Source organism: Lissotriton vulgaris, chromosome 1_1 (genome assembly GCF_964263255.1).
Source record: "Lissotriton vulgaris chromosome 1_1, aLisVul1.2, whole genome shotgun sequence".
In the NCBI taxonomy this organism is placed as follows: domain Eukaryota; kingdom Metazoa; phylum Chordata; class Amphibia; order Caudata; family Salamandridae; genus Lissotriton; species Lissotriton vulgaris.
The window spans coordinates 587,439,988-587,584,166 of record NC_141685.1 but is presented as its reverse complement, the minus strand read 5'-3'; the positions used below and the strand labels follow the sequence as shown (position 1 = coordinate 587,584,166).

The window sequence follows — 144,179 nt, the reverse complement described above, 5'->3', positions numbered from 1 at the left end:
TGTGTATATAAACTTTTATTAAGAAAGGGAGCACCAAAAACCTTTTTTAACAAAAAACAAGGCACGCATGTAGGTATGCAAACATACATGTAAGAAACAGATTATAATTGAAATTCTTATAGTTTCAGGAGGCTCATCTGTCCTGATGAAGATCTAAAAGCTATATAGATCGAAACGCCGTCGACCTACCCAAGGAATTTCACTAGCTCTATTTGTATATAATTGTGTGTTTTATCCTTGTTGTTGTTGTTGTGTGACAGTCCGTTCACTTTGATCACTTATGTCACTTCCTGCACCACACTATTCACTTGAGCACCTGAAAAAGAGAAAAAGAGTATGACTATTTATGTATATCCTTGAGAAAAGAGTAAAATAAAATACTCCTACTTGTACCTACTACCTCTGCTCCCAAGCGATTTATTAAGTATTCGCTCCCTGTTCTATTTTCTACCAAGGACCCCTTGAGGCCTACCCTGAACCATTGTTCTTCCAAAGCATCTTGTTACCCCAGGTTCTACTGTATGGGGTCCCCTTGTTTCTAACAAACATTATATGCGCAGTGGCTACACTGCAAGGGTATCACTCCTTTGAGTGGTTTTCTCTTTTTAAACAAACACCAAAATACTAGACCCCCCTAACCATATAATGTCTACAAACACAGCCGTTACTTACACAGAAGAATACATCGCCTCCAAACTTGCAGGCCCTTCACTTTTTAAAGATCCCATAAGCAATCCTAGAGCACCTACAGACACAGCCAGTGAAAAACTTGCCCAACTAGAACATCTTAAGAAAAAACATATACGCACAGAACTTCATGCTCGAATGTTAACAGATTACCTACGAGCAGAAGTAATCCCAATAGGCCTTCAGGTGCGCAACGTACCGGCTATTTTCATCCAGGATCCCAAATTCAAACTAGGATTCTCCCACATAGGGACAACGTGTTCACGTCACTGGATGGTTCTAGGCATTGACACCGCCCTCGAACACAGTAAAAAGGAGCTAGAAGAAATCGCAGCTCTAGAACAGGCAATCCGTGATTTAGACAACCTGGCTGACGCCAAATCTGCCTTAGAAAAAATAGAACGCACTATTAAAGACTTTGAGAGCTTTGAGCATCATAAAAAAACAACAAAAGTTTCTAAAGACATTAGCCAATATAATAAAGAAAAAACCTACCCGTACCTTCGGGAGGACTACTTCACTGTGGGTCCATCAGACCAGCAAAGAGTTCCCACTGGATCGTGGGGAAGGTTCAGAAACCGAGCCCCAGTAACATTCTCAGAATCCTCAGCGGAATCAGAAGGCTCTGAGGGTTCGGAGGGCCCTGGTACCTCCACTGGTGCTAATCCTCTTTTTTTAGGGAGAGGCCAGTCGAGGCACACAGACCCTCCTCGGGGGAGAGGGAGAGGGAAAACACGCCCCAAACCCAGGTACAACTTCCCCCCAGGAGAGCGCCAGACGAGGAACAGATTCTACCAATGGGGTTACCAATACTAGACATGGAACCAGCAACTAATAACAATCCTATACCAACACTAGACATTATACTAGCTACTGATAATTCTGAAACCATTCCAATACCCAGTCTGTCCCAACATCAATCGAATGTACCAGTAACTAATAACAGTCCTGAAACTATACCAATATTCAATTTGTCCCAACATCAATTAAACTCAACAGACATAGCTCTACTGAGCAGAGGTTTATCTTTTGTAATCACTGAAAAACCAGATTGGTTCAGCATCCAGGCTGAAATCATGCAATTTTTCAGGAAAGTAAGATTGCAAACTTTCTTTAAGAACCGGGAAGCCCCAAACAGAAATGACACGACAGGCTTACGCCCACCCTCCACATTTCGTCCAACCAATGGGACCATGCCACCAGAAGTGCTGACTTTTGAACACTTGGTGCTACGAGATCTGGACAAAATAAGGGACAGCTATAAATTTACGCCTTACAACATCAGTAGGGAGGAGAGAAATAGCCTGATTAGACTCAAACAGAACAACAACATCGTCATAAAACCATGTGATAAGGGCGGCGGCATAGCTATCCAAGACCGCACCTTATACGAAAATGAAATCCTGCGCCAGGTTAACAATAAAGATCACTATGAACAATTAAGAGGCAACCCCATTAAGAGTATAAGTGAATCTATACTCAGTATCACCCAAGAAGCACTTGAATCAGGTTTTCTAAGTAAAAATGAATTTCTATTTCTAAATAATAAAAATCCACGCACCCCTGTGCTTTACACATTGCCAAAAGTCCACAAGGACACTGAACGACCTCCTGGTAGACCCATACTGTCAGGATGCGGGTCAGTTGTAGAACCCTTGGGAAAATATATCGATTTCTTCATCCGAGACATGGTCCAGAATACTGCCACATACATCAAAGACACTACACACCTGATCAATCTAATTGAATCACAACCATTCCACCCTGATAGTGAGATCCTAGTGACTCTAGACATAGAGTCACTGTACACTAACATCCCCCAAGAGAAAGGAATCAGTGTAATTCAAAAACATCTTAACAACCGCCCAGCACCCCACCAAGTCCCTACAGAATTTATAGTAAAACTTTTAGAAATAGCCTTAACCAAAAACTATTTCTTGTTCAAAGACACCTTCTACAGGCAATGCAAGGGGACCTCCATGGGGGCTATTTTTGCCCCCAACTTTGCGATTCTCTTCGTGGATGACATAGAAACCAATACCATCCTAAGTGATAAAAATCCATTTCGCAATCAAATAAAGTCATGGCATCGTTACATCGATGATGTCCTCATGATTTGGAGGGGTGATGAAGAATCATTAGAAAATTTCTGCAGATGGCTAAACACCTACCAAACAGACCTGAAATTCACCCATTCATATGACAAAAACCAAATCGACTACCTAGATGTTACCATCAAATGCGAAGAAGAACAACTATACACCACCCTATTTCGCAAACCCACGGAGCGAAACACTCTCCTCCAATACCATAGTGCACACCCTAGGGCTCTGAGGGATGGTTTACCCTATGGCCAATTCCTGAGAATCAGGAGAAATTGTAAACACAAGACAGATTTTTTCACCGAAGCTGAAGTCCTCTGCAAAAAATTAATGGCTAGAGGTTATCCTAGAAAATTGGTGAGAAGGGCCATGAAAAGGGCCTGGTACACACACAGAGAGCATCTACTTGAACCCCACCCTAAGGAAAGTACTCCCAAAATTACCTGTGTCACTACCTTTAATACAGCTAGCAACAAACTCACAAAAATGATAAAGAAGCATTGGAATGTACTAGACCCCTTAGAACTAAACACTGGGCTCCCACTTTTCTCATTTAAAAGGGGTCGCAATTTGAAAGACCATTTAGTAAGAGCAGCTAGCAACCCAACCATTGATAATACAATTGAAGTCCGCCTGAATTTACCACCAGTCTTAGGACACTACAAATGTAATAGTTGCATGGCATGCGATTTCACCACCAACACGAAAGTATTCGAGTATGGAAGTGTTAAGCACACCCTTAATTTTTTCACCAACTGCAACTCAAAAAATGTAATTTACAGTATTGAATGCCCATGCAAGCTACTATACATCGGACAGACGACGCAACAAGTAAAGACCAGAATATCCCAACACAGAAGTCGGATCCGATGCAAGGTGACAACGGCCCCTCTGGTGGAACACTACCTCGAGGCGGGTCATAATGAAAACGACATGAAATGGCAAGTCATTGACAAACTGAGGCCCAATGCCAGAGGAGGCAACCAACAAACAATACTAAATCGCCTGGAATGCAAATGGATGTTCCACTGCAAAACAATTGAGAGAGGACTGAATTCACTTGAGGAATGGCACATGTGCACCTGAAACACACTAAGTGTAATTTTTTCTGGAAATCCTTAAGAGATGTATTATATTTATCAACTGACCTAATTGTGTTGGCACTTTCGTGCATATGATAAATGAAATGTTTGTTCCAAATTATGTACTGGGTATTATCTAATCATCACTGTGGAAATTGTATCACATTAGAGAGTACCCCCTCGAACTCAATTGTTATTAGGACGCTTCATAATTAATTGAACATCCCTTCGTATTTTAACTCAGCATCCTTTAATTAAAATCCCCAATTGTTTTCTCTTACTCTCTAATGAAACAAGTAAGTAGGGCAACCCATACTTAATTCACTATCCCTTCGCTTTGGATTCTTTATTCATTTCACGCATGCCCCTTGCGAACAAACACCCTTTCCCAGCGCAGTCTCCATTGCGCAGGCTAGTTGAAGATGATTCACACACTAATTCCGGGCGCATGCGCGAGATTAATCTCCAGTGCGCACGCGCCGCTCGAAACACTACCGCGATTGCGATCCCTGCACGCTATTAATGGCGGCCGGGCTCTCACAGAGATGTGAGCAACCTCGGAAGCGGTACTCGGACCCCCCCTCTCCTGCCGGAAACCTGAGTGAATTAGGTAAGCGACCTCTAAACACGGGCACAACGTTGGCATTTGTAATCATTTAACCCGAGCCACGTACTTTACCATATGGGTTTTTGTAGTTTCAGGCATCTGGATAATTTGAAAGCAATAGCGACGAACGCGCTAAAAGGACCCCATCTAATTAAATCGGAATCCTTTGAAAACAAATTCCTTATGTAAGTACCTTCACTGTACTTAGCCCCATAGAGCCCTAGCATTAATAATCTACAGGTCCTAACCCAATGTTTTTTATTCACTATACAAGCTCAAGTAGGACCCTCGTCCCAGTAGCAGTGACTGAGCGCTACTTGTTTTTCTACTATTAGAAGACCTTCTAATACAATACAATGTAAGTCCAAGTTCTTTCTGGCCCCTTACTTCACTTACTGGCCCTATCCTTACTTACCCGATCAACCTAAACCAGGGATTCCTCAAACATGTAAAGCATGCTAACTAGACTATCCCAATTTTTATTTCATTATCTGCAGCTCCCATTGGGAACCACGGCAGTTTAGCAGCTGCACCACCAAACAATCTCCCTTGCCTACACAAGCAAAGGCAAGGTAAAGACCATTTTAATTAATTTAATTTTGTTTAAATTAACTGGGCAAAGTAATACATGCGCTTAAAATATGATCCTTGACTATAATAAGCGCTACACACCAGGGTGAGGTCAACTATATACCTCCTCCTTGCATCTTAAATTAAACCTTCTCACTGAAATGCACATATGATAATTAAACACATGTGTGCATGTGTATATAAACTTTTATTAAGAAAGGGAGCACCAAAAACCTTTTTTAACAAAAAACAAGGCACGCATGTAGGTATGCAAACATACATGTAAGAAACAGATTATAATTGAAATTCTTATAGTTTCAGGAGGCTCATCTGTCCTGATGAAGATCTAAAAGCTATATAGATCGAAACGCCGTCGACCTACCCAAGGAATTTCACTAGCTCTATTTGTATATAATTGTGTGTTTTATCCTTGTTGTTGTTGTTGTGTGACAGTCCGTTCACTTTGATCACTTATGTCACTTCCTGCACCACACTATTCACTTGAGCACCTGAAAAAGAGAAAAAGAGTATGACTATTTATGTATATCCTTGAGAAAAGAGTAAAATAAAATACTCCTACTTGTACCTACTACCTCTGCTCCCAAGCGATTTATTAAGTATTCGCTCCCTGTTCTATTTTCTACCAAGGACCCCTTGAGGCCTACCCTGAACCATTGTTCTTCCAAAGCATCTTGTTACCCCAGGTTCTACTGTATGGGGTCCCCTTGTTTCTAACAAACATTCCCACAGGGAAAAGCCCACCTCAAAGTGCAGGGCAGCGGCTGAGAGGGGAAGCCACCTCGCAGCGACACTCAGTGCAAGCTCTTCACTCAGAACGCCATGTGGGAAAGGAGCTGTCACTGTGCACTGCAATAGTGCAGGCCCATCGGTGCATTAAATTAAGGTGGGATGGTAAAAACAGGGTCGGGAGCAAGTTCACAGTACGTCACAATTCAGGCCACTGCACCCCAAGCAGCAGAGAGGCCCGAGCCCCACTCCAGAGGGAGCAGGGAAGCAAACAAGCAATGATTTGCCCAGACCTCAGAAAGTGGCCACCTGGGCAAAAAAGGATGATAATTGTCAAATTAGCAACCTGGCCAGCAGAGTCTCCTCAAAAGGCAGCCATTGTGTGGCACAGCTCTTGTGCACCCGTACCTGTATATATACCCACCGTATTTTGTGCTTTTTTATTTAAAATTATGTTCATTTCCAGTGTTTGATATTTTGGTTTTTGTGATTGTTGTATAGTTTCTTCATTTTAAAGCAAAGGCAATGTTTGTTATTTATCTGTATTTTCTTGCGATATTTTGGGTGTTTACTGTTCAATTTTAGGGTTGCAATACTTCAGTTTCCTAAATATTCTGGTGATATTTGCATGTATTGAACCTACTTTTGTCCACAGAGTGTCGATCAACCATCTTCAACCAAAACATAACAACTGATTCCTACAACCAGAGGACATATCTAAAAGACGGAGCCTAACATAGCCACCCTGAGTCTGACATATTATGAGATTATCGAGATTCAAAACAAGAGAGAACACCTTCACTTTCTCTGATCGAAATGTCAGTTGCGATGGAGTCGAAAACGGAATCGTGACACACCTGTGTCAGTGTTCATCATCCCCCCTAACTAGCTCCAGCTGGAAGTATTTATCCTAACAGCCAGTCCCTTCCTGAATGCAAATATAAACTCAGAGGTGTCACACACAACTCTTCCAGACCTTTTAACATGCTGCTGAATGTGTTTGTTTGTTTGCCCCTTGTCATGCGACAGAATGAGTTCAGGAGGAAGAGGAGAGGAGAGGAGAGAGAATCTTTAGACAAAGGATTAACCGTTTTGGAACATCCAGTCAAGATTTTAGGTTCAGATACCCTTTTCCTCCTGATGTCATCTAGGACATAGTTTGTGAGTGGGAGCAGGATCTTGACTCTGAGACATGCCGTCCCACATCATCCAAGCCTGTGTCAAACTCCTTATATCAGGAAAATAAGGGCTACCCAACACACACTGAACAAGGGTATATAATATATAAAGAAAACAATGGTTCTTGTGGACAATGTATGAATATTTCATAAACACAGAGCATAATAACATTCAATTACTGGAAATAGAATGTTGTACATCAAGCATACTCCAGAAGTCAGATACTCTTTTCACAGAACAATCTTGTATTAATAAAAGTGAGATATGAACAGTGCTCCATGTCCAAAGTGACTAAACAGAAACCACAAACAACTTGTGACCAATTATAACTAACAAGGTTTTTTAGTACATAAAAAAGAACTTGTAACAATGTCTTTGCAAGGGCCTCTGTATTGTTATTTTACAAAGGACCGGAAAAAGTTCATTTAAAATGTAAGCTGATGATGTTTCAACCAAAGACACAGAAATGAGGGGTCTCAACATGACCTAAAGATATGGGACACCTGAAGGAAAGACAAAAGATTATGTCAGCATTCACAAACTGTGATGCACTATATTTGTCAACATAGATACACATAGATAGGCAGCGACAGTCTCTGGAATGTTCTGTAAGCATACTATTCCAATGCCTCAATTTTTAAAAGTTAAATGATGTGCATACACAACTGCTACCAATCACATACACAGGTCTACATTTACTAACTTGTACAAAAGCCTTTGTGTGACACACTTGTTTTCAAAGGTGATCAATCAGGACTTTAAAATGTAAAGCAAATGGCTTCTTTAGCGTATTTTGAATACCCATCAAAAGTACACATTGGTTATGGTGTTTATCATGTGTAGCTAGGTATGTAGACTGTGTGCTAGCATGTTTTCGTAAGATATAATATTCGTTTGTAATATAATGCTTTCTGTAATAATGTAATTTACATTTATAAAATATTTAGTTATTCAATTTTTTATACACATTTAAATGTATTAGTACATTTCAAATACTTGATTATGGTGAGTTTATCACTCACGTGAGGGCTCTGTATTCTTTAATAGCTTTTTCTTTGCAAAACATTGATGAATAGTGTAAAAAAAGGGGATATTAATTGAAGAGTATGTGACTCCTTCCTAAGTAATAAGTCCAAACTCAGGTCAAACACAGAAATTAAATAAATTAATCTGGGCTTAACCTCCAGTAGATATGGCGTATCATAGACATGCTTAAGCTAAGGAAACATGTGTAAAGTATTTATCAGTACCAATACAATTAAAAACCCAAAATGCAATACAGTAAAATTACAAAAACCAACTGATTTAGAAAATGACACACAAGTGATTAAAATCAAATGAACAAAACAAGACAAATTACATTTTAAAGTTTAGGGCAAAAAACACCAATAAATAGGGAGCACAAATCAGAAGTCCCCTTTTGATTAGGACCAGGCATGATTTCAAGATGACCACAATGGAGCCGAGGTGAGTGATCCAAATTAATTGTTCCGGTCAAAGATGTTACCTTCTGATTTAGTCTGACTTAGATTCCCTTCACACCTTTCTCCAGATAACATTTCAACCTTTAGACGTAGGGCCTGATTTAGATCTTGGCGAGGGCTACTCCATCACAACGGTGCCGGATATCCCACCTGCCAAAATATAAAGCCCATTATATCCTATGGGATTTATATTTTGGCGGACGGGATATCCGTCACCTTGGTGATGGAGTAACCCACCTGCTAAGATCTAAATCAGGCCCTTAGCCTCTTTTTTGGAACTCAAAATGCCCAAGTGGGGCAAGCCTTGAAGCTTTGATGCACAGTCACACTGAAGCTCCGATGGTCTTGGAAGTTCAAAACTTTTTAGACTTTCTGGAGCATCTACTCCTGCTCTCTTCTATGGGTCCCAGGACCGCTGGGACAGCATGCACTCCAGCAGAGGACACCACCAGAATCCAGTTAAGGTCCAGTTGCTACTGGTCAGATCGACACTAAAAGAATAGGGACTTTTGCAGCTTGTTGTACCTCTGTAGCCACACAGAAGGTCAGCCAACTGCCTCTTGGAGTCCACTTTTAGTAGGGTTCACTAGCCAGTGGTTTGGGTAACTACTGATCACTCACTGACACATGGGAAAAAGCTCCCACCACCCATTCTAATTTTTGCAGCACATCGTGTTTGCCTTAATGCAATCTATCCCACAGCAGCCACGGCCGGTAGTAGGTGTAACTGCAGGGCGGTGACGTAGGGAGGGGGAGGGGCAGGGTGGTGGGTAGTAATGTATGGATTACGGACTTTAACAGGTAAGTAAACATATAAATAAATAAAACAAATTTTGTGTGTGCACTGCATCACCAAATGCGATGCAGTGCGCGCAACGAAATTCGTTTTATTTATTTATATGTTTACTTACCTGTTAAAGTCCGTAATCCATACATTACAACTCCCCACCCTGCCCCTCCCCCTTTATACGTCACCGCCCTGCAGTTACACCTACTACCGGCCGTGGCTGTCCAACAGTGCACTATTCTGAGTAAAGTTCAGCATGTCAGCATGTCAGAACTCTTCTGCCCTTGATGCTGACTGGTGGCCCAGTCAGGGGTATATCTAGGGTAATGAGCAGTCCCTTCCCTTAGCCACTCCAAACTAATTCTAGGACTAGCTCTCTATTTTATTGGACTGGCGCCAAGCTGGCTACAGATGGCCCAGAGAACAAAGGCTCCTCCTCCCAAAGGTCTCCCTTTATACTGTCACACCCTGCTTCCCTTCAAATTAACAACATTCCTGAACCCTGCACAGCTGCCCTACAATTCCTAGGTGAGTGGCTTTGCATACCTTGTATCAAGGACTTCCTGTCAAAAGGCGTAATTCATTGTTTCTGCTCTCTGTGAAGTTTTAAATCCTACTGAGGGGAAGCACTAACAAGGGCTGGCTGTTGGCAGGCTAATGCTAAGTATCCTACTTGATGTTCAGGCAGGCAAAGTCCAATATTTTAATAGTTACTTTTGTAACTAATAATATTTATCAAAAATAAACTTTCACCGGGGATTTTTTTAAATAAACATTTAAAACACTGTTCGTATCATTTCTTTAGCCTATTCCAAATCAGAGATAAGAGAAATTGTATTATATCTGAACTTTAGGCGCAACAACCGCCCTTCACAGTGAAAATAGCTTATAGGGGCTAGTCACATGTAGGAATATACCAACACTAAATTATTGCATGTGCCACTTTCAAATGCTAGGCACCTACCTTGTGGGCTACAACACCTACTTAGGGGTGACTTATTTAATATCTTAAAGTGCATTTCTTTGCCTGCAGATTTTAAAACTGCAGCACTAAGGCTAGAGAGGTAGGTCTGAACCATGATTACCTTGGATGGCAAAATATGTACAGCAGTCCACATGTGGGACTTAACCCTCCATGCTATTGATGTATTATCCTGTACCATATACTGTAATGTGAAGAACGGCAATTAGAAATTAGCCACTATTACACAATTCACTTTCCTAACAGTAAGGATGATTTCACATAATCTAACTCAAAAGCTGTTTTTCATGTTATTAATCATGTATGGTAAAAGGAAAGTGTGATTTGACGTTTAATTAGACATCCCACATTTTTGTCATTATTTCAGCCATATTTACTAAGGGGAAAAAAGTTACAGTAATATATAAACCTGGTACCATATATATTTCAAAATGGTCCAGAATTGTAGAACACATCCTTACTGTTAGGAACATGAACGCTGCAGTCAAACTCCTAGCAGGGTCGATGGTACCCAAAAAGAAATGTGAAACCATAAAGCCCTTTGCACTTAATGACTAGTAGATTAGCAATTAATAAAACTAAAACACTGCACTTTACAAAAATATATTTTTTGTGCCTGGCTGAACAAGGCCTAAACTAGGTCTGACTCAACCTTGAAATCCAATGCATCCATGATGGGTATGTTCTCATTTCCTGATGACCGTACATATCAAAATGTAGACTAATGAGATGTTGACATGTTGTGCTCGATGTACTCCAGAGAAAAAGTTCCTTTATGCTGTAACAACTGAATGTCTTGCCTGTCTGTGCATCTATCAGACTATCAATTCATATTGTTGTCATTGCTTTGGGCACTGTCGAATCTGTTGACATTATGCCAAATAGAAATTGAGTGTTTAATTTAGCTCAGTATTGTTTCATATTGCTGTACTGTGATTGGTCAAGCCCTGCATAAAAAATGTTATGCTGACTATGTGACTTTTGTTGTTCATTTTATTATAAAAGAACCCAAAGTTGGAGGTGAGCCAGTCTGGTTTGCCCTGACTTTTTGAGAGCAGTCTATCTCTTGGTTAGGACTTAAAATATTTTCTGAGGCCAGCGTTTATGTCTACTTGCTACATTTGACTGAGCCTTACTCTAAATCCCTATATTTGACTTATTATGCATTTTGACTGACCAATATTTTGCCTAATGTACCGAACTTTAATCTATAATAAGCATTCATGGTTGCTTTTACTTGCCTCGGAAAGTCCTATTTAATTGATTATGCTGCTTGATTTTACTGTTTATCTAACCTCCTAAGGGACACTTTGCCTCATACATTCTTTAGGACACAATATGCCCAGTCCTGCATAGGTGCTTTATCTGAAATTATCCCCAAAAGATATGTATAACAGATGTAATGCCCAATGGGCAATGGTATGCCCAAAGGTGTGTCCTGTGCTCACTGTGCCACTGGAGCCAAGCTACACTCCACTGGCCCCAATCAGGGTGAATCCGGTCTTGGGTTCCTTGTGTTCTGGTTCTTGGAGGAAATCTCTTGGCAGTTCAGGCTAGACTGTTTATTGTTGGGGATAAAGTAGAAGAGTTTTCAAATATTATATTAGTATCTAGGATAAGGGCTTTTTTATGAGTCTGGTGGGGGGTGCAGCAGTGGCAGTCCAGCCACTGCCGCAATTGCAGTCCGACCGCTGTATTATAAGTTTAGAGGTCGGACCACCATTTGACCACCGCAACCACTAGGGAACCGCATTCCCTGGGGGTGATGCATCGGACAGGGGATCAGAATATGCTGGTGGTGCTGCAACACAGCCAACCATATTTTGAGTTTCTCGACCGCCAGCCTTACATGGTGGTCAGCCTTGCATGCTCCCACAGTGTGTTTTTAAATGTACTCATTGTTCTCGGGGAATTGCTTTGGGGGGGGGAAACTTCATTTTTCTTTATTTCTTGTTGCTCTTTGGCCAGAGTGCTGCCAGTCTCCGGTCCACCACAGTCTATTAGGGACCGATTGTTGTGTAGGGATGCGGCTCCTCCCCCTGCCTCCTTCATTTCTGTGTAAGGATTAGCATTTAACAAGAAGGAGGCCCGGCCGCCCAGCGGACACGCGCAGCGGGCGCACCGATGGCGCGCCAAATGTAAGTCCGTCTGCACCTGTCAGTGCCCCGGAGGCGGCCGGGGTAGGGAACTCTGCTGGTCTCAACCGATTCCCTAACAAAGTACTCACCTATGATAGCAGACTCTTGAGTTGGGCTCAGTTTATAAATGTAAAAAAGTAACTGACTTAGTGACTAACCACTCCTTTACAGGGTGTCAATACTGTAGTTGGGGTAATACTATTGGTAGCCTAAATATGATGCCTGTGTGTAATACTCAAAAACAAGATAAGTCAGATGATACATCTAAGCTCAGGGAAGCGGTCAGTTGTTTCTTTCCTGGCTGAACGCAGCGAGGCTCGCTGTATCCCACACTGTCCTGCTAAGAGCTAGGGAATACTTGGTTTTACTATCGCCCAATTTTTAAACCTTGCACAATGCCCCCCTGGCCCCCTACCTGCGTTTTTGCACAGCTCCTTAGCGCACTACGCTTGCTACCTCAGGACTTTGACCTCAGCCCCGGTGCACCGCGGCAGGAGCCGTTTGAGTGGAGGGTGGGGCCATATTCTCCTTCCTGTCAATCAAGCTACACGATGGGGGGAGAGGAAGGGGAGGGTGTGATTCCGGACACTCCCTATATCAAGCACAGAGGTTGGAGGACGCGCAGCGTACGCGCACAGCGGGCGCTCCGCTGGCGCACCGAAGGCGCGCTGAAGGCAAGCCCGTCTGTGCCCATCCGCGTCCTTCCGGGACCAGGGGCCAGGATCCCTGCCCCCAAATCCACACTCCCGAGAAGAGTCCTCACCTATACCAGATTGGAGCTTCTGAAGGGAAAGGATACTGTCTTCCAGCAGTGTCAGCACTTGTTAAATATAGAACAGGTGCTGCACTGTCTGTTATGTGGGTTTAAGGGAGATACAAGGAACTATAATAGGCTTGAAAAAGATGCAGAAACAACCAAATGGAAAATAGTAAAAATGGGATTAATTAACAGTAGATCCCTACCCAAACAAACACTGGAAATCAAGCTACTACTGGAAGAAGAGCGCCTAGATGCTCTCTTCATTACTGAAAGTTGGCTTAGAGATAACTCAGCCCCAGATATTGTAGAAGTATTTCCCCCCTGGCTATAAAATTGCCCGCCTCGATAGGGCAGGAGCAATGGGAGGATAGCTGGCTATTATACACCAGGCACAACTGGAATGCACAATATCTCCCTTAATATCAACAGCTCCGAAGCCTGTGGCTTCAGATTATCCTTCTCTGCAACAAGCTCCTTCACAGGAGGGCTAATTTATAGGCCCCCGGGACCCTCCACCGGGTTCCTGGACTCAGCCCCAGACCAACTAGCCAGTATGCTCATAGAGAAAAATGCCATAACGGTGTTAGGTGATTTCAACCTCCACTTGGATGATCCCCATGACTCCTGTGCCAAGAGGTGCCTAACCGATATAAAAGCCTTACAGCTCCCACAACTGGTCCCCTCCGCCACACATGAGAAAGAACACCTTTTAGACCCCATTTTCTCAAATGACCAAAGACTAAAAGTATCAGATCCAATCCGGATGCCATGGACAGATCATGCCTTGATTCCATTTCAACTCCAGATCCCCATTACAGTACCAAACAAAATCCGTATAGTTACAGGACGGAAATGGCCCAAAAGTGTACCGGAGGCCTGGATCCGTGATCTGGAATCTGGAATCCTCCCTGAAAATAAAGATCTGTATGAGGCCCACAGTAAATGGCATACATGGATAAGCAGCTCCATTAACAGAAACTTCAGGAAGCCAGGCCCCTTATCTCACAAAAACACCAACCGATCGTCCTGGTTCTCTCCCACTCTAGTTCAGCAGAAAAAGGACTGTAAAAAACTAGAATGAGAGTGGAAGAAGTCGTATGACCCCGAACTAAAAACAACCTATAGAGTCGCCATACGGCGCTATCAAACAAGCGTCCGGAAAGCACAGACCGTCTTCTATGAAGAAAGAATTGCCAAATCCTCTAATTCTCCGAGGGAACTCTTTAAGATTGTAAAAACCCTCACTAGCTCAGTTCAGGAGCCCAGCAGCCCAGAACACTCCAAAGAGAGGTTCAATGGGTTGGCAACCTTCTTTAAAAACAACATTGAAACTATTTATAATTCCTTCCAGCGCAAATCTCCAGGGCCATTGGGAAACCTCCCCCCTTATCACCCAAATCTCAGACCTAAGCTCCGTGGGACGGACCAGTCCTCATGACTATCCCCCCCCATAAAATCAGATCAGGTATCCACACTACTAAAAAAAATTACATCAGGCTCTCTCAGGCCCAGCGCCTCCCAACATTCTCGCCCAAGATGGGGAAACTGTCACTACTCAACTGAGGAACCTCATCAATATCTCGTTTGAACAGGGCGTGGTTCCAAAGGAATGGAAACACGCCATCATCAAACCCCTGCTGAAAAAGCCACATCTGGACCCAGCTGAACTATCTAATTATCTTCCAATATCTCTCCTGCCAATAGTGGGCAAAATGGCAGAAAAACATGTGAACTCCGCAATCTCCACCTTCCTCGAAAATAATAAAGTCATCCATCAAACACAAATGGGGTTCAGACCCAAGTATAGCACCGAGTCAGCACTGTTAGTGGTCACCGAAAAACTCAAAGCCATCTTAGATCAGGGAAAAATGGCCGCTGTGGTGCTCCTCGATCTGAGCGCCGCATTCGATACGGTTGACCACTCAGTGCTAACCCAGAGAATGGAAGAAATGGGCATAAAAGGGACAGCAAAAGAATGGGTGGCCTCTTTTTTGAGCTATAGGTCCTTCCAATGTGTGCAGAGTGGGTTCAAGTCTGATCCGTGCCCAGCACCTTGGGGAGTGCCTCAGGGCTCATCCCTGAGCCCTACCCTTTTTAACATTTACCTTAGTCCACTAGCCCTGATTATTCAAGAATTTGGTATCTCCGTCGTGTCATAGGCGGATGATACACAACTCGTTTTTTCAATCACAGACTCCCTGAATTCGGACCTCCGACAGCTTGTTCCCTGCCTCGAGAAAATCTGATCTTGGATGGCAGACTGTAAACTTAAGTTAAATGTGACAAAAGAGAGCTGATGATTCTGGGTAACAACTTTAATCCCCACACGGACATCCCATGGCCTGCTAGTTGGGGATTACCTACCTTACCCAAATCGTCCATAAAAAATCTTGGCATGTGGCTAGATAAAAATCTCACAATGGAGATACAGGCTAAAAAGTTATCCTGTACTTGCTTTGGGACACTACGTCTGCTTAGGAAGATCATGCCCCTACTCCCAGAAGATGGTAAGAAAACAGTGGTCCAGGCCCTGGTGGTCTCAAGGCTGGACTCCGGCAACTACCTCTTTCTGGGTTTCCTGAAATATGTAGTCAACCGTCTTCAAGTCATCCAAAACGCAGCAGCACAGATAATATTAAAAAAACACAGACATCAGTCAATTAAACCCAGACTGAAGTAACTACACTGGCTCCCTGTTCAAGCCAGAATTAAATGTAAATCCCTCAACCTGGCTCATCATTCCATGCACGGAAGGGGCCTGGCACTCATTTGAAACCTGGTCACCCACTACACTCCCCAACGACAACTCAGGTCCTGCTCAAAGTTTCTCATGAAGAGTACCGTAACCAAAAGAGCCAGATGGGGGGAAGGTCTTTCTCCCAGTTGATACCTAAACTCTGGAACAGTCTAGATCCCAACATCCTATCTATCCAAGAAGAAACACAGTTCAGAAAAAAACCTGGCTTTTCCCACAGGACTAGTCTCCTTCTCTTGCTCTACTGCTCCCTTAGCGCTGAGATGCCCATGGGTAGTCACGCGCTCTATAAATCCTATAAACATAAACATAAAAAACAGCCATCTTTTGAGGCTCTACTTTTAAATTGTCGTTCTTTAAATAAACATGCATTACATATTTATGATATTTTGATGGAGTCTACACCTGACATGACTGAAACATGGCTGTCGTATTATTCCAATCCCTCTATAGCTTCAGCAATTCCCCCCGGCTACTCCATTGTGAGGACAGATTGGGTCGGTTGCAAGGGAGGCGGAATTGCCATTATTAGCAAAACTGAGATTGCCATCACTTGCATTCCCTTGGAGGAGTTAAAAGGGGTGGAATGCTTATGTTTTCAGGCTACCAGGTCCCCCCATCAGTGCCTTGCGGGAGTTCTCCTGTACAGACCCCCGGGGCAGGCTGGAGCATTTCTGAAGTCCATTGGTGATGTAATTGCTCCAGTGGCCTCCAGATTTAAACACTTCCTCATCCTGGGGGATTTTAACATACACATGGACCAACAGGACATCTCAGAGACTATCTCTCAGTTAGAATCCCTGGGTTTGCTTAGCATGGTCCCCACGCATGAGAAAGGGCACACTCTAGATCAGGTCTTTGCGAACTACCTAATTAAGACAGAGTCGCTTGTACCTATACTTTGGTCAGACCACTATTTGGTTAGTTTTAATCTACCAAAACTGTCTAAACAGTCCCCAGATGCTCTGAAACACGCGTTAGATCTACACCCTCCTATGCTCACTGGTGGTACAGAGCAGGATGCAGAGGCTCTAGCTGAGTGGATTGCATAGGGTGCTCTGACGTCAATGCAGGAAGGACTGCAAACGTCAGGAAAGATCTTGGAAGAAGGACTTCAAGGCAGAAAATAAAAATAACAACAAAGAGGCCTTAAAAAACTACCATAAAAAGATACAGGCAGTTAAGAAGAGCTTTTTTGCCTCAAAAATTTCATCGGTGGGGAATTAAAGCAGGGAAATTTTCAACATTGTTAAAAGCTTCTCTTTACCGAAGGTGGAGACAAGGCTGACCCCCCTCTCTGATGAGTGGATTGGTAATCTAGATAATTTTTTCTATTAAAAAATTGTTACCATACAATCCGCTTTTGATGACCCTGCTGTGACAGAGGTGCCATTCTCTCTACAGATCGCCTCAAAGGGGCAGGAAGATAGGGTTTTCCTCTCTAACTTCCCACCTATGCCGTTAACGACATTACTGGCAATCATGAAGGGTCTGGAATCTGGCTCGCTGATGGACCCTTGCCCGGCCAAGTTTCTGGCATGCATGGTCGAGGTTTTGAATGCCACCATAAACTGCATACTGAATACCTCCCTCTCCAAGAGACAGGTTACAGCAGGCTGAATGCAAAGATAATTCCTTTACTAAAAAATCTCACGGCTGATCCTATGGTCTTAACTAATTATAGACCTATTTCTCTTCTGCCGTTTTTTGCTAAAATAGTCGAGAAATATATTCATACTGTGATCAGCAATTTCGCAGAGGCAAACAATCTGTTTCACTCTAGCCAGTCAGGCTTTAGCCAGAATCTCAGTACAGAGACAGCGTTGCTGGAGGTATCATACTCCATCAAAGAGACTCTGGATGCAGGTGACAAAGCGGTCCTGGTCTTGCTAGACCTCTCGGCGGCCTTCGACACCGTGCCCCACGGCCTCCTTTTGCAAAGGCTAAGGGAATGCAGTTTTGTGGGCACTGTGTTGAAGTGGCTCACCTCTTTCCCAGACAGCAGAAATCAGGAGGTCTGGTCACCTCCTTTCTCGGCAAGTATACCGTCATTAAGCGTGGGGGTGCCACAGGGCTCTATTTTTTGCCCTGTACTTGTCAACCTGTACATGGCCCCCCTGGCTACCTTGGCCGACTGTAGGAAAGGAGAGGAATTTAATGGGGAGAAGATTAATAAAAGCCTGAAAGAAACTTTTGCTTGATTTATATATAACCATCTGAAATGTGACTCAGATAAGTCCGAAATTATTTTTTTCGGCTCCCCACCACTGGATGTCTGGAAACAATGGTGGCCTCAAGATATGTCGCCACCTCAGGCAGCAGTCAGGACTGTAAAGAACCTTGGAGTAAAAATAGATGACACTCTTTTGATGGCACCCCAGGTTCAGGCGGTGGTATTGATTTGTTTTGGCCTCCTAAAAATGTTGCAGAGGTTTTTGTTTTTACTTCAGACCTCACACAGAAAAACTGTTATTCAGGCCCTGATTGGACCATGCGAATGTCCTGTACCTGGGCATTCCAGAGCTCCTATTAAACAGAATGCAGATGGTGCAGAACGCAGCAGCCAGGGCTATTCCTTGTCTTGGGCTTGGAGACCGGATTTTCCACCATCTCAGGAACTTGCATTGGCTGTCTGTTTGCAGTAGAATTCGTTTTAAGGAGCTGGTACTGGCTCTGCATGGCCTCGGAGCAAAGTATTTCTGCAGAAGAGTCTCTGGTTATGTACCAGCCAGATCTCTTAAATCCACCCAACAATATCTTATGGTCATCCCAAAGTATTGCAGGGTCCGTAAAGGAGGCCGCTCTTTTCAAGTGCGTGTGGCCGGACTTTGGAATAAGTTTCCCCTCTCACTTAGGCAAAAAACGAATCTGTTAGGAAACAACTGAATATCTGGCTGTTTCAACAAACAACCTAACTGTTTCTTATTTGGTTCTTTCCTTTTCTGTCTCTCTTTTTTTCTCTTTTTCCCTATTTCTTAACTTTTGGTTTTCTGTCTCAGCGCCGGGATACTCTCTGAGTAGCTGTGCGCTCTATAAGTCTATTTTAACATAACATAACATAACTGCCATGTAAAAGCTGGCAGTGGAGAAACAAAGGGGGACCTATAGGACTTCACTTGCCACATGCAGGTAGGTGCATGCAGAGGGGCACATATTGTGCCCCCCCCTGTGTGCAAGTACCCCCCTCAGGTCCAGCACGGCATGGAATTTACTGTCCATGCTTTGAAGGAAAGCATTGTGGCAGTCCAACGGCTAGGCAGTATTAAAGACTCATTGAGCCTTTTTAATGCACGGCTACCAGACCGCCATGCTGCTCTCCTGCCAGACAACGATTTGTATCGTAATCTGGTGAACAGCACTTGGATTTAACAGGTGGGCGAGTGGGCAGTGGTGAACCACACTGCCAAACTCATAATGAGGCCCACAATGTTTTACGATTTAGGTTATAGTTCATATTTTGGGGGTGAGGTGTGTTGTTTGCAAATTATATTTAATATATAACTGCCTGTGTATATTTGTAATATGTGTTTGTATCTGTTTATTGAAAATGTTGATGTATAGTTAAATTGCTTATTTTTAAGAATAATAACATTTTGATTTTAAGATGGAATGAAAGGTATTACGTACAACCTTTATTTGTGAAAACAATCTGTTCCATAATTATTTAACATAGCAAAATTCTAAATTAATACCACCCATGTGTTATAATTTGTATACATATTTTAATAATATTTATTTATTACAATTACATAAATTAACATATTTAATGCTAAATTATCAATGAATAAGCTAGACAAATTCTTTATTGTACAAATGCAGAATGTTAAACATTATATTATGTTCGAAATGGCCCACTTTCAGTGTCACCCCCAAACATTTTGTCTTCCTCTTCCCCTTTTTGCTGAAAGAATTTTTTTCCGGCCATAGATCTCTGAGCACTTTACCATTCCTAACCACTGCTAAAGTGCATGTGCTCTCTCCCTAAAACATGGTAATATTGGATCATAACACATTGGCATATTTAATTTATATATAAGTCCATAGTAAAGTGTGCTACATGTGCCGAGGGCCTGTAACTTAAAAGCTATGAGTGGGTCTGCAGCTCTACTTGCGCCACACATTTAAGTAGCCTTATAACCATGTCTCAGGTTTTCCACTGCTGAGCCTGTTTGGGTAGTTTTACATTGCCATATTGACCTGGCAAAATAAACCTTTTGCCAGGCACAAACCTTCCCTTATTATACATAAAGATCACCACTAAGCAGAGCCCCGGACAACCCAAATGGTAGGGTGCAATGTATTTAAAAGGCAGGGCATGTACTTTTCAGTCTTACATGTCCAGATAGTGGAAAACCTGCAAAGTAGTTTTTCACTACTGCAAAGCCTATCTTTCTCATAGGAAAACATTGTGATTACCTTCTTACATTTTATAAGTGTAATTTCCAATTGGGAAGAGACTAGAACCCATAAGTCTGGTGTTTCTGCAATACTCATTTAAAAACCTAATTTATGGTGAACTCAGATTTTAAATCACAATTCTGAAAATGCCGCTTGTAGAAAGTTGGCGTTTGGTGCCTGCTGCTTGTCTCTGATCACATGTCTGAGGTGGGTGACAGTTGGGCTTCTTGAATTCCCCGTACACAACCACACACAATGAGAGCTTAGGTGTCGCTTGATATGCCATCCTGGCAGGAAGGGAGGGAGGAGCAGGACGCAGCCCCACTTTTACCTGAATAGGCTGTGTCCTGTCCCCAGGCAAAGGGCTGAATACCCCCTGTAGTGAGCCTGGGACTAGGGCAGGAATGGATTGATCTATGTGCACGTCAAAGTCAGGGCGTTGAAGTCCCCCCATTTCAAAGTCACATAAGTACTGGACCTATGACACCACCACTTCAGTACACCTCTGGACCTGTGAATACCCTGTCAGGAAGAAGCACTGCTGTGCTGCTGAAAGGACTGCCACCCTGCAGGACTGCCACCCTGAAGGAACTGCTGCCTTGATGTGTTGCCCTGCTGCCCTTTTGCCTGGAGAGGAAGAACTGGCCCTGGAACCCATCTTGAACCCAGGACCCCAGAGGAGTCTGCTGGTATCCTGATCTGAATCTCAGGAACATAACAGGCCCCCCACAGTTCCTGGATCCATTTTCAATGAGTTCCTTACCCCAAGAGATGCCTCTTAGGTCCCTGGGCACTTGGGTGGTTCTGGAGCTCTTAAAGTCATGCTTTTCGGATCTTTGCGAACAGGCCAGTTCACCCAGAACCATGCTGCTCGCACAAAGAATCAGCATGAGCCGGCCCAAGTTTATTTCTTGGCAAAGCAAGCATTGTCTGCCGGCGTGGATCGCAATCGCGAGGCCCCAGCTCATTCATTGCCGACACCCTGCCTGCTCTGTGCCCTACCGACCATTGCAAGCAATGCTCCTCATTGTTTCTGGGGGACTTCTCCCCTGCGGATAGGACTCTTGGCACAAATTTTCATAGCAGGACTAATCTAGGACTGTGTCCAACCCACGCTCCATCGCGAACATCCTGAACATTTGGATTTGACCCGGTTCAGCTTTTGAGTCCTGTTTTACAGCTTATTCTTTAATATATTTATAAAATGAAGCTCTATTTTACTAACCTGGAGTGGAATCTCTTTGTTTGTGTTTTAATTGTTTTAATGTTTGAAGTATTGCACAAACCGTGAATTATTTTGCAAATGATTGTTCCCAGTCACATTTTCCAAATATCCATTAAATTAGCCAACTCTGCTCCTCGTAGGGAAAGAAAGCCACACTAATTATAAGACTACTGGATGTACCAAGCCAGACTCACTAGTGGGCCCCTTTTCATGTAATTTATGCAAAGTTTCCTTTGGGGTGGCCTTAGTCGATAGTTGAATTACTAAACCTACCAAAGAAGGCCATTTCCTTCACAGATGGCCAACAGACAAGTACATGTATTGACCTGAGTCTAAGCCTGGGAAGCAGGTGACTACTACACTCATTCCCTGGACCTTTGTTTTATTACTGAGACCTGGCACCATCACCTGCCTCTTTCAGATATAGCCATTGCTGTACCTGGTACCTTCTGTTATATTCACTCATCTCTCTGTTTAAATAAAATGTTGATGCTCATAATACATGGAAGGGGCACTTAGATTACAGTCTTCCAGGCCCTAAGAAAGATTTTAGTCTGTAGTTACTAGACATATTATCCCCTCATATTTTAGAGTCAGACCACTTTTCATTACTGGGTGATTTCAATTATCATGGAGAAAGCAAAACAGATATGGAAGTTAACTTATTTTTGACGGACCTTAGGATGTTGGAATTGTCACAACTGGTAGTAGGTTCAACTTAAGCATGGGAAAATTTTGCAAATTCGCGATCCGCGAATTTGCGAATTCGCGATCCGCAAAATTCGCGAATTTGTGTGAATTTGCAGATTTTTTTATTTTTGCGTGTTCGCGGGGCGCTTGGCGTTTTCGCGGGGCGCTTTGCGTGTTCGCAGGGGGGGGTTTGTGCGAGACCGCGATTAGCCCTCTGGTTCATCACTGCCACCCTCTCGTTTTTTGTGCCCTTCTGCCCTCTGACCCACTCGTTCTTGTGCCATTCTGCCCTCTGCCCCACTCGTTGCTGTGCCCTTCTGCCCTCGGCCCCACTTGTTGTTGTGCCCTGCTGCCCTCTGCCCCACTCGTTGCTGTGCCCTTCTGACCTCTGCCCCACTCTGTGACCTTCTGCCCTCTGCCCCACTCCTGTTCTGTTTTAGAATGGCGCCGGCAAGCTGCCAGAGCCATTCTAAAATAGTTACTAAGTTAGCATCATCAGGAAGCACTAATAGATAAAATAAAGAAGGTGCTCAAGCACCTGCATTTTATCTATTAGTGCTTGAACTTTTGCCCCCCGGATCCGTTCCGCTCGCGGATTCGCGGATTTTCAGCAAATTCGTGGGAATTCACGGATCGCGAATTTGCCAAAAATCCGCTGACCATACACATTTTTGGGGAGTTTTATGTGGCGCAAAATAGACCCGAAGATATCAGAGCGCTTTACATGAGCACCAGTTACATTACAGATGGACATATTCATTTTGTTAGGCACAGGGGGATTAAGTGATTTGTCCAGAATCACAGGATTTTGAGCATCCCTGCCAAGACTCAAATCCGGTTCCCCAGCTCCGAGATTGACCACTCTAGCCGTCAACTTACAGTTAGTCATCCAATAGCCCTCACCCAAACAGACCACTATCTGATCTCAGTTGAAATTCCATTTACTTCTACGCCTAAACTACAGCACAAGGAGTTCTTACACCTAGTTCATTACTGGAAGAAAATAAATTTGGCTTACATAAAGGACCATTGCCAACCTGGCAGATGGCCTTAGACATTGAATGGACCAACACACAGTTTCAAGAATCCCTCCTTAATGCACTGTATTCAGTGGCATCACTCACTTTAATAAAGAATAGGGAGGAAAAAACAGAAGCGGTTTGGTATAATGAGGAACTTAAATTATAAAAACAGAAGTGTAAGAAACTCAAAAGGGCTTGGCACAGGTCAAAAACTCTTCAGGACAGAAGTGCATTTTAAATTAGCTCTTACAGTTTGTCATAGACATCTGAGAGAAGCATGTAGGCACCCTTTGGCAGTTAGGATTGAAAAGTCTGGTAATTCTGCTAAAGAGATATTTAAGAAAATTAATTGATAAAGCCAGAAGCCTGCAGGAAACAAATTCATGCTTTACAAGTTATAGGTGAGTTACTCTCTGGTTAATTATTTTAGTGATAAGATAAACAAAATATATAATTACTGCAAAGTGAGTCTGAATTAATTTAGTCAGAACCCAATTTTATTTTTAGAATTCTATTTCTATTATCTCATGCAATCTTAATTCATAGATTGTCTGAAATAGGATTACAAGGACAGGCGATAGTCTGACTGAGGGACATTTTATGAGAAAGTACTCATTTGGTTTCTATCCCGATTTAAATTAATCACTGTTACCAATACTTGTCAGGCTCCACAGGGTTCAGCGTTGAGCCACACACTTAATTTAAAGGTAGCTCCTTTGGCCAAGATTGTGGAAGCAATTGGAATTTAGATTTTGTCATTTACAGATGACATGCATGCAGAAAAGTGCCTCCTGGATTAGGTGGAATTAGCTTCAGCTGAATGATGGGAAGACAGAAAGAAGACAGGGAAAACTGGTCTGAACGTGTGACCTGGTGAGCTGGTCTTACCCCATTCCAAAACAGATGGTTAACAATCTTAACATTTTACTAGATGATAAGCTTTCAATGGACCAATAGGGTAAAGGGATCTGTGAAATCCGTTTTGGCATATTTTGCTTGCTTAGAAAAACACTCCCTTGCCTCCCTATTAACTGAAGGAAAACTATCACTCAAGTCCTCATACCTAGCTGCCTAGATTACGACAATGCCTTCCTGGTTGATATCAATAGGCAATTCTGGCCATACTTTAGGTGATTCACATTATTGCAGCCAGCCTAGTATGTAATGTTCCCAACGGATTTCCCTCAGAAGCTTTCTAAAGATTACTACACTTGCTCCTCATCGGGAAACAATGCATTTTTATCTTCTGTGCCATGCCCACCAAGCCCTGTATATGGAATGTCCTATTTATCTGTGATCTAGAGTAAATTTTACCACCCAGGATCTTAGATCTTCTAACGCAGCACTGGCATTAACTCCCAGATTCGAATGACCAGGAAATATGGTCAGTCATTCTCCTACTTGGGCCCATATTACTAGAATTTATTCCGCATTGAGATTCGCTAATGTGCAAATTTTCGGATTTTTAAGAAATGCTTAAAAAAGTCGTTATTTTAAGATTTAAGATTTCTTTAAGTGTATTAGCCTTTCTTTTTTCCTTTGGGGTATTAGCTTGAGGGACAAGATACTCATTTGAGAGTGAGTTGTAGAGCTACATAAAGCCAATATCTTAAGATATAAATGTGTAGTGGATTGTCTCATGCTGTTTCGCATACACATGTTGTTGCTTTTTGCACCTACTCTCACCTTGCATTATTTTGCAGCACAAATTTTTTATATTGCACTACATAAAAAACACTGCTTTAACCAGGGCACTCAGTTGCATAACACATCACTTAGTAAGTTTACCCCTACAAATCTTATTATTGCAAAGGCTCCAATACATGCATTTAAAATGTAATTGTCTAGATGTTTGGTGTCAGACAGTAACGGACAGTCTGCTGGCTATCTTCCTCATACCCAGTATAAATTCACTGCAGTCCAAATATAGAGCTGGGTGAGCCTTGCAATCAAATGCATACATGTCATTGGTGCCAAGTTTAGTCAGCTATTTTTAACACACACAGCTTACATTGAGGGACTAATAGCAACCGTTTTAACATTGTATGCACTAAATAATGCATGCATTCAATGTGTTACTAGAGTTTGCTGGGGCGAGATTTTGATCACTACCTTATCACTCTTGATCTAAAACCCCGTTCTGGTCGTCTGAATCTTTGTTGCCTGTCATTGAGGAAAGAAAGTGCATCTCTTACCAGGTTAGTTCAATCAATAATGGACTCCGCTCAGAAGGACCACAAACAACTTCTAGCTTTCAAAGGTTTATTATAAGGTAAGGATTAGTTGCAAGTACAGGCATCTCAAAATGAGATTCACAAGATACATGGGCCCAACTACATACATGTGCTCTCTGAAAACCCTCAGACGAGCAAAGAAGACTACCAATACCAATTCTAAAAATAACAGGGCTGCAAGCATAGACACGTATTGTGATCTCTCCGTCATTTAGGGCTGGAGGGAAAATACAGGTTAGGCTGTCCCTACCCTGTTCTGGATGGTATCCCTACTTAACAAAATCTCAACCTATCAAAAGGTGTCAGCTGTGAGTGACTTCCTAAGAAGATCACCCACTCTTAGTCTCTTGGTGAAAACCTATAATCCTCCAGTCATGACCCCTCTCTGCCTACCCATCCGCTCACTAAAGGGTCCTCAGGCATCTGCTCTAACTCCACCCAAGGATTAGTTGCAAGTACAGGCATCTCAAAATGAGATTCACAAGATACATGGGCCCAACTACATACATGTGCTCTCTGAAAACCCTCAGACGAGCAAAGAAGACTACCAATACCAATTCTAAAAATAACAGGGCTGCAAGCATAGACACGTATTGTGATCTCTCCGTCATTTAGGGCTGGAGGGAAAATACAGGTTAGGCTGTCCCTACCCTGTTCTGGATGGTATCCCTACTTAACAAAATCTCAACCTATCAAAAGGTGTCAGCTGTGAGTGACTTCCTAAGAAGATCACCCACTCTTAGTCTCTTGGTGAAAACCTATAATCCTCCAGTCATGACCCCTCTCTGCCTACCCATCCGCTCACTAAAGGGTCCTCAGGCATCTGCTCTAACTCCACCCAGGGGTGCTGTCCCTAATACAAAACGTACAACAACATTTGAGACGCCCCTCGTGAGACGCCCCTCACGTGGTGTTGCTTCTGGCTTTTTCCATGTTGCGCGTCCTTTGGGCCTCGTGCGTTAGAGTTGACCTTGCTTCTCAGACTCTTCTCCGGCCCGCCGATACCCCTTAAAACATTCCTGAACCCTCCTCCATGTCTGTGCCAGGCTCCTGAACAAACCTCTATTCATTTCATTTATAATTGGATCCCCCCTTCCCTTGGAGACAGACATCTGCAGCTCGGATCCCAATTCTCATAAACTTCTAACGAAAGTTTGCAACATTCAAACCTTGGCACAAACTAATACGTGTAACTCAGAGTCGTTTAAACATTTCAGGCCTACAACAATTCTTATAACGATTATACTCTTCAAACTTTTCATTACTAATTATCATGTTAATACTCTACTTTAGGATTATGTAAACACGTCTATAATATATAAACCTATTAAACATAACTACTACATAACGTTAGTGCAGTCCATATTGATGTGTGTAGACCCCTTTCCCAACTCTTTCAGCTCTGGCCATGAGGCCTATTCCTTTCTGTGCTTGACATTCTTTTCATTAGCAGCTACATAATATGGATCCGGACTAATCACACTTAGTAAGGTTACTTTTTCACACAATTCCACATTAATTCCACTTCTATATAAAATCTCTAGATTAACTACACATTTCAGGGTATAGGTGAATATAATATCAGCACTCATGGCATTTCTCTTCATGATTTGTGCGTACTACAGGTAGGTGTGGTGCACTCGTACATTTTATTCACTTTGCGCTCTCTCAGTTCCCCCCTTTGATGACCTCTTGGGGTCATCACTAACATCTAAACTGCAGTGATTGCTAATGTACCTCGTTTCTGCGTCTCTAGAGCCCTCAGGCTCCTGTACTGATTGTCTTGTATGGCAGCTAATCTCTGTAGCTGTTCCTCCCGGGCTCTTTCAATTCTCCTTGCTCTGTACCATTTGAATGCCCTCACCAATCCCCACAACATGATCACACAGATCAATATTATGATGATAGGTTTCAGCACATACCACACAAGACTCTTTCCTAAGTTGGCGAACCAACCTCCAGCTTCGCTCATTCCATGGCCCACCTTTTCCCATACATTTTCTTTACTCAGGTCTTCGATCTCTTTGTGGATATCCGTTATGTTCCTAATAACTTTCTCAAGGGGCTTTGAATTGTCTGGAATGTAGGTACAACATTCCTGGACCTTCAAAGCCTTACAGACTCCGCCCTCTTTTGCTAGCAGGACGTCTAATGCAAGACGGTTTTGAAGAACCATGGCCCTTATCGATTGCATCTCTCCTTCTACCAGCATTAAGGACGGAGCAGTGCTGGCAGACAACCTGTCTACGACTGTAGCCAGTCGTCTAATTTTGACATCAGTGAGGATCAGTCCTAAAAGAGGAAAAACAGCTCCAAACACATCTCCTACCATTTCTGCATCTCTTAAGTCTCTTCTCCCCCTCGCTGAAGCTTTGCCCTCGATGATCTCTAAGTCTTGGGCATGATATATTTTGGGGAAGATAATTGCCAAATAACAGGATCCATACCAGTTATCAGGTAGTCTCACATAGGCATTTCTCCCACATACAAAATACACATTTGGAATCACTTGCATTCCTTTCAGGAAATCTTTGGTATAATATTCTAAGTTTAAAGCATGTTCACAACTGACCTCTCCTACGTATACGTTCTCATAATACGTTTTGGCTCTGTGAAGACATAACTTTCCTCTCTGCGTTTTATCCAAAGCTATTGGACCACTACTACCCTTCCTCTTATGTGTCTTCTCTTCCTTGGTCCAATCTGTTTTCCCCTGTCCTGATTTTTTTCAAGATCTTTTGTCTTCTATATCGATCATCCACCTGCCCTATGAACTTCTTCTCGACTTCTGACACCTTGCATGTCAGGTTATTTCTGCGGGCATGTGAAGTATCTAAGGTAATCCAAGGAATGAAGAACTTGGCCAATCTGTCTTCACTCTTCCAGTAGTCCCATTTATTCATTTGCTTATAATTTGGGACCTCTGGTAAAATTGAGTCATAATTGGAGAAATAATATTCAAAACTATCTCTCCCATAAAATATACTAAGCAACAAGCTACATGTAATGCCATATGTCAGCGGGAGGTGGTGATATCTAATGCCTTCATCTACAGACGCCGGCAACTGCATGCAGACGTAACAGTCCTTAACCTCCATGGCATCCACGTATTCATACAAAAGTTTAGCATAAGCATTTGACCTAAAGTCGCCTTGGGACTCATCCACATGTAACCTACGGGCTTCCGCTGCTAATAACGCTTTCTCCTGTGTGTTTTCCCCCTTCATACCAGCCACAGTGGGTTTGGGTGTCACTACAGGTTTCTCATCGGTTACCTTTGCCTCATCCTCATGTCCCTTTACATAAGAAACTGTAACTACTAAAACTATTAAAAATATCACTCCTACTATTAGTGTGCCTATTATACATTTGGCCCTACGATTCGGGGTGCCTGCCTCCATTTCGTCAGACTGAAGGATTCTCTTTTTAATTCAACACAAAGTTCTGTTCTTCTCGTTCCTTTACAGTCCTTTTTTCCCTCCTTCAGTCTTTAGAGTCATGCAACTGGAAGCTGACAACCTCCTTTGCAAAAGTCTTTTATAGCTTTAACACAGACAACCCTAGCCCTTCTCCGTCAACTCAAAGGGAAGTCCCTAAGATTCTCAGCTTCCTAGGCGCTAGGTAATCTTTTTCTTGCTTATTTACAAAGTCTTTAAGCATCAACTATAAGGTTTGCTCCTGCGGCTTGGACAGCATAGTTCAATATTTCCAAACGAAGAACGTGCTCTTCATGACTAGTTATCTTTGTTCCAAAGTCGGGGAATTGCAATTCTGTGAAAAACATGTGCTTTAACTTGCTGAGGCGGGGAGGGTTGGGGAGTGTAAATGTTAGTGACCCTTCTGCTTCGACTCCGGGTACTAACAGCTGTACTTCCACTGTGATGATGGGTTCAGAGCTGGACACCAGCACCGCTCTGATCCTCCCTGTCGCTCGTTCCCAAGACATCTGTCGCCAGATATGTCCACTCAGGGGTGGCGTATCTTCTATTAGGCACACGCACTCTTCTTGACCTTCTTAGATCCGGTGCTGCAGCTCCCTGAGCACCTTCTTCCAGGTCTGAGTCTTCGGATATCGGAGTAAGGGTTCTCTCTGGAGTCGACATCAGGCTTGAACTCCGTCTTTGAGGCCAGCTGGCTTCTCCACGTCTTACCCTCCTGCTCCTTGTCCTTCTGCTTTGCTCTCGCTCTCTTTCCGCCTGGTCAGTGTCTGATTCGTACTCCCAGCTACTTTCGCCTTCAGTAGCGTCGTCCGTCTCGCTGTTGTACTGACCGTCCTCAGGCTGGTCAGACTCGTTCCCTGCTTCTTCTGGCACCTCCACAGCTTGGCTGGTCCCCTCTATGGCTTCTCGGTCCGCAGCCGGACTTCTATCCGAGAGAAGAGCTGTGTCTTCCAGAGGTGCCGGAACCCTCCGCGTATGCGACGCGTGGATCCAATTGGGCAGGCCTCCCACCTTTACTGCAGTGTTCGTGATCAGGATGATCTGGAAGGGCCCACGCCAACGAACATCCAGGCAGCTTCTCCTTACGTGCTTTCGCACAAGCACCCAGTCACCAGGGCACAGGTCGTGGCACAGGTCCTGGCACGACGGAACCTCGGCAGCCTGCACCTGAAGGGACACAGAATGAATGGCGTCAGACAGCCCCTTGCAATAGTCCAGGATCATATCATCTGTGATGTTTAACAATGCAGCAGTTGGTACAGACGGCAACCTCATTGCTCTCCCCATTAACACCTCGTGCGGTGATAGTCCCGTTCTTCTGTCTGGGGTACTACCGAGGCTCATAAGGACCAATGGCAAAGCATCAGGCCAACTCAGGGATGTTGATGAACACATCTTTGCAATTCGAGCCTTTATGGTGCTATTGATCTGCTCCACAATTCCTGAGGCTTCTGGTCGGTAACTGCAATGCAACTTCTGATCTATGTTCAGAGCCGCACAAATCATCTTCACAAGCTCGCTGTTGAAATGCGTTCCCCTATCTGATTCCAAAGAGGCCGGCACCCCGAACCTAGGGATAAGCTCCCTAAGCAGTAACTTGGCTACTGTGAGGGTGTCACACCTCCGTGTAGGGTACGCCTCGACCCATCTGGAAAATACGCAAACAACCACCAAGACATAACGAAGGCGGTTGCACCTGGGTAGTTCTATAAAGTCTAACTGCATCCTGTTGAATGGACCTCCAGACCTCCCTATGTGGCTCAACGTAACTGGAGTTCTCTTCCCTACATTCAACTGCTGGCATGTCACACAACGTTGGCACACTGCTTCGGCTGCTACTCTGAACTTAGGATTATACCAGGTCTGTCTGAATACCCTCAGCATAGCATCTCTACCTAAGTGTACTAGACCATGTATCTGTCTAGCCATTGGGCTCACCATCTCATTGGGTAACACTGCCCTTCCATCTGCCGAAACCCAGAAATGAGCTTCACCCACCACACATCCTGCCTTTTCCCAAGTTTGTTTCTCAAAATCAGATGCGTTATCCTGCATGCACTTCAGCTCATCCCAAGAGTCGACAGTTTCCAATATCATGGCTAATTCAGTTCGTACATGTATTCCGCCTACTTCCACCTCGGTAAAAGAGTACCCTTGCTCTGAGCAGTACCTCGCAACTTCGTCGGCATATCTATTGCCTTGTGACACGAAGTCCATGTTCCTAGTATGTGCGGTACATTTTACAACAGCAATACCTGCTGGACATTGCAAAGCCTCTAACAACAAACGCACAAACTCTCCATTGCGAATGGGAGAGCCTGAAGAGGTCATGAAACCTCTTTGAGACCATAACTGCCCGTAATCGTGAACTACCCCGTAACCATATTGGCTGTCGGTGTATATGGTGGCTCGAATTTGGTTGCTTGCCAGGCAGGCACGCGTCAAGGCAATAATCTCGGCTACCTGAGCGGAGTGTACTCCTTCCAGGCATCCGGCTTCCACAATTCCGGTAATTGTACAAACAGCGTAAGCTGCTCTCAACTGCCCAACTTTGTCTCTTACACATGAGCCATCGACAAAGAAAACTTCATCGGGGTCCGTCAGTGGCTCATCCACAATGTCGGGTCTCGGTTTGGTGCATAGTTCAGTCACATCGAGGCAGTCATGGTCTGTACATTCATCATCATCGATATCATTTGGAAGTGGCATCAAGGTAGCAGGGTTCAAAACAGAGCATCTCTTGAGGGTCACGTTCTCTGCAGCAAGAATGACTTGCTCATAGCGCGTGAGCCTGCTATTAGTCAGATGCTGTGTTTTGGTCCTGGTCATCAACAGTTCAACAGAATGGGGCACGTACACCTCTAACGGATGCCCCATCACAATATTCTCACACCTCTCAATACTGACACCTGTTGCAGCAACGGATTTGAGACATCCGGGCAACGCTGCGGCTACTGGGTCTAAAGTAGCCGAGAAGTAAGCGACTGGTCTACGGGCATTTCCATGAATCTGGGCCAACACAGACAGCGCACAACCTTCCCTCTCGCAACAGTAAAGCAAGAATGGTTTATCGTAATCAGGCATTCCCAGAGCAGGAGCACGACACAGGTCCTCTCTCAGCTGCAGGAACGCCATCAAACAGTCTTTGTCCCATGGTACCGGATCACTCACCTCCTTGTGCGTCAGTTTTTGCAAGGGTTTTGCTTTCAGTGAAAAGTTTGCGATCCACTGTCGGCAATACCCCACCATCCCTAGGAACATCCTGACTTCTCTCTGTGTTTTAGGCGCATTCATTTTCATGATCGCCTCTATCCTGTCTGGGGACACTTTTCGCTTGCCTTTCTCAATTCTGTGCCCCAAGTACTGCACCTCTGTCAGGCAGTACTGCAATTTTCCCGGGGACACCTTGTGCCCATTCTCAGCTAAGTGATTTAACAAGGCAATGGAGTCCTCCCTGCAAGCCTCCTCTGTTTCTGACGCCACAAGAAGGTCGTCTATGTACTGGACCAGGACTGACTTCTGGGGCAGCACTAGACTTTCAAGATTTTTCTTCAAAAGCTGATTGAAGATCGATGGGCTCTCTGTATACCCCTGGGGGATACGACACCATGTTAGGACGCGACCTTCCAGCTTAAATGCGAAAAGAAAATGGCTCTCCTCGTCCAAAGGGATCGAGAAGAAGGCCTGACACAGATCTATCACAGTAAACCACTCAGCTTGGAACGGTATCTGAAACAGTATCACTGATGGATTCGGTACCACTGGACAACATGAAACGACTATGTTATTAATCTTTCGAAGGTCCTGCACTATTCTGAATTTCCCATTTGGTTTCTGCAAACCCATTATCGGGGAGTTACATGGACTACCCACGATTTCCTTCAGTATTCCCTGCTTAATCATAGACTCGATCACGGGTTTTATTCCTGCAATCGTTTCTGGAGTCAATTTATATTGGGGTGTTCTTGGGAACTCAGCATGCGGTTTCACTACGATTTTCACTGGGTCCACCCCCTTGACCAGTCCAATCTCTTCCCCAGTGAAATCCCACACTTCTGGTGCCACTGTCTCTCTCAGATCCCATGGGAGCTCGTCCACAGTCAAAGTGGGATACAGCTCCACACATATTCTTGAATTTGCGACTTTGAAGTCAGCATCATCGTCATTGGTCAGTACTTCCACTCCCTGTGGGGTGCAGTATATTGTACAATTTAATTTACACAAAAGGTCTCGTCCTAGCAGACATACAGGGCTCGAGTCGCAAACCACAAACTGATGCTCATCGCTGTATTTCCCTATCTTCACCTGCACTGGTTTGGTCAACGGGCTTGTTATTCTCCTGTTTGCAACCCCCACCACTTGTATGGTCTCTCCAGACATGGGCAGACCTGGAACTGCGGCTGACCTAATAGTGGATCGAGTGGCTCCTGTGTCCACTAGGAAGGTCGTGGGGCACCCTGCCACTTCGGCTTCGACATAGGGTCCCCTTTGGTCCACCTCTAAGGCTGCCCCGAGGGTGCAGTCTTCTCTTTCCACTCTCTGTCCAGTCAGTGGATCAACGTAATAGCATTCTTCTCCTCCTACAAACAGAGGCATCTGTCTATATGTCTTACCCATGGTCCCTACTCTAGGTGGCTGAGGGAACTGGGCTCGTGGAGGAGGGGTCCCCCCTTTGAGCACCTTTCCTTGGTACGGCGTTACCCCCCTCGCAGGTGTACTTTGGACCTCTTCCTCCTCTATCTCCTGCTCCCCAATTTCAACGTTGTAGGGACACTCGCGTTTCCAATGCCCCACCTCGTTACACTGGTGGCACCGGGTCGTCTTTTTCAATGTGGCTATGTCTACCCTAGGTCTAAAGGTGGTATTCTCCTCATTGCCCTTGTTCTGACTATACTGTTTCTTTCCCCCAGTTCCTGTTCCCTGTTGCTGTTGCTGTTGCCCACCCTTACCAGCTGACTGCATCTGTACCACCATTAATTTCTCCTTTAGCTTCTTGGCCTTCGAGTCAATCTCATCCCAGCAATACCTAGCATATTACAGGATCTCGTCCAGCGGTTTACTTTGCCAACAAATTGAATGTTGCTGAATCATCAAACTAATATCCGGTCTCAGACCCAATACAAATTTAGACACAAACTGCCCTATGTCTTTGGGGTCCATTACGTTCAACCCACTATACTGTTTAAATGCTTTCAGCAATCTCTCATAATATTCATGAACTGTTTCTTTGGGTTCCTGTCTGGTTCGATCTATTTTGACCCAGTCTATGTCCTGCATCGGCACCTTGTCTTTCAGCCACGTCATCACTCTCTCATATTTTACCATGACAGTCTCGGACGGGCCATTAGTCCGGGCATCTCTCTCTGGTTCAGCTGTGGGCCACTCGGCACTAACCTTACATGCGGTCCACAAATCTCCGGGTACCACAATGTCAAACAAAGTGTTCAGATCTATCCACAAGACCTTGGAGATTTTTACAAACCTCTCCACTTGTTTGTACCACTCGACCGGGTTCTCCCTCAATTTGGGGAAGGAATTAGTAAAGGCTGCTAGATCCCCCCCTACTCCACGGCACGTGCACATAGTTCCCGTTTGCAACCTCACGCAAAGGGTATGCCTCTATTCTCTGCAGTCCTCCAGGTGTCATACCAAGCACGCTTCTCCTGACGGTCCCTTTCTTGGACCACCTTTCTTCCCATTTATCTAGAGCCCTCCATGTCCTTATTCCTGTGATCAGTTCCCGTATGTGTGTTTTTAACCCTATTGTTCTCCTCTCATCTAAGTCTCGATCTGTATAATGTAGCCTGTGGTTACCCTGTAATGCTTTGGTCCTTGACAGGTCCACCATATATTTGCCTGCTAGTTCAACTAATTTCTCATGGATTGTCCTCGCCTTTCGAGTGACGTCCTTTGCCATGAACAGTATTTCATCCTGCTCATACATTTCCATTCTTTCCAAAGGCAAGGTACCATCCACCATGTCATCCAGATCTGACTTTAAGCTGGCGACATCGAGTCTCTTGGCTTTTATCTCCGCTCTCAGTATGTCTTTCGAAGGGGGTTCACTGGCCTCTCTACCATCCCAACTCCGAGCCCTACGCTTGGGCTCAGGAGAGTTAAGGAGAGTTCTCCCTTGCTCCCATCTCTCTAGGTCCCATGCTCGGCCATCCGATCTTGGAAGATGATGGAACACGGGCCTGTTACCCCCGATCTTATTCCGTCCACTCTCTCTCTCTTCTCTCTCCCCACGGTAGGATTCCCTGCTATTCTCCCTCCGGTCGCCATTCTCTCTCCCTCTAGTGTCACTCAGTATCTGGTAAGATCCTTCTCGGTTCCCCATATCCCCCGGACTGCGCTCTTGTCCGTAATCACAGGGGCTATGGCGAGGCCTCTCGCAACTCCCATTCTGTTCTCCATTGCCAGGCACACAGTGGGTACACTTGAAGCTGTCTCTGTACTCCTGTGTTCTCCTGTCTCCTTCACTATGTATTGGGCGAGACACCCCCCCACGCTCAGGGCTCTTGCTTTCCAGATCTGATCTACCTCCACTCCTAGTATGATGGGTGTCTCCCCTACTCTCCTGTCCCCTCCCGTCCCACTCCGGACTGCTTTCTTCAGCCCCGTAGTGAGTCCGGGTCCTGCTGTCCTGGCTTTCCCTTCCAGCTTCCGCAGCTATGATGCTCTTGTGAGCCTCTACTGCCTCGTCCCATTTCTTCATGTACTCATTGAACTCCTGGAAGGATGGCGGTCTTGCCCCCCTTAGATCCATCGGCCATCTAGGGCCCCCCTGATCTCCTGTCGGATCTACTGCTGTGTGTACTGGGGTGCTCCAGTCTCTCGGTCTGGGTAACTGACTTGAGGAAGTAATGGTATCATTCCTTCTTGCCATCTCTGCGTTTTCCCTATCCCTCCGTACCTGTTTATATTTGCGAGTTTTTATATTTGCGAGTTTTTATAGCGCTGTGAATAGACTCCCGAAGGAGTATCTCCGCGCTGTTGGCAACCAGTAATACAACTGACAGAGGAGCATTTCAATTCAAATGAGAGTATTGTGAGGTACAGGGTCCAGAAAATAAACAACTAAACTGAGCCAAACAGAAAGGTTTTCAGACATTTTCTGAATTGGAGGTGGTTATGACACTGTCTTAGTGAAAGTGGGAGGGAGTTCCAAAGATTAGGACCTACTACAGACAGGGCCCTACCACCTAGTCTGGATTTGGTTATCCTAGGAACATTCAGTAACAGCTGGTCACTGGATCTGAGGGAACGAATAGGGGCATAAGGAACAAACTTGCTGGCTAGATACTCTGGTCCCAATTGATTAAGTCCCTTATGGATAACGCAGCAGGTCTTGAACTTCACACGTTGGCGTATTGGTAGCCAATGTAGTTTTTGAAGTAGTGGTTTAGAGGGAGATCTAGGAGGTACATTTAACACCAGCCTAGCTGCGGTATTTTGAACCACCTGTAAACGGTCTAGAACCTCCTCATTTGCACCTGCCAGAAGACCGTTACAGTAATCAAGTCTGCTTATGACCAGAGCTTGAACTAAGGTTTTCCTATGGGAGTCCGGTAGAAAAGGAAAAATCCTACGGAGCAGACCAATCGCATGGAAACAGGATCCCACAGTGATGTTAACATTGTGCTTCATGGTCAGCTCCGGCTCCAATGTGACTCCCAAATTCTTGATTACTGTTTTGGGCTCAGGAACTGGGCCCAAGTCTGAAGGCCACCAGTCGGGGGACCATTGAATCCTAGCTTCCCCGAAGAGCATCACCTCCGTCTTTCCAACATTACATTGAAGGAGGTTGGAGGACATCCACCTAGCAACTGCCTTCATCCCATCGGAAAAGGATTGAATTATTTCCGGGGAAAGGTGTTTAAAAGGGAAGAGCAGCTGTGTGTCGTCAGCGTAGGACACTGGATAGAACCCAAAAGCTCTGGTAACATCTGCCAAGGGAGCCACATAGGTATTAAATAAAGTCGGGCTCAAGCAAGAGCCCTGTGGTACTCCCTTGGTGATGTTAACCTCTTCCGACCTAAACTCACCCATGCTGACAGATTGGGTGCGGTTGGAGAGGAAGCTCCTGATCCAGTCCAGTGCCCTGCCGCCGATTCCACTCCTGGACAGTCGTTCGATCAGAATGGTGTGGGAGATCGTATCGAACGCTGCCGATAAATCTAGCAGCACCAGGACAACAGAGTAGCCCCTGTCCTGGTACAGCCGCAGATCGTCCGTTACCGACAGCAAGGCCGTTTCTGTACTGAATTTTGGCCTAAAGCCTGACTGAGATCGGTCGAGGCTACCAGACTGTTCCAAGTAGGTGGATAGGTGCTTATTGGTATGTTTTTCAATAATTTTCCCTAAGAATGGTAGGAGGGAGATAGGCCTCAGGTTAGACATGTTGGTCCAAGGAACAGATGAGTTCTTCCTGATGGGTCTAACTAGGGCTTTTTTCCAGCACTGTGGGACAACTCCAGATGTAAGTGAGAGGTTCACCAGTTTCTGAACATCAGGGCCTAGTGTACTCCCTAAAGGGGCCATAAGTCTGGCTGGAAGCAAGTCCGCGGGACTTCCACTTTTAATGTCCGTAAACAGTCTCTCAACCTCTGCTAACGATATCTCAGGGAAATCATTGAAAGAATAGATGTTAGTAGATGCAGTCTGTACCAGAGTAGAGTTATCCTGGCTACTTATGCCAGAGCTATATGCCTCTATTTTATTGTAGATGGCATCGATTTTGTCTGTAAAGAAGCAGGAGATGCTGTCGCAAAGCTGTTGTGAGGCCATGTCTGCACTTTCACACGCTTTGGGTTTCAGAAATGATGTAACAATCTGATAGAGAGTTTTTGAGTCATTGCCAGCTGCTTCTAACTGGGCAGTGACATGGTTTTTCCGTGCAGATCTTATGGCTTTGTGATAGGTACTAAGATTAGTTTTGTATTTGATTTTGTCTTCCTCCAAGGAGGTCTTTCTCCACGTTTTCTCCGCCTTTCTAGCTAAGCGTTTGAGATTACGCAGTTCCTCTGAGTACCAGACCTCTTGCTTCCTGGCTAGACTAATTTTAAAAGTCTTCATCGGGGCAATTTGTTGCACCACGGCAGTGACTGCAGAATCCCAAGTAGAGAGGGCAGTATTAATGTCATCTGTACAGTGAATAGTGGGAGAGAGATATTTCTGCGCAAAATCAGTGTTAGTTATTTTGTGCCACTGTCTGCGTTTAGGGGGAATTTGTATGTGGGAGATAGATCGGTAGTCATTTATCGGCATAGTGAACTCAAGTACAAAGTGGTCTGTCCAAGGATATTGTTTGGGTGCACAACATTTAATACCAGGGAAGTTGGATATAATCAGGTCCAGGGTGTGTCCCGCCTGATGAGTAGGTCCATGGTTACATTGCTTTAATCCTAGAAGAGACATGTCAGTTAGAAAAGATTGTGCATCACTGTTGGCCTCTTCTTCACTATGAATATTAAAGTCCCCGAGCAACAGGAAATCTTTATCTAGACACACATGGGGGGCTAGTGCTTCCATTAGCTGTTTGGACACATTTTTTAAAGGGCCCGGTGGGCGATAAACCAAGGCTCCTTTCCTACTGTATTTAGTGGAGGAGCCAATCCTAAAAATCATCATTTCTAAGTCTGAATTACAGCACTGATCAATGACCGAGACAGAAATCTCATTTTTAAAAACAATTGCTATTCCCCCACCGATTTTTTTGGGTCGATCTAATCTGATAATCTTGTAACCCTCGGGTATTCCAAGTGTAATAGCGGGGGTGGTATGGGGCTTCAGCCATGTTTCTGTTAAAAAGCAGAGATCTGCTTGTTGGGAGGAGATTAGGTCCCAGACCTCGAAGGAGTGTTTAACCAAAGATCTAGCATTACACAACAGGATCCTTCCCTCCTGTATCGATACTTTAGGAGTATTACAGGGACGCTGTTCGAAGGAATATTTAACTGTCTGAAATTGTGTATGGCATGATCTACATGAGAAAGGTCCTTCGGGAAAACAGGAAAATGGTAACTTACAGTCAGGAGTTAACACCGTAGGGCGTAGGCGCAGTAAGGCCTGCGAAGAGTAGGAACGTCTGTATACCTTAGTAGACTTATATGGAACGTCCATAGCCCCTAGCCACGTCCTGTCGCGGACGGGCGCAGACGGGCTTCTCTCTGGCGCGTCTCCGGCGCGTCGCTGCGCGCGACCGCTGCGCGCTTACTGTGACGAGGGGGCTAAGTACCCTCAGGTACAGCAACTAGAGCGCTGACCGCTCTGTCAATGCGGAAGTGTGGAAGTGACCTGGCTCTGCCTGACCCGCCCTCCGCTCAACGGCACTGGTTGCCGAGTCGGACCGGGGCGGGCAGGACGGGAATCGAGCCCAGGCTATACAAGTAACTTTTAATCGTTTTACCACAATAGCGAGTAGCGCTTTTACTGCTGACAAAGGAATACAATGTAAAATGCAACGCTAGTAAAATCCGTGCATTTAAAAACACAATACCAGTGACATTCAAATTTTAAAATCATTTGCTGCCGAAGTCAGTATCAGGGTACCTGGGTGTCAGCGGGTCGGGGAGACGCTCTCACAGTCCCCCTACTGTTCCTCCCCCCGTGCTTTTTCTGGGTCATAAATCGATACTATAGGACCGATAGTAACAGGTACTTGCAGGGCATCTGGCAGTGCGTAGGATGTGGCACACTCCGTTTCTGGCACCCTTTGTACCACAAACCTCCCGACCACCTGTGGCAATGGACTAGGCTGTGGCAGTTCTTTCTTTGCGGGAGGATCCCAATGAGAAACGGGAAGCGGTCTATACTCCCCTACACTGGCCCCCCCTTCTCCGCTGTGCTCTACTTCTTCTGTCTCCTTGTTATACGGGGGTGGCCTGTCTGTGAGTAACCTATTTATCAGGCTGTCCTCTGTCTCGCTCTCATCATCTTCTTCTAGTGGGCTCTTGTTTCCGGGCGCTTCTAACACTGGGTACAATTTATTTATTTCCATGTTATGCACTCTCCATCTTTTAGCATCCGCATCCCATTTGGCCTCCTGCACTGCTCTTACCGATCGTTTCACCCTTTCTTGTCGTCTATTCAGGTTCTTCTCGTGCGCGGCCCTAATCCAGGCATTGAGAGCTTCAAACTGGGTCGGTCTAGGCATAGGTCTCATTGAGGTCATAACTGCTTTTAATCTGTGTAACACCTCTAGTCTGAACGTACCGTACTTTGGAAACGTCAGTTCCTCATTTCCTTCCGTAATCTTGCTCCACTCTGAAATCCACAAAATTGTGTGCAGCCCAACATTTGCCGCCATATAACGAGCCGGCGTACCCTCCGGCGGGGCTTCTTCCCCTTCATAAGATCTCCGCCTCTCTTTTTTAAAAGCCGCTCTTAACCATTTAAAACACTTCATAATTATACGCACAATTTCCAGCCTCAATACTCTGTTTACTTCCTGATGACAATCCACCAATCCTAGCGCGGCTTTGCTAGCTGGCCTATCGCAGCGCGGTCTTGCTCCGACCGGCCAATCCCAGCGCGGCACTTTCTGACGTCACTCGTCTCCGCTTCGCAGCAGCACCCCTCCTTTCTCAGCTCGTCTCCCGGTCATGCATGCGTCCCATTCATACACTGAAAAAAATGACTACTTCCGACCAAGCAGTCACTTCTCTCGACTGTACGTCCACAGTCTATCTGTAATTGTCACCACAACTGACGAAATGTCTATCGTCCCTCTGATAGGTTTCTTACACACACAGTAACTTCCGACCAGCGTCCGTTACTCACGCACTCACTCTTACGTTCCCCCTATCTCGGTCCTGCGGGCGATCAATGGTACCTCGTGACCCCCTTCACTCTGGTTGACAATTACTCTGGGTGTCCGATACACCCGAACCACTTAAGCTCTCCTTGAACTTAAGTTTTCCACCGGTTGCGCGCGCTCACAACCTGTTCCACAGTCACTCTACAGGCATTCAACTCCGCCAGACATTACAACATAGATACAATACAAAAACACCGCAATCTAACACGCATGACCCTTTATACTCACTCTCGACCGATACTGCTGCTTTTCTGTCTCACGTCATCCGGACCTTCTTCGGCGGGCGGTTCTTCTGATCATCGATCTCTAGGGGCCTTGGGGTAATCTAACCTGGCCTAGATCACCTTCCTCAAGAAGGCAACCATCCTCTGTAGCTACCAACTGCTGGGGCGAGATTTTGATCACTACCTTATCACTCTTGATCTAAAACCCCGTTCTGGTCGTCTGAATCTTTGTTGCCTGTCATTGAGGAAAGAAAGTGCATCTCTTACCAGGTTAGTTCAATCAATAATGGACTCCGCTCAGAAGGACCACAAACAACTTCTAGCTTTCAAAGGTTTATTATAAGGTAAGGATTAGTTGCAAGTACAGGCATCTCAAAATGAGATTCACAAGATACATGGGCCCAACTACATACATGTGCTCTCTGAAAACCCTCAGACGAGCAAAGAAGACTACCAATACCAATTCTAAAAATAACAGGGCTGCAAGCATAGACACGTATTGTGATCTCTCCGTCATTTAGGGCTGGAGGGAAAATACAGGTTAGGCTGTCCCTACCCTGTTCTGGATGGTATCCCTACTTAACAAAATCTCAACCTATCAAAAGGTGTCAGCTGTGAGTGACTTCCTAAGAAGATCACCCACTCTTAGTCTCTTGGTGAAAACCTATAATCCTCCAGTCATGACCCCTCTCTGCCTACCCATCCGCTCAATAAAGGGTCCTCAGGCATCTGCTCTAACTCCACCCAGGGGTGCTGTCCCTAATACAAAACGTACAACAACATTTGAGACGCCCCTCGTGAGACGCCCCTCACGTGGTGTTGCTTCTGGCTTTTTCCATGTTGCGCGTCCTTTGGGCCTCGTGCGTTAGAGTTGACCTTGCTTCTCAGACTCTTCTCCGGCCCGCCGATACCCCTTAAAACATTCCTGAACCCTCCTCCATGTCTGTGCCAGGCTCCTGAACAAACCTCTATTCATTTCATTTATAATTGGATCCCCCCTTCCCTTGGAGACAGACATCTGCAGCTCGGATCCCAATTCTCATAAACTTCTAACGAAAGTTTGCAACATTCAAACCTTGGCACAAACTAATACGTGTAACTCAGAGTCGTTTAAACATTTCAGGCCTACAACAATTCTTATAACGATTATACTCTTCAAACTTTTCATTACTAATTATCATGTTAATACTCTACTTTAGGATTATGTAAACACGTCTATAATATATAAACCTATTAAACATAACTACTACATAACGTTAGTGCAGTCCATATTGATGTGTGTAGACCCCTTTCCCAACTCTTTCAGCTCTGGCCATGAGGCCTATTCCTTTCTGTGCTTGACATTCTTTTCATTAGCAGCTACATAATATGGATCCGGACTAATCACACTTAGTAAGGTTACTTTTTCACACAATTCCACATTAATTCCACTTCTATATAAAATCTCTAAATTAACTACACATTTCAGGGTATAGGTGAATATAATATCAGCACTCATGGCATTTCTCTTCATGATTTGTGCGTACTACAGGTAGGTGTGGTGCACTCGTACATTTTATTCAATTTGCGCTCTCTCAAGTTCATGGAAGTAATGGCTAAAGGTCACTTGCCAGGTAGCATGGAGCTAATATTTCAGAGCAGTCTTTGTCAGTGCTCACTGGGGAAATCCACGTTGAGTAAGTGAGACATATTGTTCGAAACCCTAAGGGCACCCAAACAAAATGTGACCACGTGAGATGACAACATACAGAACATTCCTAAATCTGACCAAGAAGTGTCAGAGACAGCCAAGCTGTGCTAGGAAGGATGACACAAGGAACAGTTCCTCTATCCTACACAGCATAGAGAACTTATTTATGTGATGTGCAGTTAAATTGAGGAACACTGCACATCATACCAGACAGCTGATTTCACATCTTGGTGAGAGGGGGATTGATAGCAAAGGTGCCCTTTGTGTCCTGGATCTGCTCAGGGGTATTAAAGTTAACCAGACAAAACAAGCAGAGTGAAATACGAGGGAGTAGGCTTACAGGATAGAGAGCGGGTTGTGTATGTTGTGACCAATAATGTTTTGTGCAATCTGTAGTGGCAAGCAGATTTAGATACTTTATGGTTAGTGTTTAGCTACTGATTAAAAAGGACAACTACGTGCATTCTTCCTTATCAATCATCAATGGGTTCAAACTTAAGCTACAGTGTTTCTGAAATGATCCTGCACTATTCCCAAAGGTTTTGTGCCAGGAGGTATTGTAGACGTTTTTTGATGAATATATTATTATTAAATACTAATGATTTTATTATAAGTCTAGTCATAACCAATGAATTAATAATGTTGGAGTTGACACTTTTTATACGTTTTTATAAAAATGTTTTAGGTGCATCACAATTTTTACGAGGACACAATTGTTATCAATACGTGTAGTGTTCTGATGTTCTGTTCATCTTCCTTCTGCTCATTACCGTTCCCAATCAATGTCCTCCTGTGTGTCTTCTCTCCCCACAGTTTACGCATAGCACAGGGCATTGTGAGTTAAGTAATTATTTTCCTTAGCATGCATGTACATGAATACAACTTTCTTCCTGTTCCAAAAGTATCCAAAGTCCAAGAACATTCCTGCAGTAGTTCCAAAAAACGAATCTTCTATAGATATGAAGGTATGTCCTAATACGATTTGATTTCGAAATTGCAATGAAATCATCTATAAATACAAATAAAGATGTGTTTTCTCTTTTTCACCAGGCTGCATGGTGTACAATACAAAACACATACTCAGCTGGATATTATATTTCTGACCAAGTAGAGTTAGAAATAATTAACAGCATTAGTCTTTGTACCCCCTGAACATGCAGACGATTTCTACACAGCAATTATATAAATCACCATATTCCAAAAATAAAGAGAAATTGGCACAATTACAAAATTATTTTGAACAGACTTGGATTGGCCATCTAGACAGGTAAGGTTGCATACAATGTCCCCGTTATAAAACTGCTACTCAACCTGTTTAGAATGGTCTGCAAAAAGTAACAATGCATAACAATACCAAAGGTATGTTGCACCTCTTTCTCTAGTTCTGTTGTATAAGCACACCCCTCGCTATATAATTTCTTTGAAATCTTGAAAAAGGAGCAAAGCTTCCAGAAATAGAGATAAGCACAATCTTTTTCAAATAGCATACAACCAGGAGTAACGAAAAGAACTATACTAATGAATGAACAACTCCTTATGAAAATGCAACAATTTTGTATGTTTGGAGAAATTCACTACTTAGAAAACATTGCATACATTTTACATTACTACCCATGCAGCCCAATTTAAGAACAAAATATTGTTTTACTCTCCTACCTTGACAGTAGCCTTTAATTATTTCTCTTGTATAAAAATTAGCTAAACATTTTCTATGGCTAAAAACACATGAAATCAAATCCCTTCTTTTTTTGTCTTACCTTAGGCAGTCTTTCTTTTTGAGTGTGGGAAATATTTTCAAAATCCACTTACTGACTCTCGCAGATAAGCCCTATAAATGGACACAGTAAAGTATGAGGCATATTTTGTTCATGTGAAATTTAAAAAAATACTGAACACAAAAATACTTTTTTAATCAAATATGGCCTCTTGAAAGTGGTAACAAAAAAATGGACATAAAAGTATGTAAATAAATTTAGGGGCCTATTACGATTGCGGATTTCCCGCATCCTCCGGGCCGGCAGAAGCCACCGCCGGCCCGGAGGATGTGGGAAAACCGCTGCGGATGCTTGAAAGACCCACCGCCAAATTAGGATGGCTGGTGGGTCTTGGAATCTGTCTGCCGCTTTTCCGCCGCGGTCGCCTTCCGACTGCGGCGGAAAAGCATTAACATGGCTGGCGGTGTCTATCAGACACCGCCAGCCATATTATGATGGAATAGAAAGTATGCTTTTCCACGGCGGCTTTTCCGCCCTGGAAAACCATACGGACCTTCACTTCGGGGGCCTGTTGCGGACCCCCTGGGTGAAGGGGGGTGGGGGGTGCACATGGGGGTACCTATGGTACCCCACTGCATTTGTGTGAACAAAGCGGCAAGCACCGCGCGGTGCCTGCCGCTTTGTGCACGCAAATGGCGTGCACGCATTTTTAACATTGCGGCGGGTGCAGCTTGAAGCTGCACCCGCCGCAATGTTAAAAATAGAGGATGTGACCGCCACCCTGGCGGTCACATCCTATTCTGCACGGAGGGACCGCCGCTGCCCTTGGGGACGGTCCCTCCTACTCTATGGTGGCGGACGTACTCAGGTCCGTCCGCCATCATAATCGGCCCCTAAGTGTTTACCTTGAAGCTCACCTACATGCTACCAAACCATGTAATCAGGAAATATCTAAAAGGAATCCACATTTGTCAACAATGAAAAACCCATAAATATCTCTATTTTATTTTTTAAGAAGTTCCATTTCAAAGAAAATATGAAGTTCATGGGGAGGGTACTTACCCCCCCAACTCAACTAACAAAAATAAAGATGAAAAAAGCAATTGATGAGAAAAATTGCCTCAATCTAAAAAATCATAAAAAGATGCTTTCCTGCATAAAAATCATTAAGAAAATGTGAGAAAGTATTAGACTAAATTGTAAAGAAATTATTTTACAAAATTTGTAAATAATGGTTTATGTATACAAAAATTAGGTATATGTCTAAATAAGTACTTATATTTCCATTTGTTTAATATTTAATTTATTGCAATAATATATATTATATATATATATATATATATATATATATATATATATATATATATATTAGTCATTGTATAATGGGTTTTCTTTTTAAATATATTATCTTTATATATTAAATCTTAAACTAAAAACATATAACTATTTATTATCCTACTTATTTCCTACTGTACTCATGGTGGCACTTACAAGCACAAATTCCGCAATAGATAGAAGTAAATTATTATTTAACTACATTTAAATTTTTTTAAGAACACCATTTTATTTAAAATAAAATAATACTGCAGTATTAAACTGCCAAACACCTATGACTGTAAATTAACACACCCAAAAATATCACATTGCCCACCTATAATCCACACATCCAGCTCCCACATATTTCTCATCAATGTTTTTTGAAAAAATGCTTTAATAAAAAATTAGATTTATTGATACATAGAATTGAATAAAATAAACACAAATAAATTATTACTCAAAAAATAATACTTAGGCCCTAAATATGACTTGGGCGGTGTGGGAGTGGATCGCCATTCGATCGCCCTGCTCCCACACTGCCAAAGCCTTACTGACACCGCAAGCCAGATTACAAGTTTCCTCATGTTAGGAGTGCGGCGCTTTGGCAGTCCCACAGCGGTGTCCATTAAAAAGGCACTGCATAGTGATCGCCAAAGGCCATACTAACTAAAAACCAAAAAGAATTAAAGGAATTTCCAAAAATAATTACTATACCTTTACTCCTTGCTTTTGGGGGTAAACACCCATTCCACCATGAAAACATAACTATAATTACATTACCCAGAGCCCCTCATTTAAAAAAAATGTTAAATCTTTTATTCCTTACTTTTGAGGTTGTGAATTGCTTCATGTTATTATTTTCACAATAACATTAAAATCCTTTACTTCTAACTTCTGAAAATAATTGTAAAACCCCTACTCCTTACAGTTGGGGGTTAACACTGCACCCACTCCCCCATTTGTTCAAAGAAAATAAAATCCTTTACTTATAGCTTTTGGGGGATTATCCCCCAACCCCCTTAAAAAAATACTGCTGAGTAATTTACCACATACATAAGTAAAACATGTACTTATTTAACCATTCTTACCTTTACTTACCTACACTTACCTGTTGTGCATGCATGGTAAAGACATTCTTGGTGAAGGTATATGTGATTAAAAGATTGGGGAGTAAAGGCAATGCATGTTATAGACTGTGTTGTAAACGTAACCATGCCAAAACATTTATGCTAAGCAATATACTGTATAATTGATTAGCAAAGGGACCACAAGAGACCTAAATCATGTTTCTTGTTATTATTCTTTATTGTACCTTTAAAATAGTTCATAAAAAACAGTTGGCCACAAAGGAACATGACTACCAAGATATTCTTTCCTTTTATGTAGCTATATTTTTCCGGGACCATACTCTATAAAGGTCGCTCAGAATGTAAATGAGGACTTTTAACAGAACTGCTTGTAGATACTCGTATTGGATTATCAATGGATACTGAAAGTTAGGGTTGAGTTATATCTGAAAGGGTTGTGTACGACAAACACAGGACCTGCTGACCTTCAGGTAACTTCTCAAGACCAGGCAGATCGATCAGTAGCTGCTTCCCCCCACCCTAGCGCCTTGACACCCTCACGGGTGAGTAGCACGCTTTACAAATGATTGATTGGTTGATTGATTGATGGTACAGAAATAGCTGGGATGCTCATAGCAGGTTAGGTTTAAAATTCATTTGTCATATGTATGGTTCCACATGTGGTAAATGTCTGGCAATAAAATATTGAAGCCGGAAAATGGTGGCATGCACGGTTGATGTGGAACCCAGCACACATTGACCATTAGTAAACATACACAAACAGATTTAAGGCACCTTCAAAAGACAACATACTATGAAACAATAATACGCTCAAAAACCGAACAAGTATTAAAATAACAATTTGGGCGCATACATGGAATAGAATAATGGTAAACTTGTGGCATCAAGTCATACACCGTATCTGAGGGTCCGCTCTGAAAGGTTGAACTACGGGCAATGTCTACAATTGAGAACGGACAACACAGTTGACAACACCTACTCGAAAATGTTGTCATACTTTTTTTTACAAAACAATACTATGAATACTGGTATGTCCATACCTAAAATGAGGAAAGCAAAAGTACAAATCCAAGCACCTGAAGTTTTGCTAGCAAAAAAAAAAAAAAAGACAGGCTGACGGATGTGTCAGAGCTCATTTTTTCAATCATGCCTATTTGCATGATCGATAAATAAGAGGTGTCTAGGTTGGATCATGAGACAAGGACAGATGAGCTGGCCAGGGTGTACGTAAAAAGTGCAGTAGGACAGCGGCACATGGAACAGAGAAAACAGAGATGCTCCTGAAAAAGGCACGACTGAAAAAATGTCTCATGTCATGAAGGAAAACTTCAAGGTCGTATCTCTACATCCTGCAGCGCCTTGTATTCAAGAATTTGTATGCTCATACTTACAATGGGAATAGCAAAATAACAGGCCGAAGAATTGAAAAGTCACCGACTAAAATGCTAGGTCTTGTAGAAGGTGACGCAAATCACACCGTTCAGGAAAGGGGGTGGTGATGAACAGAGTGTCTGAATTAAGCAGACCACTCTTACCCAGTCCAAAGATCAGGGCTTGATCCATCACCGTTATTTAGCTCACTGCACCATCCCAGCTCAGAACCTGGCTATATGCAAATCAGTCTGTCCGTGGCCCAGTGCATCATGGGAACAGGGCAGACTAAACTACCAAGCCAATTCTTCACCAGAAAGGAGACAAGCTTCCGGGGACCGGTTTCTGGCATTTCAGCCATCGTCGGCCCGGCTTGCTTGAATCCTGATGGTGCAGTGAGCAAGGGACTCATGTCTGAGTATACCCTGCCACGCCTATAGTGGCCAAAAACGATTCAGAAAAGGGGGTGGTGACGAACAGAGTGTCTGAATTAAGCAGACCACTCTTACCCTTGCTCATTGCACCATCAGGATTCAAGTAAGCCGGGCCGACGACGGCTGAAATGCCAGAAACCGGTCTCCGGAATCTTGTTTCCTTCCCAGTGTAAGAATTGGGTGGTAGTTTGGTTTGCCCTGTTCCCATCATGCACTGGAACAGAAACAGACTAATTTGCATATAGCCAGGTTCTGAGCTGGGATGGTGCAGTGAGCTAAAAAACGGTGTTGGATCTAGCCCTGATCTCTTGACTGGGTGAGAGTATTCTGCTTAATTCAGAAACTCTGTCCATCACCACCCCTTGTTGTTAAATATTTTGTCCACCATAAGCGTGGAAGGGTATACTAAGATGTGAGTCCCTTGCTCATTGCACCATCAGGATTCAAGTAAGCCGGGCCGACAACGGCTGAAATGCCAGAAACCGGTCCCCGGAAGCTTGTTTCCTTCCCAGTGTAAGAATTGGCTTGGTAGTTTGGTTTGCCCTGTTCCCATCATGCACTGGAACAGGAACAGACTAATTTGCATATAGCCAGGTTCTGAGCTGGGATGGTGCAGTGAGCTAAAAAACGGTGTTGGATCTAGCCCTGATCTCTTGACTGGGTGAGAGTATTCTGCTTAATTCAGAAACTCTGTCCATCACCACCCCTTGTTGTTAAATATTTTGTCCACCATAAGCGTGGAAGGGTATACTCAGATGTGAGTCCCTTGCTCATTGCACCATCAGGATTCAAGTAAGCCGGGCCGACGACGGCTGAAATGCCAGAAACCGGTCCCCGGAAGCTTGTTTCCTTCCCAGTGTAAGAATTGGCTTCGTAGTTTGGTTTGCCCTGTTCCCATCATGCACTGGAACAGGAACAGACTAATTTGCATATAGCCAGGTTCTGAGCTGGGATGGTGCAGTGAGCTAAAAAACGGTTTTGGATCTAGCCCTGATCTCTTGACTGGGTGAGAGTATTCTGCTTAATTCAGAAACTTTGTCCATCACCACCCCTTGTTGTTAAATATTTTGTCCACCATAAGCGTGGAAGGGTATACTCAGATGTGAGTCCCTTGCTCATTGCACCATCAGGATTCAAGTAAGCCGGGCCGACGACGGCTGAAATGCCAGAAACCGGTCCCCGGAAGCTTGTTATCTTCACAGTTTAAGAATTGGCTTGGTAGTTTGGTTTGCCCTGTTCCCATCATGCACTGGAACAGGAACAGACTAATTTGCATATAGCCAGGTTCTGAGCTGGGATGGTGCAGTGAGCTAAAAAACGGTGTTGGATCTAGCCCTGATCTCTTGACTGGGTGAGAGTATTCTGCTTAATTCAGAAACTCTGTCCATCACCACCCCTTGTTGTTAAATATTTTGTCCACCATAAGCGTGGAAGGGTATACTCAGATGTGAGTCCCTTGCTCATTGCACCATCAGGATTCAAGTAAGCCGGGCCGATGACGGCTGAAATGCCAGAAACCGGTCCCCGGAAGCTTGTTTCCTTCACAGTGTAAGAATTGGCTTGGTAGTTTGGTTTGCCCTGTTCCCATCATGCACTGGAACAGGAACAGACTAATTTGCATATAGACAGGTTCTGAGCTGGGATGGTGCAATGAGCTAAAAAATGGTGTTGGACCTAGCCCTGATCTCTTGACTGGGTGAGAGTATTCTGCTCAATTCAGAAACTCTGTCCATCACCACCCCTTGTTGTTAAATATTTTGTCCACCATAAGCGTGGAAGGGTATACTCAGATGTGAGTCCCTTGCTCATTGCACCATCAGGATTCAAGTAAGCCGGGCCGACGACGGCTGAAATATCAGAAACCGGTCCCCGGAAGCTTGTTTCCTTCCCAGTGTAAGAATTGGCTTGGTTGTTTGGTTTGCCCTGTTTCCATCATGCACTGGAACAGGAGCAGACTAATTTGCATATAGCTAGGATCTGAGCTGGGATGATGCAGTGAGCTAAAAAACGGTGTTGGATCTAGCCCTGATCTCTTGACTGGGTGAGAGTATTCTGCTTAATTCAGAAACTCTGTCCATCACCACCCCTTGTTGTTAAATATTTTGTCCACCATAAGCGTGGAAGGGTATACTCAGATGTGAGTCCCTTGCTCATTGCACCATCAGGATTCAAGTAAGCCGGGCCGATGACGGCTGAAATGCCAGAAACCGGTCCCCAGAAGCTTGTTTCCTTCCCAGTGTAAGAATTGGCTTGGTAGTTTGGTTTGCCCTGTTCCCATCATGCACTGGAACAGGAACAGACTAATTTGCATATAGCCAGGTTCTGAGCTGGGATGGTGCAGTGAGCTAAAAAACGGTGTTGGATCCAGCCCTGATCTCTTGACTGGGTGAGAGTATTCTGCTCAATTCAGAAACTCTGTCCATCACCACCCCTTGTTGTTAAATATTTTGTCCACTATAAGCGTGGAAGGGTATACTCAGATGTGAGTCCCTTGCTCATTGCACCATCAGGATTCAAGTAAGCCGGGCCGACGACGGCTGAAATGCCAGAAACCGGTCCCCGGAAGCTTGTTTCTTTCCCAGTGTTAGAATTGGCTTGGTAGTTTAGTTTGCCCTGTTCCCATCATGCACTGGAACAGGAACAGACTAATTTGCATATAGCTAAGTTCTGAGCTGGGATGGTGCAGTGAGCTAAAAAACGGTGTTGGATCTAGCCCTGATCTCTTGACTGGGTGAGAGTATTCTGCTTAATTCAGAAACTCAGTCCATCACCACCCCTTGTTGTTAAATATTTTGTCCACCATAAGCGTGGAAGGGTATACTCAGATGTGAGTCCCTTGCTCATTGCACCATCAGGATTCAGGTAAGCCGGGTCGACGACGGCTGAAATGCCAGAAACTGGTCCCCGGAAGCTTGTTTCCTTCCCAGTGTAAGAATTGGCTTGGTTGTTTGGTTTGCCCTGTTTACATCATGCACTGGAACAGGAGCAGACTAATTTGCATATAGCTAGGTTCTGAGCTGGGATGATGCAGTGAGCTAAAAACGGTGTTGGATCTAGCCCTGATCTCTTGACTGGGTGAGAGTATTCTGCTTAATTCAGAAACTCTGTCCATCACCACCCCTTGTTGTTAAATATTTTGTCCACCATAAGCGTGGAAGGGTATACTCAGATGTGAGTCCCTTGCTCATTGCACCATCAGGATTCAAGTAAGCCGGGCCGATGACGGCTGAAATGCCAGAAACCGGTCCCCAGAAGCTTGTTTCCTTCCCAGTGTAAGAATTGGCTTGGTAGTTTGGTTTGCCCTGTTCCCATCATGAAATGGAACAGGAACAGACTAATTTGCATATAGCCAGGTTCTGAGCTGGCATGGTGCAGTGAGCTAAAAAACGGTGTTGGATCTAGCCCTGATCTCTTGACTGGGTGAGAGTATTCTGCTTAATTCAGAAACTCTGTCCATCACCACCCCTTGTTGTTAAATATTTTGTCCACCATAAGCGTGGAAGGGTATACTCAGATGTGAGTTCCTTGCTCATTGCACCATCAGGATTCAAGTGAGCCAGGCCGACGACGGCTGAAATGCCAGAAACCGGTCCCCGGAAGCTTGTTATCTTCACAGTGTAAGAATTGGCTTGGTAGTTTGGTTTGCCCTGTTCCCATCATGCACTGGAACAGGAACAGCCTAATTTGCATATAGCCAGGTTCTGAGCTGGGATGGTGCAGTGAGCTAAAAAACGGTGTTGGATCTAGCCCTGATCTCTTGACTGGGTGAGAGTATTCTGCTTAATTCAGAAACTCTGTCCATCACCACCCCTTGTTGTTAAATATTTTGTCCACCATAAGCGTGGAAGGGTATACTCAGATGTGAGTCCCTTGCTCATTGCACCATCAGGATTCAAGTAAGCCGGGCCGACGACGGCTGAAATGCCAGAAACCGGTCCCCGGAAGCTTGTTTCCTTCCCAGTGTAAGAATTGACTGGGTAGTTTGGTTTGCCCTGTTCCCATCATGCACTGGAACAGGAACAGACTAATTTGCATATAGCCAGGTTCTGAGCTGGGATGGTGCAGTGAGCTAAAAAACGGTGTTGGATCTAGCCCTGATCTCTTGACTGGGTGAGAGTATTCTGCTCAATTCAGAAACTCTGTCCATCACCACCCCTTGTTGTTAAATATTTTGTCCACCATAAGCGTGGAAGGGTATACTCAGATGTGAGTCCCTTGCTCATTGCACCATCAGGATTCAAGTAAGCCGGGCCGACGATGGCTGAAATGCCAGAAACCGGTCCCCGGAAGCTTGTTTCCTTCCCAGTGTAAGAATTGGCTTGGTAGTTTGGTTTGCCCTGTTCCCATCATGCACTGGAACAGGAACAGACTAATTTGCATATAGCCAGGTTCTGAGCTGGGATGGTGCAGTGAGCTAAAAAACGGTGTTGGATCTAGCCCTGATCTCTTGACTGGGTGAGAGTATTCTGCTTAATTCAGAAACTTTGTCCATCACCACCCCTTGTTGTTAAATATTATGTCCACCATAAGCGTGGAAGGGTATACTCAGATGTGAGTCCCGTGCTCATTGCACCATCAGGATTCAAGTAAGCCGGGCCGACGACGGCTGAAATGCCAGAAACCGGTCCCCGGAAGCTTGTTTCCTTCACAGTGTAAGAATTGGCTTGGTAGTTTGGTTTGCCCTGTTCCCATCATGCACTGGAACAGGAACAGACTAATTTGCATATAGCCAGGTTCTGAGCTGGGATGGTGCAATGAGCTAAAAAATGGTGTTGGACCTAGCCCTGATCTCTTGACTGGGTGAGAGTATTCTGCTCAATTCAGAAACTCTGTCCATCACCACCCCTTGTTGTTAAATATTTTGTCCACCATAAGCGTGGAAGGGTATACTCAGATGTGAGTCCCTTGCTCATTGCACCATCAGGATTCAAGTAAGCCGGGCCGACGACGGCTGAAATATCAGAAACCGGTCCCTGGAAGCTTGTTTCCTTCCCAGTGTAAGAATTGGCTTGGTTGTTTGGTTTGCCCTGTTTCCATCATGCACTGGAACAGGAGCAGACTAATTTGCATATAGCTAGGATCTGAGCTGGGATGATGCAGTGAGCTAAAAAACGGTGTTGGATCTAGCCCTGATCTCTTGACTGGGTGAGAGTATTCTGCTTAATTCAGAAACTCTGTCCATCACCACCCCTTGTTGTTAAATATTTTGTCCACCATAAGCGTGGAAGGGTATACTCAGATGTGAGTCCCTTGCTCATTGCACCATCAGGATTCAAGTAATCCGGGCCGATGACGGCTAAAATGCCAGAAACCGGTCCCAAGAAGCTTGTTTCCTTCCCAGTGTAAGAATTGGCTTGGTAGTTTGGTTTGCCCTGTTCCCATCATGCACTGGAACAGGAACAGACTAATTTGCATATAGCCAGGTTCTGAGCTGGGATGGTGCAGTGAGCTAAAAAACGGTGTTGGATCTAGCCCTGATCTCTTGACTGGGTGAGAGTATTCTGCTTAATTCAGAAACTCTGTCCATCACCACCCCTTGTTGTTAAATATTTTGTCCACCATAAGCGTGGAAGGGTATACTCAGATGTGAGTCCCTTGCTCATTGCACCATCAGGATTCAAGTAAGCCGGGCCGACGACGGCTAAAATGCCAGAAACCGGTCCCCGGAAGCTTGTTTCCTTCCCAGTGTAAGAATTGGCTTGGTAGTTTGGTTTGCCCTGTTCCCATCATGCACTGGAACAGGAACAGACTAATTTGCATATAGCCAGGTTCTGAGCTGGCATGGTGCAGTGAGCTAAAAAAACGGTGTTGGATCTAGCCCTGATCTCTTGACTGGGTGAGAGTATTCTGCTTAATTCAGAAACTCTGTCCATCACCACCCCTTGTTGTTAAATATTTTGTCCACCATAAGCGTGGAAGGGCATACTCAGATGTGAGTTCCTTGCTCATTGCACCATCAGGATTCAAGTGAGCCGGGCCGACGACGGCTGAAATGCCAGAAACCGGTCCCCGGAAGCTTGTTATCTTCACAGTGTAAGAATTGGCTTGGTAGTTTGGTTTGCCCTGTTCCCATCATGCACTGGAACAGGAACAGCCTAATTTGCATATAGCCAGGTTCTGAGCTGGGATGGTGCAGTGAGCTAAAAAACGGTGTTGGATCTAGCCCTGATCTCTTGACTGGGTGAGAGTATTCTGCTTAATTCAGAAACTCTGTCCATCACCACCCCTTGTTGTTAAATATTTTGTCCACCATAAGCGTGGAAGGGTATACTCAGATGTGAGTCCCTTGCTCATTGCACCATCAGGATTCAAGTAAGCCGGGCCGACGATGGCTGAAATGCCAGAAACCGGTCCCCGGAAGCTTGTTTCCTTCCCAGTGTAAGAATTGACTTGGTAGTTTGGTTTGCCCTGTTCCCATCATGCACTGGAACAGGAACAGACTAATTTGCATATAGCCAGGTTCTGAGCTGGGATGGTGCAGTGAGCTAAAAAACGGTGTTGGATCTAGCCCTGATCTCTTGACTGGGTGAGAGTATTCTGCTCAATTCAGAAACTCTGTCCATCACCACCCCTTGTTGTTAAATATTTTGTCCACTATAAGCGTGGAAGGGTATACTCAGATGTGAGTCCCTTGCTCATTGCACCATCAGGATTCAAGTAAGCCGGGCCGACGACGGCTGAAATGCCAGAAACCGGTCCCCGGAAGCTTGTTTCTTTCCCAGTGTTAGAATTGGCTTGGTAGTTTAGTTTGCCCTGTTCCCATCATGCACTGGAACAGGAACAGACTAATTTGCATATAGCTAAGTTCTGAGCTGGGATGGTGCAGTGAGCTAAAAAACGGTGTTGGATCTAGCCCTGATCTCTTGACTGGGTGAGAGTATTCTGCTCAATTCAGAAACTCTGTCCATCACCACCCCTTGTTGTTAAATATTTTGTCCACCATAAGCGTGGAAGGGTATACTCAGATGTGAGTCCCTTGCTCATTGCACCATCAGGATTCAGGTAAGCCGGGTCGACGACGGCTGAAATGCCAGAAACTGGTCCCCGGAAGCTTGTTTCCTTCCCAGTGTAAGAATTGGCTTGGTTGTTTGGTTTGCCCTGTTTCCATCATGCACTGGAACAGGAGCAGACTAATTTGCATATAGCTAGGTTCTGAGCTGGGATGATGAAGTGAGCTAAAAACGGTGTTGGATCTAGCCCTGATCTCTTGACTGGGTGAGAGTATTCTGCTTAATTCAGAAACTCTGTCCATCACCACCCCTTGTTGTTAAATATTTTGTCCACCATAAGCGTGGAAGGGTATACTCAGATGTGAGTCCCTTGCTCATTGCACCATCAGGATTCAAGTAAGCCGGGCCGATGACGGCTGAAATGCCAGAAACCGGTCCCCAGAAGCTTGTTTCCTTCCCAGTGTAAGAATTGGCTTGGTAGTTTGGTTTGCCCTGTTCCCATCATGAAATGGAACAGGAACAGACTAATTTGCATATAGCCAGGTTCTGAGCTGGGATGGTGCAGTGAGCTAAAAAACGGTGTTGGATCTAGCCCTGATCTCTTGACTGGGTGAGAGTATTCTGCTTAATTCAGAAACTCTGTCCATCACCACCCCTTGTTGTTAAATATTTTGTCCACCATAAGCGTGGAAGGGTATACTCAGATGTGAGTCCCTTGCTCATTGCACCATCAGGATTCAAGTAAGCCGGGCCGACGATGGCTGAAATGCCAGAAACCGGTCCCCGGAAGCTTGTTTCCTTCCCAGTGTAAGAATTGGCTTGGTAGTTTGATTTGCCCTGTTCCCATCATGCACTGGAACAGGAACAGACTAATTTGCATATAGCCAGGTTCTGAGCTGGGATGGTGCAGTGAGCTAAAAAACGGTGTTGGATCTAGCCCTGATCTCTTGACTGGGTGAGAGTATTCTGCCTAATTCAGAAACTCTGTCCATCACCACCCCTTGTTGTTAAATATTTTGTCCACTATAAGCGTGGAAGGGTATACTCAGATGTGAGTCCCTTGCTCATTGCACCATCAGGATTCAAGTAAGCCGGGCCGACGACGGCTGAAATGCCAGAAACTGGTCCCCGGAAGCTTGTTTCCTTCCCAGTGTAAGAATTGGCTTGGTAGTTTGGTTTGCCCTGTTCCCATCATGCACTGGAACAGGAACAGACTAATTTGCATATAGCCAGGTTCTGAGCTGGGATGGTGCAGTGAGCTAAAAAACCGTGTTGGATCTAGCCCTGATCTCTTGACTGGGTGAGAGTATTCTGCTTAATTCAGAAACTCTGTCCATCACCACCCCTTGTTGTTAAATATTTTGTCCACCATAAGCGTGGAAGGGTATACTCAGATGTGAGTCCCTTGCTCATTGCACCATCAGGATTCAAGTACGCCGGGCCGACGACGGCTGAAATGCCAGAAACCGGTCGCCGGAAGCTTGTTTCCTTCCCAGTGTAAGAATTGGCTTGGTAGTTTGGTTTGCCCTGTTCCCATCATGCACTGGAACAGGAACAGAGCAATTTGCATATAGCCAGGTTCTGAGATGGGATGGTGCAGTGAGCTAAAAAACGGTGTTGGATCTAGCCCCGATCTCTTGACTGGGTGAGAGTATTCTGCTTAATTCAGAAACTCTGTCCATCACCACCCCTTGTTGGCAAATCACACCGTGGCACATGGCTTCTTTGCAAACCTATATTAAAGGTAGATGTGCAACTACAGAGAAAAGAGGTTCAAAGGAAAAAGTTGTGGAGTCCAACGTGGGGCATTGGATCGAGAGGAAGCAGAGAGGACCACTGATGGTGGGTACAAGATAGAAGATGGAATAATACTGTAAAGCAATTAAGATTATCTGGCACGTATGGTACACTAAATGGGTTAGTAGTGTACCACAAAATATTACAGCACAGGATCCACAAATGTTTATGACAGCCCTGCTTGAAGTAAACTCCCAAGACACCCTAATCTTGTCTGAGGAATCTAAAACCAATCTCTAATCTAACAAATAAGATAGTATACTTGATGGTATTACTCAGATATACGCAAAAGACCCAGAAACACTAGTTCACCCTCACCCCTGGCCAAGAGTAGCTATTCTACGACATCAATGATTGCTGCTGCCATAATATAAAGATGTCAAAAACTAGGGAGCCAATTACAAAAAGTTGTGCTTCACATATAACTGTTAACTCACAAGGATATTTTCACTACAGTCAAAGCATCAATCCTATTGCATAGCGTAGTCTAACAACTGTGGCTACATTTGTACATGGTCAGCAGAGCAATATGTGCTCATTTACAAAGCGGAATTGTTACACTCTCTTTTGTTAAAAAGCCCAGGCAAGGGCATAGTGAACCACCCGCTACACTAGCTTAGGTAGAAGTGCTGCTGGAGCAGATTAGATTGCTTTATGTCCTTTCTACACTTTCATCTTTGCTTCATCTCAAATCAGTAGGAGAAACAAAAACACAGCTGTGGGTTGGGAACAAAAGAAATCCTAAAAGCAGCCTAAAATGGAGACAGAAAAAAAGAAAAATGATTAAAATAGCAAAGAAAAAATAAGTTAGCAGCAACTGGAGTGAGACAGCACAAATGAAGGAAAGTAAAATTTAAATAATGAGAGTAGGAAGAAAAACTATGCATGAAGGAAAGGGGATACACAAGAACGTTGCAAATAAGGAAAAGAATGAAAAAGAAAAAAGTAAGAAAGAAAACAAAGGCTGGAAAGAAGACAAGAAAGGAATACATCGATGAAAAAGGCAATGAATGGAGAAAAATAAGCAAAGCAGAAAAATATAATGAAATAACAATGAAGAAATGTGAGATGAAAGGAGGGCCAACTGAAGGAAAGAAGGGGGAAAAGAAATAACAAATGGAAAGAATACGAAAAGAAAAGATGCAAAGAAGCTAGGAAAGAAGGACAGGAGCCTGATAAGAATAATAAAATATGAATAATAATAGAGAACTAGAAACAAATATCAAATGAAATGAGAGATTTTGTACCATTTTCAGCACATTTTCCCCAGGGGTTTAAATCCCATGACACTTCATAAGAAAGGTTGAGATTACTCACTTTAATCGCACATGTATTGCTGTATATGGGTCAATGTTTTTTGCATTGCCATATTAACCCATTGGCCGCAGCGGTAATTCCGCTGCAGCGCTGGGGGGAAGGGGGCAGCGCGGCGCCGCCATGCTTGTGACAAAACCACGCCGTCCTGAGCCACGGGTGAGATGTGCTCATGACTGCGTGGTTCCGTCACGACTCTGCCCACTCACTAATTCGCCCGCACAGGCGGGGAATCAGTGCCGCGTGGACGGAGCGGCCACAGCATGGCGGAACAACGCCGTTAAGAGCACACGACGCCCATGGCTCATGACGGCGTGGGTCCGTCATGAACAGGGAAGGGGTTAAAATGTAAAATAGGTTCTTGTCCATTTTGAATTGACTGATGTTGGATGAATGGACACAATTGTGCACCTAAAGAGAGGGCTATTTTGCGACTTCTGTAATATTACGTCTGCAAGAGCAAGAAAAGGATTGCAATGGGATCACATGTTTTATCTAGATTTCCAAGACTTGTAATCTTGCATTATAGGATTTTATGTCAGTGAACAGGGTGTTGAAATTATATGCCAATTGGCATACTTGAGAGAGATTAAACTGGCTCAGCATATTTTCTTTTGAAGTTCGAAATGTAATGCAACCACCACCTATAAATCAATGGCTTATAAAGAGACACTAAAGCAGCTTGTTTTAATTTTCATCATCGAACTTGAATAGATTTAAAGTTAATGGCTTTGGTGATCCCCTACTAATGTACAGATTATAAAGAAAGAAACTACAAAGCTAAACGTGGATTTACTCCTTAGGCAACAGCACAACAAAATCTGCAAAAATATTTTCCTTATGGTCTGCGGATTAACTTTAACTTAAACGTAGGTCACCTTGTCGAAAAATATAAGGTGAACTAAATCATTCACTTACAATTGCATTTGCTTTTTTCATCATAGGCCCTGAGGCCGAATGGTTCATAAATGCTACAGGCCTAATTCACAAACTGCACTGTGTAGTACTACAGTAGTACTACACAACTTACTACAAAGTGCTATTCACAAACTGCACTTTTGTAGTAAGTTACACTTTTGCAGTAAGTCCCATCCTCCATTATTTTCTATGGGAGGATGTGCAAGACTAGTGGTTGGTCAGGTGTAGTGCTGGACTTACTACAAGAGAGTATGGGCCTGATTATGACTTTGGCCGTGTCAGTACTGCCGTTGCAGCGGCATTGGAGTCCCTGCCTACTGGTCTGGCGGTCCGCCAGCTGTATTTTGATGTTGGCAGTCCCACCGCCCAGTTCCCTCCGCCACTGCCAGGATTTCCCACCCGCCACGACGTAGTAACAGATTGAAGCGGCTGATAGTAGATGTCCATATACCGTAACCGCTGTGCAGATTACGATGTCCTTACCGTCAAGCCGACTGTGGCGGGAAGGACTCCACACTCAACCGGGCGGTAAGATAGGATATAAGGTGAAACTTCACCTTTGGTCCCATTTCCATTTCTCTTCCCATCACAGGCCCCAAGGTCCAGGTCCCCCCTTTACAGCTGACACTTGTCCATGCAGGAAATCCACACCGTTGTTGCCATAGGCACAGGTAAGCCACTTTTACATTCCCAAACTCTTCCAATGGCTGTATACCTGTGCTGATGGACATTGCTCACACAAGCACTGTCTCCACACGTCCAATGCTATACGTATGTTTTTTCTACCTATGCACATTAAAATACATACATATGCAGTGACATTTTGAGGAAAACTATGCGTTACCACACTCAACAGTCTCCCTCAGTTGGGTGACCATCGCCGTCACACCACCAGCACATCGGGAACATACAAATGTGGCAGGCAGGATACTATTGGCTTGGCGGTCTCTTTGGGACCGCCGTGGACTGTTGGTTATACCGCTTGAGTCTTAATTAGGACCTAAATTACTGCAAAAGTGTAAACCTAATCAATAGCGTAAGTCACACTTGTGAATCAGGACCTTAGTTTGGTGAACAACAGAGAATTTAAATCTAGGCGTAAACTGTGCACACTGGAGTATTTTCCCTTTCATTTTCCACTAAGTCAAACACATCATAAACTGGACCAGCAAATAGTGCACATGCACTGTTTGCCAACTTCAGAAAGGGGAATAGCATATGTTATTAGCATGTCATTCCCATTCCACTTGAATGGGTAAGAAATTGTGCACCTGGTAAATACTGAACCAAGCACACATGGCCATATTTATCAAGCAGGTGCCTCGCCCTTGCGCCACACAATGGGGCACAAGGACAACACAACTACTAAGTATGATTTATCAAGCCACGCATGCAAGGCCACAATAGATGGCCTTGCGTGGCTTGATAAATCGTGAGTAACTCTACGCAGCGCAAATCGCAACGTTGCTGTATTCTGCCCAAGGTTGGTGTTCCATGGGTGGAGCGGGGGTGGAGCTCGGGTGGATCTTGGATGGAGCGTGGATGTTCCCATGCCAACGCCCATGTATTTTGGTGCATTCTCAGATTCACCATTACTGGTAGATCTGGCAATGTGTCAAAATGCTATGTCTCCCCAGGTGAGGCGTAACAGGGAGAAATATCTTTATTTCTCCACGTTTTTTCTTCTTTCTAAGTAGGCTGCATGCTGAAGCAAACTTAGAAACAGGAAAATGCCTCTGAGAATAGTTTTTGTGCAGTCAGGTGCACCTTTCTGTAGAAAAATAATCCTGCATAGAACACAGGCGCCTTTGCACCAAAGTGCAAGGGTGTTTACATTTGCTTTAGGCAGTAAATTGTGCGCCAGTGCAAGGAAAAGACAGAAATGCGCCGCATAATGTTAAATACACAGTATTCCTGCCCCTTTTATATCACACAGTGCATCATGGTGCCTTGCCAGGCTGCATGACATTCTGATAAAAACGCCCCCCAGGTTTTTCATCATGTGCAAATGGCACACTGGAATCCTTGAATTTTGCACAGTAGTCAAGAACGCCATCTGCATTACACACTTTCAAACGAAGGGTGGTCATTTTGGCACGAATTAATTAGATTTCTCTTAATTATGTTTTTCATTCTTAAAAAACATCCACGTTTAGGAAGAGATCATAATATGGTCTCTTAATATTGCAGAAAGGAGAATATGTTAAATTGCTGCCTTCAGGACTGATTCACTTTGTTAGTTTCACGTTGTTTGCCAAAGGTCTGTTGGAGTCGTCATCAGCTAGATAAGAAAAAAGCCCTCTGCCAGGTCAGAATAACCAGACTAAAGTTATCATAACCTCTGACAAACACCGAATCTGTCAATGAGTCTCATGGTTCAAACCCATTTTGCACGATCGGGTGCAATGATGGCCTGAATTGATGATTCTGCTCAGACGCCCACATAAGCAGAGATAGAGTTCTATCTTAGAAATCTGGTTAGCCAAGGTGAGAAGGAGGGGTGTTTTGTGATATAGAGCAGAGAAAAAGTCCAAAAAAACAAAAACATATTCACAATAACAAAAATTTCAATTTAAACTGAACTGGCCTTCAAACTGAAATCAGGTCTAGGAATTTTGCAATGAAACATGTTGTAGTAAGATGGTCGCATAAAGGATGCAAGTTCAGCCAGGACACTCACAAAGTGGTAGAACATGGTTTTGCAGTAAAAAAGCTTGCACATTTGGGGGTGTAGGTCTGTCAACAACAAACCGCAGTTAAAAGACATTGAATAAACATACCCTTTTTTGACGCCCAGATAAGAAACCATAGAAAATAGTAATGCAAGGTACAAAATAACGAACTGAGCAATTAAAACAACCACATGCCATGGCCTGTGCCAAGAAGACCCAGCACATGCGACGTGCCCATGTTCTGTGTGTGGTATCCCTTACGCAGTAGGCATGGTATCAGGTTATGTCCAGCATGGACATCAATGATGAGAAAGGGTCATGGTCTTTGGCCAAATGCTATGTCTAGTGTCTGCAGCACACAACCAAGGCTATGTCCTTTGAGTGCAATATACATGGATATTGGGCATTCCCACAAGCCATGCCACAGCGGGCAGGCATACTGGGCACTGGTCATGGGAAGGGAGCCGTGACCAACTATCAGGGCTACCAACCCGGACCTATGGGTATCGTGGGCTGCTGTCAGTGTATGCCATTACAAAACCCAAGGAGTTAACTGAACAAACTTTGGATATAGAATGTTCTCGCATTTTAATACCAACACACACAAAACTTGTACTAAACTAAAACATTCCCTGACAGGGTCATGTATCTAACATTGAGCCTTTAACGTTTCTAGTTGATTTGTTTCAAGAGTGGCTAGATGTGGAAGGGTACCCACATTTGTATTTCCAAGTCATGTTCCCAAAGGGATTGCTTCACAGAAATCACAGCGGGCACCACCATGGCAGCTTTAGACCACACTCCAACCAGAAGGCAGCCCTTGGTCCGATTTAGGTTACAGGTTTGTTTTTCTGTACAGCTAATTAATGAGCAAAAATGTAGACATATGTTCGTTTGGAAACGTCAACTAATAAACGAGCTAAAATCTAAATGACAGAAATATGGTTGCCTGAGATCTTGGGCATTCATGAGTCAGCCCGGTGGAAATGTAAGTCCCAAAAATTAACATGCCATAGGGAAAGAATACATAAAAAGGCTTTCTGACTTGATTAAGGGCATGAGAGCTACATCTTCCTCTGTGTTCACTGCCCATTAAAAAAGCTCATCTAACGAGCCACCCTTTTCCCCCAATTTATGCTGATCAATTGCTGTGGGGAAGGAGGTCATCCTCAGGATAGATCAATGTGCATAGAGTGCAAGCACTACAGTCTGACTCCCCTCTCACTTCTCTACCCTACCACTTCAAAGCTCCCTGGACTTGCAGGATATATAGGGAGCAATTTCTTTGTGTGTGTGGGGCAGGGGTGGGGGGGGGGGGTCTGACCCCCATTTTTCCTTAATGGGTGCTGTGGCAACTGCCAGCTGCTCTGATCCTGCTCTGACTACCATTTTGCAGATGACAGTGGAAGCTAATAGCCTCGCAATGTCATCAGGAGATTCGTTCTCTCCTTATAAGAGTGGGAGGTGAAACAGAAGATATAGGAAGATTGGGGCAGCCAACAGCTGCCTTGGTTTACTGCAATGCAAGAAACTGGAAAATTCTCTTTGTGTGTCTGCCCTTTCTCCCAGGTGAAAAAGAAATCCTCTACAGGAGCCTGCTCACCGAGAGAAGAAGAATAGAAGAAACACAGACTAACTCCATATTTGCTGTTTACCATCTCAGATTGACATTGGAAATAAAATATTCATTGTGGGGGCATTTAAATGTAGAAAGTTATGTTATGTTAATAGAGCTTATAAAGCGCGACTGTTACCCAAGGGTGTCCAGGCGCTAAGCACTGGCTAATTGGTTACCAGTGAAGAGGTGGCTATTCAGAGAAGAGGCAGGTTTCCAGCCCCTTCCTAAAGGAAAGGAGCTCAGTTGAATTTCTAAGATGCACTGGTAGATTGTTCCAGGCCTTTGCACCACAACTGATGAAACTCCCGCCACCCCAGTTGGCTTTTTTGACTCGGGGGACAGTCACTTGCTTTGCTTCCGAGGAACGCAGCGTTCTTCCGGGAACGTACCACTGTAGGTGTTGTCTCAGATAGGGGCACTGCAACCTTCTAATTAAAATTAATATGCATGAAGATATTTCATTATTTCATTTTATTTATTTTTATTTGAAGAGTTTTATATAGTGCTGACTATACACTTTACATGAGGAATCGTTACAAATTACATCCATTACCAGAGGATAGTAAAAAAAATTGACAAAAAAACAATATTACAGTAATTTGCCGAAGGGAGGGTTATGAAGGAGACAGGGCGGGGAGATGGGGAGAACAGTGCCCAATGCCTGGCTAGGTAGGTGACGGCCGAAGTGGTGAGCCAGGGCGGATCTCCACTATAGCTGTCTAGCAGCTCCACCAGGCATCAGCCATGTTGCTCAGGTGTCAACAGTCAGGGGAAATAAGGTAACGTTAGTTACGGTTGCATAGACTAGATGGAGAGAAGTGTGTCCAATGTCCAGCTGGGTAGGTGATAGCCGAGGTGGTGAGCCAGGGCGGGTCTCCTCTATAGCTGTCTTGCGGCTCCACTGGGCTACAGCCATGTTGCAGTTATGAATTGTTCATAGCAGTTACTCTATCAGCCTTTGGGCCTGACTACAAGTTGTAAGGCCAAGACCACTTGAGTGTACAGAGAATATGCAAATCTTTAAGATTTGTTCTCAGTGGTTTTAGTATATCGAAACAAAAGGAGGATACTGGATTTATTTGTGCTGCAAGAGCTAAATCTGTGGCTAATAAAACGTTTAATAACTTCACTTTGGTAGTGACAAAGGTGAAGATCCCATGGACTTAGCCACAGTGACTCATGCCATTGGTCAATGTGGTTGCCACAAACCATACTGCTCACACAACCGTGGCCATATGTCATACTATGTGCCTATCAACAATGTCCATAGAATCCACAACCTCATATCGATGACCTGTAGGTACTGTGAACAAATCATCACCTTCATTTGTACAGTGCTCATTACCCATTTCAATAGCACCTGGATGCCCTTCGGGTGCAGCATATATGCCATGACAATCAGTCAAGATCTCATCCTTTGACCTATGCATTGGTTGGGAACTGGTCATACAGCATGGCCTGTTGCCTTCTGAAAAATACCCATTCCTTCATTATTCAAACTGCAAGCAGTGGAGATACTGGACAAAAAGCATGGCCCTGGCTTTGCTTTGTTCCCAGCTTGGGTGCCTAACATAATATTGCTAGTGGCTATCAGCTATACCAAGTATCCAAGTACTATGGCCATTCTTTTTAGACTGTGCCCATACTCACGGATACTATTCTGCTGGTACAGGGAACAGCATGACTGGCAGTCAAACACTTTATCCACTAAACATCTCCTCAGCACCCTGAGGGGCCTTGCTGTGCTGGTAGACAATCATGTCTGTTAGCCATGCCATGAGCATAGCACACCTGTCCTCTATGCTCTATGTGCCAGGGAACTCTCAACTTGCTTAGCCTGTACTCAGTGACTGTGAGGAAAACTACCAATAAAGCATGGTGCACTTCAATATCCCGCAGGTTCAGGGCACAGGTTTAGGGTTTCACTCACCATGTGCAGATTGGCCATTATCTCAGCACCTGGAGGGCTTTACCTTTAAGCCGGTCCCGTGGGAAGGAATGATGGGTAAAGAGCGTTGCTTAAGGCCATGGCCAATACCCATTTCCAATCTCAGGGTTACAGGCTATGCTCTGCGGGTTCTGCGGGGATAGTGAGGTCTGCTTGCCCTGTTCACACATGAGTCCGGAAAGGTTTTTCACAACAAAGCCTGTTGTGCAAATGGCCGCGGAAGCAACATTGTTGCACTGTACTCAGCCAATCAGATGGCAAACTCAAATCGGGTTTTGGTCTGACTGCCAGTTTGCAGACCAAGTAACACATACCGGTATGATTTTGCCCCCTCATTTAGAATGCTGGGTACTAGTATAATGTGCCGTAATCAGATCAGTACATGTTTTTACAGGTTCAACAGATATTAATGAACCACCATATTACACGCTTAGGGCACCTTAGGCACATGTTCTTCTCAGTAACCCCCTCACCACTTACGACCACAAAAAGGTTGACCGTAAACCATAGGGAAACATGTGCTTTAAACGTGCTGCAACCTTGTTTCCAAAATATTGCACATATTATCTATGCAGCTCTTAAATCCCGAGGTAATACAAGGGTGGTTTATCGCTCCTGGTCATTACCATTGAATATAGTAAAAAATAAATAAATTAGGACTCTAGTTTTCTGGAAATTCTATTTTATTCGCTAGACAAATATTCACCAAACCAATAGGTGCACTAGTTGGAGTAAATATGATCATTCAATGTATATATATATTAGGTGTTGAGTCAGAGGGCGCTTTTGGACTGTCATTGAATATGTACTGAAAGTACGACTCTTGGATTATCCATTTTAACTTTAGAATTGTTGGTCAATCACATACTGTGCTCCAGGATCAATATGATCTGTATCTAAACGTTTTGGAAATGTTTCCATAGACTGAAATGGATCTCAGTTCAAAACGTTTGCAAAACGCTCTTCTGATGGACTTATCAATGAACACTGTGTTGCTACTGCCGATCCCAAACAGGCAGACAGATGGAGGGAGATAATGGGGAAAACCTATAGTCCCTCAGTTTTACTTAATTTTAGTTTGTGCTTATTTACATTCTGAAATGCTTAGTTTCCCACTTTCACTTCAACAAGAGAACTCAGTGCAGTTGTTTTTAACGAATTTGAATATTAATACTCAAATGTTAGATACAGCTTATCAACTAAGGAAAGAAGCCTATGTTGGAAGCAAAGAGGTATGACGTTGCCCAAAAACTGTGTAATCAAAATCGAAGCCAAAATAATGTTTAACTAATGGACTATAAAGCTAATCATTGACCTGTGATATCTTTGCTGGCAATCACCTACCTTGTATCTGTGTGCTATAAAAGCCGAAGCGTGCCCCTCGTTTCCATTCACCGCAGTCATGAGGGGGATCATCCTGGCCCTTGTGGTAGCCCTTGTGGGTAAGTTCGTACTTTACTTCTCTGGGATAGGTTTCTTTCCCCCCAGAAGAAACTTCAGTGGACTAGATGTTGTGTTGAGGTGGTGTTGTGCTGTTTCTCATGTACCAATTTCTTTTCTTTTTTGCAGGCAGTGAGCAATACAACTATGGTAAGCCTACTTTGGTTGTACTTCTGTGAAGGATAATAAAACTGTGGGATGCCATTATTTTGCAATTGTTCATGAATAGAGATTTTCAAAATTGCAAACGTTAGACAGAGACTTTGGGCTGAAAGTGGCACAATGGGGCAGGCTGTGTGTTGTATGAAGAGTGAGTGACAAGCCACAATCACTAAAACCTAGCCATTTACCGTCTCACTTACGTTTTTTCTTACAAATGAAACCATCTAGACTGTGAATTCAAAATTAACTTGCTACGACAATGGATAGACGTAATGATTATATAGATTAAATCAAATGTGCATAAATATACTGTAATTTACTCTCTGACATGCCTAAGATTATGTTGCTTCCAATTCTGTGGTCAGGTGTGTCAAATAGAGTGATTTTCTCAATATGATGAAATTGGTCAAAATAAGTCTAGAAATATTGGGGAGACGTTCCCTGAGTAAAGTTTAGCAAAGTCACAATGCAGGATCCAGTTAGATGTGAGACTGAGTACATGGAAATATAATTTTCTTAAAGGCACATACATGAGTTGATGCTCCACAGAATTATTGCTGCTGGGTGCTGTGCCTAATACAGGCATACTAAATATGCAATGAGTTTCTCTTCAGAGCTACTTGTAAAAGTCAAGGTACTTATTTATGTATGATATTCGGGAAAACGTACTTCAAAAGGACCATGTGGTCCTAATATGAAAGCCAACTTCTTGGTAGAACAATCCATCCGACTCAATCCATCTTGAACCGGGTGAGACTCATATGCCTATTAGCATATACACAAAACGCCTTTTCTTTCACCCCCGGTAAGGAAGCATGGGAATAGACATGTCTCATCAGATGTGTAGGAAATTACATATCAGTCGAGGTCATAGTAGGGAAGTTTGGATATACAAGCAATCTGGTTAGGATATGTTTGATTAATCAGCATTTAGACTCAACCATCCAATCAATCTTTCTTTTGGGGTAGGCTAGAATGCACAATCTGCTGTGAAAGATGCCCCTAAGTGCCATCACTGCTGGGAACCTCAGAAGGGAGCTTGAGTCTACATGGAAGCCCAAGCATGCGTTCCCTCTTCACAAGCCACTTGAAGCGAGGTGGTTTGAAGGCCATGATCCTCCCACCGGCTTTGATTGGTCATTGGTGCCAAGTCTACTGATCCTGTACATTTACACAACAAGTGTATATTTGCTAAATCTGCTCTTTCTTTCTTGTTGTAGAGCCTACCTTTAGTGAAAGCAAGACCCATGTCTACAACTATGAGGCCCTGATTATGAACGGACTGCCCGAAAGTGGCTTCGCAAGAGCTGGAATCAAACTGAACTGCAAGGTCGAGATCAGCGGATCTGCACAGAAGACGTATCTCCTCAAGGTAAAGGGGACCCATTCTACAGGGTGGTTCAGGAGCCTACAGAAAAGAGAGCATATCTGATGGAGGAAGAAATTAACATCCATGATATGAAACCAGGAACAGTAAAGAAGCCTCATCTCATGTCAAGCAAGTCGCCTCTGCTCTAGGGATGTGCAACCTACTTGCACACGTGCAGATGACATTTGTTAATTTTATATACTTCTATTTCTGCAAAAGTACAAGGCTTGAACTATCTTTCTATAGAATGTGACCAATGGGTATCAATTTACTGTTTATATGGGAACCTGTTATTTTGGTTAATCAGAAGCAGGGCTTAAAATCTTGCAGTCACATGGCTAACTTGAGACATCCGATGAAGATTTGAACCTGAACTTCTATTTTTGTTACTCACTGCACATGATTACATGGAGACATGTAATTTTCCATTCAATAACCTCTGGAGATGAATATCTCGGTGTAGTTAAAACAGGAATTACAAAAACAACGGAAGTCTCAACAAATATCGGCGAGGAAAATAAATACACAGGGTTAAGGAGTGAAGTAAATCGTGTAAATGATAACGGATGGGAAAAGTGGGCAGGAAATAGTTTTTTTTTAAAAAGGTTGGAAAGAGGTGACCCCCTCCATCAAATGCATACATTAAATTAATAACCACAAAGCATAAAATGGGCGTTTTACGTGATTCGTTCCTGTTTATAAAAAGATTAAATATAGGTTTGTAAAAAAAAGAATATTATACTTGAAGCATATAAAACCCGCTTGAGGATGACTCAGTGCTGTCATCTCTCAGCACAAATGTATTAAACCCTGGATGAAGACGATGCAATTCACCTGAATCACTAAAGCAGTTACGATTCAATAGGGGTCCGTAATTAATTGCCTCGAGATTAATTTCGATTAATACCGAAGTAATTAATGAAATGAATAATTGTAAACACGTCCTGCTGATTCGCTAGTTACTCGCTATGTATGCAACTGGGATTAATAATTCGTAGCAAGTAGCTGTTTAAAACTGCTTTGCACTCATAGCAACAATTTTACACATAGTGAGGCAACGCCCACAAGGGCTATACAACATTCTCTACAAAATCACAAAATGTAGAATTTAAAAAGATGTAATGAAGGGGCCCTTTGAATGGATTACCATTTTATTTCGTAACGCAAGCATACCAGTGCTGACTAGAAGGGTGTTTCATTAACAGCAGCTCATCGCTTGATTCAGTCACAAAGACAGCCTATCCAACCCCGGGAACTGTTTTTGGTCTCCGGAAGGATTGTAAACCACCTAATTGGTAGGTTCCAGTCTCCAGAATATCTAAAAAGATGCTCTGGTACTCCCGCCACTTTATGACGTATGACGTATGAGGCCCGTTGGTAAAAGGCTATCATCTGGAGTCCTACTTTGTGTGAGGTAACATCTCAGATCAGTGGCAAGCCAGGGGGCCATGCGGCTGCCGGCCCTTTGGAATGACTGGTGCACATAATCTCACCTCGAGAACTTAAACACTATGCAAAGGCATACCATAAACCAACAATCCTACAGCTCATGCCTGTGTCCTTATTTTATGAGCCTCAATTAGTATTGATTATCAGACATTGTGTACATAAAAAAAAAACTACATGCAAAGTGAACGTATGGTTCGAATTGGTTAGAACACCTTACCCTTAAAGTGAAATATAAGTGCCATATATAAATTAACAATTCACAGACAAGAATACACAACGCCTGCAAATTCAATATGTTTCTGGTTTTAATTCATAAACATAACTGAAATCTAACTGTGTTTTTAAGTGACTACATGTGTGCATAAGTATACATATGAATATATATTTAGATATGTGTGTGTGTGCGTGTGCAATAAATCTGTAATTGCATCTTTCACATCAAAGAATATAGGTGTAAAATGCACAGTTTACATGTTTTGGAGTCTTTATTGCATTACATGTAATTTACAAAAAAAAACATATTTTAAAGGTAAGGTAAAATACATAAAATAATTAATTTACTCTTCAACTTGAAATGATCATCATAATACCCCAAACCACCCTGCAGACTTTTACCATTGGTAGCGTTACTGGGAGTATGTGGCATTAAAGACGAAAATATTCAGCAAGGTTATTTAAATATTGTGGCAAACGGGTAAATTATGCAGCATTTTCTTGGCAGTATTATTTACAGCCATCTGACATAGCATTTTTTTAAATGAAATCTGTAATTTATGTGGTAAATGCAAAATATCTACAATTAGCAAAACAAAAACAGTGATGAGAAAAATATTGAATTAATCTTAGCTACTGGTAATTAGTCGCCCGCATGATAGTGCATCTGTTTTTGCCCAACATACTACCTTTCATAGGAACTAGCCATAAGCAACTGGACCTCGGTCTTGCTACAACAGGAACAGTACAGCAGTACTGCCCGACCAGGCCCACTGTGAGAGAGTACTAAGGCAGCCTAGTTAGTCCTTATTAAGTCTGCCCATCACTGGTCTTGTGCATGTGACACAAGACTAAAGCTACAACTCACTAATGAGTTCTAAGTAGGCAAAGTTGGGTTTGATGTTGCTTGTGCTCGCATCTAGAGGGTACCAGTCCTGGCAGGTTGGGCGCAGGAACAAGGCTGATTTGTACATGACTAAGGTGCCATGTTGGCATCACTTAAGTGGCATAGCAGGCAATAACCTATGGACAACAGCATGGCCTCGAATGATGATGGCCAGTGGCTTGAATTAATTCAAGCATTCCTTCAATCAACTTGTTGTTTATTGCAGTAAACTCATAAATATCTTATAAACGCTGCAGCCAAATTATCCCATATGTCCTTTGCGCATCACCGTTATTCATTGATTAATTAATAATTTATTTCTGAAAGGTAAACAAAACCTAAATATTTTAATTTCAACCAGTGCCCTTCATTGGCTGCATTTTGAAGACAACAGCATTTCAAATATAATTAGTCCAAATTACATATGTGATATAAAAAAATAGGTAATAGTCAACCTATGCTATGGTGACATTTACAAATCACCAGGCCTTTGACTTCAATGGTTATGATCTCACTACCCAGAGCCCCTAAACAATATTGGGCCATATTACACAGTTACTTGCTATATATTCTCTCTTTCTATTTTTCTGTCTCTGTCTCTCTATCTGTCTCACTCTCTCTCTCTCTCTCTCTCTCTCTTTCTCTCTGCCTCTGTGCTTGTTTGAGCATGTTTGTGTAATACCGCTACAATACCATCAAGTTTATTCTAAGTGTTACTGCAGCACTGTATATTCATACCTAATGCAATGTACATTTATTTACAGATCACATCTCCTGAAATCAAAGAGTACAATGGCATCTTTCCCAAGGATCCCTTCACTCGGTCCTCAAAGCTGACCCAGGCTCTTGCAGCTCAGCTTACCAGACCGGTGAAGTTTGAGTACAGCAACGGACGCGTTGGAACGTTTTATGCCCCAGAAGATGTTTCTGAAACTGTGATCAACATTCAGAAAGGAATCGTCAACATGTTTCAACTCACCATCAAGAAGAACCAAAACGTCTATGATTTACAGGAGGTTGGCATCTACCAGTTTCTACTAAATCATAGGTTTAGTGCTTGTAGGAAGGAAATGACCTTTGTTATTTTTAGCAATGGAGAACATTATTTTAAACAAATGTACTGTTTTTCATAGGTCGGTGTCACTGGTGTTTGCCACACAAGGTATGTCATCCAGGAAGACAAGAAGGCTGATCGGATCATTGTCATCAAATCCAGGGATCTCAATAACTGTCAGGACAAAGTAGAGAGGAACATTGGCATGGCGTACATGGAGACCTGCAGGAACTGCCAGCAGGTGGGCCTGTTTTAGTGTCTATTTATTAACATTCTAAATGCATTTTCTCAATGGTCACAACTTACCTTTTCTTGCCTTCCGCAGAGAGGAAAGAACTTGAGGGGAGCTGCTACCTTCACTTACAAGTTGAAGAACAAGGATATTGGTGCTCTTATCACTGAGGCTACCGCTGAGCAGGTGTACCACTACTCCCCCTTCTATGAACTCTATGGGGCTGCGGTCATGAAAGCCAGGTAGGCAGGCAGGCATTCAACCATCTTTCCAACATAAATTATATTCTTTAACCACAGGTGAATAACTTGTATGGGAAATTAGCTTGATGTAAATCAATAGTGTGGATCAGTGTAAATCAAAAAACATTGTCAAGGAATTGTAATGCATGCAACATCTGTGAGTTGGAAGAACCTGTTTTACAAATTATGGCATAGTGGTAGGAAGTTCAGAATTGTGAACACACATGCTGGCAGGCACATTACTTGTATAAATAAGATTGTAAGGGTGTTAAGGGAAGCAAGGCTGTAGTTAATATTCATTATTTCAAGAATGTGACATTCTCAGTGGCCACTAATATATAGAAAGGCACAATAGCATGCCCATAGGGTAAGAAACATTATGTATTACATTTTGCTAGCAGTCACCTTAATATTGCTTACTTCTTAATTCATTTCCTAACATTCTGTGATGGTGTATCTTGACCCATTGGTTACTGGTATGGCTCTTCAGTGGTGAAATTCACTTCTCTCAAATCACAGTCATCAAGTCACCATTGAAAGTAAAACACGTGCTGTGTGGGGTCCTACTTTGATCTCTACTGTTTTCTTTTAATTTGAACACTTTTAAGAAACCACAATCCAAAGTTAATCTTCACCATCACCTCCAGTTTTAAATATACATGGAAAATATTTGGTCTAATTTCATCTGGGCATGCACAAAAAGAAAACTTGACAGTATATCAATATCTGCCTGAAATGCATACACCAATCAATCACTACCTCATTCTGAATTGTACAAAGATTGAAATCCTCTTTGTTGGTAACAGTGTACCGTTCAATTGGCCGGTGAGATTAAGAACTATCCCATTAACAGAAAAGAAAATTTATTTGAATCTGGCTGTATTCGAAAAGCAGTCCCCACAAATTCACACTACTGGTTACAAATACCAACGTCTCCATTATGCTGCTGAAAAGAATTACCCTCCCCCACTAGCTATCACATTGCAATAGCTGAATGAGCGGGCCAAAGTGATATCACTGCCTGGTAACCTAGCCATCAATTCTCAAAAGAAAACTGAAGCCTCTCCTTTTGTCAATACATCACCTTAACCACTCATTCCCCATAAAAAGGAAGATGGCCTCTCAGAAGGCAGGTCTCATATCGTTGAAGCAAAATCTGTGAGGATCCAAAACCAGTCTCCTTGCCCTAAAGGCATACACTTGCCCAGCATACTAGAATAGGGTTGTCGTCAACATCACAACGGCTATCACAATATTCACTAGATATACAGGGGCTTCCTATAATAATTTTCCAAAACAATAAACACAATAAATAAACACATAGAGAAAGAGGGCCGGATTTAGAGTTTGGCGAATGGGATACTCTGTCACAAATGTGATGGATAGGCCATCGGCCATAGTACAGGTGCATTGTATCTCATGTCACTTGTAAAACTGCAGCCAGGAGATTAAATGTCAATAACTATGTAGAGTAAATACTCAATGGCAGAAACCTGCTTGCACTCTATGTTTTATAATAGGTTGAAAAAGGTCCAGGAGACATAAACAAAATCTAGAGGGTCAGCAGAACTCACCATTCAACAGGTTCTTTTAATCATTCTCACATTTATGAGCAGAGCAATTTAAACTGAGTCCTGTAATTCATTTCTTCTGGCACCAGGAGGGCTGTGGATAGGTAACTCCCTGGAGAATCTGCACATGGCTCTTTATTAGGTTAATATCAAACATTGCATGTATTTGAGTTTATTCAAATTCAGCATGTTAATCTATACATTTAAAGGACTACGATTTATAGGTAGCACATCAATCTATGGAAAAAGTAATATTTTAATTAGCACTTCCTTCATTTCTTTCTCATTGCTTTCTAGACAAGTGCTCACCCTGGTGGAGAGTAAAAGCAATAATGTGAAAGAGCCCCAGACTCAGCTGCAGAATCGTGGAGACCTTCAATACAACTTTGCTTCGGAGCTGCTGCAGATGCCCATCCACTTGATCAAAAGCCGAAGCTCTGAAGCCCAGGTACACAATGGTTTTTAGACTCATCCTGCATGGCCAGTATCCTAGGCTAACAAATCATGCTAATATTTGGGAACTATCTTTGTGTTTACTGTAGATTGTGGAGACTCTGCAGCATCTAGTGCAGAACAACCAACAAGAGGTCCACCAGGAGGCACCTGCCAGGTTCCTTCAACTCACCCAGTTTCTGCGCAGAGCAAGCACTGAAAATATCAATGCACTTTGGAAACAGCATGCCTCAAGACCCCAGTACAGGTAAGAACGTCTATTTTAGTCATTGTCATTCTACCCATTTTCTATGGTGGAGTCAGCCAATACAATGTCAAATCCTTCTTTTAACTTCAGGCGTTGGCTGCTGAATGCAATCCCTGTGGCGGGAACAGCGGAGTCCCTGAAGTTTATTAGGCAGTGCATTCACAACGAGGACATGACTCTCTCTGAAGGCATTCAGGCCATCATGCTCGCCATGCAGTACACACAGGCCGATCACCGCACCCTCCAGACAGCAGCGGTAAGTGCGTCATTTTGGGACTCCATGCGCTAAGCATTAATTGACATGCTGCATCTTGCATTTAGTATGTTTAGTCATATGGAATGTTCACCAAATAAGTAATTTTTTAGCATGGGGACGTTTAATTTGGAGTGGTTTGATGGGGGGGGCTTATGAGTCAGGATCCACATCGGTGAATGTCCTGGTCCCCCATGTGCCCCTCGAATGGCGACAGCCGCACCCAGCAAAAACAGGCACTGTCCTTTCACCCTGGGAACAGTGTTGCAGTTCCTTTTTCCATTTAACATTTTAATTACACTTGGATTCCCTGAGAGTATTTTCCATTTCCAGGATGGTGTATATTTGTAGTTTTGTATAGTGTGTAGTGTGAAACATGTGTGAGTTCAGGAAGAGGAAGGGCCACAATTGAGAGCAGCAAACTGCAAGCCGAACACTGCAAATGTGTCACAGTGCCTGTCAGTGCATTATAAAGGGGTTCTTAAAATATGCTCAGCTAATCCTTGGCCTCTCTGCAGAGCACACAGAGCAATGGCCAGGTGTGGCAATTATAATTGTGATCATTTGCGAAAGCGTGTGAAGGAGGTACACAGCTGTCAAAATACCGACAGGTTGAAAGTTAAAGAAAATGCAGTGTGTACAGTTGGGCGGGTGCAATGTGTAAAAGGGCGCAATTTAAGAAGTGAAGGAAATGCAAGGAACTGTGTGCAGAAGAGAGTTAAAAGAGGGTGCTCAAGAGGAAAGACATGCAGATTGAGTGTTTCGGGAAGATATGAGAAAAATAATGTTAATTTCTCACAAAGAGACTCCAGAAAAGAGTATTGTGAAAAGGACAATGGGAGTGATTGAGACACTGAAAAGATCATGCCCCTTCCACAGACCATAGTAATGTTGAAATCACAGTCTGCTTCAACGCTTAAATTACTTGGTATATATGTGTGTGTGTGTGTATGAATGTGTAAATAACCCTTGCACAAAATCTTCATGATCACCTGTTGTATGTGAAGCCATCAGTTTTACATGTGGTCTCTTTCGTGTCCGTCTAAAATCACATCTAGAGACGTCACTGTGGGTCCTTTAGGGGGATTCTGATTCTTTGTCCATATACTTTAAGATTGTGAACAGGTGGGAATTCCTCACAAATGTCAAATGAAATAAAGTTTTGATAAAAGTGAATATTAGCTATATATTAAGGTCTCTGATGAAAAAAACCCTCTGCTGTTGTGGAACAGTATTTTATGCCACACATATGGAAGATGTAAGTTGAGCAAATTTAAAAATAATGGCCCACATGCATCAATCTCGGCTTTTGCGACTTCTAAATTGCGATAAAAAGCGAATCGCAATTTAGAATTCGCAAAAGCCTATGCATGATTATTTTTTAAATATTTATGCAATTCGGTAGAAATCGCAATTTCTACCGAATCGCATAAAAAATGCGATTTTGAAATTGCGAAATCGCAATTCCCATTCATTCCTATGGGCCAAAAGGCCCATAGGAATGAATGGGAATTGCGAATTCGCAATTTCAAAATCGCAAATCCTGATTGCATTTCAAGGGTGGTGAGGGGGGTTCAAATGAACCCCCCTGCACCCCTGAAATGTATTTTTCGCATCATGTTGCACACACACATGTCCTAAGGACATGTGTGTCCGTAACATGAATGCTTTTAAAATGCATTCAAAGTGTTAATTACACTTTTTGCAAATTTACCGAGTAGTTCAACTACTCGGTAAATTTGTCCCTCTAATTGCAAATTCGCAATTTCAAAAGTATTGATGCATTGCTTTTAGGAAATCGCAAATTTGCGATTTCCTAAAAGCAATCGCATTTTTGGAAATCGCAAAAATGTTGCGAATTCAAAAAATGCTTGATGCATTCCAAAAAGCATTTTTGGAATCGCAAACGGCCGATTTTAAGGAATCGCACCGTTTGCGACTCCAAAAATGCTTGATGCATGTGGGGGAATGTTCCGTTCTGGCGTCAGGGAGAAGCAAGTGGCTCACAAAACCTGCCCTAATTAATTATAAACACTGATACTCATTAGTTATATAATTACTTGTTAATTTGCTTATTTTTATTTGTTTATTCGTATTTTCTTTAAAAAGTGCCAAGTGCTGTGTAGAGACACTTTGAATGTGGCATGTAAAATAGCCAAATAAAGAGATTATAACTATACATATCGCATACAAGGTATACAAGTTATAACACCAACAAGTTCAGCCAAACTGAAAATGCCAGAACGTTGTCAAGATTGTCAAATCACACAGTAAACCATTGTGCAATATGAATGACGGACAGAATACAAAACCATTAATCAGTGAAATATCTATTATTTCCCCAACAAAATGCATCAACAGTGGTTGTCCAAAATTGCTTCCCCTAGACAACTGATTTAGGTGCAATGTGTATGAATTGGAAGCAGTGTGAACGTGACCTATCCTGGCCCATTCCCACAATAGTCCTGTGCACTCACACATGTAATGTGTATACAGGATGTGCACCAGCCCTGGTGCTTTACTTTACCTGATGTACAGACACAGATGGCTGCCTCTGGCCTTTTAGGTAGGAACAATTTGGCTGAGGTCTGAGGATCCCAGGGATGGTGGATGCAGTCATACCGCGGTTTATGACTACGACCTCCCTGCTGAGGTACTCAGGCCCAAGGCACTATCATGTACCGATGCTCCGGTGAACCAAGAAGAGTGGAGCAGAGATATCAAGCAAAGCCACTCAGAGGAACAGTGAGTCCCCAAGGCGGGTTTGTAAAGTCAAATGTTGTAGGAGAAATGAGGGAACATCTGAGGTGAATGAGGGGTTCACCTTGTCGTGTGCACATATTGAGGCGTTCTGCCAGCACCTTTTGAAAGAGCTTTACAAATCTTTGCTCATAGTTCATCATTAAGCATAATATTGTTCTAAACCTGCAAAGCGGTCAGTTCCTATCCAGCTTTTGTTTAACCACAGGTTTAAATGTCTGGGTTCGAGTGTCTAGTCCCTACTTTTCCTTAGAAACCTAATGCTTTTATAAGAAGGGTGTTCTTGACTTCATTTCTCTGGACTGATGGGGATAATCATTGCTCCCCCGTCTGCAGGAGTTTGTGAATGATGCCAGGATTCGGAAGTCTCCAGAACTTTACAAGATGGCAGTGCTCCATTACGGTTCCATGGTCAACAAGTACTGCGCTCCCCGATCAGTGTGTCCTGAGGAAGCACTTGAGGTGAGTGTCTGTAGCTCAGTAAAAAGTATCTGCAGTTAGCAAAATGCAGTGTTATCTCATTCAGCACAGTCACAGCACTGGGAGTTGCTCGCAAAACACTCCTGCCAGAGAGGTGAAAATTCAGTGTTTGGAATTCTAATTCTAGAGTTTACTGAACACCCAAAAACACACGTGTGTTGACATTTATCAGCAACTTACAGGTAGTCTTCTACCAGAAACATGCTTACAAATTATTTTTGTCATGGGCAGAAATAACTACAATTCAATGTGACTGAATAGTGAACTCTACCATCAATCATTAGGTTTGCTCCTCAGAAAGGAAAATAGTTTCAACAGAAATGTTTTTGCTTCATATGTTTGGGTTCAGAAATGTACACCTGTTACATTCCTACATGCAAAAATAGTTATGTTTTTGAGTATTTAAATAGTTCCAAGACTGGCATTAATATTCGCAAGATTTATTTCTTTCAAAATTCCGAAATATCACTCTAAATATAGGACTAATCCTAGTAGAGACATTTTCAGATTGTTGTTTTCCAAGCAGGTTTGCTAGTTGAACCCTAAATTAGACGTGGAAATTAGTTCCCACCTAACCATTCCATACCCACATATAACATAACATTCCTTATTAGTCTGAAAATGTGTTAAATGCATCATGTATTGTGTTACAGCCTCTGCATACTCTCGCTAATGAGGCAGCCAACAAAGCCCATGAAGAGGACATCTCCTTGGCTCTCAAAGCCATGGGTAATGCAGGACAGCCGGCCAGTATCAAGCGCATCCAGAAGTTCCTGCCAGTGTTCTCCTCCAGCGCTTTCCAGCTCCCAGTCAGGGTCCAGACCGATGCAGTGATGGCCCTCAGGAACATTGCCAAGGAGGATCCCAGAAGGGTAAGAAACTACAAGCTCTAGCCAAACCAGAACCTGGATGGTCCCCTAAATAGCCTACTTAGATGCTGAATGCGGTTTGAAGGTCCTGTCTGTGCTTGTTTGTTAACACTGTTAGAAACTGAAAATTAACTGAGGAAGTCTATTTGCTGGCTCGATTACATTTTCCATCCGGCAATACATTAATTATAACATGACTGGGACTTCCTTTCCTCTTGGATATGCATGTGGATCCCCAGGTATAACCAAGCTCCTTCAGGCACAGGGCCCTCGCTTCTGCTAATTATTCTGTGTCTAAAGGTACACCAATTCACCACAACCACATTGATAAGTCTGCAATGTTCACTCATTGTGAGTGACAAGTTTATTCGTATACCAGAATTATGAGTCTTGGCTACTAACACCACTCTTCTGCTGAATTTTGCTGCTGATAAGGTTCGGCAGCTCAAGCTTGCTGAAATTGATCAGGGGAATAATGTTCAGTAATTTGGATTTTAGTACAGTTAGCAGCAACGTTTGCTTTCTATTCTCCATTACCAGGGACAGGGTGTTCTATATTTGCCCTAATGAATTTTGACCAATACGGTGTTGGATTTCATTTGGTACAATAAATATTGGCTAAAAACTGTGGCCATCTTCATAGCAAAGTGGTGCAGTGCAGCGCAGCATGTCACCTTGCTGTGCTGCACTGTGTCACTGAGAAAGGGTAGGAATGTACCGTATTTAATGCATACAGTACATTCCCGTCCTTTCCCCTAGCGCTGCCACACAATGGGATTCGTAGCGTGAATGCAGATATCTGTGCAATATGGTGCAAGAGTTCCTGAGCTGCATGCAGTATAGTTTTTGTACACGAAAGGACACGGCACAAAAACAATCCTTAGAGGCATATTCCTCTATGTATGTGTGCTGCTGAATGCAGCACAGCTAGAATGAGGAAGTAACGAGGAGAAATATATTTCTCCTTGTTACGCCGCTACTGGGGAGGCATATGTTTTTGGCACCTTCCCAGGTTTACCACGTTTGGTTAATCTGGAAATGTGCCAAAAACCATGGCAGTTGTACGGGAATGCCCAAGGAATTCCTCCCTTGCTCAGAGTAATGCAAAGCAGCGATTTTTACTGCATTGCATTACTCCAGATTTTTGAAGCTATTCAAAGCCACGCAAAGTGGCTTTGTGTGGCATCAAAGACAGGATGTATGGTGTACGTCGCTCTTGCACCATGCTGTGTGGTGCAAGAGCGACGCAAACGGGGTCATATATATAGCCCTGGGTCACTTGTAATGAAAGCCAACTCCTCCAAAAATATAGATTACAACAATAATCAGAAATGTAGAGTACAAAACTGAAGACCATAAAAATGTACCTGCCCAAAATAGAGAACTGTTTGAAATTCGCAGATACAGACTGGGAACTGAAAGCAGCCCTGGCAAATTTTGCCGAACCAGCTCCCGTCCGGTGCGCAGTGAGCGAATACAGCGAGCGAGCCCCACCGCTACTAGGGGATTTGGGGGGGTTCTACCCCCAAGAAAATTTTAGATAATGACAGACCAAAATGGTGAATTTTACAGCACATTTTTCTTTACATATTCAATTTTATCAACGTTCAAAGCACAGTAAATAGTAGATCACTGGGGAATCATGCAATTTCGAGGCTGCTGTGTTTTGCACGTTAATTATGGATTTGCTGCATTTCACAAATGACCCATCAACGGCAGATTTCCCTTGGGACTAAAGTTACTAAAAATGCAGAAACGCATGGCAGCACAGAGGAGGGTCCTTCCTAAAGTTTGACTGGTCCCCTTTATGTTCCTTATTTCTGTATTTGGAGTATTAAACTGGTAATAATGAGGTACAATATTTGAAAAAGAAGTGTTTACATGTGTTAAAATGCAAAAATAATAAGCTTATGCTAACACAACATGTGCAGCATTATTTGCCTTTTACTGCCACATAATTTTGTCAACCTAATTCATAAATTGGCCCTACCCTACGTATAATTCCATTGGCCCTGGCTATAATATAACAGTTGTAGAGATTGAATACAAGTAAGGGGATACCACGAGTTCCAGTTTCTTATAAAAAGAATGACATTTCCGACTCAAGCTGAGGGGGGGCAGTGTCCACTCTCTAAAATTAGCGAGGGGACTCACTCCTTCCACCCAGGTCCTCCCCGCACTTGTACTTTGATTCAGGCAATGCCAGCATGTAAGTCAACGAAGACTAACTAAGCGTCCCATGATTCCAAGATTTGCAAACTTAATAACTGAAAGGGGTAAAAGCAATAACTGCTACTGAAAACACTAAGAAAGAGAAAAGTGTGGTAGGAAGCACTATATAAAACAAGCATTGGCATAGCCTTTGGGACCTTATAAGTGTTTAGCCATACAACAGTTAATGTTGTTCCATGAAGGATACTGTGCTGCAGAACTAAATACTTATAAGGTCCCAAAAGCGGGACCTATTGGCCATGCCAATGATTGTTGGTAAGTTGTATTTTGGAGGAAGTGAGGGGGGTTGGATAGGCTGCTCTCTGGCGCCCATGTTAGCAAAATACAGGAAACGTTAACCAGCTGCAAAACCAGCTATGTCCCTACCTCTAGTTGTCAACAAGCCATGAAGCCACGCTGCCTCCCTGTTTGTGTGTGTCTGTTTACACGCACCAGGCAGAGTGTTGTTTGGCACATGGCTGCCAAGGGTCAACTCGCTAGCCAAGCGGAACTGATTGGGGCCGTTTCTGTTTCCTCACAGCAAAAGAGCAGGCCCTAGCAGGAGGCACTGCCACCACCCCGCACTAAACAGACAAGTGCTCATTTGAACAGTGCAAACTCCTTTCTTAGAAAGGAGCGTTCTTGTGAAATAAATCCCGACTGAAATCTGGACAATTAAAAAACTATATCTTGTCTGCTTAAATAATATTTTTCAGCACAAGCCCCAAATTGGTGCTTGTGCTGAAAAATATATTTTAAGCAGGCTTGCTGACCCCAACCTTTGCTCCAGTTACTTACAACAGCAATACACTCACAATCTCACCCCTGTGTCATGAACATGGAAGTGTGGTTTTTTTTTTGCTTCTATCACTACTGTTAAAATGTGCACATTGCAGTCTTGTATAACTCCACTGTTAATTTATCATTTGCACATTTCTATTTGGTGATGTAACTGAGGGGTGTCCATATTTTCAATTACAAGGTTGTCGCTAATGGGTGATGGTGAAGGTTGTTATGCAGAATCAATGGTTTATGCCATCAAATGTCTTGTGATAGCTCTTTCAGAACCTGGCGGAATCTCTGTGATAAATGCCAATGTGAAATACGTATTGCCTGCTGTTTTCCTCTAAGGATGAGTTGCAAAATCAATTTTGTCAATACTTCAATTACCAACTTTTTAGGCAGTACTGAGTGGAGGGCTGCAAGTCTTCATACCCAAAATGTCACTCATTCCAGGTTTGATGGGCAACGATCAAAGACATCACATGAGGTGCTCAAGCACCCAGCACATCGATTTAGGATTTCAGTGAACAGTCAGCTTAAACTTAAAAATATACATTCATATACAATGCTCGTATAGATGCATGGATGGTTGGGTGGGCAAATAGATAGATGGATTGGGGTGTGGCGGAATACACAATAGGCGCAGAGAAGTTAGCTTAATTTTTAGACCCCCTGCAGAGGTAGAAGTATTTTAGGTAGATAAAGGAATAGTCCCACTGTCTTTTCCACGTCTTGAAAAAATAGCTTCTATTGAGTGCTAAAAGACATAGGCGCACCAGCACACACAGCTTAGCATGCATATCGTGATAAATGGACACAAAGGCATTTGTGCATGCATATCAGCAAGCAGACAGAACCCGTGCACACACCTACAGACAAAGACATACTCTGCTACTGAGAGAAAAACACACGTACAGAGACACATTGTAACATACAATGTCCATCTAATAACAAACACTATATTAAAGCATACATGGATTAAGAGTTGAGCAAACAGAGAGGGGGTTGATGGTGATAACACATCTGCAGGCACCTTATGCGCACATGCTGATGAACATGCCTAGAGACACTTCTGCACACAGACCAGCAAACACAGTCAGACAGGCACCTGGACACACAAGCATACATGTACATACGTATAGCAGTGAAAAAGACCAATCAACAGAAAAGTACCTTTGTGCAGAGGCAAACATACAAGGGCTCAACCACGCACAAAAGCCAACAGATAATCAAGAAGACCTCCATTCATGTTGTATGGGTACTTATTCCCACAAACAGTACATGTACCTACAGGCATAATCAGACACACATCATGCACCCATGCACGGAGGCCAAGTCAACAAGTATAGAGGAATTTTTGCACACATGCTAACAGGCGTAAATGCACCTATACACACAGAGAGAACAAAATATAGTGGCAACACAACATCCTTAGATAGAACACACAAAGGTATACTTTCGCTCACATAAAGCACTAATAAGGGTCCACATACAGACACCCATGAATGGTGTGATGGAACACAAAGAGCGATACCATGGATGAAAACATGAATTGACAGCTCAATGGATGTATGCAATATTGGTGCAGGGCTGATGGAAAATAGAATTCAAGGTAGACAAAAGAGTGGATTTTCAACACCCATTTACTCTTTGTAGTCACTGGTGAACGTACTTCTACACGGAAATGGAATGCTTCATGCCTTTCCATGCCTCACACACATTGAAATTATCACCTGCTGTAAGCAACAAACCTCGCAGTGCCCATTCGATCCTTGGTGTACCTCGTGTAAGCGTGTTCAAGTAGCACTGGTAATCAGTGTCTGTATCTCTTTAATAGTAACCAACAGAGATTCCAGATCACTCCATGATGTACCCAGAGAAGACTCAACAGTGTGTGTCTTGGCTCCGGAAGTCAGGGCGGCCAGGCCCGCAGGCCCCGCGGCCCGCCACCCAAGCTGAGACCAGGAGTGTAACTCAACCAGGCCTGAACAACTCAACTCAACTACTCAAGCCAGGCAGGCCACAGGCACCCACCACCACCTTGCTCTGGCAGCCGGCTCGGCATCCGCCGGGTCATGACTCTTCTGCCTGGACCCTGCTCAATGTCACCAACAGGCTCAGCAGGCCTCAGCCTGGCTGCCCTGCTCACAATAAATACACACTAAGGGGCCATGCGCAAGTGCGCTGCACCTGGCCTGCGCAGAACCGGTCCGTGGATTAAACAAAAAGGTCTAGGCCATGGCCCTCCATGTCCCGGGGGAGGGGCCTGTACGTTTTGTTTTATCCCGGCACAGAATCTTGCAATTTGCAAAAATGCAAATGACTGTACGCCGGAGTCCGGACACAGACAGACAGGCTCTAGAGTGACTGTGAGTGTGACTCTCTCTGACTCAGTGAGTGACTCACGGGCGGGTGGGCGGCAGCAGGCAGGGGCCATGGAGTTGGACAGGCAGTCAGCAGGGGCTAGAAAAAATTCAATTATGGAGTGCCTGAGGGGCCTAGAAATAATTAAATTAAGCGGTGCCTCTCTCACCAGATGTCGTCATCTCAGTCTCTGCTCTGGCGTACTTCTGGAATGCTCCGTGACCTGGCCCCAGTTACCGGTAACATGAGAGCCCCAATGCGCATGATCACCACCAGCCACCTGAAGAGACCGCGTAGATGTGCCGCGTGACCTACCCACCCTATTAAATGGTGCACAGTGTGCTCGCATGCCATTATTTATGCAGATTGCAGAGAGAATACAGAGTTGTGTTTTTTTTTGCCCTGCACAGAGCAAGGAGAGATGCATGCAGAGAGTGAGTTGCTACTCGTAAACTTACTTCTCTGATTTTTATTACTGACTGACGCTGCCGGTCCAAAAATCGGCCCCAGAAACAAAACCGGACCCCTGCCAAAAAAATGGCCCCCACCCCATCCAGGCTACCGGGGGACGGCCCGGTGCCCGGCTTTGCCAGTCTGGCCCTGGATACAGCCTAGGACTAGGTACATTTTGCCTTCTCCCAGCCCAAACATGTTTACTGGCAGTAGTATCGAATGCATTTATATATACTGAAAGTGTTTAATTTTTAAACCCACATTGTTGTGTATTCTATTTAGCTATAATTTCCCCTAGAACGCTCTACACCACTGGCTGTTAAAATCATATTTTATTTTTAAATTCATAGTGCCAAATCTAAGCGGCTTTTCCCCTACCTACCTCACTGTTATTAAGTGTATTTTTTAATGTAGGGAACATGGCCAGACTGGAAATTAAAACAAACCCAAACAAAAATGTTCACACCAGCCTCAGATGCCTGGATGTCTCGTCCAGTGCAGGGCGACAAGGGCATGCTTGGGTCATGGCAGCCAATCTTGCTGAGAAAGCAGCCTCTTGACTGGCAAAGATTTTTTGTTAGGTGTGACTTACTACTAACTAGCTCCTGAATTTATAATGTGACATCTACGCATGGGTATATTTTTAAATCAAACCCACTATGTCTGAATTTTTGTGTTACTAATCATCCATTTTGTTCATCAAAAGACAACCAAGGCACTAAAGACAGCTAAACCTTTATAATCAAAGTCCATCTCTAGATGATACAATTCTTTCTGTCTACAGGTCCAGGACATTCTGCTCCAAATCTTCATGGACCGCAGGGTTCGTTCTGAAGTCCGCATGGCTGCCTGCGTGGTCCTGTTTGAAACTAAGCCCAGCCTTGCCTTGATATCAACCATTGCTAGCGTTGCAGTGAAGGAAAGCAAAGTCAACCTGCAGCTCGCAAGTTTCACCTACTCACACATGAAGTCATTGTCCAAAAGCCGATCCCCAGAACTCCACCAACTGTAAGTTGGGCCTGAGCCCGGCCTCTAAATTGGCTACTTATATCAGAGGTTTGTTACTGTGGCTGGCAAATCTGTTCCGGTAGTGACTATTTTGATGCTCATTCTTTCAGGGCTGCAGCCTGCAATGTTGCTATTAAGATGCTCAACCCAGCACTTGATCGCCTGAGCTATCGTTACAGCAAAGCTCTCTACGCCGACACTTTCAAATGTGAGTAAAAAAAAGTTGTGTTTTTTAAAAGGATTATTTATTTGCTTATGCAATCAAAATCAGTTTGGTTCATTGTGTTGTTAATAGAATAACATCAATTTCACATTTTTTAATGTTGTTATGATATGTAGCTGCACCTGAAGGGGAATGAGCGGTTAGATACACTGGTACATGGATAGAATTTGGGACAGTGTTAAGTGAAGCCTTGGGTGAGTTACAACAGGTTCCTACCTACTTCACTCTTTCACTAAAGTGAAAAACCATACTGGCAGCGTTTAGCACCTCAAATTATATGCAAGTGAAAGCATATATGTGCACCATGGTTTTTGAGGTGAACTTACTACTTTAGGGAAAATATGCCATCAGGCACACTAACTGGTGTGTTACTTGGTATTCCATAGCATCTGTTGTCTGGAAATCTGCCCTACCCTCTAAAAGTATTGATTAAAGCAAAAAGATATTTTATGTCCATCAAGATTTCTTCTTCCGTGAACAAAACTTGTGCTGAATTATCATTCACCATTTAGACTGCGAGAAAAATTCACTGACTCGCCAGAAAAGGCAGAGCCTATTAATGTCCTTTTTTATTCAGAAAATTACAGAATTTCAACTTTCCTACTTCATACTCCCCTTTATCTAAGGATTTAATTTCGAAGATTCTGGAAAGCGTAAGTCTTCTTCTTTAATCTGTGAAGGCTACTTATAAATCTGGAACTTCTCCTTCAGGCAGATCAGCCAAAGCCCATTTGAGATCCTTCCACAATTCTTCAAAAGCTGGTCAATTGTTCTTTAGCTTCAGGCATACTTCTTAAAAACCAGAGGATGGCTATAGTAGTAGCTCTTTTAAGTAAGCCACTTTGATCCAGGAGGTTTGGGAAACTTCATCCTTTAGCCAGTATTCCATGGATGGATGAAGAAATCTTATACAAAAGAACTTTTGGCTTTTGGAAGAAGATTGCATTATAGATCACTTCCACTTCCGTTTTTGACCCACCAATGCACCAAAGCAGGATGTTTGGGATACCCTAGCTTGATGCTGCTGATAGTTGATGTGTCTCTTCTCATATTGGTGTACTTCTTTGTGCTTGCAAGCAGTGTTATTCACTTGCCTCTTTAAGGGCATTTGAGACACATGATTGAAGACTCAGATTTAGCCAGTTCTATGATCTGAGGAGCCAGCTGTAAAACATAGTAACTAAAGTGCCCAATACCAATAAATCCATCATTTTAATCACATTTGACAGCACATCAATAAGTAATGAAGCAATTCTAAAGAAATCTATTAGGCTGAAGTGGTGGCCAATGAGTTACAGAATCATTTAAAGGTACTACAGGAATATTTAAGAATCAAAAAAGCTTAGGAAGCTGTTCACAATAAACAAAGGAATCCACCCACCATGTTGATGATAAACCTGCAAACCTTAGCATTCTAGCAGATGCCAACATTCTCTGGAACAGTCACTAGATAATTTTTGCTGCTTAGCAGCCGCTCAGCTGTATTCATAACTTTAATAAAAACTAACAGTTACTATTTGGAAATCATGCTACATAGAGAAACTTTGCTGGTTAACATGTTCTAATACTGAATTGAATAAAGATCAGTCAATGCCAATATCTGCATTAGTTTAGAAGAGTGGAACAAATGCAGAGTATATCCAATTATGATTCCTTGTAAAATAAGCACAGTCTTGTATAAATCTTGGGATACGCTCAACCCAAAGCATAGTTGCAACAGCCTTAGTTTAAAATGCGTTATAACTTTCAGCCAGATAGGTCTGGGATTGTAAACACTTGCATGTATTGATTGTCATCCAAGCATTGCCAGTGGCATAACATTGGCCCGCTGGGTCAGTCGGTGTGGAGGGGGGGGCTAGCCCTCAGAGCAGTACCCTTGGTCTGGGATCAAAGCGGTAGGTGGTGGGCTGGGGGTATCAGCGGGGGCTTCATGTACTTTGCAGGGGGTCTCCCTCAAGTTTCATTACACCGCTGAGTATGGCTTCTTTTTCTTACTTTTTTCCTTATCATTGAGAAAGGTGTTCTGATTCACTTGTTTATTCAGCATTGTTTTAAAGATGGTATATGGGAGGTTTCCCCTAGAGTGTCTGCCTGCAAATCTCAGAGCACAACAAATCATGGGCACTCATAGGTATCATTTAAAACACATATAAAGGATATAAGTGGTAAAATACCACACGTCATTTAATGCTATATTCTTGTAAATCTCAGCCTACCATAACAATTGTAATAATCTTTCTCAAGTTCATTCAAAAGGAGAAAATAGCTAAAGACATTTCAATCATATCACTGTGAATAAAAGCAAGTGCACACTGTCCCCGTGATCTTAAGAACCACAAAAAAATACATCCAACAAATACAAGTGTTTCTTTTAACAAAAACATTTTTTTTTATAAATGATTATAGTCCATAAGCCCGCTCAAGGCTATTTGTTGTTTATGTTTGTTTGTTGGTTAATTGTGTCAATGGCCAGAAAGGCAGCCTTGTCTGATCCGGACAAGAACAATGGGGGGAGCGTCTTTTGTCTGAGTAATCTTTTGCCACCTTCAGTGGAGGAAGGAATGTAAAGAAGCATGACACCACCCTGCCGTTAGGAAAGTATAAAAGGCGTCACTGTGAATGATAAATAACAATGCCTTACCCAGGGGCAGGAATTGAACCACTGGAAACACATCTCATTGGTCGAAGTCTGCTTTTAGTGGTGCTGTGTCTCTAGATGCAGCTGGCGGCAGGCTGAATGGCAAACAAAGCATAAAGCACTTCAAGTGCCACTGTTTTGCAATTACTCCAAGGCCTCATGGGTTTATGGATTGCTTGTTTATCTTAGTGTGTGCAAATCTCGGAGGGCTGAGGTCATTGCTAACTCCAATATGCTCATGGATCTCCTTCCAGATGTGAATTTCTACATTGCACCGCTTCTGCGTGCCTCAAGGAGGATAGGCATTTGATCAGTGATGCCTTCTGGAACAGAAGTGAATCTTTGTATTGAGATACGTTATAAAAAAGACCCACATTTACCGGGGAAGGCTATAGAGCCAAAATATAACACTGGGATGAGCTTTGTCACACACATCAATTACAAATCATGGGTTAACAAGTGATTTTTTGAGTTGCCATTCCATCTTAAAGCAGAGGTGTTGCTGTCCTTCTGCAACGACTGGGTGTCCTGGCTTTTCAATTACCTATTATCATGGTCTTCTGATTGCACAATATATCCACAGCCTTAATGAATTATGGAGTCTAGACACCACTTTTTTCATTTATCTGCACAGTGTAATTGAGCAAATGCAAAAATGCATATGGTCAGTACCCAGTGTCTTAAACATATCTGAAGCACACCTGATACAATCAAACCCCAACATTAAGAATGCAAATATTTGGGAGTGGGTACAAAATAAAAGCAGATGAGCATTGAGACAAATTTGTTGAAAAACTGCAGAACAATCTAGGTGCATATCAGAGGTGTTTGCTTACTTGTTAACACTGCACAATCACAAATTAGGGGCAGCACCCAATTTTAAGGGGCAATCATGAAAAGCCCTTAGTGATTTTTTTTAACTTTTCTGATTTAAATCTACATTAGCGGTCACTACTAGAGCCATAAAATTAGACTGTTTCTCACAATAATCCCTATCAGCTATGTGCACTTAAAACCGCTTAGATATTTTTTGCGCAGCACTGGCTACAAAACAAGGCTGGCAAGAGGGTTTAGTGAGTTAAACCCATGCCCTTTTGAAAAGGGATCATCTGCAGGTGATAAGATTGAATACTGGTAAAGTCTGCTGAGCTTTCTCACCTTGTGAGGTCGGTATATTTACTACCATTATGATGGGTAATACTAAAAATATTTGCAGTGCTTATGAACAGCAGCAGCTTGGCATGAAGCGCTACATGAAATGCAAGCCATGATTATTAAACTGAATTCTAGTGTTAGAAGCAACCTTTCTATGCTTGGCTGCTGAGATCTTACACAAGACCGATTATTGACTATTTAGTGATGCATGCATGTAGTATTGAATTAGCCCATCATTTTCTACAGGCACATCCAAATTTATGAGCTTGGAATATTCATCTATCTAAGGCTCAACCTTGTAAGGGATGTTGTTACACCTCAGAAAATGGTGTTGTTTTTAGATTTGTACTTGAAATATTTGACTGGGGAAGATGCAGAACCATGATCAATCTTCTAAGACGATTTGAAAGTTAGATGAAGGATGTATGGTGGGTCACAGTACTACCATTACCCTATTGGAGTAGTGTTATAATCTACTTCTGCATTTCCCCTTGCCTATGTAGCATTAATAAGGATAAATATTATTCAACTAGAAGACTTTGTTTTGGAGCAGCACTGTTAAGACAGTGCGCCAAGATTGCTTCGGATTTCTTTTCTCATGTTTCTAATAAGACTAGATGCTGCATTTTATAATTTATTGTATTGCAAGTGTGGGTCTTGCCACATCAAAGAACATGACCATGGGGTCAATCTCACCAACTTAATTCCAACAGATCATGGTAGAACGGGAATCGTTCTATGGGCGGAGCGGTATCAATGCTAAAGGAGTACGACCTAGAGAGGATGCACAGAGAAAGAGGTTCTTTAGCATGAGTCCACTGTGGAAAGATGAGACGATTTACATGTTTCTGAACTTGGAAGATTGAGACCTTATTTTACATCCCGGGGGTAGCTTTGAGGAGGGGGTGTGTGAGGTGTGATAACTCACCAAATAAATACATTCTTGGCTTGGTAGGTGATTCTGAGGGCCCTGGGTCAGGTCTGCTAAATCTGTGTCGAATTTTCTTGTCACACAGATATCAGTAACATGTTTTAACTTGCTATTTTAATCAGGAACCGAAATATAGTTAAGTCCAGATTTACAAAGATTTTGCATTGAGGTAGTGTCACTTTTTGACGCAGCCCAGGCACAAAATTCTATTTGGTATTTAAAAAGCTGCACAAATGTTGATTTGCATGGCTTTGTAAGAAAAAATAACACAGTTCATTGTGCCGCCTTGCATTACTTTGCATCAGGTTGGCCTTCTATGGGTAGTACATGGTCGTTCCAAACAATCACATATTGAATTTGACGCAAACTCATATTTATATAGGCTCAGATTTACAAATATATTGAGTCTAAGTAAAGCCCCTAATGTTCATTTGAGCTTCTTCTTTTTGCAAATGCACACCATTGCAATTACCCATCAGCACATTCAGGTCCTGGGTATAGACTTGTAACCACAACCGTATTTTAGTAGACCCACAAGCAGTGAGACTATAGATGTTTGTAGCACTGAGAATGTAATTCCATACAACCTAGTTACAGCTTTATCAACTAATCTTCTAGCCATGGAAAAAACGCGTCCATGAGCATGTCCCGAGAAGATCTTTTGTGGGGCATTATTTATCATTGTATTGGTTCTTCTTTCAACCTGCATAATTATCTTAGAATTTGACTTTTGAAATGTCGCTATGATTTTAAATCTGTTACTAAAGATGCTTGAAAAATATTTTACAGTTTTATGTATGTATGTATGTAGTATTTGTCTATTGATACCCTAGCCAAAAGGCTGTGAAGTGTTATGCTGAGTTTAGTTTTTTAATTTGCAGAAAATAATCTGTTGAATGTTACACAGCCTGCTTTGCATGTACTTGACATACACTTCAAGTCAATATTCTCTGTAAGCATCAGAGGTTTTGTTTTATCGAAATGTTGTTGTTTTCCTGCAGATCCTCTAATGGCAGGAATTGGTGCTAATGCCTTCATGATCAACAGTGCAAGTACAATGTTGCCCGTACTTCTGCTTGGGAAATTGAGAGGATACTTTTCTGGTGCCGAGGCCGATCTTCTTGAGGTATGGTACAAACCAAATTATTGATCACTCACAAGACTTACAAAAATAAGGGGCTGTAGAACTGTGTAACTCTGCTTTGCTTACCTCCACTGTGTTTGATCTTCAACTTCCCAAATCCTACAGAACTGTGCTAAACTAGTATTACAGTCACTATCATTCTATCCTCAATCTTAACATGTAATAGCCAATTGTAATCTCTTCTCCATATCCAATCTTACTTTATGAAATTCTGATCTAGCTAAACCTACCTCAGAGGATCCCACCTTACCAGATCCTACCTTGACCTAAAATTCTCTACTTCATTCTATCTTTCAAATTATACTCTATTCTTGACTCTACCCATTCCGAAAAAATATTACACTAAACTGCATGATCATCCATTATTGGCTGATACATTCCCCAGTCTTAAGCTATCTAATTTATCTTACTCAACTCATCTGACCTAAACTCTACCTAAAGCTATCCCCAATGCAATCTAAATAGATTATACTCAATTTAGCTCTGGCCTTCCAAAACCTCTCCTCCTAAATCCAACCCTATCCAATTCAACTTTACAGAATCCCACTTACTTGGTGCTATTTTATCACATTACAACTGACCTGGTTGTATTATATCTGACACACCTCTATGCTGTCCTTTTACATAGAATACCATCCTACATGGCAATATCCAATTCAGTCATAAATGAGCCTACCATACCCGATATACTGTACCCAATTGTACTTACCAAATCTGACTGACCATGAACTAACATGTATTCTTCCTGAACTATTCCATCCAATTCCACCCTACACTACACAATCCTACTATATCTTACAATGTTTTATTCTACCTGATGTAACCTTCTTAGAGTATGCCCTATCAGATTCCACTAAGCCCAATCCTGCCATTCCCAGTCCTAGGCTGCCAATTGTATGGTTTAAGACTCACCACTATCGAGCCTTCTCTTTATAGTTCCACTCTATGCTACTCTGTACAATCATTCATCACCAGATTTTCCTCCACAATCCTCCCCTTATTTATTCCACACAAAGCCAATCTACCATACCTGCTTACACCTATCCCTACCATTATCAACCGAATGTACCCAACTTGATCAGACCACATCAGATCCACACCTATCCCTACCGTTATCAGCCCACATTACCCAATCAAGGTAGACCATAACATCTGGGGGGCCATCTACTTGATGCCAGCCTTTCAAGATCCCAATGCACCCAATAATCATATATTGATTGTCACTGTAACTAATCAAACCCAATGCAATTGTACACTACTTAAACCTACACAACCAGATCATTTATTACACGATACAGCGCTATTCAGATATAACGTACACCACCATTCACCAACCCAAAACTTACCTTATTTAGTTCAACTCTTTCTAAGCCTTTCCTATCCAATTCTACCTTGATCAAGTCTTACACTACATGGTCTCAGACTACCAAATCTAAATCTTAACAGATCCCTCCAGGGTTATCCCTCCCTCCTTCCCATGTCTTGTGTGAGAAATTTTGCACAACCCAGACGGATGCAAATATTGTTAGATAAGTTTCAGTCCCATCCTTTCAATAGGCATGAATATTAATCAAAACATGAGACATTTCTAATAGCAACCCTTGTACTTTCCAACATTTCATATTTTTAAAACTGTTCTATAAAATATAGCCTTGGTAAATATATTGATGATAAAGTCTGCTTACGTAACATATCTGTATCTCAGTATGAATTATTTAACAGAAACTGTATAAACATTTTTGCATATATTTTCATATGTTTTCATAGATTGTTGTCAGAGCAGAAGGTCTGGAGGAAACGCTGAGAAAGCAAAACATCCCATTTGCTGAATATCCCATGCACAAAAAGATAGGACAGATTGCAAAAACGGTAAGTCATATATTCAAAGTTTTCACTGAATATACCATATACATTGTTATAGGTTAAGCTTAATTGAAAAGAGTGTGTATGAGTAGTCTATGCTTGGGTATAGGCATATGGGATAATCAGCCTTTCATGTAAATAGTCTTTGGTTATATGCATTAGGTAGAATTAAGTGTTGTCTTAAACTAGCCAACTTACTTTAATAATCAAGTAAACACATTAGCAAGGGTCTGGAAAGATAATCTGCAATGCCATGTGCAGGCTGTGTATCCTTTTGCAATCAAGGCCATCTGGACTTGTTCTAAAATAAGGAAGAGAATGTCGGATCATTGTTGATTACCAGTGTAGCCGGTATTTTTGATCATTGAGTACAATGTTTCTCACAGTAATGTGGGTACCTTTAATTGAAATCTCCCACTTACAAGTACGTGGCTCTTTTCTTCGTCTTGCAATTTCAGGCTTGGCTGTCTTTCCTACTGGTCCAGTATTTGGTGCAATAATACACCCAAGAAAGTACAGATCCCCTTGAGCCAGCCAAATAGCTAAAAAAGTGGCCCACGTTTCTAAATCAGGCCTGTTTTGAGCTTGTAAAGAAACAGTGTATGAGTATTTTTTTTATAAGGTTGGGAAACTGCAGGCATTTGTGTTTGCCTCAGGCAAGCTATGTGGTCATATCAGGGGAATCAATAGTAAACCCTAGCCCACCTGGTCATAAAACAGGCCAAATAAACTGCTGTAAAAAAAGCCCACAGACTGATTGTGAGACCGGCACATCAGGCACTGCCTGATTGCCCTATAGGCCAGTCCAACCCTGTAGATCCCGTAGGGGGCTTTTTTCTCCTCTATAAAACTATCATTCTTTCTGAGCTTTTCAATTGGAATGGGGGATACCTCTTCAATATCACACCTTTTCCCACATGCTGAGCTCCAAAATTCAGTATGTCACAGTATACCTGCACAAATCTTGCCAGGTTGGTTTGAAATTTGGGAATGATTCGCAATGTTGATTCAGTTATAAAAACTTGTGCCCCAGTCAGTCTTGCTGGCCAACTCAGACTCAAGCCCTAAGTAGTAATTCAGAGGCTCCTTAGAATCCCATTTTCCAAACTGCAACACCATAATAATTGCAGAGGTAATACTAGGATGTGCACCTACTAATGCCATTAATAGTTCAATTAATGGTATTAAGGGTCGCCCCTGTGGATGACGTTCATTGACACTTGTCAAAAGACAAAAGAAGAGGTTAAGATATCAAAGTAACTGGAAGATCTCGCCAGAGACCCAACAGTGCCTGTTCTCAAGTGCCCTGTCTTTGGATTGCTATTTAACGATTCCATGGGTGACATTAGCTGTTGGAACAATAATCACTCTGATTACAAGTATCACTCAATAAAACAATGCATTATAGGGGGGTTTGCATGCAAATGCACAAAAGTCCCCATGTCCTATCGTGTCCCAGGTCGTTTTCCCCCAGCAAACATTGATAGGTTTGACTTGACAATATTAATCTGAGGAAAATGTTGAGAGTGCAGCCTTTGCCACTAAACTCTTAATTGTGATATGTTGGGTAACAGGAGGTACAGCATATATCACAAATAACCAGTGCACTCCTAAACAGGCCTGTATAGTGCAGTGCAGAACTTTCTGGCACATCAGCAAGAAATTGTGTGGTGGTGTATTTATAAAAAACAATATATACATGCAGGAAAAATACAAATGTTGAGTTATGCACCTTTGTGACATGTTGTGGTACCCCTGGCTTCAACCCCCCCCCACCCCTTGCCCCCTCCTAACCCCCCTTCCCCTCCCCCCTCCGGAACTCCATGATGCTCCATGTTGCAGCAGAGAGTGGCTTTAGTCTAACTGGCGAGAAATTCACTTTATTATATGGGTTCTGAGTAACAAGCCCATTCCCTTCCCAAGATTTGATCTTTGACATTTCATTCAGTTATCACCTACCTATCCACGAAGTTCACACAACAGAAAAGGTAGAAAGTAAAATGTTAGTTACTAATTTACCTATCCGTTTCAATCAGATAACTATTGATGGAAATCTGTTTCAAATTAAACATCGAATGTTGACGGAAAATATTTTTCAGCTGACAGGTTGAACATGTGAATACATTTGATTGATAACATGCAATGTTTCCACAGTTGCTGGGCTGGAAAGCACTGCCATCGGAGGTCCCCTTGATATCAGGCAACATCAAGTTATTTGGCCAGGAGATCGCCTATCTTGACATCAACAAGGAAGTCATCCAAAGTGCCATCAAGGTAAAATAGATGAAGTAGGTGATTTTCCTCAACAAAGTTTGCTTTCTCTTTGCTAACCCTCCACTCTGTTTACCTCATCTTAGGCTCTGAAAGAACCAGCAGAAAGGCATAGTATTGTGAAGAATGCAGTACACAAACTTCTGAATGGCGTCGCTGGACAATTCGCGCAACCCGTGCTGGCCGCCGAAGTTCGACAACTTCTTCCCACCTGTGTTGGTTTGCCCATGGAGTTTAGCTTGTACTCCACGGCTGTGGCTAACGCGGTCATCAACAGTATGTCTCAAATTTTCTTACAGAGATCTTATCCCCAAATAATGCATTCACATTTATTAAATATATATTGTTTCTTTGACAGCTGATGTGAAAGTGACTCCAACTCCATCTTCAGATTTTAGTGTCGCACAGTTACTAGAATCCACTATTCAACTTCATGCGGATGTGGCACCAAGGTAAAGATACTTTCTTAATGTTGTCGGTATTCCACCAGATTACTACTCTCATCAATATGGCTTTGCTAACACACGGTTTCTCTTTCAGCATGTCCATGCACACGGTGGCTGTGATGGGAATCAACACCCACCTCATCCAGGCTGGCATTGAGTTCCATGCTAAGCTCCGCACGAATGCCCCAATGAAACTGACTGCCAAGATTGACATGAAAGAGAAGAACTTCAAGATAGAGACAACCCCATGCCAGCAGGAGAATGAACTCATTGTTGCCAGGTACAAGGCCTAGTACTGAGAAAGGAATGACAAGAGTTGTGGGTACTGCCATGGGGTTTGATTCCATTCTATTTAAAAAATATATTTGGCCAGATATATGATCTGTGAAGTGTCTTTGTTGACCAGAGAATGACATAGAGAAGTAGCTATTTTAGCCAGGGTGTTGACGTTTGGAGCAGGGAGACCAGGACATCTTAAGGATTTTGGGGGCCCTGGGCTGACTGTATTTTGGGGCCCCCAGTTCGGAACAGCTTTGGATTTATGATCCAATTTCAGCTCGTGTATGCCCTCTTTGGTCAGGTCATTGACAGAACACAAGAACTCTGGCCAAATTCTAAATGACTTTGCATCTAATATTCAGGGGTAGTGACTGGTGTTTCTACTATTGCAACACAGCAGCAGCTCACTAATATTAATGCAAATAATCTATGTGACACCCTACTGACATTTCTCATATGTTGGATCCTGTTTTGATCTGAAAGAAACTTCTTTACGGATGTTGCATGAAACATAAACACAGCATTTCTCTGCAAAATGTCTGTAATTGATTCTCACACTTGACCCACATTAAAAATAAATTGAATGAAAACTGTACTTAAAACAATATGCTTAAGAAATAGTCAAGGCAATCAGGAAAAAACTCTGCAGAACAGAACTGGCTCCTTCAGGGACCCCTCTGAAAGGCTGGGGCCCTAGGCCATACCCCACTTTGCCCATGCCTTAAAACATCGCTGACCACAGGTCGAATTGCCAAAACATTGCTGTAGTGGCAGAGCAAGCAATCAGCTTCTGTTTTAGGGTGGTCCTTCTTGGCCTTGTCAATAATACCTAACAATGTGACTGTAAATTGCTGGGGGATTGTCTTTCATGTGTATAAAACAGAGCCCTATTACAGATGATGGGCAAGTGACTGGGTGTCTCCCTCAAACATCTAGGCAACAAAATGCGATCACATTTAGTTACCATCACATGAAAGACCCATGAGTTGTGGATAATAGTGAAAATCGTACTGTATTGTAACGCCATTATTATAACATTGCCCTATTTCTTGAGGCACTCAAAGAAATAAATGTAGGGCAGACAAATTCTTGCCAGTAAAGAGTCCGAGACACATTGTCCTTAACTATCTAAGTAAAACAATCATTCTGATACAATATGGTTAACTGGCACATACTGTCAGTGACTGCAAATGCACTGTTTGATAAAACTACTTTTGAAGCACAAACCATTTGATTTTTCTAACAAATTTGGTAAACACCCACCAGCCCCTCTAATAATTTGAAAATGCTAAATTCATCTCAGTGTTTTGGGAGTGTTTCCTTCGGAACTTTTCCACAGTTTGGCCTTCTGGTTCAAAACATGGACTTGTTTTACTGATTAAAAGAGTGTTTTTTTCACCTCACACAACAATAATATTCATGCCAAACCCTTACTTGTAAATACCCATCAGCCCATGACCCTGGGTGTGTATGCATGATTGTTATGCGTTTGCATAGGTTTGATCAAATGGTGTGTTGTGATCATGTTGCTAGGAAAAGTAAATTACAAGCAATTTTTGTGTAATTGGCTGCTTCTCCATTGCTGGATCCGTAAATAGGGCATCCAGTAAAGACTTAAGTTTTTCAACTCACCTACAAAACAAGAAGGGACATAAAGACGTGGACTGGTTGTAAAACATGTTTCCACAGTTTGGTCAGTACAGGGTGAGGGAAACTCAACAATGGCAGTTTGTTTTAACATCTGAGCAAGTATACCAGGCAAGGAAATCAGATGATGGTGGATGGTGATGTGAGGGGAGGAGGACTGTGAGCATTGATACCCTGGAAAGGTATATTTTGGATGCTGAGATTTCCTAGACTCGTTGTTTAAATAAAAATAGTTTAAAAAAACAATCTGAGCAAGTGACAAGAGAACTTGTGTATAAGCATTTCAGCTTTCAGAGTTGAGAGAATGGTAGCAAAGGATTTACATTTGATACCAATATAAACTGACAATCAGCGGTGCATCCTGGTTAGCTATAGGAGAATAAATGTTAGTTTGGGTGATACATGTCCTTGGTTACCAGGTGGCAACATGTCAACAGGAAGCCCTTGCTCCGTTCTAATGCTGCTTTACACGAACACAGTTCCCTTTGACATTATTTTAATTGAGATGAACAACATTGTAACTCTCCGATTCCAATATGCCTTTCTTTGACTACCCAGAGCTGTAAAACCGTTTCCCTGGTGCTGTAAGTCAGAATATCGTTGTGTCATACGCATAACTTTCAAAAACATTATGCCTTGGTGTAAATTTTCAGTTCCAATGGGGACATATTATCGTTGTGTCATACGCATAACTTCCAAAAACATCATGCCTTGGTGTAAATTTTCAGTTCCAATGGGGACATATTTGTCATATTTATGACACAATATTTATGTTATATGATATTCTGACAATAGTAATGTGATACCATCAGCCACGGTCCCGTACAGGTAAGTGTGGTGGGGGGTGGCGTCCGCGGGGGGAGGAGGAGGGGTTAAACAGACGACGAGGGGAAATTATTTTTTTATTTAATTTTCCCTCTTGGTCATCTGTGGAACCTCCCCTCAACCCGGCCCCACCGCTCTTACCTGCACGGGCCGCGACTGGGTACCATTCTGTCTCAGGTGCCAAGGAACCTCCTGACAGCCATACGTTTTAGGAAAAGTCCTACAAATCGAAAGAGTTGGTGGAAAACAATGATTTTAAATCCCTTTCTGTGTGTCTGCTTAGGGCACACGCATTTGCTGTAACAAGAAATATAGAAGAGCTGGAGGCAGCGAGGAAAACTCCAATTCTGCCCCGAGGAGCTGCAGCTAATATTCTAAAGAAGCATTTCGAGACAACAGGAAAGACTTCAGCTGAAGCCGCAAGCCTGATGGTAAATTGACAGCAAACATTTTCATTTTTGGATTACTTTACAGCTCAAAATACGATCACACCCTTTGTGAAATATAGTAGTATGTTAGCCGGGTGCTCTCACAATGCATTGCTAGCATGGTAGTAGCTTTATTGAAGGTATCACACAATTGAATATTCAACAGTAGTAATGGCCTTTTTACTCGCAAAGGAAATTTGTAGATTCCAGAATGCTTGCACAAGTAAATGCCCTAAGTGGAAAGCAATGTAAGATTCTGACAATTCCTAATGCGTATATGGTTAAATATCATGTCTCTTGCACTCCACTAACTCCGGTGTGGATGGAGCCATCTCCTTTTCGACCCTCACGGTACGATATTTTTGTAAACAATATTTAAGACACTCTATTTCAGGAATATAGTATTTATGTACAGATTATTTTGACATACAACCAAAGTGATGCAGTGGGTTCCCCATCTTTCAATTTTAATTCACGAGCTGCCATCTTTCTTTCTGTACAACAGCTACTATAAAGCTTTACAGAAAAGCTACCCCATTAAGTATAATGTGGAGGCTGGATGGAATTGTTTTAGTAATTCATCATCTGCAACACAAATTGTGCTTTGATGAGATGACCCCTACTAGATTCTTCCCTAGCCAAAATCACACTGTGACTCACAAAATTAAGAAAAAGATCAAAAAGAAACCCAATATCCATCTAGCCTGCTGCAACAATATGCGAAAATGGAAGTAGCATGAAATATATTTCAAAGTTTCAATCCCAAGGTTTTCTTTAACAAACGAGTTTTCATTAACAAACATTTTCAATTATTTTTAATGTGTTTACATGAAGTGGACTGAATTGGTCCCCTGCCCATCTAGCAGCACTTCAAATCCATTCTTCCCTGCTAAATCTGCTACTTTGCTCCCTGCTTTTGAACTACGTGCGCCATACCATATCCTAGTATCCTAATCTCAAACAGCGATAGTTTGCAACTTGACAACTCTGTGAATTTCTGACTTATTGAAGACCAAACTACCAAGCTCCACAATCCCACAGCTCCATGGTTACCACACATCCTAAAATTCTAATCTTACAGTTTGCTCACTTCCTTAAAATTCTACAGAAACAATTCATTTGCACATCAGGACACCAATGCTGAGGATCTCTCCATCTATAGCTTCCTACCACTAAGCCTGTTGACATCCTCAACCTCAAAACAATCCCGACAGAGTTATAAAAGTGTTTTTGCATTCTCCCATACCTCATGAGTCCAATTCCCTGATCCACTAGACACAAACCACAACAAATTAACCACAATACCAACTATTTTTGTGAGTTCTAGACCTTTGCATCGAACCTGCCCCTGGTTCCTGGTCCCAAACAAGAATCCATAGTTCCAGAACAGCTCAGCCTCTCGCTTTCCCTGGGATTTTATGAAGGCAGGCACCAAACCTTAGTCTAACAGATATCATAATCCATAAAAATAAATGTATTTGGTGAACATCTTTCACAAGAGCTGACTAATCAAATGTGCATGCTTTGACATACTTCTAACATAGTTCCTGTCAAAGGACAAGGTGAATAAATGACACATGATTCAGACTAGCTGAAACCATTCGCTAGGAATTTCTGACATGGAAAGCTTAGTCATCACATTGGATTGCGAGCAATAAAACAGGGTTCTATTTTTGGATTGCTGGGGAGCCAGCTTTTGTTACTTGTTTATCCCCTTTATTTTTCGTGTACTTATTAACAACTTAACAAGTTTGAATGTGGTCCAAGGCAAATGGACAAGCATATGAAGGATGCATAGGATGCTAAATGCACCGTCCAACTCCTTCTTTCTTCTGTGCGCCTTTTCCATGAAAATCTGTTTCTAGGCACACTTATTCGACTAAAACAGAAAGAAATTACAGTTGTAGTGACAGAGCCTTTTTAAAGAGAAAAATAAAGAAGTTGAAATGAAGGTGTTATGGGTGACAGTTTGCATTAATTGTGTTGATTCATTGATCACCCAACACCACTTGGCTTCCTTTAATTTGATCATCCAGCATTTGTCTAAAGTCAACCAGATTATTGCTATTCTCCAGAGCAAAAATCTAAAATGGCTGCTATGACTATTGAACCACACATCACAGAGCATCATGGTGTCCCTTGTTTCTCTGCTCTATTCCCCAATCACTTTGGAGATACAGTGGTATCTGCATTACCATTTCTCATCTTCAACTTCCATCTCAGAGTCATCATTTCATCCTCTGGATTCAATTATTATGTGCAAACTTCCAACAATGTCTTGCTATGGTGAGATAGGAAATACTTTCCCTTATAGCTCCCACTTGCCCCTTTTCTTGGGACAGCGATCCACTGGATGTGTACCTATAAAGTGAAACTGAATCCTTGCTCCTCAGAGTGAAGTGAATGACTGTAGCTCCATCTATAGGTACTTCCCTACTTTTTCCAAATGTTTGAAATATCTAGTTTTTATCACTGATTGAATATTTATCTGACACCTCAGGTGAGCAGTGTTCACAGTTCCTGTTTATGCCTTCTCATGTTTCGCCACCAGATATTTCAGTACCTCTTATTTGCAGGCAAATTAATATTCTTATTTGCCTCAATCTCTCCACACTACAACTGTGGCAACATTCTATTCACAGTTCTTCACTGGGTCATTTCCAGCATCACTACTAGCCCCAGAATACTGTTGCAAGGCTTCCAATGCAAATTGATTGCAAAGAATATATCTTGATTGTCCTATCTGTCTTTCAGTAACCACACCAACAATAGGTCCTAAATCCCAGATCTCAAAAGTCCAACCCACACACTCCACCAAACTGTGTTTTCAGATGAGTCAAGACTCCTCTGCAACACTGCAACCACAAAAAGTGAGACAACTAAAGGACCACACTTTGGCTATCAATGCATCCTCTTCAAACTCAGAGATAGATTAAAGACTTGGGCCCGATTCACAGAACTAATCTGAGACAAAATCCTAAACTTACTACTTTTGGTATTCACAAAAGGCACTTACTACTTTTGGTGTTCAAAGAATGCACTTACTACTTCTAGTTAAACTTACTACTTTAGGTTAAACCTACTACTTTTGGTGAAACTTACGACTTTTGGTTAAACTTACTACTTTTGGTATTCACAGAAGGCATTTAAGTAGTAGTAAAGTTAGGACTCCTAACTTTACTACTACTAAATGCCTTCTGTCAATACCAAAAGTAGTAAGTTTAACCAAAAGTAGTAAGTGCATTCTTTTAAGAAAAAAAGTAGTAAGTGCCTTCTATGAATACAAAAGTAGTAAGTTTAGGATTTTGTCTCAGATTAGTTCGGTGAATCGGCCCTTGGTTTTTGCAGACCTTAATCTACAATCTGTCCTCCCAGCTCCCTCTTTATCTCTGTCCTTGTGGCTCAGTACAAGGAAATCTCTTATGGCATGTAGCATGTTATAAAAATTAAAATATGTTAACAATTAAATATGTACACAAAATGCAATTGTGGGGAGAATATCAGAGAAGAGCAGGAGGTACCCAAACAGTAGACTGATCCATTGTTGTTTAAGATAACACTAGCATGACAAATCAGCAGGTGGAAAGATGGAATGCGAAGATGTAAGATCACAGGCTAAAAAATAATTAAAATGTATGTTAGGTCACTGTGGGAACTTTGGGATATTTGTTAAGGGAGTAGTGTCCCACCTTAAGTAATATGCACGATTCATGTCAGGTTAAACCTTTAAAGTCACTACATGAACCTGAGCTCAACCCTCTGTTAACTATGACACAGAACACACAGGCTTAACTTAGAGGCAAAGTGTAAAGTATTTATGCAGTACCAAACCAGTATAAAGTCAAAACACTACATGAGAAAAATCCTGCACCAATTTAGGAAAATAGAGTACATCTATTTTAACAAATACAATGACACTATAATTACATAAATCCAATAAGGGAGACCAGATGTATTATTTTTTAAAGTTTAAGGGTCATAATAGCACCAAAAAGCATTAAGCTCCAACCAAGGCCATCTGGTTGTGCTTAACCAGTACCCAGGTGCAAGTGAAGGACGATCATAATAGATTGCTTGTTGAATATAGAAACTAGGTATGACCTGATCAGAAGCTTTTTCTATCGGACTTAGTTTCTGGAGTGGAACACAAAAATCCTCAGCAAATCCTGGAACTGGTCAGCTGGACATTTGCAGAAAAGGCCTCTTGTAGCGTGTTGTATCTGTGTAGCTTGAATAGGTGGCCAGCCTTAAGCCCAATATTTTAGGCTCTCCTAAGGTCAAAGAGAGCAGGTCCACCCCCCTTCTGTTCATCCACAGGTCAGTTCAGAATGTCTTCTGAGATGGGTACTGTGAATGCCACATTGATGCCTGGCACCAGCCTGTATGAGGGGTGACACTTGGCCCCTCTTTAATCAATATGGTGAGATTTTCCAGGTTAACCCTACCCACCTTTGCAGCACTTCCAGTATGCCCTACTTAAAACAATCCCCAAGTGCCCCTCTCCACCTAAATCAAAGACAATATTACTTTATCCCATGCTGCAGTGATTGTGTGCCCACCCCAGAGGTGTAGCCAAGGAAATGAGCAGCCTCTTTCCTATGGTCATTTCCCTGCAGCTCCTCTACCACTGGAGCTGGTGCCGACTAGAGGAACACAAGTAGAGCTGTGTCAAGGTTTCAGCTGACCACAGGTTAGACCTCTTTGAAGTCAATCAAGTTCCTGGGCACATCCTGGAAGGTCATTCTGCCAGAGGAACAGAACACTGTCCACACCAAATTCCTTTGTCTTACCTCTATGAGCATTTCACACCTCATCAAGGGGCTATTTAGCTGTCAGGTTACATCTGGGACTCATGCAAATGGTGCGCCTGAGGCATTAGATAGAGAAAAGGAAACTTTCTAGGGGTGTCTTTTCCAAAATGTTTATTAGAAATCCAACAGTGAATTGGTCTTGTAATAAATATATCAAAAAATTCAAGAATGGAAATTGTAGCTGCTTCGTAGTCCGAGATAACATCATTCAATTTAATAATGTGTCTCAGTGCTTTCCGATGTAGCAGCTACACTGCTACAGTGAAAATGTATTTAAGTGCATTTTCATGGTAAGGACATATTTAACACTGAACTTTTACATGCCCTACTTTTAAATTGTTTTCCTAATGCTCCCTCCCTTATAGGCCTACTTGGGGTGAGTTGTTAATATTCAAAATGAGGGTTTAGGCCTGCCCAACTTTTCGCCTGTCAATTTGCAGTTCATAATTGCACAGTCAGGCTTCACATGGCAAGCTTGATGTTATGTTTACATTGTCACTGTAGTGGATGGGACAATGGGTGCTACAGTCCACTTGTAGCATTTAACTTACATACCCTAGAGCACCTTTGGAACTAGGGAATTATAAGTAATTTACATATGGCAATTAGTGCTATGCCAATTTCATCATGTTGAAAAGAGGAGCAGAAGTACTTAACTACTGATTAGCAGGGGTAAAGGGCCCAGTAAATATTTAATGCCCAGCAAAGGCGAAACAAATCTGTAATTGCCCTGCAGAATGGACATATTCTCAAGTCACATGGTACAACTCATTGCTTATGCATCAGCTGGAAGATTGTGGTAAGTTAGGCCAGCAAGTCAGATGGGCAAATGAAAGTGTGTGACAGTATTCAAGACCCATCTCAAGAGATAATACTCGAAAAAGAAACATCAATATATGGTAGATTTGTTCAAGAATATATATTGTTTACAAGAATTTAAAGTGTGCATGTTTTGTCTATGCAGGAAGTTTCTTCTGAACTGGTCTCCAAGAAATATTCAGAACAGTTTGACCATGGAGCAGCAGCAGAAAGCCAATTTACATATCAATCATGTGTCAAAGCAAGAAACTTTGGTTTCCAAGTCTGCCTTGAATCTCATTCACAAAATGCAGCATTTGTGAAAAATTCACCACTATACCAAGTCGTCGGAGAGCATGAAGCTAAAGTGGTGGTAAAGCCAGGTACAGTGATGAGCGCAAATATTGTGGTTTAACAGGTGGGGAGTAGGAATGGATTTGGGATCAGTGCACCTGAGCTCTGATTTCTAAAGCCTTTCATGGTGAATGCATATCTGAGTGTGGTCATCATTGTCCAAAGCAAACATCTTTTGTGATTTGATAAAAATTATTCTTCCACTTGGTTCTCCATGATGATGTCACAAATCATGTCCCCATTTTGCCATCCTCTCACAACACTATTTTTGCTTCAGGTCATCCACACATTTCTGCTCTCTAATTGCCCTTCCCTTGTTAGAGTCAGGATTCGAGCTGATATGCACTTTATGTCACAACTGGAACAGTGGGAACGGAATTTGCTGGTGGAAAATGTATTGGTGCATTTATGCAGGTGCTATTGTAAGGCAGCAAACATCTTAAAGATCGTGAACCATCATAGTAATATAGTGGTTATTGTGCCAGGTAAAATCACGGCAGAAGTCAAGACATAGTTAATCTTTGGACATGTGATGATGCAGCTAATGTACAGACTGGGTCTTATTTGTGACTCCTTTGACCACAATATTATAGAAATCAACCCATCCAGGAGTTCATATTTGATGCCTATACATGAAAGACAAAATGCCCTTATAATCACCAAAACATATACATAGTGTGTGGTGATCAGTGCGCACCTCACACATCTTTAGTTGCTCACTAGAGTGTGTCCGGTAAGTTGCCATTGTCAGCGGCATGGACATGCTGCCTAACAAGGCTACAACCTATTACAATCTCCCCGTTTGAGACATTTTTAAATTGTTGGTCAGGTTTCATGACTGGTATCCATCCTTCTACAAACATTTAAATCCATGTTACTCTTTGCTCAAAAGCAACTATGCATCCTTCAATGTGAGGGTTTCCAATATGAACCATAAAGGAAAGAACAAAACTGCAAAGGGATCACGATTTTCCTTCCAATCGCTGCTATGTTTTTTATCAGTGTGATAGTGTCAGAAGCAGCATATCCACTCCTTCAGTGGTATGCCGTCCCTGAGGTATTCTAACAACCTCAACTAACATCTGTGTTGTGTGCTTTCAGCTCATTCTGATGTGGCCATTGAAAAACTGCTTCTTGAGATCCAGGCTGGGCCAAAATCAGCTTCAAAGATAATCGCTTTGGTAGCTCTGGAGGAAAACGAGGAACACGAAGACTCCATGGTGCAAATGAGACTGAAGAAAATTCTGGGAATAGACAAGCTAAGGGTAATTTACCTTATTGAGAAAATAACCATGTTAAAACCTTCTGGCCTTTATATAAAAATCATCTATTGAACAGAATTACTAGGCATTGTCTGATAAAGTTTTGCAAGATGTGGAACTTCACATCAGAGTATGATTCATCTTCTTTGAGGCCTTTTGAATATAACAAAAACTAGTGTCTAAACACAGTGTCTGATTGCCAATATCAGATCATATATTCTTTAAGCTAACTGTCACAGCCCCTGCATTTCAAAATATCTAAGCATGTCTTAAGCAAAGTTTCTTTTATATGTATTTCCCTCTATTATTTGCACACCCTATGGCAAGGCTGGTTCTCTTGGTTAGACCAGTGCCCTCTACTTATTGCATTTGTCCCTACTGTGAGGGTCTCATTGAGGGAATCTGGTCATGCAACCTTCCCCGACAGCCTTATTGGCTCTTGCATGTCATTAGTTCTCATCTACAGACAGTCTTAGCTGGCTGTTGTGAATGAAATACTGTCTCCAATAAATTAAAATACATACATATGGTGCATGTTGGACCCTTGTTCATTATCAGGTGCCTATCTTATCTATCTCATTCCCCTGTTTCTTATTTGATGGCTTTCTCTTTGTTGTTTGATTGTTCTTGCCCTCTTGGTGTGTTGTTTCTGCTCTTAAATCTTACTCCCACACTCTGAGTTGGTCTGTACCTCCATTCACAGCTATTCCATTGTTTCTCCTGCTCTTTCCACCTGGCTTTACTTTAAAAAAGAAAAATATTAAACTCCAGGTTAGCAGTTACTCGCTGCCCCCTCCCCTTCCCTGTTCCAGACATGAGTTTACTCCTCAACCCACTCTTCCTTTGCTGTCTCACTTATCCCTATCGCATTTAAATAAACAAAAATTGGGGACATCCCAGCTGCTTCAATTAGCTGCCGGACCACTCCTTCTAATTGACAGTTTACGGTTTGGGCATCAGCTATTTTGAAATGGCAAATAAAAAAATTGAATGGGGACCACACAATTCGGCATGTATACGTATGCATGATCATCATCCTGACCTATGTCACATCATCACACATACGTCTGTGACTTACATATCATTGTGATTCTATTTTCATTGATGCGATTCAAACTTCACAAACAAGCTTTTTTAATTTGTGCCAAACAGAATTGGCAAAAACATTGTCAACACCGATACATCTGCATTGCTTTAAAATGCAAGAAAAATTTGCTTAGCCAGAGGGTGTTGTCTGTAGTGGTGCCTTATCCTTCCTCTAACTCACAAGTCCACTACCACCATCACCAACTTCACAAACTGTATGATTAAGGTAGCAGACAGAATGAGATCTAACTGCCTGAAACTCAACTCCAGCAAGACAAAAGTGATGATCTTTGGGAACAAGAACTTTCATTGGTACCTGGTAACAATTAGAGCACAGACCCACACCCACACTAATGGCCACGCCAGAAGTTTGATAATCATTCTGGACAACAAGCTCAACATGGCAGCACAAGTCATTGCAGTATTCTCGTCCTGCTTCCATGCTATATGCATGTTCCACAAGATTTTCAAATGGCTATCCCTGTACATCTGACATGCCATTATGCAAGCCCTCATCACAAGCAGATTAGACTATGGCAACGGTATAATAGAAAGCGAGAACTACCCTGCCAGGGTATGATTACATGGTCCCATCAACGAGATCCAAAGGGTGAAGGAGGGGGTGACATGGGTTAACGCTTCAGAGCCAATGATATATCAAACACATTCAGAGCAATTAGTTGAGAAAATAGAAAAGTTTTTATTTTTTAAAATAACAATTCATAAGTAGGGTCCATGAGAAAACTTTCTAAAGCATATATACAAATACAGGAAAAAAATGTTTTTCTCTTAGGACTAAATAAGCATCATCATAAAAAATTCATACAGAGAAAAGAGTTTATTAACGTCCCACACACTCCCACAGTCATTCACTAAACAAACATACACATCTCAATCTCACTCACTATAGAAATATTGCAAACATACATATACAAGCATAGAAGGACCTAGGGGCCTGCAACACCACAATCAATGGTTGCTAGGGTGGAAAAAACAACATGGAGGCAGTTTAGACTATGGCAACGCACTCTATGCCGGGATCTTGAACCATCTCATCCACCAACTCCAGATTACCCAAAATGCTGCAGCCAGAATCATCCCTGACCGCCCATGATGCACTCACATCTCACCACACCTCAGACAGCTCCACTGACACCCCATTTACAAACACTTTCAATTCAAACTCCTCACACAAGCATACAAAGCACAACATCAGACCAACTTACCTGAACAACTGCCATCACTTTCACCAACCCACCAGAAACCTTCTCAACCTCACTTGAAAAAAAAAACCTGCATTTAGAAAAGCTGAACGGGAAGTCAAGCATTCTCCTACATCACACCCAAGACCTGGAACGTCCTCATTCATTACTTGAATTCCACCAGAAGCTGAAGACCTAGCTCTTCAACTAACTCTGTGGGGTGGACACCCAAAACCTTCCGTTGTATGCCTACATACCTTCTCCAGCGCTTGGAGCCCCTCAAGGGTGATTAGTTGTACTATACAAATCCACATAACACAGCATAATGTGTGTCTAAATCATGAGTCATATGATCTGCAGTTGAAAGTGTCCTTATGATGGGAGAACTACAAGGGTGTGGTATTTTTTAGCTGCATACACATTTGGATGCGTGTCTAGATTATAAGTATCCTTATGATGGGTGCTTGGTTGTGGGAGGAACTTGTGATTGATACACACTTTGTGTGTGCATGTGTGTGTGTGAGAGAAAGATAGAGAGCAAGGTAACAATGAGTTATGTATGTTGTATTTGTTTGTTGCCCCACCCTTTAAAGAACTCCTTGTTGAGCCATTCAGCATTCCATAATGTTTTTTTTCAAATGCTTTGCTTTCTAAACCTGAAGCAAGTTATAATTTAAGGTTTTCTACATGTAAGTGTACATTTATATGGCTCAGGTTTATTCTTTTGTCTTATTGTGTTTTGTAGACACATTCACACCGTGATGACAGCTCAAACTCCAGCTCCAGCTCCAGCTCCAGCTCCCGCCCTGGCTCCCGCTCTAAGTCACGCTCCAGCTCTAGTTCCAGCTCCAGCTCTAAATCCAGTTCAAGTTCTAGCTCCAACAGCCGACGCAGCAAAAGCCCTGGCCAAGATAGTGGGAAAGTTACTGAAGCTCTGAAGAGCAGAGAGCACAACCAGCCCAAGTCTGGCCAGAGGGCACATGATCTCAAACACCAAACCAAAAGGAGTTCCTCTTCTTCCTCTTCATCTGCTCAGAATGCACATGGCCACAACAAACACCATGCCAAGGAAAGCTCCTCTTCTTCTTCATCCTCTGCTCAGAGTGCAAAGGATCACAAGCATCGCGATCAAGACAAGGAGAAGGACCGCAACGGAAACAAGAACAGGCACCAGAAGCAAAGTAGTAGCAGCAGCAGCAGCAGCAGCAGTTCAAGCAGTGGTAGTAGCAGCAGCAGTGCCCAACAATCCAAACAACAGGGTGACAAGAAACGCAATCAGAACCATGCCTCTGGTCATGCACACAGGAAGAGTAGCAGCAGCAGTTCCAGCAGCAGCCGTTCCAGCAGCTCCAGCAGCAGCAGCCAGGCGAGCCGCAAACATTCTAACCAACACCAGCATGAAAATAAAAACCAACACCAAAAGCCAGGCCAGCAACACAGAAAGAGCAGCAGCAGTAGCAGTAGCAGCAGCAGCAGCAGTAGCAGCAGCCAGAATTCCAAACATCAGGTGACCCCCCTTATGTTATGGTATGGTTTATGAATGTAGGGCTTAGGGTAGGACAGCATGCACATCATCATTTTAGCAAAACATACATGCTATGATAATGCACTGTTTAACAACAAGTATTACAGTTTAGTGATATAACAGTATAATCATACCATAGTATGCGTCGCTTTCTACCTACACTACCTCTGCAATAGTCATGTGACATTAGTTTAAACATGCAACCTAGTCACAAAAGTCGGTATTATTTCCCCGTGGCCATGATCAGAATACTACCCATCAGTAAAAGATTATTGGGTGCACACAGTGTTATTTAGAATTCATCCAAAAATGTAGCCGATTTGTGAAGTTTCAAAATATCCCTCAAGTTGGGCAAAGTTGGCAAACTTGGGACCCTGCAAAGCCCACCAAGATTCCCAAGTTCAGCCATTTTCATTTTGGAAAACATTTTTATAAGGCAATTCTCCTAATAATGTTTTTACATACTTTTTCCATCAGCAAATCCACTTTTAGTGGAAGTTTTTCTTCCACTATGTGTTTTTTTGAAAAGTAGAAAAACGTTCTGAATTTGATAAACCAAACCTTCAGAACTTTGAAGTTGTGTATTTATCTATTTGATTTATATAAACATTTTGAACGGGTAACTATGATATATATCAATGTAATGGTTTTATTTACTATTTAAAGGGCATAATCCAGATGTTAAATGATAAACAGTTTGGCAGGTTTTAGAAGACAGATCAGCTGGTTAAGGCAGCAACTGTCCCCTGGGCCGTGGTCTGAATCCCGGCAACGTTTAAATGGCTTTTCATCCTTCTCATGTAGCAGGCCAGCTGTTTATGGTTGGTATTAACATGCATATTTGAGCTATGGTGGTAAAGCCTTCAGGATGTCTCAATAGAAATGATAATCTGGAGACAAACAAACGAGTAGGATCACAGAAATAATTCAAAAACAGCACAAAGAAACTCATCTCAAAACATACCGACCTGCAGGTCAGTCAGTCAAAATACTTTATTGCGATAACTTAATATCATACAAAGACAATGGCAAATATATAATACATTAATACAAGCAGCACATACATTGAGAGCAATTAAAAACAATTAAAATATAACAAGTTAAAAATCATCATACATCATGTTACAATTTATATCAGCATGAGAAATACAAAGTGCAAGGTGCTAAAGTGCAAAGTGCTGATGTGCAAAGAGGACTTAAAAAGGCTTAAAAATACTAAGGAGGTCCCCAGCGAAATATTCATTACTAGCAACTACTGACCCTGTTACAGTGCTTTCTATGGTTACTGAACCAAGACGGTCACAACAAACAGACTAACTAAAGTGCTGGTCTTTCCTACAAAGGGAGGTAGACACATTTTTTAATCTAATGTTCCTGCTTCTATTAGCTCTCACCAGGAAACTAGCCACGTGAAACATAATCCTGGGAGTTTGTCACAGTTGTAAATAAATAAGAGCAGGTCTAACTAAAATGAATCCTGCTTCCTTAAGTATAGGTACGAGGAACAGTCTCCGAGCTTCATTGTAATGGCTACAAAACATTATAAAGTGCATGGTGTTTTGCTCAGAGAAATGATCGCAGGAACAGGCGATAGGCAGGAAGTGAAGATGGGGCGGTACGGTGAGGAACATAGGGAGGAAACTGATATGGGATTCGCAGAGCTTTTATCTAAGGTTAGTGAGAGGAAAGCGAGACAGGAGTAAAAAAGAGTACTCTCACAAAAAGAAAAACAGATAGACAGAGACACACGAGGGTATCCGAAAGGCTTGAATCACAATAAATACAGCTAATGGCCATTTTCACAGTATCAACATACCATCAATTAAAAAAACCTTAAAACATGACTTTCTTATCTTTCTTTCACCTTGCAGAGTCCAGCGATTTTTGAATATCGATTCAAACCAGCAAACAGACGAGCAGTAAGTGTTTTAATCTATACTTCTACGGCAGAGTTTTGTGAGATGCACACTTTTATTTTCACCCTGGTCAGCAGCGAGCTGAAAAAGCAAACACTCATACCAACTAAGAAGCCTACCCCTTAATTTAAAAATGACTAAAGGCATCATGCCATTCTGTGCATGATAGAATCATACCTTAATGGAAATACCTGATGGACATTACCATTTCCTGCATTCAGATATAGGTTTTAGGTTTTAGACCTTGGGCCTTACATGTCTAGGGCAAATATCAAAGCAAATCCAACTGATTAAATAAAAATACCAACTGAACCTAAAGGGCTCACCAAGCACCAGTTCGTAGCCTCAAGATGCATTTAGAATTGTCCTCAATGCAGTTCATTAAATGTCCAAAACCCATAGGAAAAGAACCAGATCCAGAAGAAATCATTAGGATGAATTTGCCCTTGGGTATATATCTTAATCATTAATAACATATGTTAAATGCAGCATCCCATTATTATAAGAACTGCCTGGTAAAGGTTGTAGAAATATCAAGAAAAATATTATTAAAAATAATGACTATAGAGCGGCTGAATGTGCAGTGATGATCAGATACTTTTAGTATAGTTTTAGTTAAAGATGCAGACACTTGAAAACAGAAGAGCAGAAAGAGACGGGGTGAATATAAAACAAAGGTAAGTTTAGAGAGGCATGAATAACTTTCAGAGGGCAAGACAAGAAAACATATCTTTCAACCTTGGGAGGAGGGGTTCTGGGGCACATGGAGATATGGATATTAACGTGATTATAAAGTTACACCAACCTGTCAAGGCCTGTTCTATTTCACTTTTTCATATAGTGGTATGTCTACTTAAGGACTGGAGGGGTTTGCCATACGAAGTTGAATTTCCCATTTATACAAACAATTTCAGCACCCTCCTCTAAACAAATTTGAAACATATCTATCTCATGTATAAAAATGTATCATGCTTAACAAGCAGTGAGTTTGACTCTATTTATCATGAAGATAGCAATGTCCTATATTGCTTTTAAAATTATATTTTTCAAAATTGATTCTAGCCGTGTAACCAACGCGTTTCATTCAAAATAAATTCTTCAGGACACAATAGTGATAGTCATGTGTTCCTATTCAAGTTCTTGTTGTATATAAGACAGTTTCTCTACCTTACTTTACATTGATGTTGCTCATGAACTAATGTTCAGGTTTTTCGTAAGTCCAGTGCTTTATGCTCCATTTCTCCTCTAATTATCTCAAAGTGCATTTATATTATTTTAGGTACATATTCTCATGAATGTTTTTAGAAAACCAGATGGTTTCTGACAAAATATTTCGAAATATCCTGAAACACCAAGCAACAATTCTGCATTGGAAGAGTGGGATTTTCCCTACTAAAACTCGTGCTCTAAAGGGATATGCAGAAATATCTCCAGGGTTTTATATCATAATTGTTATTATGTGGACCACTGCATTCTAAAGTGTACAATCTTCATACAGCCTATAGATTTAGGGACGTGCTCCAGATGGCGGAAGAGATTTGAAAACTTAGGGGCTGATTACGAGTAGTAAGGGAACCGCTAACGCTTTTCAACGGTTTGACAGGCCACTCCCCTGGAAGTCCGACCGTTGGATTACGGGAAGGGCAGGGAGACTGCCTCAAGAATGACGCCACCGCCGAAATGTCTGCTACTGCAGTGGCGAGTCAGAGGTGGCCCATAGTAGTGGTCCTGGCATTGTTTCTGCGGTGCTTCACACACGCTACCTTTTTGCTGTCCATTTTAATGGCAGGCACACGGCCATGCGAGAGTTGGCGGAAAGGCATTTTAAGAAGCCAAATATTGAGCGGAAGATAATGTTGCTCATGTGAAATGTCACTGTTCACATGGAATACGCTACAGTACCTTTATGTCAGGCCACACAATGCCAAAAAGCAGGAGGAATTGAAAAGCACCCATACGCCCAACTGGTTGGGATCACGTTCCGGATGTGGCAAGCAGTAAGCAGTGTGTGCATCATAAATATCCTCTGGTTTGTTTCCTGCATGAAGGGCACCACCGTCATTACTCTGCTGCCATTCACCACCAGCCCCATGGGAAACTCCCAATACTGCAGGAAGGGAGGCTAGCTGCTCAGCAGAGTGCGTGGTCCTGTTGCTGCAGCAGGATGTCTATAAAATCACCCAACTAATAATCAGGCCCTCAATAATGTAATGGGACTGGTCAGATTCTGACCTCAGGTTTATCAGCACATCTAAGCTGCCTTTCCATATTTTCCATTCGATTCAGGATGAAGGCTGAAGCTGGTCGACTGCAACATTTGTTGGCAATATGAGCAACATTGAGAAAGCTGTCTAGCACAGGCCTATAGACTTTTGCCATTTCTAAATTGGTGCCCCCAGTCTGTGTGTTTTTACTACTTCTATTTTCATGCAAGGTGTATCTACTCACCACCATCCTTCAATTTTACAGAATCCTAACAGAAAATCTTCCAGCAGCAGTTCTTCCTCAAGATCCAGCTCTTCAAGCAGCAGAAGTGCTTCCTCTGCACATAAATCTCAACACGTGGTAAGTGCAACATTCTCACAGACATGCTTCCTTTGAGGGGCCCCAGATTAGTATATTTTAATTTCCCTTACCAAATGAGGACTAGTTTGTGATTTTGCTGCTAGGGTTAACCATCTCTAAGGTGTTTCTTTTGTGCTCTCCTGTTTATCATTTTGCTAACATTGCAACATGCTCCTGCTCCTATGATTGCATGTACTGCAAGACCATACTAAAGCCTACACTATGTTATAGACGTTTCTGTAGTATGTAATAACTTCTTGATCCATACCCATATCTGCTATAGGACTGGCAAATGTATGTGTATAGTCAAGCATGAGCAAATATCTCAACATACCTTACACATTAATGTAAAATTTTTGTAAAAATGTGCATTAAGTGCTTCAAATGTTTAGATATTCTTAGATAATCACTCTAACTACAGTTCATACATTGGAATGCAAAGTGCATTAAACCCTAGAAAGGGGCTATCTGAAAATGAAGAATGGCAGCAAGGCTCACACTACTGCACCACCCAGTATAGTCAAATACTAGTCAAAACAAAAGATATATTGCCCATCTCTAATGGCCAACCACCGCAAGGCCATGAATTAAATACAAAGTTAGGAACAGGAAGAAAGGCACTATAATGAAACTACAGTTAAGATATTTCAAATTTAAAAAAATCCAATTTCCATGGTTCCCAATGTAAACAGGAAATTCTTTATTCATTTTCTTCTGGATTAAATAAGCAGGCGCAGTGAATGCGTTTCGCTCATCACAAAGGGCTGCTCAGGGCACTATAAATGATGTCTAATGAAAACTATTTACAATGACACGCCACATGCCTAGAACCACTCTAACAATCGTTTTAGTGTTTCCACCTCAATTATTATTCGAAAGCTGCAAGTATGTTCGTGAAATTGTCACAGTTCATGTCCATTTGAAATACAATATTAAGCAGGAGTCATTACATAATGTAGATGAAGGAGCTATAATAGTCCATGTGTCCATTGACCTGTGTACCTAGTTCACGTATTCCTCAAACCGTCAGAGACATTTTACTCCTGCGTCTCTTCATTGAGGTATCTCCCTGGGTATAGACGTACACTGACCAAAAAGGACTTACCTGTAGGTCATTGCAATGCAGCTTCTCAGTCATCAGATTTTGATACAATAACAACAAATTAAGTCGGTACTTTTGTACTCAACACAAACCCAGTCTTCTGTGGTATTTTAATGTGAAAACAAATCCTCCTACGTTTTTGATTTTGTAGCCATTGACAGCAAAAAAAGGTTAGATGTTTTTAATTCAAAATCTATTTTTTCTAAAAGACATAGTTGGGCAGCAAAAACACTAATTAAATTGAGCAGATGCCACCAAGGTGTGGCACATCAGCTTCCTCTTACTGCCTAAAAGAGAGACAATATAGACCCCATGCACCTAAAAATATGGGTACACTCCAGGCAAACACTATCACCACTCTCCTACATTGACAGGTGAACTCGCAAAGACAGGTTCCTTTCTATAATAGCTATTCTTCTGGGCATATCACCCTGATGTTTACATATATCCAACAACTACAGCACTGCAGCATCTTCTGCAACAGATGCTGTTTGTATTTGGTTTCCAGAGACTTAAGTTAAGCTTCATTTTAACTACACTTTGCCATATTTTCCCCATTGTTCTAGCCACACTTTATGGGAGATAACAAGCCCCCAGTTCTGGCAGTTACTGCTCAAGCTGTGAGAAACGACAACAAGAAACAAGGATACCAGGTGATCGTGTACGCCGACTACCACGCCTCCAAGCCCCAGATCCAGGCCTATGCAGTCGAAATCACCGGCTCCAGCAGATGGCGCGCTTGTGCAAATGCTGTCATTGTCAACTCTCATGAGGCACAGGTGAGGCAAAAGAAACTCAGGTTAAAAGGCAAAGCCACTGTAAGCATGATTTCACTAAGCGTTATATACTGTGTTATAATGTCATGCCACTACTTGAGGCGATTGAACTGGGAAAAAATGGTTATTCTCAGAAACTGAAACCCTATTAACCCCTTCGATGCTCATGACGAGCTCAGCTCGTCATGAGGCACAGTTGAGCTGTGCTGATGACGAGCTGAGCTCGTCATGAACAATGGGGATTCTGGGGATGCAGCGCAGAAGGAAAATATCGCTAGCAGCCAAGGTGTTAAAAACCTTACAAATCCAAAACATAACATTTTGCATAAAGGAATCGTGACACAAATTAATGTCCAAATGGACTCTTGCACTACTGAAGAAAAGCCAAAGAGTTTAGGAATACATTGTGAGGATACAGTGCAGTCTCTGACCGAAATATTATTTATGATTTTTTTTGTTTTCATCAGAAAGTGAATAGGTAGGTGATCTCGACCGTTATTGGACCCTTTTTTAATGTAAAGCAAAAGGCTTTGAAGACCATTATCTAACTTAGATATACAAAGCTTATTTTCCAATCCAAAAACATGACTGGGAAAATCATTTATGGATTGTCCAGCGAATTTTATAAGCTTTAGAGAGAACACTTCTTGCAGTATTGTATCTGTCGGACAAAGACATTCAGAAAATCAATTGAAACTACCCATAGCAGAGATATGGCAAATTAACATTCTTTCTAAAATAGGCCAAGGAACTAAAATTAAGAAGCTCTTACTTTCAAATATCATTCTTAAAAGCATGGGCATAGAGATATTTATTCTACATTACAACATATTTAACCAAACCAAATTATGTGCTTATTCTATGATGTTGCTTTCTGGGAATATGCCAGATTTATTGTAGTTAATTTAATGGGGTAAAAAACGGTTGGCAGGCTGGGGTGGGATTTTCTCTGAGAGTCAATGAGAATGATGGGTTGTAGGCAAATCAACCACAAGAATAAAGATGTTTAACAAGCAACCAAGTACTCTTGTTGACTGAGCCACACTGAATTGGAAGAAACAGCGAAAATGTGGGATCAAGGCAAGGATTACCCCTGTTCTTGATTTTATTTACTATTGAGCCAAATTTTTAGATCGAGCGGGTTCTCTATAAACTTGACTCTATACACATATAACCCAACAAAGTATTTTCACAGCTATCCCTAAGGTCAAATGCACTAAACAACATACTGTTATGACAAATAGTGTACAAGAGTAAGTGCAATCCAGAAAGAATGGAATAAAATCAGGAGAGAGATTCAACATAAACACGTTCTTTGGGTATTTGGGGTTAGGTCACTTCAAGCCCTTAAGAAAACTATAAGAAAATAATATTACAAGTGAAAGTTGACTTAAAGAAGTGGGAAAACATTCAACTATCTGGAATGTGTTGATTTGCATGCCTACAGCAACTTCTAAGGACTACATGACATGCCTCCTTCTGAAAAGAACTCTAGCCACTTTGGATTCGAAAGTGATGGGCACAAACCATCTTGCAATTTTTTGAAGATTATAAATGTTGTAAAAGACTACATTATGTTACTAATAACAAGTCCTCCTTTCACAAGTACTAGTATCATATTTCTCTCTTATGCAATCAGAAATATGCAGGTTCACATAGGGTCTTCACAAGTAAAATTACAGATTTGCAAGTCCTTATGTAAGGGATGATGGTCCTTCGTGATCTACCTTTAGGATCCACAATTGACCATCAGTGAAAAATCATTCATCAGCCCTGCACTGGAACCAAGTGTGTAAATAACTATATATGTCTAAGATTTATACAGATGAGCACCATTGTAATTACTTGTGATCTTTCCATTCTAAGTGGTTAAAAAGGTTTGTTACAAGATGTTTCTGATCATTCACAGTGTCTGGTAGAAAGTTTCCATCTAATTTCATTGTCTTCATAATTACACACGTTTGAAAAAATCCAAGTGTCCTCGCGATTCTTATGGAGATATGTCTCAAAGAATTAACAGCCACCTATTAGCAATACAGACTCGGCAAAACTTAGCAGCAGGAGAAATAAAGGAAATCAGAGACAGTGCAGGAAATGTAGTTAACAAAGTGGAAGAGGTGCAGGAGGTTTTTAGGAGTTTCTATGGCAACCTCTATGATCAGAGATTAAGTAACAAAGATTTGGAGATCACGGACTATATGGCAGAGATACCGCATCCAACATTAAGTACAGAGGGGAAAGAGAAATTAGATCTCCCTTTAACGTTACAAGAAGTAAGTAAGGCTGTGAATAAGTTACCAGCGGGGAAAGCCACAGGGCTGGACCAAATACTGGCAGAATTTTATAAGACCTTTTGGGACATAGTGGGGGAAGATATGCTGGAAACTTTTAGGTAGGCACAGCTAGGCAGGGCAGTAGCACACTCCTGGGCAGGGGCAGATATTATAGTAATTTTAAAGAAGGATAAGTCACCACTAGAACCAGGGTCTTATAGGCCAATCACTCTTTTAAATGTGGATGCAAACATTTTCTCCAAATCACTCGCACAAAGATTGAGCAAGGTTATTGAGGGGTTAGTCATCACCTCACAACATGGATTTATCCCGGGGAAAGGGACAACCCAGCATACCAGGCAAATGAGTACCATCTTGGATGCCGCAGAGGTTGCAGGAGACCATATTTCTCGACGGCGAGAAGGCCTTCGACAGGGTCTCCTGGGACTATCTGTGGAGGGCCATGGAGTGGTTTGGGATAGGTGAGGGCTACATTAAAGCAATGCAGGCCTTATATGAACAGCCAACGGCAAGGGTAAGAATTAATAGAAGCTTATCAAAGGCAGTTCAGATAAAACGTGGGACTAGGCAGGGCTGCCCAGCCTCGCCTCTGCTGTTCGCAGTTTTTATATTTGGATCCCTTCTTAACACCTTAGCTGCTTTGAATGTTCAGGGCCCAGTGCTGAACATTCGAAGAACCAATGCTGGCCCGTCAGCCAACGGTCGTGCGCAGCACTGGGGAGGTAGCGCTTGTGACGACCGTTGGCCGACGGCAGCGCTTAAGGTGTTAAGAAGACTAGCAAGCAACAATAATATCTCTCCGGTTAGACTGCAAGGAAATGAGTATAAACTATTCGCATATGCGGACGACGTGGATATTATAACATCGAAGCAAGGGAGAGCGATAGTTGAAATAGAGCAAGAGGCTCTGAATTTCAGAGCATTAGCTGGATATCTGATTAACAAAGACTCAGATAGTGCAGAATAGGTACACAACATACCAGGATATTAGAGTGGTGCCCGAAGCAACATGCCTCGGGATAAAAGTGACTACTGACTTAGACAATCTTGTGGGGCTTAATATGGAACTGCAATTAGATAAAGTAAAAAGAAATACAGAAAGGATCCATAATCTATATCTGACACTAATGGGCCGGATAAACGTGATTAAAATGATCATGTTCCCGATATTCTTGTATATTTTTAGCGCGATACCACTCTTTTTTGACCAGGCATGGAACAGAAAATTGGAAGTAATACTCAATAGGCTTATATGGGCTCAAGGGAAGACCAGTAGAGCTTATCGGTATATGGTACTGCCTAGGGAGAAGGGGGGACCCAGATTTCAGACTTTATTACTGGGCAGCAGCCCTGCAGTACTCTCAAGGGCTCCTGGGTGGAGGGGGAACTGAGCAACAGGCCGGTAGATCAGGTTCCACTAATGTATATAGAGCACTGGTGCGGGGGGGCTGAAAACGGCCTACTGAATACGGTTGATTATAGCTATTTTAAACATACCAGGTTTAAGACTCTACGAGCGGTATATAATGTTTGGAAGGTGGTGGCAAAAAAGCTTGGAATAGGCAGATACAATTGCTATACCCGACTGTACACAAGTCATTCACTTCCAGGGGATATTTTCAGGGATGCAGTCATGAAGGATTGGCTTAATAAGGGGATTAAGAAGGTAGGGGATTTACTGGATATGGAGGGGGGGGTTGCAATTTCAGGAAATACAAAGGAAATATGAGATAACGGGTAAAAGTTTTTTTAAGTATCTGCAGATAAGAAGTTATTTCGCAAATAAAAAATGAGGACTGATCGGGTTTAATCACTGCAGAATAATGGACTATATTGAAAGGAGTAACCACTGTACAATTCCGCAGCTGTATGCAGAACTGTATGTGTTAAAAAACGATGATAGGGAAAAATACGCTAGCAAATGGGTGGAAAAAGTGGGATCTTCCTCGGAGGGATTACAGACATCTTTAGACTGGTAGTGGCGGTATATCTGATTGCAATTGCAAGGGCGTGGCTTGACAGGTCGCCCCCGACCTTTCAAACATGGATAGCAAGGCTACTTTCCACGTATAATTTGGAGAAAGCTATATACGAAAGGAAGGGCAGAAGGGCGACAGCACTGGGAGGAAGGATCTGGCAACCAGTAGACCAGTGGAAAAATAGGGCAGAATAGTGGAGGGATCTCCACTGACGGGGTGGGAGAAAACATTTATAAAAATTATATGTATTACATGCATTCCATCAAAATATGTCTTCATTGTTGGAAAAGTATTTGTGTTAGTATGATTTTTCTTTTGTACTTTTTGTGCTGTAATATGTATTGGAAAATGTGGTAAAAGGGTTAAAAACTTTAAAAAAATTTAAAAAAAGAATTACCGGCACTCTGTGAAGCATAGTTCCCCTCAGCCCGAATTACTTTTGGGGTACTCAATTACTAAGCTAATCTGCTAGAGGTTTGAGATATGTTTGGGGTCTCTGTCAAAGACAGAACAACATTGAAGTATTGACACTGATTTCTAAATGTATAATTCAGTCAGGAAAAGAGGCAAGGCTTATTTTGTCATGCATCAAGAAAAACGAGAGATCTAAATATTATTGGTAAATTATTGCAGTGATTTTAGGTCTAGGTCTAATGCCACAATACTGGACTGTCAAAAATAACTTAATTTTACAGGTACTCCATCTTGCAAGTTTAAAGAGGGTATATTGCTTTATTAAGCCATAATATTAATTTATTATGACAGAATAGCAATCATGAAAAGAAGGGAGAAGCATAATTTGTTCATATCCCCAATGCCAAGTACGCTAGTTCGTTTTGTAGCATGATGTCCATTCTCAAGGTTATCAAAGAAAGTTTGCAGACCTCCCATTCCTGCACCACTAGTCTGGAGCTCAAAATCAAATGAAATCACCTCTCAAATACATAAACTACTTGATGACTATTTCAAAGGAAGTATTAATTTGTTGCAAGAGACCAAATCCTCACGTAAAGGAGCAATAGTGGAACTAAGTGAAGAAATATATAGAACTATGCAAAGTGCGAAAAACAAAGGTGCAGATTTACAAGCCCCTTGCACTGGCAGTATGTCACTTTATGTGACGCACTGGCAGTACAATACACTGCCCCATATTTACAAGGACAGGAAAAGCCACCCTGCGTGGCTTTTCCTGTCCTTGTAAATATGGCCCCTTAACACGCAGCACTTTGTGTGAAAGGGGTGTTCCATAGGTGTTGCTGTGGGTGTACCCACGCAACACCCATGGAACGAGACACATTTCCATACTTACGAGGAATCGTAAATCTGGAAATGTGTGTTAATGCTACACCTCCCCAGGGGAGGGTAAGGAAGGCACATCGAGGAGCAATGTATTAATTTCTCCTCGTTTTTGTTTTTTGTTTCTATGCGTGCTGAATTCTGCAGTACACTTTGAAAGAGGAAATCACCTCTAATGATTGTTTATGTACATGAAGGGTTCCCTTCCTACAAATAAACAATCAATGAAAGAATGCTGTTGTTCAACTTCTATGTGTGCTAATGCAGCACGCATATCAGTTGAAAAACGGCATTTCAGATTGTTTTTTTGCAGGAAGGGAACCCTTCCTGAACAAAAACAATATCCCCATGAAGCAGACATCCTTGCACCATGGTGCAAGGGTGCCTACGTCGGCACATGGCAGCACAGAAATGCAACATATTGTCTTCAAAACGAACGCAGCACGGCGCAGCAAAATGACTTGCTGCCAGGCCCGGACTGGCTACCGGGTGTTTTGGCGTAGTGCCAAGCTGGGGGCTGATTTCACTGTGGTGGGGGCTGATTTCGTTGATGAGAACCTCTGTTTGCTTCTAAATAAACAAAGCAAAACGAATGGTTTTTAGCACACGCAGGTCGCCATCAACGAAATCAGTCCCCAGCACCAAAACGCCCGGTAGCCAGTCCGGCCCTGCTTGCTGCACTGTGCTGCGTTAGTTTATTGTAAATATGCCTCATGGTAAGTATAAATAGGCTGTTTGATACATGAGTACCCAAAATTGTACCTTACATAATAATACAATAAAATACCATGAGTTCTGCTGATTTAGATATTAACCGCCAGTGCAATGATTTAACAAAGGTCAAGCACACTAGCAATGCAAGACAGGTGTGGGCACTTTAGTATTTTTCCTATTGGATTCAGCATGTTACAAAGATAAACTACGCCTAAGGAATGATTTGATGAATTACTACAAAGAAATAATACAATTGCCATGGACTTTTTTTCTGTCTGTTTCAGGCTCATTTGAAATGGGGGCGCAATTGTCAAGATTACAAAGTAACAGCTAAGGCTGAAATGGGTCACTTTGGTAGCCAGCCTGGCCTAAGGATAAAGCTAGAGTGGCCACGAATTCCTTCAAAGCTCAGATATGCTCAGCAGTGGTAAGACTTTATTGCTTGCTTTAATCATTTATAATTAAATACGGCAAAAAATGTGTTCGTGTACTAAGTAATTAGTGTAGGAAGAGTACAGTCTGAAAATAACTCTGACTCAAACATGAGAAACTTAAGAATTTTGCAGATCAGATAAAACATTTTGTAGAACCTAGTATTGGACAATAAAGTGTATACAGAAATAATGATGTGTGTTAGAATTTAAAGTTGAAATTAGTTTGTCAAAGTTAAAGTGAATTCAAAAGACATATTTTTTATGGTCTCAATTCTTTAGAAAGAGGTCATTCATTTGTACACAAAGATTTACTCCTACATAAAACTCATGACTCCAGCAGTATTGCACCCGTGTGCTCCTTCGCAGGCATTTGTGAATGCCTCAATGTACTAGGTGTACTTCTACACGTGCAAATACGCAGCCGAAGCGTATTTACATTTTAAATATTTCTTTCTTTGTTTATGCTCATGGAGTACTGATTCCACTTGTACAGCAGTCAGTGTTGTGTTGGAATTCCCATTCAGTATAGAGATTTACTCCTGAGAACGACCGGATACATTTTCAAACCGTAAACAGGGAAGAATGCACCTTACAAACGTCTGTCAGTGTCGTGAAAACACACAGGCTCACAAGATCACAATCCTCGTGTGAGAACATATGCTCCCATATAGACTTCCACGATACAGCAGTACATTCATCTGCAAGTGTAAATTCACATTTTGTAAATGCAAACTAAATTGCAGTCGTAAAACGGGCCACTTGATCACCTTCCTTCAACCAATGTGTTTGCATGTCCTCTAGACTCAGGCTCTACAACCCAGGGAAAGTGACGTTGTGGAAGAGCAGATATAGAGTGGAAAGTAATGTTTTAAAGACATAACACCTTCATTTAGGTAGCACAAAATATTTCAGATTGCAAGTTTTCAAGATTTCTATAATTCCTATACCCAGTTGCAATTTTAGAAAAAAAACTATGACCACATTTCAAAGGCAGTGAGGTGAAGCATTGGTCGTGCACTATTGGGGAGGGCTTAAACATGGAGCCCCTCTCAGCTGGACAAAAGAACTAGAACCAAATTTGAAAGCCAGGTAAATCATAGGTACGTTGAGTAAGGTAAGATCAGTTACAAGTACTCCAGCTTCCGATTTTTCACAAGCAGATAAAACATGCAAGGGAAGAGAACACTGAGGTGTGCATTTATTTTTATGTGGGGCATTTTCCTGATGGAAATTTCTAACTTGGTATTTTGACTTAACTGTCTTCCAAAGTTTTGTCACTACTCGTTTTTTCTGTGTGAGGAAAACATAGTATACGTTCAATTCAAATTTGCTGCATTAATACTTTCAAACTTGGTTCTTAAATCTTGCACCAGTATGAGTTCTTATGCATCTAATTTTAAAGTTCCTTTCATGGGATTCTTACATTTTTTAACAAATTGTGTGAGCTGTGTTAATACCACACCAGAAACCTGTGTTAATACCACTCGCAAAACTGCTGTAAACGAAAGCTATTGGCAGACCAAAGAGGCATCTGAATGATTTAGAGCTGTCTATTGCAATCTATAGTTTTATTTATCACTTTTCGCTGTTTTTGTGTAAGTCTAAAAGTGCCTACGTCTAGGTGTACAAATGAAGAAAACAGAAAAATAATGCAAAATATAGAATTAGGACTACACTAATACTAAAGTAAAATAGTGTTGTCATGAAAGAAATACTGCTGCTACTTTTGGTACAGAGGGCCGATATTGTAGGACTGCTGCAAAACAGGTCCCCTGAACCAAAAACAACCCCTCCCGGTCCAAAGCCGGCCCCCACGCTTCTGGCCCACCAGAAAAACGCCTGGTGTCTGCTACTGCCAGTACAGCCCTGGAGCAATCCAGTCTCAAGGCACTACACCCGAATTGAGTTTAGTTGTCATATTCTGAAGCAGACGGAATTTAGCTAAGAAATGTGTGGCCACTCAAGCTGGGGCACACTGCTGTCATCCAGTCAGGAAGAGACGAGAACCCTGAAGCTCATTCGCACATCGCTAGGGGAAAACATTATCTCATTATATTGCCTGATAATGAGTTGGGTATCAACCGGGTAACAGGAGAATATAAATCTAGAAGAACAGCTGAGTTTCACCAAAGGAGAACAAGAAGGATACTCATTACAGAAAGAAGGGTTTATTGCTCAAATTGATCAATAAAAGGATGATAAATCCTGCATAACTTACAGAGAAACGAATGGTGCACCAAATAAGCTGTATCCGAATATAGTTTGACAATCAATTGAATTACTTGTCAAACCATAACTAGTAACACGTACATGTTTTACCTAGCTACAATCTATCTTCAGCAGACCATGTGATTCATGTTGGTGATTGTCTTGCAGGGCTGCACAGTTTGTTCCAGGAGCTGCATATATGGCAGGATTTTCTGAAAAATGTCAAAAGAATCCTTCCCGACAGGCAAAGATAATTCTTTCTCTAAGCTCTTCCAGGACCATTGATGCAGTTATACAAATACCCAGGGTAAAATTCTTATAATAACATATAAGTACAATGATCTTATATATTTTGCAAATGTAGGTTTCCTTGTAATATGGCTTTACATCCCCTTGCACAGCTCACACTCTACTATAGAGCCATTCAGCTCCCGCTGGCGATCCCGACTGCTCGACCTGCTCAGACTACAGACCTTCAGGCCCCCGGGTGGAACATCTTTACTGAAGTCCCAACAATGCTCATGGACTCCCTCAAAGGTATGTCTTTTATGGGTGCCACAGGAAGAGTTATCATTTTCTGGACTACATGCTAATGGAAATGAGTTCCTTGTTTATTTTCATTTATATATAAATGTTGTTTTCTCTTAGGTCATTGCACTGTTTCACACAATAGAATCACCACTTTCAATGGTGCGACGTTTAACTACTCAATGCCTGCGAGCTGCTACCACGTCCTCGCCCAGGACTGTAGCCCAGAGCTGAAGTTCCTGGTGACGATGAAGAAAGAAGAAGGATCTCCTGAACAGAAGGCCATCAACGTCAAACTGGGCAGCTAGTGAGTAACTGCAGCAATACTAATGGACCTCATTATCAGGGAATGCACGCTGAGCAGCGGAGTGTATTGTAGTCCTAGACAGGCCCTCACCACAATGCATTTACTGACCCATAAGTTGAGATCCCACTGTAGATACATCTAGATTTATACCTCTACCATTTCACTCCTTCCATTCTTCCCCCACTGGGCTTGTGTATCATTGCAATAACTTCACTGATATGTACACATTTCCCATTTCAGCTTTTATTAAAGTTATTGTTTCTTTTAATTATTTCTTTTAGAATTTTTGCACTAATCTCACTTCCATGTTGCATACAACACAGTGGAGTCTTGGTTCCCTAGATCTTTTGTCTATCTTGAGGGAGATTCACAGTTTTGTGAGAATTTTAGGAATAAAAGTACATGTTGTGTCAAATTGGGATTCACCATACAGGGTTAGTCAAAATTCCTTCTTCAAAATAAAAGTGAGCTTCGTGAACCACAGATCTTGGGAGTACTGATGTCTCCACCAATGGTTGCAGAGAAGGCTGTCGTGAGACATCAGATAATATGGGCATGGGATGTAAGAAGCATAATAAGTATCTTATATCACAAAATAGAGCTTATAATGTTGTGAGGCAAAATCAGGATGACATTGCTTTCCTACAACAAAAGGTGCAAAAATACCTATAATAATCACAAACAATGACAGCAATCCGAAAAGAAAAATTGTTAAATGCTTAAACTTTGTAGGTACAAAAATAGATGTTTGAACTTTTTCAACTAGAATTCTACCGTTTAGAGCATAATTTAGTGATATAACTCAAATATGGAATTTTTCCCTTACAAGAAATTCTACGACGGACACAAGGTTGTCAATGCATGACTAAGACGGTGCATTGCAAGGTCACCATGGGCTAGAAAAATGGGTGGGAAAAATCTGGCTGTTTAAAAAAAAAAAAAAACATTTATAATCCGTGTGATTTTGCAGCTACGACTGAAAACTGGTGCATTGATCCCTTAGACCCATGAGCGCTAGTGTCAGTGCACCTGCTGCACTAATGATAGCTGCACCCTCAGTGAATGAATGAGCTACAAATACACTTCAATATTCAACCAAATTTGCAAAATATATAATATTAGAGGAATCTTTCGAAGGGCGGCCTGGTAATGTATCCTGAAATATTCAACTAGCAGCAGAACTGGTTGTAAATTATTGTCTTGGATTTTCGATGTTTGACCGATTTAATTAAGGATTGTCCATAGTTTAAGACCATTTAAAAAGACTGTATTAAGTGAGGAAGGATGCTGATAACATTGTCTTGAATCAGTTTCAAACCTTCATAAATCAGGGGTTTTGGTTAAGGGTCTCAGGTACGTGAACTGTCCTTACATAACTGGTTGCAAATACAGTGCAAAGTTTGTCCCTGTTCCTTATTTGTGTTAAATTATAGAGAAAATGGACGTTATTAGATCATTGTAAATCGAAAGAGGTATACATATGCCCTTTTGCCAGAATAAAATGATGACAATCTGTTCTCCGCTATGTAAGTGATCCAGAAGCTGCAAATGGTTCAAAATTTGGCCGCTCGGTTGGCTCTGGGTCTTAGTCATAGAACGAGCATGTCAGATCAGCTACGTACATTGTATTGGTCCTAAACAAAAGAAGACTGTACAGAACTCAGAATTTGTCCCCATGCAATCTACAGTGACAAGACTGACAGCTGCATGAAGGACACATTCCCACCAGAACTCTGAGATCCTCATCTCAGTTCCTGAGTGAAGCTCCCAACTTTAAAAAGATCAGAATTGGTGAACGAATGTTCTTAGTGATAAGTAACAATTGCAGCTTGGATCAAAGTGACTATACATCTGTGCTTCAACCAGAGCTCAGGCACAGCAAACATAGCTTACAATATATCTATTCGATCCTAAAAAGAAGATTCATCCCCCAGCTTGTCTCTAGGCTTGATATTAATAGCGCCGCTTAAAAATCAGAGGTTTGTCAGCGCAGAGATACCTGTTTTTGAGGACTAGTTTTGTGGTAAATATAATTAATAAATTGATAGATCACTGCATTTTGATGCCATGCCTCTCTATATTGTATGGCAAACGACATCACCTGACTACCACACAGAATTTTGTAATAAACATTGAGGCAATATTTATAGCCTAATACGTTTACTAATGCCCTTTCACTGTGTTTTAAGGAAGCAAGCAGTGTTTAATTTGAGCCGGTGGTCTCCGGTGCTCGGCACCGTCACTTAATTGCTTTCTGGTGCTCGGCAGGGCACTTAATTGTCATCACAGCACTTATGACACTCTACCACATGGTGGCGCAGATCATCTAATTTAGAGATGAGCAGAACAAGTTTTTTTATGAATACAAAATACATTAAAAAATACTAATACGCTCCCCAGCCAATCCTTTAGCTTTGGGGACCTGGAATAATCTGAACTGTTGCACTTGCAGGGGAGAGAGATGGTTAGTAGTTGTTTTGATACCGTCATTGTCAGCGATAATGGGGCATTGGGTGGTGCAAACTGCTGTTGCCTCCTGGCCAGGGTGCTGGCAGTTATTATTTCCAAATTAAGAGCTGGGAAGCAGACATTAATCCCCAAACGTGCAGAATACAGTACACAACCATAATCAAGAGAGGCATGCGCGTCTCTAGCCTGCCAAACCATTTCATTTCTAAGCACTGTAACAAAAGCAGAGAGGTCACCCCACTAAGACAACATGGCCGACTTAAAACCCTTCTCCTTCTTCCTTGCAGTGATATTGACATGTATCCTTCCTCTGAGTTCCCCACACTTACTATCAATGGAATAAAGGTGGACAGTCTCCCATATCATTCCCATTCTGGTAAGTCAAATGTCAAATAATTAACATGAAATCAGTTGTTTAAAATGATACAAAAAGGGCGGGCTTGTTGACCCAGTTGAGAGGAACAATAACAGAAAACCCTGTACCCAGGACGTAGGATAACACTCTATTACTTAGCGTCAAATTGTATTCACCTGGAAAAGCCCACTGTCAAAATCCAGTCCTTTTGAGACTGGATTTTGACAGTGGGCTTTTCCAGGGGAATAACATTTGACGCTAAGTAATAGAGTGTTATCCTACGCCCTGGGTACAGGGTTTTCTGTTATTGTTATTGGTTGAGTTGGGGGGCTACCCTGTTATTACCCTTAATTCCCTCTTGGCTCCTGTGTGAATCACCAGTTGAAAGGAAAACAGAGTCCAGTTTTCACGATATTCACAATGAATATGCATTAGACAGATGTACAGAGAAAAGATAAAAGGAACCAATGATTAGGTTTTTGTGGCTCCGCAGGATTTGGGCTGTTTAGCTAGTCCGTTTAAACATTGTTAGACAGGACTTCATCAAATGTATATAATGTACATATTGGCAATTTATTTCTGCTATCCCTTCTTCATTCTGTCACAAGCACTTTCTTGAGCACTAATTTTACCTTCACTATGGAGCAATCTTTGAAACTGTGAATTTACAAATATTGTATTATATAAATTGTGTTGATTATCAAGTGGATCAGATCATGTCTAATTATCTCATTGTGGGGTGATTTTTGGTTCACTGTGTTTCCCTCTTGAGATTATCATTATTTTGGTTGGACCATCTTCATATATACCATTATGTGCTACTGTAGGCAGGGAATGTGGTTATCAGCATAGTCTGGCCTCAACTGGATGCCTGCTACTTCACAGCCTACCATAGCCACTCTTGATGCCCTACCTCCCTTCCACCACCAACCCAGAGTCATCACCCCTCTCACATTTTCCCACCTAAAAGGAAGCAGGGGAGTGCCCATCATGTGTCCTGAAATAGGACTGTGATTTCACTTTTTGACTACACAAAACAAGGGGCCTGATTTTGATCTCAGGGGGCGGGTCACTCCGTCACAATGGTGATGGATATCCCGTCTGCCAAAATATAAACCCCATTGCATGCTATGGGATTTATATTTCGGCAGACAGGATATTCATCACCTTTGTGGCAGAGTAACCCGTCCACCAAGATCTAAATCAGGCCCAGGGGGCCTGCAAGGTATTCCCTACTCTCAGTGGAATCGCTGAGGTAGCTGGTTTTAGGAACAGGAATACCACCGAAACTGGAAATTCGGCTTCCTAGCATCTCTGCAACTAAATATATTTTTTTAATGGTGCCCGTGGAAAACGTTATTGATTAGGTAATCTGAACACCTAGGGCCTAATTACGATGTAGGCCAGAAAGGCTTCAAACGACAGTCGTATTCTCCTAAACTGTATCGGAACCTATGTTTCCATCCGACTTGGAAACATTTCCTACCAACCGATTACGATGGAAAGTAACCCTTTGGTCAATCTGAATCGGCTCTGGCCGGCATTCGGAGACTCCAAGTCGGCCGAAGCTGAATCGTACAGCTCTATGAACCTTGTTTCTGACCAACATATTACGATGTCGGATTCGAACAGCTTTTCTGAATCAGTCTGTCCGACATGGAACAGCTGTCAGAAACTGACTTTGGGGTCCCGTAGCAGGCCCCCAATTCCCCTGAAGCCTCTGGTTGGGGCCCTTGGGGGTACCCAAGGGACCCCCCTTTAAACCATGCACACTGTTGCTGGCACCATGCGACAGGGTGCAAGGTTTTACATAACCACCCCTTTTTTCAATGGGAGCTTGTGTTGTTGGTCAGAACACAGGTTCCCCATGAAGTCAATGGGAGACTTTCCAATGGTGTTCCAAACCATTGCAATCCATCAGCAGGATTCGCCGAACATGAGTCAGTCAGAACCGATTGTGACAAGGAGTCAGTCGGATTGCTTTCCAACTGACATCGTAATATGGCCCTAAACACAATGCCTTTAGTAAACTGGGTAATAACATCCACACAGATGTATAGTGGTTAGCTGAAGTGATACAATTTAGTTGCAATGTATGTTTTCACAGCTGCTATAGTTGTGTATTATGTTTTGAAACTTCATGTAAAGGCTGCTGGTCCAGCCCAGAATTGTATAATTTTTACAAAATATAAGAGACTGAATTTGCAGCCCTATTTCTATCTCTCAACATAGAACCTTCGGTGCTGATTGAAAAGCACTTGGACGGACTGTCCCTGAGTGCACCAGACTATGGCATTGAAAGACTCTTCTATAATGGAATCACAAGCCAGGTACTCTTTTCCATTTCTGCTTTAATCAGTTTATTCGGATGACATTACCTACCTGTTGCATAGTTAACTTTATTTCTGCCCCACAAAGGTTGAGAAAGCATTGTGGATGAAGGGGAAGATGTGTGGCATCTGTGGCCGCCATGATGATGAGCTGGAACAGGAATATCAGATGCCAGATGGAAATGTGGCTAAAGATGAGGAGAGCTTTGGACATTCGTGGATGTTGTCAGGAGAGGGGTGCTCTGAAGGTATCACATATTAAACAATAGAAAGCTATTGGAGGTTCTTAATAAAAGTATTCACATTTAAAACAATAAATATGGAGTTTTCAGACAAGTATTATTTTTTTCAGCCTGCAAACTGCAACGCACACTTGTGAAACTTGAGAAGCCGATACGTATTGATGGGGAGGAGTCAAAATGCTTCTCGCGAACACCAGTTTTAAGATGTGCGAAAGGATGTTCACCAACCAGAACTGCTCCAGTTTCCATTGGCTTCCACTGTCTGCCAGCTGGTAAGATGCAATTACGTATTATAGGACACCAAACCAAAGTGTCTGAAATCAGAGAGGCGAAGAAGTGATTAATGTGCAGTGCCTCCAGTGTGTGAGAGTACATGGGAGTGTTGTCAGTGGTGTCTCCAGAAATGAATTATGGGAGGAAGGCACACCCTGGTCGCAGATAAAACTGGCGGAGCCACCTACAATATTTTATATCTATCAATCTATATATATATCCATACATTAATTAATAAATATATATGTGTATATATATATATATACACAGATATATATATATATATATATATATATATATATATATATATATATATATATATATATATATATATAATTGCTTAAAAGGTGTAAAGCTGACATTGTATGTTTATATATATATATGTATATATATATATATGTGTGTGTGTGTTTAGACATATATACACACACATATATACAAAGTTAGATTACAATATTTTAATCAACCAACAGTGATTTAGAATGAAAGGTGGTTAGATAAATTAATGTGTGTGGTAGCAGGAAGTATTTTCGTTTTTTCAGTGTCACTTCCTGGTACATTCAGCAACTGTGGTTGGAACGGGAGGTCAGGAAAAATACAGCCGAGCACAGGTCCCATCTGCCTCCCTCTAGAGACACCACTGGATGTTGTATGTGACTGTATGTGACTGTAGGGATAAAAATAAAGTAGAATCATCGCAAGGTGAAGCATGCCAACATTGTTGGGGATATTACAGAATAAAGCATGATGGTGGCATTGTAGCAAGCTGGAGTCAATGTGTTCAATGGGCATTCACTTTAATTGATAATATTAACAGCACAAGTTGATATTTTGGAGGTCAAAGGACTCTGGATCATATAAAAAAAATTATATGCACATGTAATATGTTCCACTTCGGTGGGTGAATACCTAAATAGATAGAGCAGTGCACCCCCAGCATTACTGAAGACCAGGAGCAGCTTCTTGTGTTTCAAGGTGAAAGGGTGATCAGGCAAACATTTCAAGCACTGTTTGGAACCAGGAATGCCCTTAGGCGCAGCGTTAAAGCTCTCAATAGTGGTCCATTATAAACAGTGTTTATAACGGGCCATGATTAAATGCTTCAGAGTTGAGGCTGAAGGCAGTGCAAGTTTCGCACACTGCCTGATAGTGGGCAAATTATTAACATTTTAAATGTAAATAAATAAAGTACTTACCTTCTCCTCTCCGGTACTGCAGTCCATGACACCAGGGCAGCGAGGTGTCTAAGAGCCAACTCCCCTAACCAATCCAGACGCTTGTCTGATGTTGTTAACCAACATGAGAAAATCGCCAGGATTGATTGGAGTGGGCTGGCTCAGTGCTCTTACAGGCACTGCAGACCTGTGCCCAATTTTCACCCAGTTTTCTAAGACAGCTCGGGTTGGAGAGGTTTAAAGTGCACAAGTCAGGCTGGTCATTGCAAGGCAGCAAGCCACAGTGACATGCAAACTTTAAACTGGCGTATACACCACTCCTCCCCCGCTGCCAATCAGCAGCAATGACCCCTGCCCCGACACTTGGCTGGGACTGCCAGCACTGAAAAATAAAATGGTAATAAAATAATTTTATTTTTCATGGTTGCTTTGCTGGCACCAGGGTAAATGATGCTCCTCCGCCCTAATGGAGAAACCACAGCTGCTGAGGACTTCTAAATTATTCAAAATAAGTGATTAAACCATATTTGCATTTGATATTGATACTCCACCTTAGCAGAATATCATTGTAAAGGGATATTTGGAAAAACATTATTGAGGACCAAAATATTGACAACGAAAGTATAGAAAGGTAAATATAGATTTACCTTACTTAGCTACATATATATATATATAAATATATATATATATAAAGTACATATATACAAATATATCACATATGTCTACAATATTATATATATCTGTAATATTGTAGACATGTTATTTTTATATATATATACATATATATCCATATATATATATATATATATATATATATATATATATATATATATATATATATATATATATATATATATATATATATATATATATATATATATATATATGTATATATATATATATATATATATATGTATATATATATATATATATATATATATATATATATATATATATATATATGTAGCGAAGTAAAGTAAATCTATATTTACCTTTCTATCCTTTTGTTTTCAATATATTTTGGTCCTCAATCTTTTTTTCTCCAAACATCCCTTTACAATGATATTCTGCTAAGATATTCTTGACCATATATGTATCTACAAGGCACATAGATATCGAGTTAAAAATAAGAAATCTATACTTAAACCCATATGCACTTCCCTTCTCTATATTTAGATCACTAATATTTTCCCCAAAATATTTTCGCAACTCAATGTTTCTGTAGTCTACATTTTGGTTGGAGGTTTTACATTTAGTGTGTTCACTAAATGGCTAAAGACAAATTTACTCTCCGTGAGACAGCTCTGTGATTTGAATGTAGGCTTCCTGCTAATTTTAAGTAGATATTGACTCCACTGATTCACAGTAGTTTTATGAATTTCCGGTACCTTTATCTCACTTTTGCAGGTTAAGATTTATAATTGTAATTGTAATTGTTAAGATTTATAATTGTATCCCCATTATCTTCCATTGCCATCGGTTTTATATCTTTCGCTTCCTCTTCTTTCTCTCTGACACAAATTAAGCACTGCACAGAGGCAGTCCAAGCAGAGATCTTTTATGTAAAAACTGTTGAATCTATTTTCCCTTTTAACATCGCATCCAAGTGTTTCTGGCATTGGATGAATTAAGTGGACAATACTAACAGTGTGCACCAAGGCTAAGAACACCCGATGTCTAGCCTCCAAAGATTGGAGAATGAAGCAGCTCAAAGTCTGAGCAAATCCAGAACGGCATTTCTCATCCAGCTCTGGCGAGGCTTCACTAGCTGCCAGTGATAAACATAATTTTTTTTAATGGCCTATTTATTAACCAATGGTGAATTTATAGTAAGATAGGAAGATTCAATGTTACTTTGCAGAAAAGATAAAGGAAGATTCAATGTTACTTCGCAGAAAAGATAAGATTTAGTGCACCAAAAGGAACCTTGAGAGCATGGAATATTGCAGTGGTAATTATGCCAAGATAAAAATAATCTAGCTGTTGGAGGTACACCTTTTTGGATCTACCGCAAAAGCATGGTGTGATCTATCCCGCAGTGTAGGAATAGAAGATAGCCACCTCAACTTCATTAAACACTAAAAATCTTGTTGTTTCGTGGCTAGGTATAGGCTTCCTGCTGTTGTGAGAAAGGTTATGTCTACTTGATGATCTGGCTTGAGTGCCAGTAATCCCATGAATCTACACTATGTGCCTTAAAAACATTGCATAACATAGCAGAGGTGGGATACATGGACGATACTAGAGAGGGCACCAGATCCTGCACTTTTGGCAACTGTTACTGTAGGTACTAAACCACCCCATGAATGTACCATTCATGAACATGAAATATTCACAATATTGCAAATGTTGTTTGAGACTGTGTAATCCGATAACTGAAGTGCTCATGGTAGTTAATTCATAGGAATCCATTTACGCTGCTGATAACAGCTGTTTCTGTTTTGCAGACTCTACCCTGGACTTGGCTGAGGGGCAGATTAAGATGGATAAGTCTGAAGATTTAGTTGACACAGTCGATGCCCATACATCTTGCTCCTGTGCAGCCCAGCAGTGTTGAGTGCGGCACAACTTCACATATGAAAACATTAGTGATTGACCTACAATATTAAGTGACATGCTAAATTAGATGTCTTCTACCAAATACTTAATCGCACTGCAGTGATCAATTTTTCAAATGTAGTTTGTTATAAACTATGTAAATATCACTGTACACTTTTGTAAATACATAACCTGATAATAAAACCTTGCATTCAAAAAGTTTTCGTTGATGTTAAAATATTTTGTAAAGTGGTAAAACATATTTACAGACACAACTGATTATTACACTCCTTCAACGGAGTCTTCTTTCATCCCTACGCTCAGCGTTGGCTGGCATTGACCTACTCCCTCATCCGAGCCTCATCCATGGAATGTTGGTCAAAGCGTCATGAAGGTTCCACCATAACAACCACATATCCTTCCTACTGGGGAGTGACTGTACCCGTGCCATGTGGAACAAGTCCACTGGTGATCCTGCTTTGGTCTGCATGCATTGTGAGGCTATGGGAAAGTGAAAGAGGCTGGGACCACTAAGTTGTTGTTATGTTTGACCCACAAATACACTTCAAGGTATCCTATAAATATTATTTCCTAAAGACTCAAAATGTAGGCCACAACAAAGAATTTAATAATTGACCCATATAAAGCAAAAACCCTCTTTTTTTTTAAAGGACCCTCACCTACTATAGTAGTGGCATGCAATAACATTGGGTTGCATCCTGGTCCTAAAAACTAGGATGGGTTCAAACTTATTCCAGTGAGCACTTTGTCATATTTGCCCAGCGGGGTCTTCAAAAGGATAAAAGTACCTCAAAACATCCAGGTTTCCCTTCTTATTCATGGATGGTTTTGGTATAGATAAATCTATGCATGTGGTGTGATGCAGGGTTATTATAGCCCTACAGGGTAATTTGTATTAACTTGTTTTAGCACTGGCTACAGAAGGCCTGTAGGGGTTCTGGGTTTTTATCAGGATAAAGTGTGTGCCATGGAAGTAGCTAGCCGGTTGCTTACTCTTATCTGTCAATTGCCCTAGCTCAGTCAGTCTGAACAAACAATATAAATCATTGCACATGCAAATGGGTACTCCCCTATTGTTTGTTTCACCATGATTAACATGGGCCACAGCTTTAGTAGCTAATCCCTATCTGTTGCAACCATTTCCTCCATCCTCCTACCTACTATTTTTGCCTGTTGAGTTGTTGGGGGGCCCAGTGCAAGCAGTCATCTTTTCTTTTAGTGAAATTGGTACATCCCATCTATTAGTCTTTGCTACAACATCCCTAGGGAATCTCTAAGGAGGGAAATTATGTATGCCTTGTCTATTGCAACCAATACCTCTTTCCAATATCTGTCAAATTTGGGGCAGCGCAAAAAGATTCAAAGAAGCGTATCCTCCCCAGTACAGCGGTGACAGCATCTTTTAAGCTCCCTGTTTATTTCACCTCTTGCCACCCTCAATGCTCTAATATATTGGCCACTGACCATCTGTCATCTCCATTTGAAGGTCTTTTTCCTGTCCTCTCTGTAGAGAGGCCATATGCACAAACCATCTGTCCTTCAACAAAACAGCTCAGACAAATTAGATATCAAATCCCTGTGCCCTTTCTTGAACAGTATTCATTTCACAAAATTGAAGGGCCCTTTTAACCTGTTTCCATATGTTCATCTGTAGAACCCAAAGTCATATCTGGGTATATAAAAATGTCTCAGTTTCCAGATATCTGAAATCCTCTTAAACTGATCAAGAGCTTGGCATTTCCAATATTAAAAATTTCTCCAACCTTTGTGCATCTATTTACCCTCCAATTTGTAATGCTTGTACGGATCTAGCTGAGGTAAAGAAGATTCAACTGAAGAGTTAGTTTTATGTTCATATGAATTCCATAAAAATCATAACTTCAATTTTCTGCACTTTCAAAGTGTCACATTTACAAACAGCAGGCATCTTGCTCTTAGTGGCCAGTAGACACAGATCCATGTTAATAACAGCAAAATAGTGCCATTTGTTTAATGGTAGGAATTTAAAGTGAAGAAACATGCTTTGTAAAACTTTAAGATGCAATTGGCTTAATTAAAAGTGGAGAGTTACATTAAGAGTGACTTAATCTTTCGTAGAGATATGTTTCTTCATTTTTCCCATTTAAAAGCAAATGATTGCATTTTGCAGTTATGAATATGGCAAGTCTTCTTGCCCCTAGGAGCAAGAGGCCTGCTGTTTGTAAATATGACACTTTAAGAGGGGAGAACATTAAAACGAACTTAGTCATTAATGTAACCTTGCATTTAAATTTTCTGTCATTTAAAAATATTCAGATACATAATTGTATTTTCACACTCAAATATTGAGTTAACAAAAACTTTAATTTAAGAGTTAACTACCTCAGTGCCTCAGTTCCTCAGTTCTTCACTTCTGTGACCATGCCTTGGTCATAAATCTAACTTAGCTGTGGCCTGATGAAAATTATGTTATATAAACACAGCCTTCAATGTGATCCTGTGCTTATTTAAAAATGAATGCAAGGCTGTAAGCCACTCTGAAGCTGTCTGCAAGCAACTGGTAGCTCATGGTCAACTGGTTGGAGACACCTGATCTAAACGTTTGGGTGCTCATTTTCAATGCATTTGTGATATCTATGCAGTTAACAGCCAGTTCTATCAAGCTTGCCAATTTCAGGACCATATTCTCCAAATCATTTTTTCCATATTCTAGAAAGATTTTATAACAATCTCTAATCTTGACATTATATTTCAGTAAATCATTTCTAACCTGCAAATATCTTAAAAACTCTTCTCTTCAAATATGATACATGTCCTGAACTTCTGTAAATGACCACAGTGTCCCTTTACAGAATAATTGTTCCAGAGGAGTTACAAGTCCTAATTCACCCCAGTTCTTTATAATCTAATCAGAAAAAATGCTATGGAAAAGAGGATGACGACAGATAAATTACTGATTTAATTCGACATGGCCTAACCCACAGATTTCATACATCAATAGTACATGTTATAGTCTCAAAATAGACCCTTTTGTGATAGCCAGAAACGTTTCCTAAAATTCTGACCTAACTCTATATGAAACATCATGTCAAACCTATTTTTTACTTCTGTACAATAATTTGAAATCTGCCGTACCATTATAGCCAAATGACATAGCTTATAGTCTGGAAAGGCCAGTCCACCTCTCTCAATCAGCATGTTGATAAATCTAAATGCTCTTCTAGCCTTCTTATACCCCATATAAAATTATTAATTAATGATTCAAGTTGTTGAAAAAATGTATTAGGAATATGAAGTACAAATCAACCAAAATAAATATAAGAATTTGACAGCAAATTCATTTAAACAATATTAAATCAGCCTGTAACATAATTATGCAAACAATTCCAATTCTTAAAAAGCTCACAGCATTTTCCAAGTAGGAAATCAAAGTTTATCCTAATAGTTTGATATATATTTCGCCTTTTTTATATTATTTATAAACAGAAAATTCTCCAAATTTATTTGCATCAAACTCTGTTGTTGTTACAGTATTTAGAGAAATTGGGGGTATATTCATATTCCTTTTTAATGCTAACAAATGAGGTTGCATATATAGTGCAAATAATAAAGTAGATGACAGGCCCTCCCTTTACTGTAATATTAAATGTTTTTCCCATATTCCTTTTTATAACAGACTTGTGGTTGGTTTAACATACAATGCCTATGTGCTATTGATCAGTTTATCCCCCAAGCCAAATTTATGAAGAATAATACATAAATATTGCCATGACACATGTTAAAAGACCTTTCTGGAATCCAATAAAATCCTACCTCCAATTCTGTTTAAAATATGTGCTTGAGCAAGCATATTAACAGCTTTAAGTGTACAGAGGATTCCTGGCTGCAAATAAAACCATGATTATCTGGGCTCACTAATTGGCCCACTACTGATGCAACCCTCCCATCAATGATTTTGGAATAAACGTTTGCATCTGCAATAAGTATTGAGATTGGTCTAGGACGGGCAATCCTCCATCAGCTTTTCCTTTTTGAGAAACACGGATATATTGAGACAATTCCATGACTCCGGGACTCCAAGCCCCTTATCTATATCTTGTAGTACCAGTAGCAACATCAGAATCAGCTTAGAAGCAAGTGTTTATAAAAATCAACAGTCTTTCCCTGACGTCTTACCACTTGCATGTGAAGAGATAGCTTTCAGGATGTCTGTCCTTGTAAATTCCCTATGTAACTTTTCTCCTTGTGACTGGTGTGGTATTGGTGATATTAACATACTCGGTCATACACACTTCATCACTGGGTATATTTTCAGTTTACTGTGACTCATAGAATTCCTGAAATAGAGTTAAGATTTCACCACAATTGTTTGCTAATATTTCCCCCTGAATTCTTGAGTCGGGTGATCCTGGTTTTACTAGAATACTCTTGTAACCTGTTTGACAATACCTGACCAACTACCTTCCCCTTCCTAAGTAAGAATGTTGAAGCTGGTTTATCCCTAACATTATCAATAAATTAAACCCTTCCTTGCAGGAGCTCTCTATATATATTTCCATTATGTATGTATCACCCTGCCTAATTGCTGCAGCATGCCAGATTTCAAGCTTTCGCAATTGCACAAGGTCTTTTTGCATGGTCTACAAAAGGCTTTTTAGCTTGGTTGCATCATCATGTGTATTAGCCCCTCAATATCCAGCCTTAGGTCTGGTATTTATTTTCTGGTCCAGTAGTCGGCTTACTCCCTCTTTTAAATCTAGCTGTATCCCTAGGAATGTCTGGCATGTTGCGGGGCCCACTGTCTTATAATGTGCCAGTGGCAACCTGAGCTGTTTTGTCAGGAATTTGAAGTGCCCCAACACTACATTGCATTGCTCCGTGTTTGGTGTTCCAATAAAGGGGAAATCTTCCAAGTAGTGTAGTTTTCCCTCCTCAAGTAACTTCTCACCCAGTGCCCTCCAAAAAATGTGCTAAGTGCCTCAAAGTACACACATGATTTAGCATAGCCCACAGGCTGACATTTATCATACTCGAAGGCTCCATCTAAATTCAAACCCAGGAGATGATGACTGTCTGGATGTACTAGGAGGGGCCAGAAGGAGGACTCCATAACAAACTTTGCCATTAGGGCTCAAATACCCGCCATCCTCAAAAGGTCTATTGCCTCATCCAGTGTTGCGTAGGACACAGAGTTCCACTCCTGATCTAAACTATCACTCACTGAATCTCCCTCTGGGTAGGATAAATGGTGGATGAGCCTGCACTGGCCCAGTTCTTTCTTGAGGACCACCTCTAGAGAAGATACAATGAAGTCTTTCAGTGATGGCTTTTCAAATGGGCCGCCCACACAGAACAAATATCATTCCTTGGCCACTTTCTGCCTTGCCACTTTGGCATTTTCTATGACAGATTTAAAGTTGTTGCAGAGCCTCCCTTCTACAGGCCCTACTCAAGGTATGATGATAATTCCTGAAGCCCTCCGCTGGTAAGTCTGCATCGCCCTTCCTATAGTATTGGTTGAGTAACTGGAGTAGGTACTGGTATTAAATTAGGGTCACCGCCAATCCCCCGCCCTCCTGCTTTCATTTGTTGGGCCGCAGTCACTTTCTGAAGGGAACCTTTTTCTCCCTACTCCATTTCCCCTTCTTCCACTCACTTGGTTGGCTCTCCCCACAACTGCTGCAAGCGTGTTTGAATTTGCAAGCCAAACTCTATTTGCACTCACCCTTCTCAAACTTAAAGCAGGAAGCAAGGCAGCAGGTTGTGACCATGAGTATTTACTCCCTGTATTCTCTTTACTGCCCTGCTGGTACCACTCTATTCTCCGATTGCCCCTGTATGAATGAAAGGACTACTCATGTGTCTGCAGCCCCTTTAGCGTACTGATCATGTGTTCTGTGAACTCTGCTACATCCTTGCGATCCCATTCTATGATGGATTATGTCTGAATCTTTGCCCTAAATACTTTATCATACTTAAACCAAGACTCCCACTGGTACTTGCACTCCCCTGCATGCACCGTTTGCTCATATAACAACAATGCTGCTGCTGTACTTAAGTGCGAAAACCCATTTTCAATAGACCTCTCTAGCCCAGGCTTGCACCTTTCCTTCTTGTGCTCCTCTTTCTTGTATTGTATCACAAGATGTAGCCCTGTCTGTCTGGCCTCAAGCAATGAAAATATATCAATGAATTTATTTTGCCACTTACACTGTTTAATGGCCAAGGGAGCCAGGATTGCCAGCTCAGTCTCACACGCTATTATACTTGGATCACCTGGGGAAGGACTAATGAATTTGCTAGCCAGTTTGCCATTAGCCCCACCCAGTGCAGAGCTGCCTGCCCATGCAACTGTTGGGTCTGCCCACTGTGAGTCACACATCTCTGGCCCTTGGGCATCCTGCTTCACCCCCTCCGGTTCTCTTGATCCTTGGGCACCCTGCTTATCTGTGCGGTTCGCTGTCTGTACCGGCTGTATCTGTCATGCAATCCTGCCCCAAGACTTGCACCTGTCCTAGCCAGTAGTAAGGACTCGGCAACGGGAAAGCTGGAGGGAGGGAGGCTCCAAGGCTTCCCACCCCTTGCCACGGCCACCATGCTGTGGGTACCATTCATTGGGGGCAGCAAGTAATACATGTGCCCCATGGGTTGCACTGGTGATTAGTGTGGCCTTTGTGATTGCTAGAGCTTTACCCTGCCAGCTGGGAGGGGTGGCTTCTTCTACATGCCTGCTGGCTCCATGGCAGTCTGTCTCTCTGGCCCTCTACTTGAACTATGTGGGCTTTTTGTGGCCCTTTTCTCCGGTTTGTCCTCTCTGGGGCCTGATTGTACTGGCCCCCATATTTTACCTATGATTGTGCCTTTCAGCACACTCAATGGGCTAGTTCATGGGACTCACTAGTGCTATGGCTCCACCCCCTGCCAGCACTGGTGCCTTTGAAATTCTGGGCAAAAAAAGTAATTGGTCGCTTTGAGTATCAGGGCAAACGGCCAAGACGGTTACTCTGTCTCTTTAGCTTGGCCTTGCAACAAACTTCTTTGCTCCTTCTTTGACCGCTTGTGCCACTCCCCAGTCCTCCACTCCTCCTCGTATAGTAATGGGGAAAGGTTGTGCTACATGTGCTTTGCCCTGTCAATCCTCAGGGCTAATGAAATGCAAAAGAGCCATCCCACCCTCAAGCAGGGATTCGGTTATCACAGTTATCACAATTTTCACAGTTTGGGGCAAGCTCTCAATTTGAGCTCCTTCTTCTCACCAGTTGTCTAGTGAGGAATCGGGCAGTGCACCAATTCCCAAAGCCACTGTGCTACCTCCTCTCCCCTCCGCGTGATGAACAGAGAGCCGCGCTCTCCCCCCACATTTGAGGCTGATTGGTAGCGATGAAGTCAGCGCTGGACCCTGCGGTGGCTCCCCTGGTGCAGCAGCTTCGTTCATCCTCTTCCACCTCACCAGGATGCTGCAGTTGCTCCTCCAGGGAATCTGCTCTCATTTACTGCTGTCGGATTTCTTTTGTGCCGCTGGATA

At 42.2% G+C, this 144,179-nt stretch overlaps 1 protein-coding gene across 1 annotated transcript; it reads left to right on the top strand.

The window, feature by feature from the left end:
- The first annotated feature begins 67,116 nt into the window (after positions 1-67,116).
- Positions 67,117-136,876, top strand: LOC147747519 (vitellogenin-A2-like). The gene is made up of 35 exons (XM_086953984.1): positions 67,117-67,208; positions 67,336-67,356; positions 68,589-68,740; positions 72,050-72,301; positions 72,419-72,580; positions 72,665-72,813; positions 74,682-74,832; positions 74,927-75,084; positions 75,175-75,340; positions 78,434-78,559; positions 79,231-79,449; positions 86,042-86,265; positions 86,376-86,473; positions 92,214-92,338; positions 94,124-94,225; positions 96,374-96,493; positions 96,577-96,766; positions 96,849-96,942; positions 97,031-97,216; positions 99,971-100,118; positions 105,891-106,107; positions 107,180-107,343; positions 110,374-111,135; positions 113,025-113,072; positions 115,539-115,634; positions 117,303-117,515; positions 124,080-124,222; positions 126,606-126,744; positions 126,839-126,974; positions 127,086-127,272; positions 130,029-130,117; positions 132,329-132,426; positions 132,515-132,674; positions 132,779-132,940; positions 136,564-136,876. The coding sequence occupies exons 1-35, from the start codon at positions 67,169-67,171 to the stop codon at positions 136,671-136,673; spliced, it is 5,607 nt and encodes a 1,868-aa protein (XP_086810110.1). The 5' UTR covers positions 67,117-67,168; the 3' UTR covers positions 136,674-136,876.
- Positions 136,877-144,179: the final 7,303 nt, after the last annotated feature.

Bases quoted from the DNA above. Each gene is read 5' to 3' on its own strand.
- LOC147747519 (XM_086953984.1), top strand. From the start codon at position 67,169: ATGAGGGGGATCATCCTGGCCCTTGTGGTAGCCCTTGTGG. The intron at 75,341-78,433 runs GTAAGTGCGTCA...CCCCGTCTGCAG, and splicing joins GCACCCTCCAGACAGCAGCG to GAGTTTGTGAATGATGCCAG. The intron at 92,339-94,123 runs GTATGGTACAAA...ATGTTTTCATAG, and splicing joins CCGAGGCCGATCTTCTTGAG to ATTGTTGTCAGAGCAGAAGG.